This window comes from Saccoglossus kowalevskii, chromosome 1 (assembly GCF_978046115.1).
Source record: "Saccoglossus kowalevskii chromosome 1, keSacKowa6.1, whole genome shotgun sequence".
NCBI classification, from domain to species: domain Eukaryota; kingdom Metazoa; phylum Hemichordata; class Enteropneusta; family Harrimaniidae; genus Saccoglossus; species Saccoglossus kowalevskii.
The window spans coordinates 19292273-19397452 of NC_140641.1; the positions used below are offsets into that span (position 1 = coordinate 19292273).

At 34.8% G+C, this 105180-nt stretch overlaps 6 protein-coding genes across 6 annotated transcripts; all 6 read left to right on the top strand.

The window, feature by feature from the left end:
• Positions 1-6032: 6032 nt before the first annotated feature.
• LOC102801374 (arylsulfatase B-like) lies at positions 6033-17561 on the top strand. Its single transcript, XM_085496659.1, has 14 exons — positions 6033-6072; positions 8775-8931; positions 9160-9211; positions 9447-9550; positions 9741-9868; positions 10937-11025; positions 11424-11487; positions 12881-12978; positions 13168-13304; positions 13700-13758; positions 13857-13974; positions 14519-14589; positions 14734-14832; positions 17428-17561. Exons 1-14 carry the CDS (start codon positions 6033-6035, stop codon positions 17559-17561), a joined length of 1350 nt encoding a protein of 449 aa, XP_085352785.1.
• Positions 17562-19539: 1978 nt separating this feature from the next.
• On the top strand, positions 19540-31011 carry LOC102809263 (arylsulfatase B-like). The gene is made up of 17 exons (XM_085496664.1): positions 19540-19602; positions 21734-21839; positions 22033-22080; positions 22934-23090; positions 23290-23341; positions 23620-23723; positions 23914-24038; positions 24634-24686; positions 24903-25004; positions 25350-25413; positions 28330-28427; positions 28664-28800; positions 29165-29223; positions 29320-29437; positions 29958-30028; positions 30159-30257; positions 30839-31011. The coding sequence occupies exons 1-17, from the start codon at positions 19540-19542 to the stop codon at positions 31009-31011; spliced, it is 1629 nt and encodes a 542-aa protein (XP_085352790.1).
• Positions 31012-34077: 3066 nt separating this feature from the next.
• LOC102801957 (arylsulfatase B-like) lies at positions 34078-45281 on the top strand. Its single transcript, XM_085496669.1, has 17 exons — positions 34078-34140; positions 36053-36131; positions 36334-36381; positions 37231-37387; positions 37587-37638; positions 37917-38020; positions 38206-38330; positions 39148-39200; positions 39421-39522; positions 39875-39938; positions 42574-42671; positions 42902-43038; positions 43402-43460; positions 43557-43674; positions 44207-44277; positions 44408-44506; positions 45109-45281. Exons 1-17 carry the CDS (start codon positions 34078-34080, stop codon positions 45279-45281), a joined length of 1602 nt encoding a protein of 533 aa, XP_085352795.1.
• A 4150-nt stretch (positions 45282-49431) lies between these two features.
• LOC102809375 (arylsulfatase B-like) lies at positions 49432-59449 on the top strand. The gene is made up of 16 exons (XM_085496679.1): positions 49432-49494; positions 51282-51387; positions 52168-52339; positions 52494-52545; positions 52806-52909; positions 53090-53214; positions 53997-54049; positions 54229-54330; positions 54677-54740; positions 56725-56822; positions 57058-57194; positions 57568-57626; positions 57725-57842; positions 58375-58445; positions 58576-58674; positions 59277-59449. The coding sequence occupies exons 1-16, from the start codon at positions 49432-49434 to the stop codon at positions 59447-59449; spliced, it is 1596 nt and encodes a 531-aa protein (XP_085352805.1).
• Positions 59450-63585: 4136 nt separating this feature from the next.
• Positions 63586-73603, top strand: LOC146750416 (arylsulfatase B-like). Its single transcript, XM_085496688.1, has 16 exons — positions 63586-63648; positions 65436-65541; positions 66322-66493; positions 66648-66699; positions 66960-67063; positions 67244-67368; positions 68151-68203; positions 68383-68484; positions 68831-68894; positions 70879-70976; positions 71212-71348; positions 71722-71780; positions 71879-71996; positions 72529-72599; positions 72730-72828; positions 73431-73603. The coding sequence occupies exons 1-16, from the start codon at positions 63586-63588 to the stop codon at positions 73601-73603; spliced, it is 1596 nt and encodes a 531-aa protein (XP_085352814.1).
• A 955-nt stretch (positions 73604-74558) lies between these two features.
• On the top strand, positions 74559-87715 carry LOC146750417 (arylsulfatase B-like). The gene is made up of 15 exons (XM_085496697.1): positions 74559-74588; positions 78885-78990; positions 80084-80240; positions 80440-80491; positions 80770-80873; positions 81057-81201; positions 82051-82152; positions 82498-82561; positions 85020-85117; positions 85347-85483; positions 85848-85906; positions 86003-86120; positions 86640-86710; positions 86841-86939; positions 87543-87715. The coding sequence occupies exons 1-15, from the start codon at positions 74559-74561 to the stop codon at positions 87713-87715; spliced, it is 1515 nt and encodes a 504-aa protein (XP_085352823.1).
• The last annotated feature ends 17465 nt before the right edge of the window (positions 87716-105180 follow it).

Genomic DNA, 105180 nt, shown 5'->3' on the forward strand with positions numbered 1-105180 from the left:
AGTATGAACAAAATCAGCCAAGCCAAAAAAAAATCACAGAAGAGTTAAAAAGCCATTCCTGCTGAACAGTTACTCTAACTTCGGGGTCAACTTTCTCATTAATGAAAAAAGATATCAAAAATTCAAATAGTAACTATTTGCCCACACTCAAGCCGAGTACAATGAGCTATGTCTGAGGTGTTGTATCACAGAGAGTTGGACAAACTTGTGTATTTTAATAAATTATTGAATAATAAAATGTTATATAACTTTTCTTTTACCCCCCTCCCCTTCCTGGTATCTATTTCAAGTATTTTTGTCAGGTTCAAATCGTTCACCAGCATTTTTGGCATGTTAGATGTACATCACATAGAATACTAGGATTGGGAGAACTTAATGTTTGTTGACCACCTGGAATCTGAGTTTTATAAATCTTGAAGGGCTCTCGGAAGATCCACCCGCTGCCTGGACCCGCAGTAAAATCTCCGATTAATATGGAGCCGCAACCATCAACATCGATATACCATGAGGTTTCTGCTGGCGACGTTGCGGCGTTACTCAGTTCCAAATAAAGATTACCAACGCCAAATTAGCAAAATTTAACCGGTAACCAAGACTCAGTCTATCCACGACAAGCAAGCAACATCACAAACGAGGTTGTAGTGTGCAGCTCACGAGTCAGCGACGACCGATTTCAACGAAAGTCATTCCGTCAGTGGAGTACCGCAGTTGCACGGCATGTTTGCCAATACACAGATCTGTGGAGGAACTTTTAACTTCAACATCAACCGTGTATCGTAGTCGCCCAGTTTAAGTTCTGGTTCTGTCGTGGTCCCAACTAATGGGCGACAGTCGTCGTGTCGCGTCCTGTTCGATATGGGACTCATAGCGACGTATACAACGCGTGTAAAATACATTGTTTATTTACATTAAATTCGAACACGCGCTGCGCTACGACCACCGCGCTTAAACAGCCACGAGTTATTTATTCGAACAATGACTTAAATTAGACGTCTGATTATTTTATTTTCACACGTACAGCGACACGCGTTCTACACTGACAAGCGTGGCTAGGTCGCAGCACTGTCTTGGAGCATATTAATGGGCAATTGGGTTCCCCGATCTATATTTCTATCCCGATTTTTTGCACGTTCTTTTTTTAATATGAAATAATAGAATATGGGACATATGTAATAATAACAGAACCCCACACCCTCCCCGTGGCTTCGCTCGTGAAAGTACGGCAGCAGGATACACCGCATCACTCGTGGAAATAACTTCCATACGCAATGAAAGCCACGGGGAGGGTATCTGTTATAATACTTCATTATCACTGAAAACATTTTTCCCCTGAAATAAATTCCAGTGAATATGCCATTTCCCTCATACTCTATTGAGACACAGCGCAGTGAAAATTGGATTCACATGTAATGCTTGAAAACATGTCAGCAAAAATAAATTAAGTGAAATTCTACGTGACTTCATAATAGTTGGAAATAAACACATTACACCCGGCCCTACCACTCCATATACAATGTAAACTACACCCCAAAACATCCTTTCACCCACAGTTACTACCGTGTTTCACCAGTGTATTCTATTTGACGTCAGGAGAAATTGAAATAAACAAATTAATTATAATTTCAGCCTCTAGTTGACCAATGATTAAATAAACTACCTCGTCTTTATGTCAACTTGCAGTTATTCGTTGCCTACATCAGTGACTTCAAAATATATGTTTCAATCCCAGGAATTTCACTCGCTGTTAATTGCATGGGAGTGCCAGTCTTTAATGAATTTCTATTGTAATGTCAATTTCTTGCGATTACTCGGAACATTAAGCTGTAACCACATACCGCCTAGGTGCTGTAATTAAATCCTGGTGTAAGCACCATATGAACTATGAACAATGCATGTGAAGCCAGCTGTGGGGTATATTCAATCCTATAGATTTCTCATTGTTTGGTAACTATTTGCTGCAAATGCAACAAAAATCAATATAAAAATATTACCCACACAGTATTCTACAGGTTACTTGTATTGATATGATACTGATTAAGAATAATGTACCCAAGGCTTTTGGGGTAAATTGTAATAAAGTAAAATCAATTCAATTCAAATGAACAAACATCCACATTCTAGCTGTAATACTTTTAGTACATGTCTTGCAGATGATATTCATGAGCTTTAGTCTCAAATATTACAAAATTCGGACAAACATTTGATTAACCATTATAAACAGGTGGTCTCACTTCACTTCAATGGGCCACAAAATGTAAAAATTTAGTGAGAGCAAAATGCTTGTAATAAGAAAATATTACAAGACAAATTTTTTGTATCACAGCTGTCGAAAAGTTGAAAGTGTAACTCCGGGAATAAATTGCTCTGTTCAACTTTATTTCTCATCCTTCCAGGATTTATTGTAACATGGCCACAATGGTAAACGTATACGTCAGTGTAAAATATTGCGATCCCCCAGGAATCTCTTGAGACTGTCTAAAACTGTGACATCACAAAGCCAATGTATAATGATTAAAGTACAAGCCCCAACCAAATATCTTTGTCACATTAAGTGTTATTAAATGGCATACGTACTTGCTACAGACTTTGTGGCTTGCTTCACTTCCTGAGCTAATGCTGCTTTCAAAGACAGCAACTCTTCTCTCCTGTGTTTTTCGTCCTCTATTTTATCTTTAACTGCCTCGACTTCGGCTTCCATGTCTATCTTGTACCAGTCTGACATGCTATTATTAATAAATACACAAATAATAAAATCAGTTAGTTGGCAATCAGTGTTGATTACATGAGTTCTTTTGTACAGTGCGAACATGCAGTAGAATATTGCAAACAAATAAGACAACAGAAGATATCACATTCATATTGAATTTTAGATATCATGTCATACACAATTATCATACCTACAGCAAAATAAATAAACCTTCAAGAAAGAAATCATGAAATCAAAAGTAATATTGATCAACAATGCAATAATTATTATTGTATAGGTGCACAAACAGCAAGTGCATGTATGTATGCATATACAACATATTATCTTGAAATATACAACAATCAGATATTTTGAGACATTCACACTTAGTAGTGCAAGAAACCCGTGATTTTATTAGCGCACCGCAATAAAAGATGAGATGATGGGTATAGCTTCAGAATTCAGCATCAATTGAGTTGAAAGCCAAATTCACATAATAAGCACATAATCACAAGATCAGAACACATATAAGCATTTTCTAAATTGTAGGCTATATGAGAAAAGTTATAACAGACAAACAGGCGTTTCAACATGCGATGCAACACTACACAATCAAGACAAAAAAGCAACGAGAAAAAATAATCAAAGGTAAGATGTACAATGATAGATGATATATACACGAAATATTTATGTGCAACTGGGTAGCCATATTGAAGTTATGTAAATACTCCACTTATCTAATTATAACAGAAAATCTGTTGAAATGGGTGATGCTATCCCATAATACAAAGGTAGTCTAAATGAAATATCACTTAAATACCAACATTTGAAATTGTTATTGTGCAAATTCGTAATCTAGACAAAAAATAGTAATAACCACCATATCCTATTTCTCAATTATTTCCCCTAACGTGTTTCTGAATAAAAATGCTGCTGTGCACTTAAAACAACGTGTTATATATCTTAAACAGAACAGTACTGGTGAATGTAAAACTATGTATATGTATAATTCAAGACATCTAAATATTCAATTCAATTGGAAAGATGTTAGAACAAAAGGTACAGAGGCTAATTTATGATTTTTTAGCAATAATGTTGTTTTTATGCAAACACCAAGCCCATTTAATGAAACAAATGTGAGTTTGAACTTCTAGTGCATGATGAGTACGCCATAAACGAGAGGTTGATAATATTTATTTTACAATTTACAACTTTATTTATCTTATCTTATTTATCTTATGGGGAGGAATAACAGATTGAATAATAGATAAAAAGCGACCTGTATTATAGTTCAGTCAGGTAATACAGTTCATGTCATTGTCCGATGTCAATGTACGTGCTGTGTCAAGACTATCAACGAGACAATGTTCTACAAATAAACAAGTCATTGAAAATGACACAGTCCCCGTTAAATGTTTGAAAGTTCTCTTTGTGCTCGTCATATTAAAGTGGAGGGTTGTAGCGAGCATGTCCTTGAAACTTGAGTTCCAAGTGGCGTATACAACAGATTGTTTATTTACATCAAATTCAACATGTGTCGCGTGAAGACCACTCCGGTTTGAGACATAGCAAAGAAAAACATAGATCACAAGTGAACGCATGTGCAAGTTATCATATTTTAAACAAATAGGATGGCCGTTAGTCGGCCAAATTTGATAAAATTGTACATGTATCCATTTATGACATGCTAAATATCAATAAAAATGATACATGACAGAGATATAGTAATATGGATACAAATAAAAATGGCCGTTTTTCGGCCATCATTGATCTGATTATGAAACAAAGTGACATGTATGATGTATGTCGAATGAAAATGGCACTTAAATCTTGGAAATGTAGTAGTAAGGCCAAAAAGTCAGATGGCTGTCAATCGGTCATCCTTGATCGGATTTTGAAACAAATTGTCATGGACATGTATCCTAACGTGTATAAACTATGCCAAATTTGAATGAAAACTGACAAAGCATCTCCAAGATACGACATTTAAAAAAAAGAAGATGCCTGCCAGTCGGCCATCTTTGATCCAAATGCGAAAAAATGTTCATGGACATATATCCTAACATGTATAATCTATGTACCACGTTTGAATGAAAACTGACAAAGCATGTCCAAAATAAAACATCGCTAAACCATTGCATGTGCATATGTCCCACATAAAGCAATAGACACATGCAAAGAATGAACAGAATCGGACAAAAGGATTGTGAAATACGACCTCGGACGGACAGACGGACGGACGCACACACGGATGGACGGATGCACGGACAGTCAGAGAACATGTATCCTAACATGTATAATCTATGTACCAAATTTGAATGAAAACTTACAAAGCATGTCCAAAATACAACAATTTTGAATCAAATCGCTAAACCACTGCATGTGCATATGTCCCACATAAAATACTAGGCATTTGCAAAGAATAAACGGAATCGGTCCAAAGGATTGTGAGATATGACTCCGAACGAACGGACGCACGCACGGACGCACGCACGGAAGGACGTACGGACGGAGACCGAATTATTAGACTTCGTCCGAACGGGGACTAATAATATATTATTAGTTTTTACACACTATTGGTTTAGTTTAGTTTATAGTGTTCAATAAATATTAGTGGTATGGTTTTAAATTAACATATACCAGTACACAGGTATGAATGCTGTCACACAGTGTGAACTATATATAAAAGTGCTTGCGCACCTTGTCAATTAAAATATAATGATAAAAACTATTATAGAAAATGCCTACAATAAAACATGTGAAATTAGGTAATGTACCGATTATTACTCGCATTCTCCACCACTACAGTCCGTTTCCAAAAGAGATGATTATTCTTTCTTTTTTAAATTCTATCGACTTTTTAGTGCATAGTTTCCAGTGAAATTACAATGTTTAAACTTATAGTACATGGTGAGTACACCATATAAACTAGAGTTTGACAATATTTACTTTAGAATTTACAACTTTTTTTATCTTATGGGCCAGAATAACGCCAAGGCTACTTGGTTGTATAACGATCGACGGTATATGGCATTCTGTTTAAAGGTTACAAACTAATTATCACCAACTGTCTATGAAAATCACCTCCTACTGGATCGGCAACCAGTCTGAACTCGTGTCACAAAGCTCTTATATTAAGAAAATAGCTCATTTTAGTTAGACGCGCTCTAATAAGCAGTTGACCTATCCGATCAAATGCCAGTTGCCGAATGTGATTTCTATAGGTAGTTGGTAATATTTAGGTCGAGTCGTATACCTTGTGACTATAAACTAGTGACCATAAAAACTATTAAAATCTCTGCATAAATCACATTTCAATCTGAATGGTCATGGATTCAACACCGAAATGTGTACCCGAGGCTACGTCAGCAAGAAGTTGGAACATGGTGAGTCTCTCAAAATATTGCAAAAATCATATGCAACATATAGCGTTTGCGTCATTTACTGTAGCATATAATGTGGTTTTCGTCTCTGGTTTTTAGCAAATTTATGTCAAAATTGAAAATCATAAATTTGAAATACACAAAATTGGGTAACCATCAAAACCAGGAACCATGCGCCTCACACAAGCTACATCAATGTCTAATTAAACAACATTCAATTTAAATGTAATAAAGTTAAATGAAGATGATCTACCACTTTGACTATTTAGAAATACTAGTTCAAGCAAACAAGAGCAAAAAAATCTTGTGTTCATGTAATATTTTAATTAACTTGATTATGAACCGATTATTTGTGATAGCATGGTGACCATTGTTGCATGGGTATAATGTCTTTTAAATTAATCAATGGGTCTAATGTTATGTTGATATGGCTATTCATGCGACTCCACCTGTTCTGTGGCTCCAGCTGTAAAATTTTTGTCATAAATTTATTTACAGTAGTCGTCTGAGCCTTTACAGCGTGCGCACGATATTTAGATACACCCACCTCCCGCATACCTGGCCACATAACAGTTAAAGTGAGGGAGTCGTCCATTGTTTACACACAAGCGTCTACCCATAAGCCTTTGCGTATTATTGTGTATTGTTATCGACGCTTGGAACTCAATTTCCGTGCGTGCGCAGGTGACGACCCTCCTACTTAAATCAAAACACGAAACGCGGTATGCCTTTCATATGTCGCCTTGCGAGACGAGGAGTATTTGCACTATACTGTGGGTACAACAATCATTGCTTTGTAACAATTGGGAGAAATATAACACGAACATTAAAACTGAGAATGAATATTAAAAAGAAATGATAAATGGAAATGGTTGTTTGTTGTTTATACTTTCTAACAGACACTAAACTGAAGATGACAAATTAACCCTATCTTTCAAACATAATGGTGTTATTTTGGAGATTGACCTCGTTATTATGTCAATGATTGTTGCAATACAGATTTGTGCTAACGATTAGTCTTAACATACAATTGGGTTTTGCCGTATTAAGGTAGCGGGACTATTATTTGCATACTTGTTTTCATCTTCTAAGTGTTACTAAATGACTACAAATTAACCCAGGAAAGTATATATTTTTAGAATCGCCATACTTCAAGCTTGTCACATATGTGTTTTTCATGCTCGTATCTGCATTCTCTGATGCGTTACTCAATCAAAGGTGAAAAATTACTTTTTCTGTAAAAAAAATAATTACGCATTTATGCTAGCGATAATAAGTATGTTTTCACTTTTCCTAGTTGTTCAATAGTTTTAAAAAATAGTGTGCAACTCAAACCACAACTCGTCGGTAAATAATCGATAAAATAGTTTGTCTGGACACATTCAAGTTCCTCTCACTGTCACCCTAAAGCTGTGAACATTTGGTGTTAATCCGACGACAATAAGTATACGTTATTTTTTGTTAAAGGCATTGTATTTTGAAAAACATAAACTCCTAGAAAACGTTCATGAAGTAAGAGCAAAGATTTTCAAGCTTGTTCATCGGCACAATCAATTTGTTTTCAGATCAAGGTCTGTTTCAACATGTGTAGGGACATCCAAATGTGTAAGGCTATTGGAAATCAAAAAAATAATCGGATAAATTCGGCATACGAAAACACCAAAATCAATGATTATTTTTCAGTGGCTGTGTGACCTTGTGTCTGACACATTCATATGCAAATGACTAATCTGTGAAATAAACAGGAGCGGAGACAAACCACTCAAATGTTTGGAAACACTCATTGTGTGTCAGATAGTTACTGATAACACATCCTAACATTGCTTTGTCTTGAGTTTATCTTTGTCTTGAGTTTACTTATAGGCACACAAATTAAACCTGTGTTGTTGATTTTACAAAACACTACTGAAGCTGCCTTGCTTCCCTTCAGAATATCTACATTTTAACCAACTTACATGACATTTTATGTTATGTTGACTTTATCATATGAAAGTTTATAGTGCATTTCATCAATTAATAAATAAATGTGAAAATTGTAATTTTCAACACAATTAATAGTCTCGCTACCTTAAACGTTTTATTAAATTAAAAACACATTATTGTAAATATGATCTTATAAGGTATTACAGTCACTTGTCTAATGTAGACGTCAAGTTCTATACAGAAAACTATAGAATGATATATGGTGGTTGCCATATATGACATACTCATTCTTCTCGAAGAACCTAGAAAGCGGTGTATGCAACTTGCCTTGATGGTGTTTTGTAGTATATATCTCAGCTGTTTAGCTCTTGTAAATTGTTTTGCGGATGACTGTCAATTGTCGACGTAAAGGTGTTGAAGGTTACATATTAAAATAACAAATAAGCTGATATTCCAATCAATCAATCAATCAATGATGATGTTTTCTTTTCTGCATGTGGATTATTTTGTATTGTCAGTCATTTGTTTTGTGCTATTGTGAATTTTCGTTATCCGACTTTTGTTTGAGAATCTACGGTTGGGTATGACATTCCTACCATACGCTTTTAAAAACATACTTTAATATTATTATCATGCTCATACTGATAATGTAATGTAATGTTATCACCATGCATTATTTTGAGATAGAAGAATGAAAATACCATGTAAGGTATCAAGATGAAATGAAAACGATCAACACTACGGGTTGTGCTAAATTATAATTATTTGAATCAATATATTAGGATACAAACAACCCCACATAGTTTTGCTACTATCAGATGACCTTGGATGGAATGACGTAGGATGGAACAATCCATATCTCAAGATGCCGATTCTCAATCAACTCACCGCCGATGGGGTTATATTCAATCAGACGTATGCCCAGCCTACATGTACACCGTAAGTAATAACACTGTTACTGTTACGCAATGTAGTTATAATGTCTGGTCAACTGAAATATATCAATATGCATAACGGTATAAGATTTGATTTCAAATTTTTAGGTACATTCCCAGTTTCGGCAATTTGCTTCAATTCAACTACTAATGTATTGCTTCACCCTTACAGCTAATTTAGTTTCTATGCGCAATTTACTGGTCTCATGTACATGCACATTTCATTCTTCAGATCAAGAAGTGCACTAATGACCGGATTATATCCGTTTAAAACCGGAAATCAGGTACTGAATTGTTTTATTGCAACGCAGATAGCATGGTAGTTATATAGTGCTTTACGTTCATCGATTTTCCACGTTTTATGATATATTAAAGTGTACGATGTGTAAAATCTATTCATATACAAATTTGGACACGGTTCTGTCATTTTGGGCCATTTGGGCACAAAATAAATTTGAACAATATCATGATCTGATTGAATAAATATGATTAGTTTTTGTGACTTTATTTTACTTTCAGCATCAAATGCTGATCGCCCTTGAGCGTAGTGGGCTTCCATTAGAGTTTAAGTTATTACCAGAAAGTCTTAAAGATGTTGGATATCTAACTCATGCTCTCGGGAAGTAAGTATATAATGCATAAAACACTAGGTACTATATATGAAAAACATACTTGTGTACCAAATATCATATATTATTCACTTTTTTCCAACTCCAATAGGCTAGAATAAGAGTGGTGGCCACTCACAGAAAGTATGTGAATAATGCCTACTAGTGTTAAATACAATAAAAAATCCTTCATCTTTTTTTGCAGGTGGCATTTAGGATTTTGTAAGAAGGAGTATCTACCAACTAGCCGTGGCTTTGATTCGCATTATGGTCAAATTGGAGGTGGAGTTACACCTTGGACAAAAGAGACAACAAGCATGTTTGCACCAGGATGTAAGTTCAGTGAAGGGCGAGTAATGAAATAATTGGACTGAAAACATTGCTTTACATCGAAGAATATGTGTTTATTATAATATATGCATGGTTATATACGATCATAAAGACAAGGGTTGGGTGATTTAGTTTAAAACCACAGTTATAGTTTGTATCAAAGTCGCGAAAGTGTATCTATATATTTATTCTATCTATTTTGCGGGGAAAGTGTATGCTTAAATGTCAAAATTATTTAAACTTGAACAAGCGCGTTTTAGGTTATGGACGTTTGGCGGTAACCAGCTCGTGCTTTGAATAGTGGATACATTCAGAGTAAATTGGCAACTATAGTGACGCTGTTTTCTATTTGATTTTATAAACTAAACAAACGAAATAGTTGTTTTTAAATTGACATCTATTGAAGTTTAATTGTAGTATGGTGGTATAGACAAGATTCAGTTTTGCATGATTTTATATCTGAAAATATGGGAATTGAAATATAATGCATGCAATTATTACGAAGTGTGTTAAATTTACAATCTAAACAAACACAATTTTGATACTTTACAAACTCGACTCCACTTCTATTCAAAATTACAACAATCCAGTCACACAAGTCTATATTTAGTAGTGCATTTCGCTATTTCTACTTTTCTGTACATGGCTATACAGTACTGGGGTCCAATTTCGTTATTATATATTTTGCTGTATTACATCATAACTTTGTTATTGACTTGGTTGACATTGTTACGTTGACTTAGGAGCCGAGGTCAGTTAACCAAACTGTTAAGTTGTTTTGACTTTCTAGATGATTTCCGTGACAACAGCGGAGTTGTTCAAAAAAGTGACACCTATCTCACAGTGAGTATAGAAAAAAAGAATAGTTCAAAAAGCGGGGCTTTTTTTGTTGGTTGATAGCGTCATGTGTTTTCCATTAGAACGGGTTGCATACGGTTCTTTGAACAGTTTATCTTCTTTTTTTAATTCAACTTTTAATAAGAAATTAGGGAAAGTATACCATTTTTATAAAACCAAAACGAATAGGGAGGTTTTACTTACTTATTTACTTACGGTAACCGTTCTTTATAGTTCATGCAGCAGAAATAATAATGGGACATTCCAAGGAATATCCACTATACCTGCAGTTTAATTTGGACATGCCTTCAAAAAGTCTTGAGGTAATCACTTTCTGTAAACACTACAATTATAAATAATTTAATTAAGTGTTAAAATCCGTAAAAAAAACATATATTAATTTGATCGCAGTCGATACACTGGACACAACACACTTATGCAAATATTTAGAACGCTATGAGAGGCACAAATTAAAATTTTGTTGTTAATAGTTTACGTCGCAAATGCATGCATGTGATGAATAGGATTTACAAACTATGACCATTTAAAATTGTATTTGTCAAACAAACAAATACAAATTATTTTACTAGTTTATTAAATACGATATTACAAAGTCGCCCATTGAATAATCTCTATATATGCACATATAGAACTGTAATACCTCTTTTTTCAGTTTTACGTGTATCTTATATTTTTTTATATGTTATGTGTGTGCACACAGGTTCCACCTGAGTATGAAGCGTTGTATTCTGATATTGCAGATAACCGAACAAGGACATTTTATGGTATGTTTTGTGGTTGCCATGTAAAGATGGCTGTAAATATATAAGAAACGGTCCCAATATACCAGTATAATCCCAGACAGTGCAATATACCGCAGATTATTACATCTGTACACCAGTTCACTTTGTTGTGCCCTTGAAAATATCCCGGTATTCCCCATGTTGATGTGTAAATGGGCAAAACAAACATAATTCATTTTGTTTATTTGGTGTTTATGTAGTATTCCCATGAATACCTGCATATGCACAATAAACAATCTTTATTGTGAATATGACATATTTTTTTAGAGTTGGGATTTCATTAGTTCAGTCATACTCACCTTACAAAATTCCACAGTTTAGCATTGACTAGTGGGCTTACGATCCGAGTGAGCACTGTGTCGGAAAATTTAGCATCCAGAGTGTCAGTAAAATATAACTGTCTTGCATCACTTGATCTCAATACCTAAATGTATTGATTCGTCCCCAAAAGCATTGATGCCTTTGCTTCATGATTTAAAAAACAAGATACCATTTCAAAGTGTGACCATTCGGACTCAATGTTGCAGCATGTTGTTTTCACAAGGTTACTGTGCATGCAAGTCACGTGGTTGTTCCGAAAGTTAATGAAGTGGATCAGCGTCAATGACAGGTTGAGATCAGCTAGAGGTTGTACTACCATCAAACGTTACCCAGGCTTAGTCACCAGTGTATTAAGATCAGTGATCTAGTGGTCCAACTAGAGTTTCGTGGGAATGACTTCAGAGTACATCAATTACTGGTGTTAGTAATCATAGCCCAGCGATGTGGGTCACCATCGGGGATGAGACTGACAAAGACCCCATAACGTCTAGCCATTCCCAAGTGATGACATATCGATGGGATACACCGCATCTTTCATGAAAATAACCATAACCACAGATGTCAGAGCAAAACCATAGGGTTATGCCATAGTATGCACGAAGACGTGAGAATCGAACATAGCGTGAACAATTCCATACTTTGCGGAATCCTTGAGATAATATTCATTATATATATTCCCGGACCAACCACTAGTACTTATATGCTATGAACTTTGTTTCACAGCTTCACAAGCGTCCACAATACTGGATAAACCGTGAAATCGCAATTCCTAGTGGACACCTCGAGCACAACCGCAAAATTACGACATGCTGGATTCATGACAGATGTGTCATATGAAATCGTCTGTTTCAGGATCTGATTAGATAATATTGGCTGCCATTGTTAAATCACTTTCATAACCCACATGTTGTCACTTTGCATCGTTGTGTATGACGAAACAAAGAGTCAGAAACTCACCTAGTAACACTCCACCCAAACTTCGGAGAATTTTCAATTTGCAAATAATAACTTAGGAAAATTTAGGTAAAATAATTTAGGTTTTTCTCACTTTTAGGAAAGTTGTCTGTCATGGATGATGCAGTTGGTACTGTGGTGGAGGCGTTGAAGACAAGAGGAATGTGGGACAATACGTTATTGATATTCATGGGTGACGTAAGTGATCAATATACTCTATATGCAAATTGAATTCAGTAATTCAACAAGTTGTTACATGTTTACGTTCTGGAGGCAAAATGTTCTGGTAAAAATTGTTAACTTCTCACTCAAATCAGAAAATATATTCAGATAATACCTTACAGGCATCGCATATGACGCTGCCACTTTTCATGTTAATTCACACAGAACGGAGCATTAGCAACGCAGTCGGGGTCCAATTGGCCATTACGGGGAATTATTGCTACGTTGTTTGAAGGCGCTACACGCGTACCAGCATTTATTCATGGGAGTATGTTAGCGCAGACTGGATATACAAATAATGAGTAAGTTAATGATGGTCAATTACAAATTCGAAATGTTTCTCAAGACTGAGTTTAAGTTCCCTAGATACATGTTTCAGGCAATATTAGTAGCATTAACAGTCTCGTATCAGTATAATGTTTGTGTTATCAAATGTAAGGCAATCTAACTTTGTCGTTATCAAGCTAGTTAGATGTCTTAGATAGTCAGCGCCAGTCGGGAAATGCAAAATATGAAATGCTCCTACAAAAATGTGATGCTGAGCAATACTTGTACTTGTATATTTTATTTTCAGAGTAGCATTGTTTTCCATTGAATCGTCACTTTGCATAATTGTTCTGTAGAGATGAAAGAAAGTATTTTGAAATACAATTTTGGATCCACCTCCGTTTAATATAAGTTATCTTTCGGGTCACAGGTTATGGCACATGGTCGATTTGCATGAAACGATACTATCAATAGCTGGGGCTAAATCTGGTGAGTTGTTAAAGGATTTGTCAAAAGTAATTGTCAATGATCTGTCACGATATTTTAGATTGAGGTTGCTAAAATATGTTTTGTATTATACACTACAGAACCTGGAATTGACGGCATAGATATGTGGGAGACATTCTCAATGGGTAAACCATCGCCAAGAAAAGAATTTGTCTATAATATTGATGATTTTGAGCCTTCCCCGGGTGCTGCTATCAGGTAAGTAGTGATAATCAATGTGGGGTTTACCAGATAACCCTTTAATCTATGCAAATTGTAGCAAGTTGATATGTAATGAAGAACTGTGTCGTCAGTTTTCTTCTTTCCAGGTTTATACTCTCGTCATACAATAACCCGTATTGTCTCACTTTTCACAAGCGATATATGTGATAGCTTGAGTGTACCGATTGGTCCTAAATAATAATAATTTATCGTAATCAATATAGATGCAATGAATATTAGTCAACTACGACTGTCCCTTATGATTTTGTTGTTGGATATTGTGGAATTTAAATGTAAAATTAAAAGGAAAAACAATGTTTGTTATTTTGTTATTACAAATTAGTGGGTGATTAATAATGAAAGTTTAAATTACTAGTACGCAGTATTATTTCAAAATGGATAAGTGATTAATTTAATCATCAAGTAAATACAAGCTCCAGAACAATATCATTACGTCTACCACATACCACGAACATGTGGTGGAATTTATCATATGTGTTGCATTTAATCTCACCCTGAAGTATGTTTTGTATGTATCTAGAGTTGGAGATTATAAACTGATTACAGGGAATCCGGATATACTGTATCCGATTCGGACAACCAATCAATCAGGTAATTACACATTTTCCATTTAAATCTCACCGGATTCATTATTATATTATAAATACTTAAAGCATTGTAGGATTTGCAGTTTTGCGCAAATGAAAGTGGCGTGATCTAATATATAATATATGTAAATGTATATATTTATTTCAGATGGTTGGTTCAATTATGGTGACCCCCTGATAAACGGGTTCCCTGGCCCACCTACTTCGATACCCGCCGAGAACGTGACATACTTATTCAATATAAGAGGTATAATCATAACAATTTAAATCTTCTATTGCTTAAATTTATTTCTTAATGATATGCAATTAAAAGGGCATACCATTGAACCATATCATTACATACATCGTTACGGTTCTAATTATATAACTTTCATTTTGAACGTGTATACGTAATTTGTGTGTTGACATATCCCTGAATCTTGTTCGAGCTGGTCATGTTAAAGTAATATTTGTTACAGCCAATTATATATTGGCTTTGTTAAAAATAAATATAAATAATCTCTGCAGTGTAAATCAGTGTAAAGTGTTTTTCCTACATAACACATATTCATTTCGCAAACATGTGTAACAAATATATAATGATATTAAAGCCTGTCTAATTCACATTTTAAAGTGTAGCTGCAAGTATGAGGACTATATCTATTTGATTAAGTAAATGTGTGAAAAGATAAAAACATAATTAATGGATTCACGTGACCAGGTAATAGTTTTCGCATTCTCTCATATGTGAGCACAGTAATCTGTCAGTAGCAAATATACATAATTATACTATGTAGTATATTGTTGATGTTATTCAATCGATTTGATTGGTCCAAACACAGACAAACACATTGTAAGGCAATGCACACAAAAAAGGCGACACGGGGGTAAATAATAAGAAAGACTTATCCTACCAGCCACAGCATCGGCTGCCACGCAGGTCTGACCGCTAGTCAGACCAAAAAGTTGGACAGGAAAAACATCTAGATGACAGATCGAACCGGTTTTATCTATTCGCACTGAACGCGGAGAAAAAACAAAGTGGCAAGAGAGGCAATATGGCTAGGCCTCATTCCCTCGGTTACGTGGTTAGTGACGTAAAGGAAAATATTGAGGTCATAGGGCTACAATATTACAAGATTGGTTTTATTGTCGATGACGCTGAAGCTCTAAGACATCATACAGGCAATTTATAAAGATTAGAATTGACTACCAAAAACCATACATACCTGCTAGACTTTGTGGACAAAGACAGCAACACTTCTCTGCTGTCTGCACAAGCAGCTAGTGCATGTATGCATATACAGTCAAACCTGTCTATAGCGGCCACCCAAGGGACTTTGAAATTTTGGCCTTTATAGACAGGTGGCCTTTCTATACAGGTTCACTAATTTATTCATGAATATTAATTAGGCACTGAATCAATGTATTAAAACAGATCTCGCAACCCCATTTGACACACTATTACACTACTGTACACAGTATCCAAACACTTTATTCCAAATAAAAAATGTTGATTTTAAATTGTATTATGTAAACTAAAATCATTTCACAAAAATCGATCATTGCACAATAATGAGTAGTATGAAAATTATTTGAAGATTTGTACAGTAAAGTTCATGTTCAGCAGCAGTTTGAGTCTCATTTCCTACTAAAGAAATCACTCAGCTTGCTTTGCTTAGCTATTCTGAATTTGTATGTCTCTTTTAATATTTATTGTGTGTGGTAACTGTTTTAATAAATCGGAGTGTCTCTGGGTTATAGCAAATTCTTTCAAGGAGAAGGGAGAGGGACAGTTAGCAGTGCTTTATTGATCCCTACAACGTTACGTACACGAAAAGAACACTTATCTATTGTAGTGATGGATCTCCTTCCAGTTACATGTACGTGACAACTTGAAAGTTTCCTACCCAATCACAATTCCCTTAACATTTTGTACATTTTTTTTTCAAAATTCTTCTCGACCTACCTCACTTACGAAATGGTTGATCCCTAATCAAAACATTACTTTGTGCAATCGAAATCTGTGCGACTTCCATGTTATTGTACTGATGCAACAATAGAAACATGTGTAAAATGCCTGGCGACTTTGGCCAGTGAACTGAGGTCAATTTAACATCATTGTTAAAAGCATCTATTGTTAAATGTACCGAGGCAGTAGCAACCGAGAAAACAAAATAGTTGAATGAATTTAGTTGGACAACGAGACGATACTGCACACACATTCCCTCACAGTCACAGTGATCTATACACAGTAAAGGAAGCGACTATACTTTTTGACTCAAGTTATCATAACCCCGGAAGAACAAGAACGCACATGTGCAAGGCTAATTAGCATACTTTATTTGGATGGATAAACAACAGGCATGGCCGTTGCGTTGATTGTTTTCCTTTTTGGCTATCAGTTCCAGTTACATGCGTATTTATCGATATTTATAGGAGTTCAAAGTGAATAAATATCGATACTAAAGTGAGTTGTTATGTTTTTTTATTGGTAATCAATTCGATCGGAAATTTACCATCGGCATTCTGATTCACCCCAGCCACATGCATAGGGACCGTGACTGTGTCCCGGCGACTCACAAAACTTTCGCGGGTCGTCATCGTTGTGGTTACTCGATTCATTCATTGAACAAAATTGTAAGTTATTCCCATGGTATACATATTTCAACAAAACATTAATGACAGCATGTTTTTTTATCAAGACACTTTCAAATTCTTAATTATGTTTTTGGCGTTCCATAACCAACGGTACGGTGTGCTTGCCGTGGTAAACTGAACTATAAACAAGAATAAAACATAATTGCTGAAGCCATCGGTTGAATGAAAGGTGTGAAAACGTGCTAACTTTGTCCTTTGTGAGCTTATGAGCTGTCTGAGGTAGAAGGCAGTAGTCTGCAAGACATCCGGGAACTATGTCCGTTATATGCAGTTCAACTGATCACTGCAGCCGCAGAAGCGTTGCCATTGGCCGCGTTAGGCAGGTGGCTGCTATAAACAGGGTACTTTACATGTAAAATTCGTAGGGACTGTTCGGTTGTGACCGCTATAGGCAGGTGGCCACTGTATCCAGGTGGCCGTTAACACAGGTTTGACTGTACAACATATTATCTAGAAATATACAACAAGCAGATATTTTGACACATACAACAAGACATTCACACTGAGTAGTGCAATAAAACCGTTTTGTTATTAGCGCATCACAATAACAGATGAGATGATGGGTATAGCTTCAGCATTCAGCATCAATGGAGTTGAAAGCCAAGTTCACAAAATAAGCACACAACCACAAGATCACAACACACAGAAGCATTTTCTAAATTTACATTGCGCGATGTTATCGTGGTTGAGATGTTATTGAAATGTTATCTCAATTATTGTTGGCTATAAGAGACAAGTTATAACCGACAAACAGGCAACATGCGATGCAACAATACACAATCAAGACAAAAAAGCAACGAGAAAAAAAAACAGTCAAAGGTATTTTATAAGGAATGATGTACAATGATAGATGAGAGATAACCGAAATATTTATGTGCAACTGGGTAGCCTAATTGAAGGTATGTAAATACTCCACTTATCTAATTATTACAGAAACTCTGTTGAAATGGGTGATGCTATCCCATAATAGAAAAGTAGTCTAAATGAAATATCACTTAAATACAAACATTTAAAATAATTGTTATTGTGCAAATTCGTAATCTAGACAAAAATAGTACTAACCACCATATCCTATTTCTCAATTCTTTCCCCTAACGTGTTTCAGACTGAATAAAAATGCTGTACACTTAAAACAACGTGTTTTATATCTTAAACAGAACATTACTAGTGAATGTAAAAATATATATAAATATAATTCAAGACATCTAAATATTTAATTCTATCTTGTGGAAAGATGTTAGAACAAAAGGTGCAGAGGCTAATTTATTTTTCATGATTTGTTAGCAATAATGTTGTTTTTATGCAAACACCAAGCTCGAACTTCTAGTGCATGGTGAGTACACCATAAACGAGAGGTTTATAATATATTTACTTTATAATTTACAACTTATTTATCTTATGGGGCGGAATAACAGATTGAATAATAGATTGAAAGCGATCAGAGTCTGTATTATAGTTCAGTCTGCCAGTTCATGTCATTGTCCGATGTCAATGTACGTGCTGTATCAAGACTAGCAACGAGACTATGTTCTACAATATTATATATTATTAGTTTGTACACACTATTAGTTTATAGTGTCCAATCAATTTTATTGGTATGGTATTAAATTAACATATACCAGCACGCAGGTATGACTGCTGTATGAACTACACTTGACAATGTTTTGCGTGCCTTGTCAATTAAAATATAATGATGAAATCTGTTATAGAAAATGCCTACAATAGAACATATACAGTTGGGTAATGTACCGATTATTACTAGCACTCCCTACCACTGCAGTCCGTTTCCAAAAGAGATCAAAGGATATACAAAAGATGTTTTATTATTATGTTTTTTATTTAATCACAATGGAATTTAAATCGACTTATTCTTTCTTTTTTAGTGCAGAGATGTCCAGTGAAAAGAAAAATGTTAGTTTAAACTTATAGTAAATGGTGAGTACACCATAAAAAGTGTGGCAATATTTACTTTAGAATTTACAACTTATTTGACTTATGGGCGGAATAACCCCAAGTTATATAAGTGACACTACGTTATACAATATACGACTTATGGCCCTCTCTTTACTAATGACCAACTGTCGATGCAAATCACTCCCACTGAATCGGCAACCAGTGTTTACAAAACTCTTCTACTAGCAAAATAGCTCATTTTAGTAAGACGGGCTCTAAGCAGTTGACTTATTCGATCAAATGCCGAAGCTGATTTCCCTAAGTAGTTGGTAATATTTAGATCGAGTCGTATACCTTGTGACTATAAACTAGTGACCATAAAAGCTACTAAAATCTCTGCCTAAATTACATTTCAATCCGAATGGTCATGGAATCAACATCGAAAAGTGTGCCCGAGGCTACGTCAGCGGAAAGTTGGAACATGGTGAGTCGCTCAAAATATTACAAAGATCATACGCAACATATAACGTTTGTGTCATTTACTGTAGCATATGATATGGTTTTTGTCTCTGGTTTTTAGCAAATTTATGTCGATTGGGCATACACCAATTCAGACTTGCGAGATTGAAAAGAATAAATTTGAAATACACAAAATTGAGTGTTTTATTATTTTCTAAAAGCGAGTTAAAATCGGCAACCCTGTTGAAGTAAAGTGATAATAAGTTCACTTATTGCCTAAAGAAATTCCTAGCGTTTTATGAGAGTTGGTGTGATTTATCAACAATACACACTTTTGAGAGGTGTTAAAGTCAGGAGCTTTAACTCAATATTTTGGTGTATGTGTATTTCATTTTCAGTACTATTTTCTTGTCTAACCCATTCTATGAGTGAAAGAACCCCTGGTCCAGTGTGAGTTATGTGGGTGTCCCTCTCAATTGCAATAAGCAGGCCTTACACTGTGACAGATGTACAGGTGGATTAGCTATGTTAGTCTCTACCTAATATGACTTGTGTGTATTTCAGTGTGGAATTACTCATCGACTTTGAATCACTGAGAATGTGACGGAATAACCTAAGGAAATCATTAATTTGATTAAAAAGTGAAAAACAGAAACATCTCCTGTCCTTGTCTCCCTGTCCTTATTAAACAATTTAAGAATACATCGGTTTATTTTCTATTTTGTTATTCTTGTGTTTTCAATCACATTTGGTTTATTGTTATGTGCCCACACAACTTATGTCGACTGTCTCGATTACAATTCCTAAAGATCCGGAGAGAATATCTGCGATGTGCGTAACCATCAAAGCCAGGAACCATCTGCCTCACACAAGCTACAGCAATGCCTAATTAAACAACATTCAATTTAAATGTAATAAAGTTAAATGAAGATGATCTATCTCTTTGACTATTTAGGAAAACTAGCTCTGGTAAACAAATCTTGTGTTCATGTAATATTTTAATTAACTTGAGTATGAACCGATTATTTGTGATAGCATGGTGACCATTCTTGCAGGAGTATAATGTCTTTTGAGTTAATCAATGGGTCTAATGTTATGTTGATATGCCTATTCATGTAACACCATCTGTTATGTGGCTCCAGCTGTAAAATATTTGTCATAAATTTATGTACAGTAGTCGTCTGAGCCTTTACAGTATGCGCACGAGATTTACATACACCCACTCCCGCACCCGTTAAGCAAATACCGAGAGACTTTGCAACATACCCAAAAACTGTCCTAGATATCCCAGTGACCGTTGTGGAGGCAATAAAGTTTTATACCCGCCTACGTAACAGTAAATAAAAACACCAGACGGGGTATGCCTTTGACGTGTGGCTACGCGGGACGAGGGATAGTTGGGCTATTACATTACTTTGCGGGTACAACAATCATTGTTTTGTACCAATTGGGAGAAATATAATACAAAAATAAAACTGGGAATGAATATTAACAAGAAATGAAAAATGTAAATTCCTTTGATTGGTATTTTGGTTGTTTATAGTTTCTAAAATACACTAAACTGAAGATGACAAGTTATTTTGAAGGTTGACCTCGACCTCGTGTCAATGATTGTTGCAATACAAATTTTTGCTAACGATTAGTCTTAACATTCAATGGGGTTTTGCTGTTAAATACAATATCATTGTTGTTAATATGATCTCATATGAATATGATCTTTGGTATCAAAATCATTTGTCTAATGTATATGTCAAGTTCTGTACAGATATCTGTTAGGATTCAGAATGGTATATGGCGGTTTTCGAAGAACCTAGCAAAGGAACTAAACAACTTTTGTTGAAGAGGTTCTGCATTATACATCTCAGGTCTTGTAGATTGTTTGTGGGTGGCTATTCAGTCAATTGTTCCCGTACAGGTGTTGAAGGTTACATATAAAAATAACCTATAAGCTAATAATCAAACCTTGTTTCTTGGCGAATATTGTGCCGATTTACTCATAGTGCGACGTCCAGAGATATCAGATATCGCCTATCACAAATGAGTCTTTTCACATTCAGCTGCCATTTGAATAGTACATTCAATGTCACGTAGTATTCATTAAACACTCAAAACAATCACAATCATGATTCAATTAAACTAATACGCTTCTTTTTTAGAAGGACGACACAAGAGCTTCACACAAGATTCGAAACTACGGCATATCATTGGTCACTTTGATAGTTCTTAGCATACTGATCGCGATATTAGTAATAGTCGTCATTGGTAAGTAGCGTTTGTGGTAATTAGTTACAGTGACAACTGAACGTTGACATGAAATATTGTGCACATGAGCAATTGTGCAATCTATTACTCATATCAATATTAATACTATTACTCATAGTTTTTTTGTGTCAAAATTAATATTTCAATCTTTTTCGCGAGAAAATCATTTCTTTCTCATTGTTATTTTTGCCAGATCTCGTGGACCCTTGTCAGTGTCAAGGAGGAAACGACAATGTGCCAGGTATGGAGAGAAAACGGCAAAATAAAGTATTGTTATTATAACATAAATACTTTAATTTGAATATGTATTATTAAAAATACCATAAAATACACAGGAGTCCATGGATAAAATGGATGTGCACAGGGAAAAAATGGCTTCTGCTCAACATAATAGAGCACGTACAATATACCATTACAAGATCGGTCTATACAGGATGAATGGCGCCACTGAGCAGCACATCTCGTTCATACAGATAGTCGATATGAAGAATGTAGCCATGTAACATATTGCTCTTAGCTAAACCAAAAATAACGCGTGATATGACAAAAAAAAACTTGTTGACATAGAGATGCGAATTCTTTATTGTTGTCGAATACGAAATAGTGTTGTGGGGATTATCGTCGAACATCATACTATTCGATTTGTTTTCAATTCTGATTAAAAATATATCTCAAACTAATATAATTGTTTATATGACATTTCTCACACGGTTCAAATCGCAATCTAAGTTGTCTATATATGTTCAATACAAATCACTCAATGATTTGAATATGTAGTGTAGATGATGTTTTCTTTTCTGCTTGTGGATTATTTTGTTAAGTATTGTCAGTCATTTGTTTTGTGCTATTGTGAATTTTCGTTATCCGACTTTTGTTTGAGAATCTACGGTTGGGTATGACATACCTACCATACGCTTTTAAAAACATACTTTAATATTATTACCATGCTCATACTGATAATGTAATGTAATGTTATCACCATGCATTATTTTGAGATAGAAGAGTGAAAATACCATGTAAGGTATCAAGATGAAATGAAAACGTTCAACACTACGGGTTGTGCTAAATTATAATTATTTGAATCAATATATTAGGATACAAACAACCCCACATAGTTTTGCTACTATCAGATGACCTTGGATGGAATGACGTAGGATGGAACAATCCAGATCTCAAGATGCCGATTCTCAATCAACTCGCCGCCGATGGGGTTATATTCAATCAGACGTATGCCCAGCCTACATGTACACCGTAAGTAATAACACTGTTACTGTTACGCAATGTAGTTATAATGTCTGGTCAACTGAAATATATCAATATGCATAACGGTATAAGATTTGATTTCAAATTCTTAGGTACATTCTCAATTTTGGCGATTTGCTTCAATTCAACTACTAATGTGCTGCTTTACCCTTACTGGTCTGATGTACATGCATATTTCATTTTTCAGATCAAGAAGTGCACTGATGACGGGATTATATCCGTTTAAAACTGGAAATCAGGTAATGAGCTGTTTTACTGCAACGCAATTTATCCTGCAACGCAGATAGCATGGGAGTTATATAGTGCTTTACGTTCATCGATTTTCCTCGTTTTGTGATATATTAAAGTGTACGATGTGCAAAATCTATTCATATACACATTTGGACGAGGTAAATTCTGTCATTTTGGGCCGTTTTAGCACACACAAAAATTTGAACAATTTCATGATAAATTTTAAGTCATGAGATTCTGATTAAATAAATATCATGATTAGTTTGTGTGACTTTTTTACTTACAGCATCGAATGCTGCTCGGCCTTGAGCGTAGTGGGCTTTCATTAGAGTTTAAGTTATTACCAGAAAGTCTTAAAGATGTTGGATATCTAACTCATGCTCTCGGGAAGTAAGTAGATAATGCATAAAAACACTAGGTACGATATGAAAAACATACTCATATCATATATTATTTACATTGCTTTCCGTCTCCAATAGGCTAGAAAATAAGTAGTGGCCGGGCACAAAAAAATATGTGAATAATGCCTACTGGAGCTAAATACAATAAAAATCTTTCATTTTTTTTTTTTTTTTTGCAGGTGGCATTTAGGATTTTGTAAGAAGGAGTATCTACCAACTAGCCGTGGCTTTGACTCGCATTATGGTCAACTTGGAGGTGGAGTCTCACATTGGACTAAAGAGACAAGTATGTTTGCATCAGGATGTAAGTTCAGTGCGAATAATGAAATATTTGGACTGAAAACATTGCTTTATTTACATCAAACAATGTGTGTTTATTATAATATATTCATGAATATATGCAAGCATATAAATAAATAAATGGTTGCATTGTTTAGTCAGGTTGTCAGTGCAAGTTTCATGCCACAGTTATATTTCTATAAAAGTACAGTGTCAGGAATGTGCGATTGAAATTGTTTCTATATAATTATTTCATCTATTTTGCTAGGGGATTTTATGCTTATATGTCATATTTATTTAAACTAGAATAAGCACGTTATGGGGTTGTTAATGGAAGTTTGGCGGAAATTAGCTCGTGTTTTTTAAAACACTTAAAAGTAAATAGACAACTGTAGTGACACTGTTCTCGCACAAGTCTATATTTACGAGTGCATTACGCTATTACAACTTTTCTCTACATGGCTATACAGTACTGGTGACCAATTTCGTTATTATATATGTTGCTGTATTTATATATAATTTTTCATCATAAATTGGTTGTTGACCTGGTAGACAATTTTTACATTGACATAGGGGCCGAGGTCACTTAACCAAACTGTTAAGTTGTTTTGACTTTCTAGATGATTTCCGTGACAACAGCGGAGTTGTTCAAAAAAATGACACCTATCTCACAGTGAGTACAGAAAAAAAGAATAGTTTAATAAGCGTTTATTTTATTTTTATCGGTTGATGGCATAATGTGTTTTTCATTGGAATGCGTTGTATACGAATCTATAAACAGTTTCACTTATTTTATTAATTTACCTTTTGATAAGAAATTAGGGAAAGCATGCAATGTACATAAAAAACGAATCGTGAGGTTTTATCTACATTTTACCTTTCTTTATAGTTCATGCTTGCTGAAAGAGCAGCAGAGATAATAATGGGACATTCCAAGGAATATCCATTATACCTGCACTTTAATTTGGATACGCCAGCAAAGAGTCTTGAGGTAATAACCTTCTGTAAACAATTTGATTAAGTGTTAAAATCCGTAAAAAACATATATTGGATTAATTTGATCGCAGTCGATACACTGGACGCAAAGCATGTGTGCAAATAAGGTACAAATTATGATTTTGTTGTTAATAGTTTCTGCTGCAAATGCATGCATGTGATGAATAGGATATACAAACTATGACCTTGCAGCATGTTATCAAACAAGCAAATACAAAGTTTATTAAATACGATATTACAAAGTCACCCATTGAATAATCTCTATATATGCACATATAGAACTCTTTTTTTCTATTTTACGTGTATATTATATTTTTTATATATATGTGTGTACACACAGGTTCCACCAGAGTATGAAGCGTTGTATTCTGATATTGCAGATAACCGAACAAGAAAATTTTATGGTATGTATTGTGGTTACCATGTATAGATGGTTGTACGTAGAGAGGCATCCCATTTGCGGAGTGCCCAAGCAGTAGCATTAACACATCCATATTCGTGTTGGAAAAGGGGGAAAAATAAGAAACTGTCAAACAACATTCTATCATAGTTGTTTAATATGAAACAGTCCCATTATACCAGTATACTCCCAGACATGGCAATATACCGCAGATTATTTCATCTGTACATCAGTTTACTTTGCTGTGCCTTTAAAAATATCCTGGTATTTTCCATGTCGATGTGTAAATGGGCAAAACAAACATGATTCATTTTGTTTATTTGGTGTTTATGTAGTATTCCCATGAATACCTTCACATGTGCAGTTAAAATTCGTTATTGTGAATATGGACCATTTTTTTTAAACAAGGATTTCATTTGTTCAGTCATACTTACCTTACCAGATTCTAGTGTTTAGCATTGACTAGTGGGCTTACGATTCGAGTGAGCACTGTGTTGGAAAAATTAGCATCCCCGGGTGTCAGTAAAATATGACTGTCTTGTATCATTTGATCTCAAAAATTGTACCTAAATGTACTGATTCACCCCAAAGGCATTGATAATTTTGCTTCATGATTTGAGGAATAAGATACCATCTCAAAGTGTGACCATTCGGGCTCAATATTGCAGCATGTGTTTTCACAAAATTACTGTGCATGTCAGTCACGTGGCTGTTACAAAAGTTGATAAAGTGGATCTGTATCAATGACAGGTTGGGGTTGTACTACTATCAAACGTCCTGCCGACTATATATATTCTGTCTTTGTCGGGCTTCTATGAAAATGCAATGAATTGTTTTCAATTCTGGTCCAGATTCTTAAGAATGGATTTCAACAGCCACACAGGCTAGTGTTCAGTGTTTTAAGATCAGTGATCTAGTGGTCCAAATAGAGTTTTGTGGGAATGAATTCAGAGTACATCAATTACTGGTGTTAGTAATCATAGCCCAGCGATGTCGATCATCGGGAATGAGACTGACATAGACACCACAATTTCTAGCCATCCCTAAGTGATGACGTATCCAACCTGACGCGGTAATTTCTGATCCATCTATTGATTCCCTACTGGCTACTAGTACTATGGACTACTTAGGAGCCCACATTAAATAAAAACAGTTAGTGGTGTGAATCCTATAAAAGCAAAGCTCCATATAAACATACAGGAGCTGTTAGCCCTAAGAAACTTGCTCCCCAGAAAGATATGTTCTAGTCTAGTTGTGGTAGAGATGTTGTTATTGTGCTGCCATTCGGGATGACATTAAACATCACACAGCTGCATCCCAACATTGATTAGCTATTGGTTAAACACACATTTCCATCAGGCCAGAGGATTAGCTAACTCACTGGCTTGGTTTTGGTTTGGTTTTATTGTTCATTGTTGGGAAAAAGCTATTCCCCGGCCTTAGACATACTCTAAGTGTTGGCGCTAGCAATCTTTTTTTTCTTAAGTCCAAAATAATTAATTTCGACCACACTGCATCCCATATAAGGATTCCGAAGAAAGACTTCAGATTCAGTTCAACAGACATTTAGTCCTTATCATATAGACCTGTTCGAATATAATCGTTAGCTGCCCCTCCTACTTTGGATGATTGATTTTGGGGTGATTGATAGCCTGAACTTACGGCAGATCACCCAGCACCTGGGTATGGTTTGTACTCACTCGTTTATTCAAATATTTAGATTTGAATAAACAAGTAAGGTAATTATGATTTCACTATGTAAGATGTTAAATTATCCTCAGGTGATTTTGTGTACCGACAGGTTATTTCAGTTGCAGCTCGCAACATTGGTGCCATCAATGATTCACTTCAGTTCAGTAAACACATCATCAGTACATGCCAGAGCATATACATGCATATCAGACGCATAGGAATCATTCGCTAACATCTATCTGAGTATACCTGTCTTAAACACATTCACTCTATTATAACCGCTAAACTGGATTACGGCAATGCCTTACTTTATGGCTTCCCAAAATAACTGATTCACCTGCTTCAGAGGGCTCAAAACTGTGCTGCCCGTCTAATTACACGTACCAAAAAATTTGATCATATCACTCCTGTTCTTCTTAAATTGCATTGGCTGTCAGTTCACTATAAGATACACTCCAAAATTTTACTACTAACGTACAAGTCACTGCATGGTTTGACACCACCCTACATATCGGAGCTTATTCACAAAACCAAAACCAGAGAACCCTTCGCTCAAGTAAGAACATACACTTGCCGTACCTCGGATTCATCTCAAGAATTATGGTGACCGGTCATTCGCCCACTCCTCGCCATCTTTATGGAATCAATTACCAAATGACATCTGTTCTGCACCAAATGTTAACATCTTCAAAATCAAACTCAAATCGTACCTGTTTCAGCAAGCCTATCTGTGAAACTAAGCGTCATTGAGCATCACTGCGATGGATACTAGGCGCTATATAAACTTGTATTTATTTATTTATTATTATATCACTGGCCATATGCTGTTAAAACTTCTGATAGCGGACTTGGTGTATTCAGAATTCAATTTTATTCGTTATTTAAATACATTTAAAGAAGTTCGTCATGTTTTCCTCGATAGTTGTTGATTATAGTGTAATTAAATTACTTCCATGGGATATACCGCATCTCTCCATAACCATAACTATAAATGTCAGGGTGAGGCCATGGGATCATGTCATAGTATGCACGAAGACACGAATCGAACATGGCTTAACAAGTCCATACTCAGCGGAATTCTTGAGATAATCTTTTCATTATACATATTCACGGACCAACCACTAGAACGTATATGCTATGAACTTTGTTTCACTGCTTCACGGGCGTCCACAATCCTAGTGTTGTAGGACTTTCATAACCCACCCAGTTTCATAACCCTCAATTTTAGGAAAGTTGTCTGTCATGGATGATGCAGTTGGTACTGTGGTGGATGCGTTGAAGACAAGAGGAATGTGGAACGATACGTTATTGATATTCATGAGTGACGTAAGTGGTCAATATACTCTATATGCAAATTGAATTTAGTAATTCAACAAGTTGTTAAGTGTTCACTTTCTGGAGGCAAAATGTTTTGGTAAAAATTTTTAACTTCTCATTCAAATCGGAAAATTCAGATAATACACATAAGAACACGCATTTCATATGACGCTGCCACTTTTCGTGATTACATTGCTTAACTATTTTCATAGATAATTTTATTTTGCCTGTAATTATTTACACAGAATGGAGCATTAGCAACGCAGTCGGGGTCCAATTGGCCATTACGTGGAATTGCTGCTACGTTGTTTGAAGGCGCTACTCGCGTACCAGCATTTATTCATGGGAGTATGTTAGCGCAGACTGGATATACAAATAATGAGTAAGTTAATGATGGTCAATTACAAATTCGAAATGTTGCTCAAGACTGAGTTTAGCACTAACAGTCTCGTATAAGTATAATGTTTGTGTTATCATATGTAAGGTAACCTAATTCTGTCGTTATCGAGTTAGATAGTTAGTTAGATAGTCAGTAGAAAGATAAAAGATGAAATGCTATTCCAAAAATGTGGTGCTGAGCAATACAGAATACTTGTATATTTGATCTTGATAGTAGCATTTTTTCCATTAAATCGATACTTTGCATAATTGTTATGTAGAGATGAAAGAAGTATTTTGAAATACCCAAATAAAATTCACAATTTTGGACACACCTCTGTTTAACTAAGTTACCTTTCGGGTCACAGGTTATGGCACATGGTCGATTTGCATGAAACGTTACTATCAATAGCTGGGGCTAATTCTGGTGAGTTGTTAAAATATTTGTCAAGAGTAATTGTCATGCTGGACACAATATTTTAGATTGAGGTTGCTAAAATATGGTTTGTATTATACACGGCAGAACGAGGAATCGACGGTATAGATATGTGGAAGACATTCTCGATGGGTAAACCATCGCCAAGAAATGAATTTGTCTATAATATTGATGATTTTGAGCCTTCCCCGGGTGCTGCTATCAGGTAAGTAGTAATATTCAATGTGGGGTTTAGCAGATAACCCTTTAATCTATGCAAATTGTAACAAGTTGATATGTAATGAAGAACTGTGTCGTCCGTTTTTTTCTTTCCAGGATTATACTCTCGTCATACAATAACCCGTATTGTCTCACATTCCGCAAGGGATATATGTGATAGCTTGTGTGTATCGATTGGCCCTAAATAATAATAATCAATATAGTTGTAATGAATATTAGTCAACTGCGAGTATCCCTTTTGATTTGTTGTTGGAAATTTCGAAATTAAATGTAAAATTAAAAGAAAAAAAATGTTTGTTATGTTGTTAAGAATTAGTGGGTGATTAATAATGAAAGTACGTAGTATATTTCAAAGTGGATAAGTGATTAATTTAGTCATCAAGCAAATATGAGCTTCAAAACAATATTTAATTCATTACGTATACCACATACCACGAACATGTGGTGGTATTTATCATATGTGTTGCATTCAATCTCACCCTGAAGTATGTTTTGTATGTATCCAGAGTTGGAGATTATAAACTGATTACAGGGAATCCGGATATACTGTATCCGATTCGAACAACCAATCAATCAGGTAACTTAAATCCCACAAGATCCATTACTATATTATAAATACTTGAGGCATTGTTGGATTTACAGTTTTGCGCAAATGAAAGTGGCGTGATCTAATATCTAATATATGTAAATGTATATATTTATTTCAGATGGTTGGTTCAATTATGGTGACCCCCTGACAAACGGGTTCCCTGGCCCACCTACTTCGATACCCGCCGAGAACGTGACATACTTATTCAATATAAGAGGTATGAAGAACGTATATTAAGTTTGATTAGTCGGGTGGTAAGGTGAAATATTCATTCACATACAGATATATAAATTACTTCAAAATAAAGTTCTAATCGCCAACCTAAATATAAACAAATACTGTTTGACAAGTTGCTATTATAATAGCTGATCTCTAGAATGTCATGTACATTGCCACTGTAGAGCAATTTTCATATTAAGATAACTGATGGGGCATACATAACAGCGCACGTGAGTAGGCTATATCTTTAGTTTGCATGTCCGATCAGACATATTATTTATCTGTTTAGATTATTAACAATTAATAATTTCCACAGCAGACAAACGTTTGGATTGCACACTGTATAATCGTTTACCTAATTTTAATGAATGTCATTCAACAGTCCAGTTTCAGACTGTAACATTTATGTGTGGTCATTAGCAATGAACCTTAACAATCGAGCCAGAATTCTATTCATCAAAAACAAGAAATTCATTAGTAATTACCAAACTACACATAGTGTTTCGATTTTCAAGGTATGAGTATCAAATGAGTATCGGTTGAACTAATTAAAAGCACGCTGTCTTTCTTTCAATACAGATGATCCCGAGGAAAGAAACAACACCGCCGATCTTTATCCAGAGATAGTACAAGCATTACGTACACGATTGGATGAATACCGTGAAGATTTAGTTTCGCCGATAGACGATACACCTGACGAAGCTGGCCTTCCGTCGAACTTTGACGGTGTATGGTCGCCTGGATGGTGCTAAAACTGTTATTATCAAATTTGAAATCAAATTTATGTGATTATTGCACGATTGGCTACGAACAATACAGCAGATTATTTTACTTACTTGGACAAAATACCAAATTTTGAAACATTCCGCCTAAAATAAATTAATATACCAAGTAAATCTCATCAGCAATACTTATTTACTCTAAGGTTAATCATAACAATTTAAATCTTCTACTGCTTAAATGTATTTCTGAATTATATGCATTTAAAAGGGCATACAATTGAATCATATCATTACATATATCGTTACGGTTATAATTATATAACTTTCATTTTGAACGTGTATACGTAATTTGTGTGTTGACATATCCCTAAATCTTGTTTGAGATGGTCACGGTAAAGTAATATTTGTTACAGCCAATCATATATTGGGTTTGTTAAAAAATAAATATAAATAATCTCTGCAGTGTAAATCAGTGTAAAATGTTTTTCTTACATAACACATATTCATTTCGCAAACATGTGTAACAAATATATAATGATATAAAAGCCTGTCTAATTCACATTTTAAAATGTATCTGCGAGTATGAGGACTATATCTATTTGATTAAGTAAATGTGTGAAAAGATAAAAACATAATTAGTGGATTCACGTGACCAGGTAATAGTTTTCGCATTCTCTCATATGTGAGCACAGTAATCTGTCAGTAGCAAATATACATAATTATACTATAGCAGTATATTGTTGATGTTAATCCATCGATTTGATTGGTCAAAACACAAACAAACACATTGTAAGGCAATGCACACAAAAAAGGCGACACGGGGGTAAATAATAAGAAAGACTTATCCTACCAGCCACAGCATCGGCTGCCACGCAGGTGACAGCTAGTCAGACCAAAAAGTTGGACAGGAAAAACATCTAGATGACTGATCGAACCGGTTTTATCTATTCGCACTGAACGCGGAGAAAAAAACAAAGTGGCAAGAGAGGCAATATGTCTAGGCCTCATTACCTCGGTCACGTGGTTAGTGACGTGAAGGAAAATCTTGAGGTCATAGGGCTACAATATTACAAGATTGGTTTTATTGTCGATGACGCTGAAGCTCTAAGACATCATACAGGCAATTTATAAAGATTAGAATTGACTACCAAAAACCATACATACCTGCTAGACTTTGTGGACAAAGACAGCAACTCTTCTCTGCTGTCTGCACAAGCAGCTAGTGCATGTGTGCATATACAACATATTAACTAGAAATATACAACAAGCAGATATTTTGACACATACAACAAGACATTCACACTGAGTAGTGCAATAAAACCGTTTTGTTATTAGCGCATCACAATAACAGATGAGATGATGGGTATAGCTGCAGCATTCAGCATCAATGGAGTTGAAAGCCAAGTTCACAAAATATGCACACAACCACAAGATCACAACACACAGAAGCATTTTCTAAATTTACATTGCGCGATGTTATCGTGGTTGAGATGTTATTGAAATGTTATCTCAATTATTGTTGGCTATAAGAGACAAGTTATAACCGACAAACAGGCAACATGCGATGCAACAATACACAATCAAGACAAAAAAGCAACGAGAAAAAAACAGTCAAAGGTATTTTATAAGGAATGATGTACAATGATAGATGAGAGATAACCGAAATATTTATGTGCAACTGGGTAGCCTAATTGAAGGTATGTAAATACTCCACTTATCTAATTATTACAGAAACTCTGTTGAAATGGGTGATGCTATCCCATAATAGAAAAGTAGTCTAAATGAAATATCACTTAAATACAAACATTTAAAATAATTGTTATTGTGCAAATTCGTAATCTAGACAAAAATAGTACTAACCACCATATCCTATTTCTCAATTTTTCCCCTAACGTGTTTCTGAATAAAAATGCTGTGCACTTAAAACAACGTGTTTTATATCTTAAACAGAACATTACTAGTGAATGTAAAAATATATATAAATATAATTCAAGACATCTAAATATTTAATTCTATCTTGTGGAAAGATGTTAGAACAAAAGGTGCAGAGGCTAATTTATTTTTCATGATTTGTTAGCAATAATGCTGTTTTTCATGCAAACACCAAGCTTGAACTTCTAGTGCATGGTGAGTACGCCATAAACGAGAGGTTTATAATATATTTACTTTATAATTTACAACTTATTTATCTTATGGGGCGGAATAACAGATTGAATAATAGATTGAAAGCGATCAGAGTCTGTATTATAGTTCAGTCTGCCAGTTCATGTCATTGTCCGATGTCAATGTACGTGCTGTATCAAGACTAGCAACGAGACTATGTTCTACAAATAAATAATATATTATTAGTTTGTACACACTATTAGTTTATAGTGTCCAATAAATTGTATTGGTATGGTACTAAATTAACATATACCAGCACGCAGGTATGACTGCTGTATGAACTACACTTGACAATGTTTTACGTGCCTTTTCAATTAAAATATAATGATGAAATCTGTTATAGAAAATGCCTACAATAGAACATATACAGTTGGGTAATGTCCCGATTATTACTAGCACTCCCTACCACTGCAGTCCGTTTCCAAAAGAGATGAAAGGATATACAAAAGATGTTTTATTATGTTTTTTAATTAATCACAATGGGAATTTAAATCGACTTCTTATTCTTTCTTTTATTAAATTATATCGACTGTTTAGTGCAGAGATGTCCAGTGAAATAAAAAGGTTAGTTTAAAGAGTTTGACAATATTTACTTTAGAATTTACAACCTATTTGTCTTATGGGGCGGAATAACCTCAAGTTATATAAGTGACACTACGTTATACGATCGACGACGTAAGGCCCCTTTGTTTACTAATGACCAACTGTCTATGCAAATCACCTCCCACTGAATCGGCAAAACAAAACTCTTCTACTAACAAAATAGTTCATTTTAGTTAGACGGCCTCTAAGCGGTTGACCTATTCGATCAAATGCCGAAGGTGATTTCCCTAGGTAGTTGGTAATATTTAGATCGAGTCGTATACCTTGTGACTATAAACTAGTGACCATAAAAGCTACTAAAATCTCTGCCTAAATCACATTTCAATCCAAATGGTCATGGAATCAACATCGAAAAGAGTGCCCGAGGCTACGTCAGCGGAAAGTTGGAACATGGTGAGTCGCTCAAAATATTACAAAGATCATATGCAACATATAACGTTTGTGTCATTTACTGTAGCATATGATATGTTTTTTGTCTCTGGTTTTTAGCAAATTTATGTCGATCGGGCATACACCAATTCAGATTTCCGAGATTGAAAATCATCAATTTAAAATACACAAAATTTTATTATTTTCTAACACGAAGTTAAAATCGGCAACCCTGTTGAAGAAAAGTGAAAATAAATTCACTTATTGCCTAAAGAAATTCCTAGAGTTCCTAGAGTTGGCGTGATTTATCAACAATACACATTTTTGAGAGGTACTATTTTCTTGTCTAACCCATTCTATGAGTGAAAGAACCCCTGGTCCAGTGTGAGTTATGTGGGTGTCCCTCTCAATTGCAATAATCAGGCCTTACACTGTGACAGATGTACAGGTGGATTAGCTATGTTAGTCTCTACCTAATACGACTTGTGTGTATTTCAGTGTAGAATCCCTCATCGACTTTGACTCACTGAGGATGTGACGGAATAACCTAAGGAAATCATTAATTTGATTAAACAGTGAAAACCAGAAACATCTCATGTCTTTGATGGTATATTTATTAAACACTTTAAGAATACATCGGTTTATTTTCTATTTTGTTATTCTTGTGTTTTCCATCACTTTTGGTTCACTGTTATGTGCCCACACAACTTATGTCGACTGTCTCGATTACAATTCCTAAAGATCCGGAGAGAATATCTGCGATGTACGTAACCATCAAAACCATGAACCATCTGTCTCACACAAGCTACAGCAATGCCTAATTAAACAACATTCAATTTAAATGTAATAAAGTTAAATGAAGATGATCTACCTCTTTGACTATTTAGGAAAACTAGTTCTGGCAAACAAATCTTGTGTTCATGTAATATTTTAACTAACTTGAGTATGAACCAATTATTTGTGATAGCATGGTGACCATTCTTGCATGAGTATAATGTCTTTTGAGTTAATCAATGGGTCTAATGTTATGTTGATATGCCTATTCATGTAACACCACCTGTTCTGTGGCTCCAGCTGTAAAATATTTGTCATAAATTATGTACAGTAGTCGTAGCATACCCAGACGGGGTATGCCTTTGACGTGTCGCAACGCGGGACGAGGGATAGTTGGACTATTCCATTACTTTGTGGGTACAACTATCATTGTTTTGTACCAATTGGGAGAAATATAATACAAAAATAAAACTGGGAATGAATATTAACAAGAAATGAAAAATGTAAATTCCTTTGACTGGTTGTTTATAGTTTCTAACATACATTAAATTGAAGATGATACGTTATTGTGGAGGTTGACCTCGACCTCGTGTCAATGATTATTGCAATACAGATTTGTTCTAACGATTAGTCTTAACATTCAATGGGGTTTTGGCAGATATGATAAACGTTTTGTTAAATACAATATCATTGTTGTTAATATGATATCATATGAATATGATCTTTGGTATCAGAATCACTTGTCTAATGCATATGTCAAGTTTTGTACAGACAACTATTAGGATTCAGAATGGTATATGGCGGTTTTCGAAGAACCTAGCAAAGGAACTAAACAACTTTTGTTGATGACGTTCTGCAGTATACATCTCAGGTCTTGTAGATTGTTTGTGGGTGGCTATTCAGTCAATTGTTCCCGTACAGGTGTTGAAGGTTACATATAAAAATAACCTATAAGCTAATAATCAAACCTTGTTTCTTGGCGAATATTGTGCCGATTTACTCATAGTGCGATGTCTAGAGATATCAGATATCGCCTATCACAAATGAGTCTTTTCACATTCAGCTGCCATTTGAATAGTACATTCAATGTCACGTAGTATTCATTAAACACTCAAAACAATCACAATCATGATTCAATTAAACTAATACGCTTCTTTTTTAGAAGGACGACACAAGAGCTTCACACAAGATTCGAAACTACGGCATATTATTGGTCACTTTGATAGTTGATCGCGATATTAGTAATATACGTCAATGGTAAGTAGCGTTTGTGGTAATTAGTTACAGTGACAACTGAACGTTGACATGAAATATTGTACACATGAGCAATTGTGCAATCTATTACTCATATCAATACTATTACTCATAGTTTTTCGTGTCAAAATTAATATTTTAATCTTTTTCGTGAGAAAATCATTTCTTTCTCATTGTTAATTTTGCCAGATCTCGTGGACCCTTGTCAGCGCCAAGGAGGAAACGACAATGCGCCAGGTATGGAGAGAAAACGGCAAAATAAAGTATTGTTATTATAACATGAATACTTTAATTTGAATATGTATATATTAAAAATACCATAAAATACACAGGAGTCTATGGATACAATGGATGTGCGCAGTGAAAAAATGGTTTCTGCTCAACATAATAGAGCACGTACAATATACCATTGCACGATCGGTCTATACAGGATGAATGGCGCCGCTGAGCAGCACATCTCGTTCATACAGATAGTCGATATGAAGAATGTAGCCATTTAACATATTGTTCTTGGCTAAATCAAAATAACGCGTGGTATGACACAAAAAAACTTGTTGACATAGAGATGCGAATTCTTTATTGTTGTCGAATACGAAATTGTGTTGTGGTGATTATCGTCGAACATCATACTATTCGATTTGTTTTCAATTCTGATTAAAAATATATCTCAAACTAATATAATTTTATATATGACATTTCTCACACGCTTCAAATCGCAATGTATTCTATATATGTTCAATACAAATCTCTCAATTATTTGAATATGTAGTGTTGATGATGTTTTCTTTTCTGCATGTGGATTATTTTGTTAAGTATTGTCAGTCATTTGTTTTGTGTTATTGTGAATTTTCGTTATCCGACTTTTGTTTGAAAATCTACGGTTGGGTATGACATTCCTACCATACGCTTTTACAAACATACTTTAATATCATTACCATGCTCATACTGATAATGTAATGTAATGTTATCACCATGCATTATTTTGAGATAGAAGAGTGAAAATACCATGTAAGGTATCAAGATGAAATGAAAACGTTCAACACTACGGGTTGTGCTAAATTATAATTATTTGAATCAATATATTAGGATACAAACAACCCCACATAGTTTTGCTACTATCAGATGACCTTGGATGGAATGACGTAGGATGGAACAATCCAGATCTCAAGATGCCGATTCTCAATCAACTCGCCGCCGATGGGGTTATATTCAATCAGACGTATGCCCAGCCTACATGTACACCGTAAGTAATAACACTGTTACTGTTACGCAATGTAGTTATAATGTCTGGTCAACTGAAATATATCAATATGCATAACGGTATAAGATTTGATTTCAAATTCTCAGGTACATTCTCAATTTTGGCGATTTGCTTCAATTCAACTACTAATGTGCTGCTTTACCCTTACTGGTCTGATGTACATGCATATTTCATTTTTCAGATCAAGAAGTGCACTGATGACGGGATTATATCCGTTTAAAACTGGAAATCAGGTAATGAGCTGTTTTACTGCAACGCAATTTATCCTGCAACGCAGATAGCATGGGAGTTATATAGTGCTTTACGTTCATCGATTGTCCTCGTTTTGTGATATATTAAAGTGTACGATGTGCAAAATCTATTCATATACACATTTGGACGAGGTAAATTCTGTCATTTTGGGCCGTCTGGGCACACACAAAAATTTGAACAATTTCATGATAAATTTTAAGTCATGAGATTCTGATTAAATAAATATCATGATTAGTTTGTGTGACTTTTTTACTTACAGCATCGAATGCTGCTCGGCCTTGAGCGTAGTGGGCTTTCATTAGAGTTTAAGTTATTACCAGAAAGTCTTAAAGATGTTGGATATCTAACTCATGCTCTCGGGAAGTAAGTAGATAATGCATAAAAACACTAGGTACGATATGAAAAACATACTCATATCATATATTATTTACATTGCTTTCCGTCTCCAATAGGCTAGAAAATAAGTAGTGGCCGGGCACAACAAAATATGTGAATAATGCCTACTGGAGCTAAATACAATAAAAATCTTTCATTTTTTTTTTTTGCAGGTGGCATTTAGGATTTTGTAAGAAGGAGTATCTACCAACTAGCCGTGGCTTTGACTCGCATTATGGTCAACTTGGAGGTGGAGTCTCACATTGGACTAAAGAGACAAGTATGTTTGCATCAGGATGTAAGTTCAGTGAAGTGCGAGTAATGAAATATTTGGACTGAAAACATTGCTTTATTTACATCAAACAATGTGTGTTTATTATAATATATTCATGAACATATGCAAGCATATCAATAATAAATAAATGGTTGCATTGTTTAGTCAGGTTGTCAGTGCAAGTTTCATGCCACAGTTATATTTCTATAAAAGTACAGTGTCAGGAATGTGCGATTGAAATTGTTTCTATATATTTATTTCATCTATTTTGCTAGGAGATTTTATGCTTATATGTCATATTTATTTAAACTAGAATAAGCACGTTATAAGGTTGTTAATGGAAGTTTGGCGGAAATTAGCTCGTGTTTTTTAAAACACTTAAAAGTAAATAGACAACTGTAGTGACACTGTTCTCTATTTGATTTTATAAACTAAACAAACGAAATATTTGTTTTTTAATTGTAGTTTTAGTTTTGCATGCTTTAATATCTGAAAATACGGGAATTAAAGTACAAGACATCCAATTACAAAATTTACAATCTAAACAAAAACAACTAAGAAATTTTACAAACTCGACTCCACTTGTATTGTACGGCTCCACTTGTTTTCAAAAGTACAATAATCCAGTCACACAAGTCTATATTTACGAGTGCATTACGCTATTACAACTTTTCTCTACATGGCTATACAGTACTGGTGACCAATTTCGTTATTATATATGTTGCTGTATTTATATATAATTTTTCATCATAACTTGGTTGTTGACCTGGTAGACAATTTTTACATTGACATAGGGGCCGAGGTCACTTAACCAAACTTTTAATTTGTTTTGACTTTCTAGATGATTTCCGTAACAACAGCGGAGTTGTTCAAAAAAATGACACCTATCTCACAGTGAGTACAGAAAAAAAGAATAGTTTAATAAGCGTTTTATTTTTTTATTTTTATCGGTTGATGGCATCATGTGTTTTTCATTGGAATGGGTTGTATACGAATCTATAAACAGTTTCACTTATTTTATTAATTTACCTTTTGATAAGAAATTAGGGAAAGCATGCAATGTACATAAAAAACGAATCGTGAGGTTTTATCTACATTTTACCTTTCTTTATAGTTCATGCTTGCTGAAAGAACAGCAGAGATAATAATGGGACATTCCAAGGAATATCCATTATACCTGCACTTTAATTTGGATACGCCAGCAAAGAGTCTTGAGGTAATAACCTTCTGTAAACAATTTGATTAAGTGTTAAAATCCGTAAAAACATATACTAGTATTAATTTGATCGCAGTCGATACACTGGACGCAAAGCATGTATGCAAATAAGGTACAAATTAAGATTTTGTTGTTAATAGTTTCTGCTGAAAATGCATGCATGTGATGAATAGGATATACAAACTATGACCTTGCAGCATGTTATCAAACAAGCAAATACAAAGTTTGTTAAATACGATATTACAAAGTCACCCATTGAATAATCTCTATATATGCACATATAGAACTGTAATACCTCTTTTTTTCTATTTTACGTGTATATTATATTTTTTATATATGTGTGTGCACACAGGTTCCACCAGAGTATGAAGCGTTGTATTCTGATATTGCAGACAACCGAACAAGAAAATTGTATGGTATGTATTGTGGTTACCATGTATAGATGGTTGTACGTAGAGAGGCATCCCATTTGCGGAGTGCCCAAGCAGTAGCATTAACACATCCATATTCGTGTTGGAAAAGGGGGAAAAATAAGAAACTGTCAAACAACATTCTATCATAGTTGTTTAATATGAAACAGTCCCATTATACCAGTATACTCCCAGACACGGCAATATACCGCAGATTATTTCATCTGTACATCAGTTTACTTTGCTGTGCCTTTAAAAATATCCCGGTATTTTCCATGTCGATGTGTAAATGGGCAAAACAAACATGATTCATTTTGTTTATTTGGTGTTTATGTAGTATTCCCATGAATACCTTCACATGTGCAGTTAAAATTCGTTATTGTGAATATGGACCATTTTTTTTAAACAAGAATTTCATTAGTTCAGTCATACTTACCTTACCAGATTCTAGTGTTTAGCATTGACTAGTGGGCTTACGATTCGAGTGAGCACTGTGTTGGAAAAATTAGCATCCCCGGGTGTCAGTAAAATATGACTGTCTTGTATCATTTGATCTCAAAAATTGTACCTAAATGTACTGATTCACCCCAAAGGCATTGATAATTTTGCTTCATGATTTGAGGAATAAGATACCATCTCAAAGTGTGACCATTCGGGCTCAATGTTGCAGCATGTGTTTTCACAAAATTTCTGTGCATGTCAGTCACGTGGCTGTTCCAAAAGTTGATAAAGTGGATCTGTATCAATGACATGTTGGGGTTGTACTACTATCAAACGTACTGCAGACTATATTCTGTATTTGTCGGGCTTCTATGGAAATGCAATGAATTGTTTTCAATTCTGGTCCAGATTCTTAAGAATGGATTTCAACAGCCAACAGGCTAGTGTTCAGTGTTTTAAGATCAGTGATCTAGTGGTCAAAATAGAGTTTTGTGGGAATGAATTCAGAGTACATCAATTACTGGTGTTAGTAATCATAGCCCAGCGATGTGGGTCACCATCGGGGATGAGACTGACATAGACCCCACAATTTCTAGCCATCCCCAAGTGATGACGTATCCAACCTGACGCGGTAATTTCTGATCCATCTATTGATTCCACACTGGCTACTAGTACTATGGACTACTTAGGAGCCCACATTAAATAAAAACAGTTAGTTGTGTGAATCCTATAAAAGCAAAGCTTCATATAAACATACAGGAGCTGTTAGCCCTAAGAAACTTGCTCCCCAGAAAGATATGTTCTAGTCTAGTTGTGGTAGAGATGTTGTTATTGTGCTGCCATTCGGGATGACATTAAACATCACACAGCTGCATCCCAACATTGATTAGCTATTGGTTAAACACACATTTAGCTGCCCCTCCTACTTTGGATGATTGATTTTGGGGTGATTGATAGCCTGAAGTTACGGCAGATCACCCGGCACCTGGGTATGGTTTGTACTCACTCGTTTATTCAAATATTTAAATTTGAATAAACAAGTAAGGTAATTATGATTTCACAATGAAGATGTTAAATTATCCTCAGGTGATTTTGTGTACCGACAGGTTATTTCAGTTGCAATGTTCAATGATTCACTTCAGTTCAGTAAACACATCATCAGTGCATGCCAGAGCATATACATGCATATCAGACACATACTCAGCCCCCAACATCTATCTGAGCATACCTTTCTTAAACACATTCACTCTATTATAACGGCTAAACTGGATTACAGCAATGCCTTACTCTATGGCTTACCTAAATAACAGATACACCTGCTTCAGAGGGCTCAAAACTGTGTTGCCCGTCTAATTACACGTACCAAAAAATTTGATCATATCACTCCTGTTCTTCGTAAATTACATTGGCTGCCAGTTCACTATAAGATACACTCGAAAATTTTACTACTAACGTACAAGTCACTGCATGGTTTGACACCACCCTACATATCGGAGCTTATTCACAAAACCAAAACCAGAGAACCCTTCGCTCAAGTAAGAACATACACTTGCCGTACCTCGGACTCATCTCAAGAATTATGGTGACCGGTCATTCGCCCACTCCTCGCCATCTTTATGGAATCAATTACCAAATGACATCTGTTCTGCACCAAATGTTAACATCTTCAAAATCAAACTCAAATCGTACCTGTTTCAGCAAGCCTATCTGTGAAACTAAGCGTCATTGAGCATCACTGCGATGGATACTAGGCGCTATATAAACTTGTATTTATTTATTTATTATTATATCACTGGCCATATGCTGTTAAAACTTCTGATAGCGGACTTGTTGTATTCAGAATTCAATTTTATTCGTTATTTAAATACATTTAAAGAAGTTCGTCATGTTTTCCTCGATAGTTGTTGATTATAGTGTAATTAAATTACTTCCATGGGATATACCGCATCTCTCCATAACTATAAATGTCAGGGTGAGGCCATGGGATCATGGCATAGTATGCACGAAGACGCGAATCGAACATAGATTAACAAGTCCATACTCTGCGGAATTCTTGAGATAATCTTTTCATTATAAATATTCGCGGACAACCACTGGAACGTATATGCTATGAACTTTGTTTCACTGCTTCACGAGCGTCCACAATCCTAGTGTTGTAGGACTTTCATAACCCACCCATTTTCATAACCCTCAATTTTAGGAAAGTTGTCTGTCATGGATGATGCAGTTGGTACTGTGGTGGATGCGTTGAAGACAAGAGGAATGTGGGACGATACGTTATTGATATTCATGAGTGACGTAAGTGGTCAATATACTCTATATGCAAATTGAATTTAGTAATTCAACAAGTTGTTAAGTGTTCACTTTCTGGAGGCAAAATGTTTTGGTAAAAATCATTTCATTCAAATCGGAAAATTCAGATAATACACATAAGGACACGCATTTCATATGACGCTGCCATTTTTCTTGATTGCATTGCGTAACTATTTTCATAGATAATTTTATTTTGCCTGTAATTATTTACACAGAATGGAGCATTAGCAACGCAGTCGGGGTCCAATTGGCCATTACGGGGAATTGCTGCTACGTTGTTTGAAGGCGCTACTCGCGTACCAGCATTTATTCATGGGAGTATGTTAGCGCAGACTGGATATACAAGTAATGAGTAAGTTAATGATGGTCAATTACAAATTCGAAATGTTGCTAAAGACTGAGTTTAGCACTAACAGTCTCGTATAAGTATAATGTTTGTGTTATCATATGTAAGGTAACCTAATTTTGTCGTTATCGAGTTAGATAGTTAGTTAGATAGTCAGTGGAAAGACAAAAGATGAAATGCTATTCCAAAAATGTGGTGCTGAGCAATACAGAATACTTGTTTATTTGATCTTGATAGTAGCATTTTTTCCATTAAATCGATACTTTGCATAATTGTTATGTAGAGATGAAAGAAGTATTTTGAAATACCCAAATAAAACTCACAATTTTGGACACACCTCTGTTTAACTAAGTTACCTTTCGGTCACAGGTTATGGCACATGGTCGATTTGCATGAAACGTTACTATCAATAGCTGGGGCTAATTCTGGTGAGTTGTTAAAATATTTGTCAAGAGTAATTGTCATGCTGGACACAATATTTTAGATTGAGGTTGCTAAAATATGGTTTGTATTATACACGGCAGAACGAGGAATCGACGGTATAGATATGTGGAAGACATTCTCGATGGGTAAACCATCGCCAAGAAATGAATTTGTCTATAATATTGATGATTTTGAGCCTTCCCCGGGTGCTGCTATCAGGTAAGTAGTAATATTCAATGTGGGGTTTAGCAAATAACCCTTTAATCTATGCAAATTGTAACAAGTTGATATGTAATGAAGAACTGTGTCGTCCGTTTTTTTCTTTCCAGGTTTATACTCTCGTCATACAATAACCCGTATTGTCTCACATTCCACAAGGGATATATGTGATAGCTTGCGTGTATCGATTGTTCCTAAATAATAATAATCAATATAGTTGTAATGAATATTAGTCAACTACGAGTATCCCTTATGATTTGTTGTTGGAAATTTCGAAATTAAATGTAAAATTAAAGGAAAAAAATGTTTTTTATGTTGTTAATAATTAGTGGGTGATTAATAATGAAAGTTTAAATTACTAGTACGTAGTATATTTCAAAGTGGATAAGTGATTGATTTAGTCATCAAGCAAATACGAGCTGCAAAACAATATTCATCTCATTACGTATACCACATACCACGAACATATGGTGGTATTTATCATATGTGTTGCATTCAATCTCACCCTGAAGTATGTTTTGTATGTATCCAGAGTTGGAGATTATAAACTGATTACAGGGAATCCGGATATACTGTATCCGATTCGAACAACCAATCAATCAGGTAACTTAAATCCCACAAGATCCATTAGTATATTATAAATACTTGAGGCATTGTTGGATTTACAGTTTTGCGCAAATGAAAGTGGCGTGATCTAATATCTAATATATGTAAATGTATATATTTATTTCAGATGGTTGGTTCAATTATGGTGACCCCCTGACAAACGGGTTCCCTGGCCCACCTACTTCGATACCCGCCGAGAACGTGACATACTTATTCAATATAAGAGGTATGAAGAACGCATATTAAGTTTGATTAGTCGGGTGGTAAGGTGAAATATTCATTCACATACGGATATATCAATTACTTCAAAATAAAGTTCTAATCGCCAACCTAAATATAAACAGATACTGTTTGACAAGTTGCTATTATAATAGCTGATCTCTAAAATGTCATGTACATTGCCACTGTAGCGCATTTTTCATATTAAGATAAATGATGGGGCATACATAACAACGCACCTGGGCAGGCTATATATTTAGTTTGCATGTCCGATCAGACATGTTATTCCTCTGTTTAGATTATTAACAATTAATAATTTCAACAGCTAACAAACGTTTGGATTGCACACTGTTTAATCGTTTAGCTAATTTTAATGAATGTCATTCAACAGTTCAGTTTCAGACTGTAACATTTATGTGTGGTCATTAGCAATGAAACTTAACAATCTAGTCAGAATTATATCCATCAAAAACAAGAAATTCATTAGTAGCCTTGCTTCTAGACTGTGTAATTACCGAACTACACATAGTGTTTCGATTTTCAAGGTGTGAGTACCAAATGAGTATCGGTTGAACTAATTAAAAGCACGCTGTCTTTCTTTCAATACAGATGATCCTGAGGAAAGAAACAACATCGCCGATCTTTATCCAGAGATAGTACAAGCATTACGTACACGGTTGGATGAATACCGTGAGGGTTTAGTCCCGCCGATAGACGATACACCTGACCTAGCTGGTCTTCCGTCGAACTTTGACGGTGTATGGTCGCCTGGATGGTGTTAAAACTGTTATTATCAAATTTGAAATCAAATTTGTGTGATTATTGCACGATTGGCTACAAATATTACAGCAAATTATTTTACTTACTTGGACAAAATACCAAATTTTGAAACATTCCGCCTAAAATAAATTAATATACCAAGTAAATCTCATCATCAATACTCATTTACTCTAAGGTTAATCATAAAAATTTAAGTCTCCAATTCTTTAAATGTATTTCTGAATTGTATGTATTTAAAAGGGCATTGAACCATATTATTACATATATCGTTACGGTTTTTAATTATATAACTTTAATTGTTAACGTGTATATGTAATTTGTGTGTTGACATATCCCAGAATCTTGTTCGAGATGCTCACGTTAAAGTAATATTTGTTACAGCCAATCATATATTGGCTTTGTTAAAAATAAATATAAATAATCTCTGCAGTGTAAATCAGTGTAAAGTGTTTTTCTTACATAACACATATTCATTTCGCAAACATGTGTAACAAATATACAATGATATGAAAGCCTGTCTAATTCACATTTTAAAGTGTAGCTGCAAGCATGAGGACTATATATATTTGATTAAGTAAATGTGTGAAAAGATAAAAACATAATTAATGGATTCACGTGACCAGGTAATAGTTTTCGCATTCTCTCATATGTGAGCACAGTAATCTGTCAGTAGCAAGTATACATAATTATATTATACCAGTATATTGGTGGTGTTAATCCATCGATTTGATTGGTCCAAACACAAACAAACACATTGTAAGGCAATGCACACAAAAAGGCGACACGGGGGTAAATAATAAGAAAGACTTATCCTACCAGCCACAGCATCGGCTGCCACGCAGGTCTGACCGCTAGTCAGACCAAAAAGTTGGACAGGAAAAACATCTAGATGACAGATCGAACCGGTTTTATCTATTCGCACTGAACGCGGAGAAAAAACAGAGTGGCAAGAGAGGCAATATGTCTAGGCCTCATTACCTCGGTCACGTTGTTAGTGACGTGAAGGAAAATCTTGAGGTCATCGGGCTACAATATTACAAGATTTGTTTTATTGTCGATGAAGCTGAAGCTCTAAGACATCATACAGGCAATTTATAAATATTAGAATTGACTACCAAAAACCATACATACCGGCTAGACTTTGTGGCTTGCTTCACTTCCCGAGCTAATGCTGCTTTCAAAGACAGCAACTCTTCTCTGATGTCTGCACAAGCAGCTAGTGCATGTATGCATATACAACATATTATCTAGAAATATACAACAAGCAGATATTTTGACACATACAACAAGACATTCACACTTAGTAGTGCAAGAAAACCGTTATGTTATTAGCGCATCACAATAAAAGATGAGATGATGGGTATAGCTTCAGCATTGAGCATCAATGGAGTTGAAAGCCAAGTTCACAAAATAAGCACACAACCACAAGATCTCAACACACAAAAGCATTTTCTAAATTTACATTGCGCGATGTTATCGTGGTTGAGATGTTATTGAGATGTTATCTCAATTATTGTTGGCTATAAGAGAAAAGTTATAACCGACAAACAGGCAGCATGTGATGCAACAATACACAATCAAGACAAAAAAGCAACGAGAAAAAAAAACAGTCAAAGGTATTTTACAAGGAATGATGTACAATGATAGATGATTGATAAACGAAATATTTATGTGCAACTGGGTAGGCATATTGAAGGTATGTAAATACTCCACTTATTTAATTATAACAGAAACTCTGTTGAAATGGGTGATGCTATCCCATAATAGAAAAGTAGTCTAAATGATATACCACTTAAATACCAACATTTGAAATTGTTATTGTGCAAATTCGTAATCTAGACAAAAATAGTACTAACCACCATATCCTATTTCTCAATTCTTTCCCCTAACATGTTTCTGAATAAAAATGCTGTGCACTTAAAACATCGTGTTTTATATCTTAAACAGAACAGTACTAGTGAATGTAAAAATATGTATATGTATAATTCAAGACATCTAAATATTCAATTCAATTGGAAAGATGTTAGAACAAAAGGTGCAGAGGCTAATTTATGATTTGTTAGCAATAATGTTGTTTTTATGCAAACACCAAGCCCATTTAATGAAACAAATGTGAGTTTGAACTTCTAGTGCATGATGAGTACGCCATAAACGAGAGGTTGATAATATTTATTTTACAATTTACAACTTTATTTATCTTATCTTATTTATCTTATGGGGAGGAACAACAGATTGAATAATAGATAAAAAGTTCATGTCATTGTCCGATGTCAATGTACGTGCTGTGTCAAGACTATCAACGAGACAATGTACTACAAATAAGTAATTAAAAATGAAACAGTCCCCGTTAAATGTTTGAAAGTTCTCTTTGTGCTCGTCATATTACAGTGGAGCGTTGTCGCGAGCATGTCCTTGAAACTTGAGTCCCAAGTGGCGTATACAACAGATTGTTTATTTACATCAAATTCAACATGTGTCGGGTGAAGACCACTCCGGTTTGAGACATAGCAAAGAAAAACATAGATCACAAATGAACGCATGTGCAAGTTATCACATTTTAAACAAATAGGATGGCCGTCAGTCGGTCAAATTTGATCAAATTGTACATGTATCCATTTATGAAATGCTAAATATCAATAAAAGTGATACATGACAGAGATATAGTAATATGGATACAAATAAAAATGGCCGTTTTTCGGCCATCATTGTTCTGATTATGAAACAAAGTGACATGTATGATGTATGTCAAATGAAAATGGCACATAACTCTTGGAAATAAAGTAGTAAGGCCAAAAAGTCAGATGGCTGTCAATCGGTCATCCTTGATCGGATTTTGATGTATCCTAACGTGTATAAATGTGCCAAATTTGAATGAAAACTGACAAAGCATGTCCAAGATACCACATTTATAAAAAAAGAAGATGCCTGCCAGTCGCCATTTTGAATCGTATCGCTAAACCATTGCATGTGCATATGTCCCACATAAAGTAATAGACACATGCAAAGAGTGAACAGAATCGGACAAAAGGATTGTGAATTATGACCTCGGACGGACAGACGGACGGACGCACACACGGATGGACGGATGCACGGACAGTCAGAGGACATGTATCCTAACATGTATAATCTATGTACCAAATTTGAATGAAAACTTACAAAGCATGTCCAAAATACAACAATTTTAAAAAACAAGATGGCTGCCAGTCGGCAATTTTAAATCGAATCGCTAAACCCCTGCATGCGCATATGTACCACATAAACTACTAGGCACGTGCAAAGAATGAACGGAATCGGTCCAAAGGATTGTGAGATATGACTCCGAACGAACGAATTATTAGACTTCGTCCGAACGGGGACTAATAATATATTATTAGTTTTTACACACTATTAGTTTAGTTTATAGTGTCCAATCAATATTAGTGGTATGGTTTTAAATTAACATATACCAGTACACAGGTATGAATGCTGTCACACAGTGTGAACTATATCTAAAAGTGTCTTGCGCACCTTGTCAATTAAAATATAATGATGAAAACTATTATAGAAAATGCCTACAATAAAACATGTGAAATTAGGTAATGTACCGATTATTACTCGCATTCTCTACCACTCACTACAGTCCGTTTCCAAAAGAGATGATTATTCTTTCTTTTTTAAATTCTATCGACTGTTTAGTGCATAGTTTCCAGTGAAATTACAATGTTAGTTTAAACTTACAGTACATGGTGAGTACACCATATAAACTAGAGTTTGACAATATTTACTTTAGAATTTACAACTTTTTATCTTATGGGCCAGAATAACGCCAAGGCTACTTGGTTGTATAAGTGTCATTACATCATACGATCGACGGTTTATGGCATTCTGTTTAAAGGTTACAAACTAATTATGACCAACTGTCTATGCAAATCACCTCCCACTGGATCGGCAACCAGTCAGAACTCGTGTCACAAAGCTCTTCTATTAAGAAAATAGCTCATTTTAGTTAGACGCGCTCTAATAAGCGGTTGACCTATCCGATCAAATGCCAGTTGCCGAATGTGATTTCTATAGGTAGTTGGTAATATTTAGGTCGAGTCGTATACCTTGTGACTACAAACTAGTGACTATAAAAGCTACTAAATTCTCTGCCTAAATCACATTTCAATCCCAATGGTCATGGAATCAACACCGAAAAGTGTACCCGAGGCTACGTCAGCGGGAAGTTGGAACATGGTGAGTCTCTCAAAATATTGCAAAGATCATATGCAACATATAGCGCTTGCGTCATTTACTGTAGCATATAATATGATTTTCGTCTCTGGTTTTTAGCAAATTTATGTCGATTGGGCATACACAAATTCAGACTTCCGGGATTGAAAATCATAAATTTGAAATACACAAAATTGAGTGTTTTATTATATTTTAACACGAAGTTGAAATCGGAAACCCTATAGGAGTAAAGTGAAAATCAGTTCACAGACTACCTAAAGAAATTGCCAGAGTTCTGCTCCCAGATTTTATCAGAGTTGGTGTGATTTATCAACAGTACACACTTGTGAGAGGTATTAAAGCCAGGAGCTTTAACTCAATATTTTGATGTGCGTGTATTCCATTTTCAGTACTATTTTCTTGTCTGCCCCTATGAGTGAATGAACCCCCGGTCCAGTGTGAGTTCTGTGGGTGTTCCTCTCAATTGCAATAAGCAGGCCTTACACTGTAACAGATGTACAGGTGGAATAGCTGTGTTAGTCTCTACCTAATACGACTTGCGTGTATTTCAGTGTAGAATCCCTCATCGACTTTGACTCACTGAGGATGTGACGGAATTATCCTAGGGAAATCATTAATTTTATTAAAGGGTGAAAACCAGAAACATCTCCTGGCCTTGATGGTATTACTATTGACCACTTTAAGAATACATCGGTTTATTTTCTATTTTGTTTTCCATCACTTTTGGTTCATTGCTATGTGCCCATCAACTTATGTCGACAATTCCTAAAGATCCGGAGAAGATATCTGCGATATGGGTAACCATCGAGACCAGGAACCATGTGCCTCACACAAGCTACATCAATGCCTAATTAAACAACATTCAATTTAAATGTAATAATGTTAAATGAAGATGATCTGCCACTTTGACTATTTAGGAATAATAGTTTAGGCAAACAAGAGCAAAAAAATCTTGTGTTCATGTAATCTTTTAATTAACTTGAGTATGAACCGATTATTTGTGATAGCATGGTGACCATTCTTGCATGAGTATCATGTCTTTTGAGTTAATCAATGGGTCTAATGTTATGTTGATATGGCTATTCATGCAACTCTACCTGTTCTGTGGCTCCAGCTGTAAAATATTTGTCATAAATTTATGCACAGTAGTCGTCTGAGCCTTTACAGCGAGCGCACAAGATACACCTTACTCTCTCACCCGTCAGGCAAATACCGAAAGACTTTGCAACATACCCAAACACTGTCCTAGATACCCCAATGACCGTTGTAAACCCAATAAAGTTTTCTACCCGCCTACGTAACAATAAATCAAAACACCAGACGCGGTATGTCTTTGACGTGTCACCACGACGAGGGGTAGTTGGACTATTCCATTAATTTGTGGGTACAACAATCATTGTTTTGTACCATTTGGGAGAAATGTAATACAAAATGGATGAAGTCATTTTTTCGAAGAACCTAGCAAAGGAACTATGCAACTTTTCTTGATGATGTTTTGCATTATACATCTCAGGTCTTGTAGATTGTTTTGTGGGTGGCTGTTTAGTCAATTATTCATGTATAGGTGTTGAAGGTTACATATTAATTTAACCTATAAGCTGATAATCAAACCTTGTTTCTTGGCGGATATTGTGCCGATTTACTCATAGTGCGATGTCCATAGATATCAAGTATTGCCTATAACAAATGAGTCATATTCAGCTGACATTTGAATAGTCATGAAGTATTCATTAAACACTCAAAATAATCACAATCATGATTCCATTAAACTAATACGCTTCTTTTTTCAGAAGGGTGACACAAGAGCTTCACACAAGATTCGAAACTACGGCATATTATTGGTCACTTTGATAGTTCTTAGCATACTGATCGCAATATTAGTAATATACGTCAATGGTAAGTAGCGTTTGGGGTAATTTGTTACCATGACAACTGTACGTTGACGTGAAGTATTGTACACATGAGCAATTGTGCAATCTTCTATCATTCAGAATGTAGAAATACAATTAATCATTGTTTTTGCGTCAACATTAATCTTTTCCGCGAGAAAATCATCTCTTTCTCATTGTTAATTTTGCTAGATCTCGTGGAGCCTTGTCAGTGTCAAGGAGGAAACAACAATGCGTCAGGTATGGAGAGAAAACGGCATAATGAAGGATTGGTATTATACCATAAATATTTTAATTTGAATATGTATCTATTAAAAATACCATAAAATACACAGGAGTCTATGGATACAATGGATGTGCACAGGGAAAAAATGGCTCCTGCTCAACCTAATAGAGCACTTAAAATATACCATCGCAAGATGAATGGATGAATGACGCCACTGACATTTCTCGCACGCTTCAAATTGCATTGTATTCCAAGTTCTCTACATTTTAAATACAAATCTCTGAATGATGTAGTGTAGTGTACATGTCGTTTCTTCTTGTGGATTATTTCATCAATTATTGTCAGTCATTTGTTTTGTGTTATTGTGAATTGACATAATCCGACGTTTGTTTAAGTTTGGGTATGACATTCCCACCATACGCTTTTAAAATCATACCATAATATTATTACCATGCGCATAGTGATATTATAATGCTATAGTGATAAATTATAATGTGAATCAATACACTAATAATAATAATAATAATGAAGTGTATTTATATTGTGCTTAACCTAAATTAGCTCTAAGCGCATTAGGGTACAAACAACCGCACATAGTTTTGCTACTACCAGATGACCTTGGATGGAATGACGTAGGATGGAACAACCCAGATCTCAAGATGCCGATTCTCAATCAACTCGCCGCCGATGGCGTTATATTCAATCAGACATATGTTCAGCCTTCATGTACACCGTAAGTAATAACTTTGTTACTGGCTGATCAACTGAAATATATCAATATGCTTAACGGTATAAGATTTGATTTCAAGTTCTTACAATTCCAATTCCCAATTTCGGCGATTTGCTTCAATTCAACTATTAATGTACATGCATATTTCATTCTTCAGATCAAGAAGTTCACTTATGACGGGATTATATCCGTTTAAAACCGGAAATCAGGTAATGAGCTGTTTTATTGCAACTTATCCTGCAGTTTATCCTGCAACGCAGATAGCATGGTAATTATATAATGCTTTACGTTGATCAAATCTCCACGTTTCATGACATGTTAAAATGTATACAATTTGGACGATGTCAATTCTGTCATTTTGGATCGTTTGGGAACAAAATAAATTTGAACAATGCCATGATAAATGTTATGTCATAATGTTCTGATTGAATAAATATGATTAGTTTTTGTTACTTTATTTTACTTTCAGCATCGAATGCTGTTCGGCCTTGAGCGTAGTGGGCTTCCATTAGAGTTTAAGTTATTACCACAAAGTCTTAAAGATGTTGGATATCTAACGCATGCTCTCGGGAAGTAAGTAGATAATGCATAAAAACACTAAGTACTATATGAAAAACATACTCATATCATATATTATTTACATTGCTTTCCGTCTCCAATAGGCTAGAAAATAAGTAGTGGCCGGGCACAACAAAGTATGTGAATAATGCCTACTAGTGCTAAATAAAATGAAAATCTTTCATTTTTTTGCAGGTGGCATTTAGGATTTTGTAAGAAGGAGTATCTACCAACAAGCCGTGGCTTTGATTCGCATTATGGTCAACTTGGAGGTGGAGCCTCACATTGGACTAAAGAGACAAGCATGTTTGCACAAGGATGTAAGTTCAGTGAAATGCGAATAATGAAATATTTGGACTGAAAACATTGCTTTATTTACATCGAAGAATATGTGTTTATTATAATATATGCATGGTTACATACGAGCATAAAGACAAGGGTTGGGTGATTTAGTTTCAAACCACAGTTATAGTTTGTATCAAAGTCGCGAAAGTGTTTCTACGTATTCATACTATCTTTTTGCTGGGAGATGATATGCTCATATGTCAAAATTATTTAAACGTGAAGAAGCGCGTTTTTAGGTTATGGACATTTGCCGGAAACCAGCTCGTTTTTTGAATGGTGGATATCTTCAGAATAAATAGACAACTATAGTGACGCTGTTTTCTATTTGATCTTATAAACTAAACAAACGCAATAGTTGTTTTTAAATTGACTTCTATTAGAGTTTAATTGTAGTATGAGGTATAGGCGTGATTTTATATCTGAAAATACGGGAATTGAAGTACAATGCATGCAATTATTACGAAGTGTGTTAAATTTATAATCTAAACAAAAACAATATAGACACTTTACAAACTCGACTCCACTTGTATTCAAAAATACAACAATCCAGTCACACAAGTCTATATTTACTAGTGCATTTCGCAATTTCTACTTTTCTGTACATGGCAATACAGTACTGGTGACCAATTTCGTTATGTTGCTGTATTTATATTACTTTTTACATCATAACTTGTTTATTGACGTGGTTGACAGTTTTCAGTTGACTTAGGGGGCCGAGGTCAGTTAACTAAACTTTAGAGTTGTTTTGACTTTCTAGATGATTTCCGTGACAACAGCGGAGTTGTACAAAAAAGTGACACCTATCTCACAGTGAGTATAGAAAAAAAGTATAGTTTAATAAGCGGTTTTTATTTTTGTCGGTTGATGGCATCATGTGTTTTCATAAACAGTTTCACTTTTTTTTAATTTACATTTTGAAAAGAATTTAGAGAAAGCATGTCATGTCCATAAAAAACGAAGTTTTATCTACATTCTACCTTTCTTTGTAGTTCATGCTTGCTGAAAGAGCAGCAGAGATAATAATGGGACATTTCAAGGAATATCCATTATATCTGCAGTTTAATTTGGATACGCCTGCAAAGAGTCTTGAGGTAATCACTTTCTGTAAAAAAAACACTACAATTGTCAATAATTTAATTAAGTGTTAAAATCCGTAAAAAAAACATATATATTTATTTGATCGCAAATAATTAGAACGCTATGAGAGGCACAAATTAAATTTTTGTTGTTAATAGTTTATGCCGCAAATGCATGCATGTGATGAATAGAATATACAAACTATGACCGTGTAACATGTTATTTATCAATCAAGCAAAAAAAAACATTATACTAGTTTAATAAATATTTTCAATATATGCACATATGGAACTGTAAAACCTCATTTTTTTTCTATTTTACCTGTATTTCATAATTTTATTTATTTGTGTGTACACACAGGTTCCACCTGAGTATGAAGCGTTGTATTCTGATATTGCAGATAACCGAACAAGGAAATTTTATGGTATGTATTGTGGTTACCATGTATAGATGGTTGTACGTAGAGGGACATCACATTTGCGTGTCCAAGCTGTAGCATTAATACAGCCATATTGCGATTGGAAAAGATGAACAGTAAGAGACTGTCAAACAACATGTATAGTTGTTCTATAAGAAACAGTCCCATTATACCATTATAATCCCAGACGCTGCAATATAACGCAGATTATTATATCTTTGCATCAGTTTACTTTATTGCGCCCTTCACACGTGCAGTTAAAATACTTTAGTGTGAATACGACAACATTTAAAACAGGGATTTCATTTGTTCAGTCATACTCACCATACTAAACTCCAATGTTTAGCATTGACTAGTGGGCTTACGAGTTAGCATCCCCAGGTGTCAGCAAAATATGACTGTCTTGCATCACTTGATCTCAAAAATTATACCTAAATTACTGATTCATCCCAAACGCATTGATGCTTTTGCTTCATAATTTGAGGTTGTACTATCAAACGTCCTGTAGATTATATGATTCTGTATTTGTTGGGTAAATGCAATGAATTGTTTCCAATTCTGGTCCAGATTCCTAAGAATGGATTTCAACAGCCACACAGGCTAGTGTTCAGTGTTATAAGATCAGTGATCTAGTGGTTCAAATAGAGTTTTGTGGGAATAACTTCAGAGTACATCAATTACTGGTGTTAGTAATTATAGCCCAGCGATGTGGGTCGATATCGGAGATGAGACTGACATAGACCCCACAATGTCTAGCCATCCCCAAGTGATGACGTATCCAACCTGACGTGGGGATTCCAGATCTATCTATTGATTCCCTACTGATCATGAACTACTTAGGAGCCCACATTAAATAACATTGCGGGTGTCAATCGAGCATGTTCATCCATGGTATTTGAGTAGACGCCGAACATCTTTATGGCCATTATTTATTAAACAGAGCACTCTGATCAGTAGTCAGTCTACATGAGAATAGAAGAGGGTCCCCTACAAATGAGCATTTATCATACAGATTTCTTTTTACGAGTCTATTTTCTCAGTTGGTTTGGCATATTGGTTTGGTTTTATTGTTCATTGTTGGGGAAAAGCTATTCCCCAGCATTAGACATACTCTCAGTGTTGGGGTTAGCAGTCTTCCTTTTTTCCTGTTCTGTCCAAAACAATTGATTTCGACCACACTTCATCCAATATATGGATTCCGAAGAAAGACTTCAGATCCGGTTCACCAGACATGTAGTCCTTATTATATAAACTTGTTTGCATCATCATTTGCTGCCCCTCCTATTCTGGATGATTTTTTTTTAGGGTTTAGGGCACCTGGGTATGCTATGAACGAATTCGTTTATTCAAATCTAAATATTTGTTTTTGTAAGGTAATTATGAATTAAATGTAAAATGTTAAATTATCCTGAGTGGATTTTGTGTACCGACAAGTTATATCACTGGTCATATGCTGTTAAAACTTCTGATAGCGGACTTGATGTATTCAGAGTTCAATTTTATTCGTTATTAAAATACATTTAAATAAGGTTGTCATGATTTACTCAATAGTTGTTGATTATAGTGTAATTAAATTACTTCCACGGGATATACCGCATCTCTCCATAACCATAACTATAAATGTCAGGGTGAGGCCATTGCATTATGTCATAGTATGCACAAAGACGCGAGATTCAAACATAGCGTAACAAGTCCATACTTTGCGGAATCCTTGTAATAATCTTTTCATTATACATATTCCTGGACCAACCACTAGAACGTATATGCTATGAACTTTGTTTCACTGCTTCACAAGCGACCACAATCCTAGTATTGTAGGACGTGGACACCTCGGGCACAACCGCAAAATTACGACATGCTGGAAATTATGGCGATACAATGACAGGTGTGTCGTATGAAATCGTCTGTTTCAGGGTGTAATTGGATAACATTAGCGACCATTGTTAAATCACTTTCGTAACCCACCCACTTTCAAAACCCTCACTTTTAGGTAAGTTGTCTGTCATGGATGATGCAGTTGGTACTGTGGTGGAGGCGTTGAAGACAAGAGGAATGTGGGACGATACGTTATTGATATTCATGAGTGACGTAAGTGATCAATATACTCGATATGCAAGTTTAATTTAGTAATTCAACAAGTTGTTAAGTGTTCATTTTCTGGAGGCAAAATGTTTTGGTAAAAATTGTTAACTTCTCATTCAAATCGGAAAATTCAGATAATACATGTCAGGACACGCATTTCATATGACGCTGCCACTTTTCATGATTGCATTGCTTAACTATTTTCATAGATAATTTTATTTACCTGTAATTATTTACACAGAATGGAGCATTAGCAACGCAGTCGGGGTCCAATTGGCCATTACGGGGAATTGCTGCTACGTTGTTTGAAGGCGCTACTCGCGTACCAGCATTTATTCATGGGAGTATGTTATCGCAGACTGGATATATAAATAATGAGTACGTTAATGAACGTCAATTACGAATGGGAAATGTTGCTCAAGACTGAGTTTAGCACTAACAGTCTCGTATAAGAATAATGTTTGTGTTATCATATGTAAGGTAACCTAATTTTGTCGTTATCAAGTTAGATTGTTAATTAGATGTTTTAGATAGTCAGCGCCAGTACAAGTACATAAGATGAAATACTCTTCCAAAAATGTGATGCTGAGCAATACAGAGTACTTCTATATTTGATCTTGATAGTAGCATTTTTTTTCATTAAATCGATACTTTGCATAATTTTTATGTGAAGGTGATGGAAATATGTTGAAATACCCAAAAAAAAATTTTGACACACCTCTGTTTAACTAAGTTACCTTTCGGATCACAGGTTATGGCACATGGTCGATTTGCATGAAACGATACTATCAATAGCTGGGGCTAAATCTGGTGAGTTGTTAAAGGATTTGTCAAAAGCAATTGTCAATGATCCGTCACGATATTTTAGATTGAGGTTGCTAAAATATGTTTTGTATTATACACTACAGAACCTGGAATTGACGGCATAGATATGTGGGAGACATTCTCAATGGGTAAACCATCGCCAAGAAAAGAATTCGTCTATAATATTGATGATTTTGAGCCTTCCCCCGGTGCTGCTATCAGGTAAGTAGTTATATTCAATGTGGGTTGAGCAGATAACCCTTTAATCTATGCAAATTGTAACAAGTTGATATGTAATGAAGAACTGCGCCGTCAGTTTTCTTCTTTCCAGGTTTATACTCTCGTCATACAATAACCCGTATTGTTCCACTTTGCGCAAGCGATATATGTGATAGCTTGCGTGTACCGATTGGTCCTAAATATTAATAATAATTGATCATAATCAATATATTTGCAATGAATATTAGTCAACTACGAGTATCCCTTATGATTTGTTGTTGGAAATTTCGGGAATTAAATGTTTGTTATGTTGTTAAAAATTAGTGGGTGATTAATAATGAAAGTTTAAATTACCGGTACTAGTACGTAGTATATTTCAAAGTGGATAAGTGATTGATTGATTTAGTCATCAAGCAAATACGAGCTGCAAAACAATATTCATCTCATTACGTATACCACATACCACGAACATGGTGGTATTTATCATATGTGTTGCATTCAATCTCACCCTGAAGTATGTTTTGTATGTATCCAGAGTTGGAGATTATAAACTGATTACAGGGAATCCGGATATAATGTATCCGATTCGAACAACCAATCAATCAGGTAATTTAAATCCCAGAAGATCCATTATTATACTATAAATACTTGAGGCATTGCTGGATTTACAGTTTTGCGCAAATGAAAGTGGCGTGATCTAATATCTAATATATGTAAATGTATATATTTATTTCAGATGGTTGGTTCAATTATGGTGACCCCCTGACAAACGGGTTCCCTGGCCCACCTACTTCGATACCCGCCGAGAACGTGACATACTTATTCAATATAAGAGGTATGAAGAACGTATATTAAGTTTGATAAGTCGGGTGGTAAGGTGAAATATTCATTCACATACGGATATATAAATTACTTGAAAATAAAGTTCTAATCGCCAACCTAAATATAAACAGATAGTGTATGACAAGTTGCTATTATAATAGCTGATCTCTAGAATGTCATGTACATTGCCACTGTAGTGCATTTTTCATATTAAGATAACTGATGGGGCATACAGAACAGCGCACGTGAGTAGGCTATATCTTTAGCTTGCATGTCCGATCAGACATATTATTTCTCTGTTTAGATTATTAACAATTAATAATTTCCACAGCTGACAAACGTTTGGATTGCACACTGTTTAATCGTTTAGCTAATTTTAATGAATGTCATTCAACAGTCCAGTTTCAGACTGTAACATCTATGTGTTGTCATTAGCAATGAACATTAACAATCGAGCCAGAATTCTATTCATCAAAAACAAGAAATTCCTTAGTAGCCTTGCTTCTAGACTGTGTAATTACCGAACTACACATAGTGTTTCGATTTTCAAGGTATGAGTACCAAATGAGTATCGGTTGAACTAATTAAAAGCACGCTGTCTTTCTTCCAATACAGATGATCCCGAGGAAAGAAACAACACCGCCGATCTTTATCCAGAGATAGTACAAGCATTACGTACACGGTTGGATGAATACCGTGAGGATTTAGTCCCGCCGATAGACGATACACCTGACCTAGCTGGTCTTCCGTCGAACTTTGACGGTGTATGGTCACCTGGATGGTGCTAAAACTGTTATTATCAAATTTGAAATCAAATTTATGTGATTATTGCACGATTGGCTACGAACAATACAGCAGATTATTTTACTTACTTGGACAAAATACCAAATTTTGAAACATTTCACCTAAAATAAATTAATATATATCAAGTAAATCTCATCAGCAATACTCATTTACTCTAAGGTTAATCATAACAATTTAAATCTTCTATTGCTTAAATGTATTTCTTAATTATATGCATTTAAAAGGGCATACCATTGAACCATATCATTACATATATCGTTACGGTTCTAATTATATAACTTTAATTTTTAACGTGTATACGTAATTTGTGTGTTGACATATCCCTGAATCTTGTTTGAGACGGTCACGTTAAAGTAATATTTGTTACAGCCAATCATATATTGGGTTTGTTAAAAATAAATATAAATAATTTCTGCAGTGAAAATCAGTGTAAAGTGTTTTTCTTACATAACACATATTCATTTCGCAAACATGTGTAACAAATATATAATAATATGAAAGCCTGTCTAATTCACAGTGTAGCTGCAAGTATGAGAACTATATCTATTTGATTAAGTAAATGTGTGAAAAGATAAAAACATAATTAATGGATTCACGTAACCAGGTAATAGTTTTCGCATTTTCTCATATGTGAGCACAGAAATCTGTCAGTAGCAAGTATACATAATTATATTATACCAGTATATTTGTGGTGTTAATCCATCGATTTGATTGGTCCAAGCACAAACAAACACATTGTAAGGCAATGCACACAAAAAGGCGACACGGGGGTAAATAATAGGAAAGACTTATCCTACCAGCTACAGCATCGGCTGCCACGCAGGTGACAGCTAGTCAGACCAAAAAGTTGGACAGGAAAACAATCTAGATGACAGATCGAACCGGTTATATCTATTCGCACTGAACGCGGAGAAAAAACAGAGTGGCAAGAGAGGCAATATGGCTACGCCTCATTACCTCGGACACATGGTTAGTGACGTGAAGGAAAATCTTGAGGTCATCGGGCTACAATATTACAAGATTGGTTTTATTGTCGATGACGCTGAAGCTCTATGACATCATACAGGCAATTTATAAAGATTAGAATTGACTACCAAAAACCATACATACCTGCTAGACTTTGTGGCTTGCTTCACTTCCCGAGCTAATGCTGCTTTCAAAGACAGCAACTCTGTCTGCACAATCAGCTAGTGCATATATGCATATACAACATATTATCTAGAAATATACAACAATCAGATATTTTGACACATACAACAAGACATTCACACTTAGTAGTGCAATAAAACCGTGATGTTATTAACGCATCACAATAAAAAATGAGATGATGGGTATAGTTTCAGCATTCAGCATCAATGGAGTTGAAAGCCAAGTTCACAAAATAAGCACACAACCACAAGATCACAACACACAGAAGCATTTTCTAAATTTACATTGCGCGATGTTATCGTGGTTGAGATGTTATTGAGATGTTATCTCAATCATTGTTGGCTATAAGAGAAAAGTTATAACCGACAAACAGGCAGCATGCGATGCAACAATACACAATCAAGACAAAAAAGCAACGAGAATAAAAAAACAGTCAAAGGTATTTTATAAGAAATGATGTACAATGATAGATGAGAGATAACCGAAATATTTATGCGCACTAATTGAAGGTATATAAATACTCCACTTATATAATTATAACAGAAACTCTGTTGAAATGGGTGATGCTATCCCATAATAGAAAAGTAGTCTAAATGAAATATCACTTAAATACAAACATTTAAAATAATTGTTATTGTGCAAATTCGTAATCTAGACAAAAATAGTACTAACCACCATATCCTATTTCTCAATTTTTCCCCTAACGTGTTTCTGAATAAAAATGCTGTGCACTTAAAACATCGTGTTTTATATCTTAAACAGAACAGTACTAGTGAATGTAAAAATATATATAAGTATAATTCAAGACATCTAAATATTTAATTCTATCTTGTGGAAAGATGTTAGAACAAAAGGTGCAGAGGCTAATTTATGATTTGTTAGCAATAATGTTGTTTTTATGCAAACACCAAGCCCATTTAATGAAACAAATGTGAGTTTGAACTTCTAGTGCATGATGAGTACGCCATAAACGAGAGGTTGATAATATTTATTTTACAATTTACAACTTTATTTATCTTATCTTATTTATCTTATGGGGAGGAACAACAGATTGAATAATAGATAAAAAGTTCATGTCATTGTCCGATGTCAATGTACGTGCTGTGTCAAGACTATCAACGAGACAATGTACTACAAATAAGTAATTAAAAATGAAACAGTCCCCGTTAAATGTTTGAAAGTTCTCTTTGTGCTCGTCATATTACAGTGGAGCGTTGTCGCGAGCATGTCCTTGAAACTTGAGTCCCAAGTGGCGTATACAACAGATTGTTTATTTACATCAAATTCAACATGTGTCGGGTGAAGACCACTCCGGTTTGAGACATAGCAAAGAAAAACATAGATCACAAATGAACGCATGTGCAAGTTATCACATTTTAAACAAATAGGATGGCCGTCAGTCGGTCAAATTTGATCAAATTGTACATGTATCCATTTATGAAATGCTAAATATCAATAAAAGTGATACATGACAGAGATATAGTAATATGGATACAAATAAAAATGGCCGTTTTTCGGCCATCATTGTTCTGATTATGAAACAAAGTGACATGTATGATGTATGTCAAATGAAAATGGCACATAACTCTTGGAAATAAAGTAGTAAGGCCAAAAAGTCAGATGGCTGTCAATCGGTCATCCTTGATCGGATTTTGATGTATCCTAACGTGTATAAATGTGCCAAATTTGAATGAAAACTGACAAAGCATGTCCAAGATACCACATTTATAAAAAAAGAAGATGCCTGCCAGTCGCCATTTTGAATCGTATCGCTAAACCATTGCATGTGCATATGTCCCACATAAAGTAATAGACACATGCAAAGAGTGAACAGAATCGGACAAAAGGATTGTGAATTATGACCTCGGACGGACAGACGGACGGACGCACACACGGATGGACGGATGCACGGACAGTCAGAGGACATGTATCCTAACATGTATAATCTATGTACCAAATTTGAATGAAAACTTACAAAGCATGTCCAAAATACAACAATTTTAAAAAACAAGATGGCTGCCAGTCGGCAATTTTAAATCGAATCGCTAAACCCCTGCATGCGCATATGTACCACATAAACTACTAGGCACGTGCAAAGAATGAACGGAATCGGTCCAAAGGATTGTGAGATATGACTCCGAACGAACGAATTATTAGACTTCGTCCGAACGGGGACTAATAATATATTATTAGTTTTTACACACTATTAGTTTAGTTTATAGTGTCCAATCAATATTAGTGGTATGGTTTTAAATTAACATATACCAGTACACAGGTATGAATGCTGTCACACAGTGTGAACTATATCTAAAAGTGTCTTGCGCACCTTGTCAATTAAAATATAATGATGAAAACTATTATAGAAAATGCCTACAATAAAACATGTGAAATTAGGTAATGTACCGATTATTACTCGCATTCTCTACCACTCACTACAGTCCGTTTCCAAAAGAGATGATTATTCTTTCTTTTTTAAATTCTATCGACTGTTTAGTGCATAGTTTCCAGTGAAATTACAATGTTAGTTTAAACTTACAGTACATGGTGAGTACACCATATAAACTAGAGTTTGACAATATTTACTTTAGAATTTACAACTTTTTATCTTATGGGCCAGAATAACGCCAAGGCTACTTGGTTGTATAAGTGTCATTACATCATACGATCGACGGTTTATGGCATTCTGTTTAAAGGTTACAAACTAATTATGACCAACTGTCTATGCAAATCACCTCCCACTGGATCGGCAACCAGTCAGAACTCGTGTCACAAAGCTCTTCTATTAAGAAAATAGCTCATTTTAGTTAGACGCGCTCTAATAAGCGGTTGACCTATCCGATCAAATGCCAGTTGCCGAATGTGATTTCTATAGGTAGTTGGTAATATTTAGGTCGAGTCGTATACCTTGTGACTACAAACTAGTGACTATAAAAGCTACTAAATTCTCTGCCTAAATCACATTTCAATCCCAATGGTCATGGAATCAACACCGAAAAGTGTACCCGAGGCTACGTCAGCGGGAAGTTGGAACATGGTGAGTCTCTCAAAATATTGCAAAGATCATATGCAACATATAGCGCTTGCGTCATTTACTGTAGCATATAATATGATTTTCGTCTCTGGTTTTTAGCAAATTTATGTCGATTGGGCATACACAAATTCAGACTTCCGGGATTGAAAATCATAAATTTGAAATACACAAAATTGAGTGTTTTATTATATTTTAACACGAAGTTGAAATCGGAAACCCTATAGGAGTAAAGTGAAAATCAGTTCACAGACTACCTAAAGAAATTGCCAGAGTTCTGCTCCCAGATTTTATCAGAGTTGGTGTGATTTATCAACAGTACACACTTGTGAGAGGTATTAAAGCCAGGAGCTTTAACTCAATATTTTGATGTGCGTGTATTCCATTTTCAGTACTATTTTCTTGTCTGCCCCTATGAGTGAATGAACCCCCGGTCCAGTGTGAGTTCTGTGGGTGTTCCTCTCAATTGCAATAAGCAGGCCTTACACTGTAACAGATGTACAGGTGGAATAGCTGTGTTAGTCTCTACCTAATACGACTTGCGTGTATTTCAGTGTAGAATCCCTCATCGACTTTGACTCACTGAGGATGTGACGGAATTATCCTAGGGAAATCATTAATTTTATTAAAGGGTGAAAACCAGAAACATCTCCTGGCCTTGATGGTATTACTATTGACCACTTTAAGAATACATCGGTTTATTTTCTATTTTGTTTTCCATCACTTTTGGTTCATTGCTATGTGCCCATCAACTTATGTCGACAATTCCTAAAGATCCGGAGAAGATATCTGCGATATGGGTAACCATCGAGACCAGGAACCATGTGCCTCACACAAGCTACATCAATGCCTAATTAAACAACATTCAATTTAAATGTAATAATGTTAAATGAAGATGATCTGCCACTTTGACTATTTAGGAATAATAGTTTAGGCAAACAAGAGCAAAAAAATCTTGTGTTCATGTAATCTTTTAATTAACTTGAGTATGAACCGATTATTTGTGATAGCATGGTGACCATTCTTGCATGAGTATCATGTCTTTTGAGTTAATCAATGGGTCTAATGTTATGTTGATATGGCTATTCATGCAACTCTACCTGTTCTGTGGCTCCAGCTGTAAAATATTTGTCATAAATTTATGCACAGTAGTCGTCTGAGCCTTTACAGCGAGCGCACAAGATACACCTTACTCTCTCACCCGTCAGGCAAATACCGAAAGACTTTGCAACATACCCAAACACTGTCCTAGATACCCCAATGACCGTTGTAAACCCAATAAAGTTTTCTACCCGCCTACGTAACAATAAATCAAAACACCAGACGCGGTATGTCTTTGACGTGTCACCACGACGAGGGGTAGTTGGACTATTCCATTAATTTGTGGGTACAACAATCATTGTTTTGTACCATTTGGGAGAAATGTAATACAAAATGGATGAAGTCATTTTTTCGAAGAACCTAGCAAAGGAACTATGCAACTTTTCTTGATGATGTTTTGCATTATACATCTCAGGTCTTGTAGATTGTTTTGTGGGTGGCTGTTTAGTCAATTATTCATGTATAGGTGTTGAAGGTTACATATTAATTTAACCTATAAGCTGATAATCAAACCTTGTTTCTTGGCGGATATTGTGCCGATTTACTCATAGTGCGATGTCCATAGATATCAAGTATTGCCTATAACAAATGAGTCATATTCAGCTGACATTTGAATAGTCATGAAGTATTCATTAAACACTCAAAATAATCACAATCATGATTCCATTAAACTAATACGCTTCTTTTTTCAGAAGGGTGACACAAGAGCTTCACACAAGATTCGAAACTACGGCATATTATTGGTCACTTTGATAGTTCTTAGCATACTGATCGCAATATTAGTAATATACGTCAATGGTAAGTAGCGTTTGGGGTAATTTGTTACCATGACAACTGTACGTTGACGTGAAGTATTGTACACATGAGCAATTGTGCAATCTTCTATCATTCAGAATGTAGAAATACAATTAATCATTGTTTTTGCGTCAACATTAATCTTTTCCGCGAGAAAATCATCTCTTTCTCATTGTTAATTTTGCTAGATCTCGTGGAGCCTTGTCAGTGTCAAGGAGGAAACAACAATGCGTCAGGTATGGAGAGAAAACGGCATAATGAAGGATTGGTATTATACCATAAATATTTTAATTTGAATATGTATCTATTAAAAATACCATAAAATACACAGGAGTCTATGGATACAATGGATGTGCACAGGGAAAAAATGGCTCCTGCTCAACCTAATAGAGCACTTAAAATATACCATCGCAAGATGAATGGATGAATGACGCCACTGACATTTCTCGCACGCTTCAAATTGCATTGTATTCCAAGTTCTCTACATTTTAAATACAAATCTCTGAATGATGTAGTGTAGTGTACATGTCGTTTCTTCTTGTGGATTATTTCATCAATTATTGTCAGTCATTTGTTTTGTGTTATTGTGAATTGACATAATCCGACGTTTGTTTAAGTTTGGGTATGACATTCCCACCATACGCTTTTAAAATCATACCATAATATTATTACCATGCGCATAGTGATATTATAATGCTATAGTGATAAATTATAATGTGAATCAATACACTAATAATAATAATAATAATGAAGTGTATTTATATTGTGCTTAACCTAAATTAGCTCTAAGCGCATTAGGGTACAAACAACCGCACATAGTTTTGCTACTACCAGATGACCTTGGATGGAATGACGTAGGATGGAACAACCCAGATCTCAAGATGCCGATTCTCAATCAACTCGCCGCCGATGGCGTTATATTCAATCAGACATATGTTCAGCCTTCATGTACACCGTAAGTAATAACTTTGTTACTGGCTGATCAACTGAAATATATCAATATGCTTAACGGTATAAGATTTGATTTCAAGTTCTTACAATTCCAATTCCCAATTTCGGCGATTTGCTTCAATTCAACTATTAATGTACATGCATATTTCATTCTTCAGATCAAGAAGTTCACTTATGACGGGATTATATCCGTTTAAAACCGGAAATCAGGTAATGAGCTGTTTTATTGCAACTTATCCTGCAGTTTATCCTGCAACGCAGATAGCATGGTAATTATATAATGCTTTACGTTGATCAAATCTCCACGTTTCATGACATGTTAAAATGTATACAATTTGGACGATGTCAATTCTGTCATTTTGGATCGTTTGGGAACAAAATAAATTTGAACAATGCCATGATAAATGTTATGTCATAATGTTCTGATTGAATAAATATGATTAGTTTTTGTTACTTTATTTTACTTTCAGCATCGAATGCTGTTCGGCCTTGAGCGTAGTGGGCTTCCATTAGAGTTTAAGTTATTACCACAAAGTCTTAAAGATGTTGGATATCTAACGCATGCTCTCGGGAAGTAAGTAGATAATGCATAAAAACACTAAGTACTATATGAAAAACATACTCATATCATATATTATTTACATTGCTTTCCGTCTCCAATAGGCTAGAAAATAAGTAGTGGCCGGGCACAACAAAGTATGTGAATAATGCCTACTAGTGCTAAATAAAATGAAAATCTTTCATTTTTTTGCAGGTGGCATTTAGGATTTTGTAAGAAGGAGTATCTACCAACAAGCCGTGGCTTTGATTCGCATTATGGTCAACTTGGAGGTGGAGCCTCACATTGGACTAAAGAGACAAGCATGTTTGCACAAGGATGTAAGTTCAGTGAAATGCGAATAATGAAATATTTGGACTGAAAACATTGCTTTATTTACATCGAAGAATATGTGTTTATTATAATATATGCATGGTTACATACGAGCATAAAGACAAGGGTTGGGTGATTTAGTTTCAAACCACAGTTATAGTTTGTATCAAAGTCGCGAAAGTGTTTCTACGTATTCATACTATCTTTTTGCTGGGAGATGATATGCTCATATGTCAAAATTATTTAAACGTGAAGAAGCGCGTTTTTAGGTTATGGACATTTGCCGGAAACCAGCTCGTTTTTTGAATGGTGGATATCTTCAGAATAAATAGACAACTATAGTGACGCTGTTTTCTATTTGATCTTATAAACTAAACAAACGCAATAGTTGTTTTTAAATTGACTTCTATTAGAGTTTAATTGTAGTATGAGGTATAGGCGTGATTTTATATCTGAAAATACGGGAATTGAAGTACAATGCATGCAATTATTACGAAGTGTGTTAAATTTATAATCTAAACAAAAACAATATAGACACTTTACAAACTCGACTCCACTTGTATTCAAAAATACAACAATCCAGTCACACAAGTCTATATTTACTAGTGCATTTCGCAATTTCTACTTTTCTGTACATGGCAATACAGTACTGGTGACCAATTTCGTTATGTTGCTGTATTTATATTACTTTTTACATCATAACTTGTTTATTGACGTGGTTGACAGTTTTCAGTTGACTTAGGGGGCCGAGGTCAGTTAACTAAACTTTAGAGTTGTTTTGACTTTCTAGATGATTTCCGTGACAACAGCGGAGTTGTACAAAAAAGTGACACCTATCTCACAGTGAGTATAGAAAAAAAGTATAGTTTAATAAGCGGTTTTTATTTTTGTCGGTTGATGGCATCATGTGTTTTCATAAACAGTTTCACTTTTTTTTAATTTACATTTTGAAAAGAATTTAGAGAAAGCATGTCATGTCCATAAAAAACGAAGTTTTATCTACATTCTACCTTTCTTTGTAGTTCATGCTTGCTGAAAGAGCAGCAGAGATAATAATGGGACATTTCAAGGAATATCCATTATATCTGCAGTTTAATTTGGATACGCCTGCAAAGAGTCTTGAGGTAATCACTTTCTGTAAAAAAAACACTACAATTGTCAATAATTTAATTAAGTGTTAAAATCCGTAAAAAAAACATATATATTTATTTGATCGCAAATAATTAGAACGCTATGAGAGGCACAAATTAAATTTTTGTTGTTAATAGTTTATGCCGCAAATGCATGCATGTGATGAATAGAATATACAAACTATGACCGTGTAACATGTTATTTATCAATCAAGCAAAAAAAAACATTATACTAGTTTAATAAATATTTTCAATATATGCACATATGGAACTGTAAAACCTCATTTTTTTTCTATTTTACCTGTATTTCATAATTTTATTTATTTGTGTGTACACACAGGTTCCACCTGAGTATGAAGCGTTGTATTCTGATATTGCAGATAACCGAACAAGGAAATTTTATGGTATGTATTGTGGTTACCATGTATAGATGGTTGTACGTAGAGGGACATCACATTTGCGTGTCCAAGCTGTAGCATTAATACAGCCATATTGCGATTGGAAAAGATGAACAGTAAGAGACTGTCAAACAACATGTATAGTTGTTCTATAAGAAACAGTCCCATTATACCATTATAATCCCAGACGCTGCAATATAACGCAGATTATTATATCTTTGCATCAGTTTACTTTATTGCGCCCTTCACACGTGCAGTTAAAATACTTTAGTGTGAATACGACAACATTTAAAACAGGGATTTCATTTGTTCAGTCATACTCACCATACTAAACTCCAATGTTTAGCATTGACTAGTGGGCTTACGAGTTAGCATCCCCAGGTGTCAGCAAAATATGACTGTCTTGCATCACTTGATCTCAAAAATTATACCTAAATTACTGATTCATCCCAAACGCATTGATGCTTTTGCTTCATAATTTGAGGTTGTACTATCAAACGTCCTGTAGATTATATGATTCTGTATTTGTTGGGTAAATGCAATGAATTGTTTCCAATTCTGGTCCAGATTCCTAAGAATGGATTTCAACAGCCACACAGGCTAGTGTTCAGTGTTATAAGATCAGTGATCTAGTGGTTCAAATAGAGTTTTGTGGGAATAACTTCAGAGTACATCAATTACTGGTGTTAGTAATTATAGCCCAGCGATGTGGGTCGATATCGGAGATGAGACTGACATAGACCCCACAATGTCTAGCCATCCCCAAGTGATGACGTATCCAACCTGACGTGGGGATTCCAGATCTATCTATTGATTCCCTACTGATCATGAACTACTTAGGAGCCCACATTAAATAACATTGCGGGTGTCAATCGAGCATGTTCATCCATGGTATTTGAGTAGACGCCGAACATCTTTATGGCCATTATGTATTAAACAGAGCACTCTGATCAGTAGTCAGTCTACATGAGAATAGAAGAGGGTCCCCTACAAATGAGCATTTATCATACAGATTTCTTTTTACGAGTCTATTTTCTCAGTTGGTTTGGCATATTGGTTTGGTTTTATTGTTCATTGTTGGGGAAAAGCTATTCCCCAGCATTAGACATACTCTCAGTGTTGGGGTTAGCAGTCTTCCTTTTTTCCTGTTCTGTCCAAAACAATTGATTTCGACCACACTTCATCCAATATATGGATTCCGAAGAAAGACTTCAGATCCGGTTCACCAGACATGTAGTCCTTATTATATAAACTTGTTTGCATCATCATTTGCTGCCCCTCCTATTCTGGATGATTTTTTTTTAGGGTTTAGGGCACCTGGGTATGCTATGAACGAATTCGTTTATTCAAATCTAAATATTTGTTTTTGTAAGGTAATTATGAATTAAATGTAAAATGTTAAATTATCCTGAGTGGATTTTGTGTACCGACAAGTTATATCACTGGTCATATGCTGTTAAAACTTCTGATAGCGGACTTGATGTATTCAGAGTTCAATTTTATTCGTTATTAAAATACATTTAAATAAGGTTGTCATGATTTACTCAATAGTTGTTGATTATAGTGTAATTAAATTACTTCCACGGGATATACCGCATCTCTCCATAACCATAACTATAAATGTCAGGGTGAGGCCATTGCATTATGTCATAGTATGCACAAAGACGCGAGATTCAAACATAGCGTAACAAGTCCATACTTTGCGGAATCCTTGTAATAATCTTTTCATTATACATATTCCTGGACCAACCACTAGAACGTATATGCTATGAACTTTGTTTCACTGCTTCACAAGCGACCACAATCCTAGTATTGTAGGACGTGGACACCTCGGGCACAACCGCAAAATTACGACATGCTGGAAATTATGGCGATACAATGACAGGTGTGTCGTATGAAATCGTCTGTTTCAGGGTGTAATTGGATAACATTAGCGACCATTGTTAAATCACTTTCGTAACCCACCCACTTTCAAAACCCTCACTTTTAGGTAAGTTGTCTGTCATGGATGATGCAGTTGGTACTGTGGTGGAGGCGTTGAAGACAAGAGGAATGTGGGACGATACGTTATTGATATTCATGAGTGACGTAAGTGATCAATATACTCGATATGCAAGTTTAATTTAGTAATTCAACAAGTTGTTAAGTGTTCATTTTCTGGAGGCAAAATGTTTTGGTAAAAATTGTTAACTTCTCATTCAAATCGGAAAATTCAGATAATACATGTCAGGACACGCATTTCATATGACGCTGCCACTTTTCATGATTGCATTGCTTAACTATTTTCATAGATAATTTTATTTACCTGTAATTATTTACACAGAATGGAGCATTAGCAACGCAGTCGGGGTCCAATTGGCCATTACGGGGAATTGCTGCTACGTTGTTTGAAGGCGCTACTCGCGTACCAGCATTTATTCATGGGAGTATGTTATCGCAGACTGGATATATAAATAATGAGTACGTTAATGAACGTCAATTACGAATGGGAAATGTTGCTCAAGACTGAGTTTAGCACTAACAGTCTCGTATAAGAATAATGTTTGTGTTATCATATGTAAGGTAACCTAATTTTGTCGTTATCAAGTTAGATTGTTAATTAGATGTTTTAGATAGTCAGCGCCAGTACAAGTACATAAGATGAAATACTCTTCCAAAAATGTGATGCTGAGCAATACAGAGTACTTCTATATTTGATCTTGATAGTAGCATTTTTTTTCATTAAATCGATACTTTGCATAATTTTTATGTGAAGGTGATGGAAATATGTTGAAATACCCAAAAAAAAATTTTGACACACCTCTGTTTAACTAAGTTACCTTTCGGATCACAGGTTATGGCACATGGTCGATTTGCATGAAACGATACTATCAATAGCTGGGGCTAAATCTGGTGAGTTGTTAAAGGATTTGTCAAAAGCAATTGTCAATGATCCGTCACGATATTTTAGATTGAGGTTGCTAAAATATGTTTTGTATTATACACTACAGAACCTGGAATTGACGGCATAGATATGTGGGAGACATTCTCAATGGGTAAACCATCGCCAAGAAAAGAATTCGTCTATAATATTGATGATTTTGAGCCTTCCCCCGGTGCTGCTATCAGGTAAGTAGTTATATTCAATGTGGGTTGAGCAGATAACCCTTTAATCTATGCAAATTGTAACAAGTTGATATGTAATGAAGAACTGCGCCGTCAGTTTTCTTCTTTCCAGGTTTATACTCTCGTCATACAATAACCCGTATTGTTCCACTTTGCGCAAGCGATATATGTGATAGCTTGCGTGTACCGATTGGTCCTAAATATTAATAATAATTGATCATAATCAATATATTTGCAATGAATATTAGTCAACTACGAGTATCCCTTATGATTTGTTGTTGGAAATTTCGGGAATTAAATGTTTGTTATGTTGTTAAAAATTAGTGGGTGATTAATAATGAAAGTTTAAATTACCGGTACTAGTACGTAGTATATTTCAAAGTGGATAAGTGATTGATTGATTTAGTCATCAAGCAAATACGAGCTGCAAAACAATATTCATCTCATTACGTATACCACATACCACGAACATGGTGGTATTTATCATATGTGTTGCATTCAATCTCACCCTGAAGTATGTTTTGTATGTATCCAGAGTTGGAGATTATAAACTGATTACAGGGAATCCGGATATAATGTATCCGATTCGAACAACCAATCAATCAGGTAATTTAAATCCCAGAAGATCCATTATTATACTATAAATACTTGAGGCATTGCTGGATTTACAGTTTTGCGCAAATGAAAGTGGCGTGATCTAATATCTAATATATGTAAATGTATATATTTATTTCAGATGGTTGGTTCAATTATGGTGACCCCCTGACAAACGGGTTCCCTGGCCCACCTACTTCGATACCCGCCGAGAACGTGACATACTTATTCAATATAAGAGGTATGAAGAACGTATATTAAGTTTGATAAGTCGGGTGGTAAGGTGAAATATTCATTCACATACGGATATATAAATTACTTGAAAATAAAGTTCTAATCGCCAACCTAAATATAAACAGATAGTGTATGACAAGTTGCTATTATAATAGCTGATCTCTAGAATGTCATGTACATTGCCACTGTAGTGCATTTTTCATATTAAGATAACTGATGGGGCATACAGAACAGCGCACGTGAGTAGGCTATATCTTTAGCTTGCATGTCCGATCAGACATATTATTTCTCTGTTTAGATTATTAACAATTAATAATTTCCACAGCTGACAAACGTTTGGATTGCACACTGTTTAATCGTTTAGCTAATTTTAATGAATGTCATTCAACAGTCCAGTTTCAGACTGTAACATCTATGTGTTGTCATTAGCAATGAACATTAACAATCGAGCCAGAATTCTATTCATCAAAAACAAGAAATTCCTTAGTAGCCTTGCTTCTAGACTGTGTAATTACCGAACTACACATAGTGTTTCGATTTTCAAGGTATGAGTACCAAATGAGTATCGGTTGAACTAATTAAAAGCACGCTGTCTTTCTTCCAATACAGATGATCCCGAGGAAAGAAACAACACCGCCGATCTTTATCCAGAGATAGTACAAGCATTACGTACACGGTTGGATGAATACCGTGAGGATTTAGTCCCGCCGATAGACGATACACCTGACCTAGCTGGTCTTCCGTCGAACTTTGACGGTGTATGGTCACCTGGATGGTGCTAAAACTGTTATTATCAAATTTGAAATCAAATTTATGTGATTATTGCACGATTGGCTACGAACAATACAGCAGATTATTTTACTTACTTGGACAAAATACCAAATTTTGAAACATTTCACCTAAAATAAATTAATATATATCAAGTAAATCTCATCAGCAATACTCATTTACTCTAAGGTTAATCATAACAATTTAAATCTTCTATTGCTTAAATGTATTTCTTAATTATATGCATTTAAAAGGGCATACCATTGAACCATATCATTACATATATCGTTACGGTTCTAATTATATAACTTTAATTTTTAACGTGTATACGTAATTTGTGTGTTGACATATCCCTGAATCTTGTTTGAGACGGTCACGTTAAAGTAATATTTGTTACAGCCAATCATATATTGGGTTTGTTAAAAATAAATATAAATAATTTCTGCAGTGAAAATCAGTGTAAAGTGTTTTTCTTACATAACACATATTCATTTCGCAAACATGTGTAACAAATATATAATAATATGAAAGCCTGTCTAATTCACAGTGTAGCTGCAAGTATGAGAACTATATCTATTTGATTAAGTAAATGTGTGAAAAGATAAAAACATAATTAATGGATTCACGTAACCAGGTAATAGTTTTCGCATTTTCTCATATGTGAGCACAGAAATCTGTCAGTAGCAAGTATACATAATTATATTATACCAGTATATTTGTGGTGTTAATCCATCGATTTGATTGGTCCAAGCACAAACAAACACATTGTAAGGCAATGCACACAAAAAGGCGACACGGGGGTAAATAATAGGAAAGACTTATCCTACCAGCTACAGCATCGGCTGCCACGCAGGTGACAGCTAGTCAGACCAAAAAGTTGGACAGGAAAACAATCTAGATGACAGATCGAACCGGTTATATCTATTCGCACTGAACGCGGAGAAAAAACAGAGTGGCAAGAGAGGCAATATGGCTACGCCTCATTACCTCGGACACATGGTTAGTGACGTGAAGGAAAATCTTGAGGTCATCGGGCTACAATATTACAAGATTGGTTTTATTGTCGATGACGCTGAAGCTCTATGACATCATACAGGCAATTTATAAAGATTAGAATTGACTACCAAAAACCATACATACCTGCTAGACTTTGTGGCTTGCTTCACTTCCCGAGCTAATGCTGCTTTCAAAGACAGCAACTCTGTCTGCACAATCAGCTAGTGCATATATGCATATACAACATATTATCTAGAAATATACAACAATCAGATATTTTGACACATACAACAAGACATTCACACTTAGTAGTGCAATAAAACCGTGATGTTATTAACGCATCACAATAAAAAATGAGATGATGGGTATAGTTTCAGCATTCAGCATCAATGGAGTTGAAAGCCAAGTTCACAAAATAAGCACACAACCACAAGATCACAACACACAGAAGCATTTTCTAAATTTACATTGCGCGATGTTATCGTGGTTGAGATGTTATTGAGATGTTATCTCAATCATTGTTGGCTATAAGAGAAAAGTTATAACCGACAAACAGGCAGCATGCGATGCAACAATACACAATCAAGACAAAAAAGCAACGAGAATAAAAAAACAGTCAAAGGTATTTTATAAGAAATGATGTACAATGATAGATGAGAGATAACCGAAATATTTATGCGCACTAATTGAAGGTATATAAATACTCCACTTATATAATTATAACAGAAACTCTGTTGAAATGGGTGATGCTATCCCATAATAGAAAAGTAGTCTAAATGAAATATCACTTAAATACAAACATTTAAAATAATTGTTATTGTGCAAATTCGTAATCTAGACAAAAATAGTACTAACCACCATATCCTATTTCTCAATTTTTCCCCTAACGTGTTTCTGAATAAAAATGCTGTGCACTTAAAACATCGTGTTTTATATCTTAAACAGAACAGTACTAGTGAATGTAAAAATATATATAAGTATAATTCAAGACATCTAAATATTTAATTCTATCTTGTGGAAAGATATTAGAACAAAAGGTGCAGAGGCTAATTTATTTTTCATGATTTGTTAGCAATGATGTTGTTTTTCATGCAAACACCAAGCTTGAACTTCTAGTGCATGGTGAGTACGCCATAAACGAGAGGTTTATAATATATTTACTTTATAATTTACAACTTATTTATCTTATGGGGCGGAATAACAGATTGAATAATAGATTGAAAGCGATCAGAGTCTGTATTATAGTTCAGTCTGCCAGTTCATGTCATTGTCCGATGTCAATGTACGTGCTGTATCAAGACTAGCAACGGGACTATGTTCTACAATATTATATATTATTAGTTTGTACACACTATTTGTTTATAGTGTTTCCATGCAATTTTATTGGTATGGTATTAAATTAACATATACCAGCACACAGGTATGACTGCTGTATGAACTACACTTGAAAGTGTCTTGCGTACCTTGTCAATTAAAATATAATGATGAAATCTATTATAGAAAATGCCTACAATAAAACATGTACAGTTGGGTAATATACCGATTATTACTAGCACTCCCTACCACTGCAGTCCGTTTCCAAAAGAGATCAAAGGATATACAAAAGATGTTTTATTATTATGTTTTTTATTTAATCACAATGGAATTTAAATCGACTTATTCTTTCTTTTTTAGTGCAGAGATGTCCAGTGAAAAGAAAAATGTTAGTTTAAACTTATAGTAAATGGTGAGTACACCATAAAAAGTGTGGCAATATTTACTTTAGAATTTACAACTTATTTGACTTATGGGCGGAATAACCCCAAGTTGTATAAGTGACACTACGTTATACAATCGACGACTTATGGCCCTCTCTTTACTAATGACCAACTGTCTATGCAAATCACTCCCACTGAATCGGCAACCAGTGTTTACAAAACTCTTCTACTAGCAAAATAGCTCATTTTAGTAAGACGGGCTCTAAGCAGTTGACTTATTCGATCAAATGCCGAAGCTGATTTCCCTAAGTAGTTGGTAATATTTAGATCGAGTCGTATACCTTGTGACTATAAACTAGTGACCATAAAAGCTACTAAAATCTCTGCCTAAATCACATTTCAATCCGAATGGTCATGGAATCAACATCGAAAAGTGTGCCCGAGGCTACGTCAGCGGAAAGTTGGAACATGGTGAATCGCTCAAAATATTACAAAGATCATACGCAACATATAACGTTTGTGTCATTTACTGTAGCATATGATATGGTTTTTGTCTCTGGTTTTTAGCAAATTTATGTCGATTGGGCATACACCAATTCAGACTTGCGAGATTGAAAAGAATAAATTTGAAATACACAAAATTGAGTGTTTTATTATTTTCTAACAGCGAGTTAAAATCGGCAACCCTGTTGAAGTAAAGTGATAATAAGTTCACTTATTGCCTAAAGAAATTCCTAGCGTGTTATGAGAGTTGGTGTGATTTATCAACAATACACACTTTTGAGAGGTGTTAAAGTCGGGAGCTTTAACTCAATATTTTGGTGTATGTGTATTTCATTTTCAGTACTATTTTCTTGTCTAACCCATTCTATGAGTGAAAGAACCCCTGGTCCAGTGTGAGTTATGTGGGTGTCCCTCTCAATTGCAATAAGCAGGCCTTACACTGTGACAGATGTACAGGTGGATTGGCTATGTTAGTCTCTACCTAATATGACTTGTGTGTATTTCAGTGTGGAATTACTCATCGACTTTGAATCACTGAGAATGTGACGGAATAACCTAAGGAAATCATTAATTTGATTAAAAAGTGAAAACCAGAAACATCTCCTGTCCTTGTCTCCCTGTCCTTATTAAACACTTTAAGAATACATCGGTTTATTTTCTATTTTGTTATTCTTGTGTTTTCAATCACTTTTGGTTTATTGTTATGTGCCCACACAACTTATGTCGACTGTCTCGATTACAATTCCTAAAGATCCGGAGAGAATATCTGCGCTATGGGTAACCATCAAAGCCATGAACCATCTGCCTCACACAAGCTACAGCAATGCCTAATTAAACAACATTCAATTTAAATGTAATAAAGTTAAATGAAGATGATTTACCTCTTTGACTATTTAGGAAAACTAGCTCTGGTAAACAAATCTTGTGTTCATGTAATATTTTAATTAACTTGAGTATGAACCGATTATTTGTGATAGCATGGTGACCATTCTTGCAGGAGTATAATGTCTTTTGAGTTAATCAATGGGTCTAATGTTATGTTGATATGCCTATTCATGTAACACCATCTGTTCTGTGGCTCCAGCTGTAAAATATTTGTCATAAATTTATGTACAGTAGTCGTCTGAGCCTTTACAGTATGCGCACGAGATTTACATACACCCACTCCCGCACCCGTTAAGCAAATACCGAGAGACTTTGCAACATACCCAAAAACTGTCCTAGATATCCCAGTGTCCGTTGTGGAGGCAATAAAGTTTTATACCCGCCTACGTAACAGTAAATAAAAACACCAGACGGGGTATGCCTTTGACGTGTCGCTACGCGGGACGAGGGATAGTTGGGCTATTACATTACTTTGCGGGTACAACAATCATTGTTTTGTACCAATTGGGAGAAATATAATACAAAAATAAAACTGGGAATGAATATTAACAAGAAATGAAAAATGTAAATTCCTTTGATTGGTATTTTGGTTGTTTATAGTTTCTAAAATACACTACACTGAAGATGACAAGTTATTTTGAAGGTTGACCTCGACCTCGTGTCAATGATTGTTGCAATACAAATTTTTGCTAACGATTAGTCTTAACATTCAATGGGGTTTTGCTGTTAAATACAATATCATTGTTGTTAATATGATCTCATATGAATATGATCATTGGTATCAAAATCACTTGTCTAATGTATATGTCAAGTTCTGTACAGATATCTGTGAGGATTCAGAATGGTATATGGCGGTTTTCGAAGAACCTAGCAAAGGAACTAAACAACTTTTGTTGAAGAGGTTCTGCATTATACATCTCAGGTCTTGTAGATTGTTTGTGGGTGGCTATTCAGTCAATTGTTCCCGTACAGGTGTTGAAGGTTACATATAAAAATAACCTATAAGCTAATAATCAAACCTTGTTTCTTGGCGAATATTGTGCCGATTTACTCATAGTGCGACGTCCAGAGATATCAGATATCGCCTATCACAAATGAGTCTTTTCACATTCAGCTGCCATTTGAATAGTACATTCAATGTCACGTAGTATTCATTAAACACTCAAAACAATCACAATCATGATTCAATTAAACTAATACGCTTCTTTTTTAGAAGGACGACACAAGAGCTTCACACAAGATTCGAAACTACGGCATATCATTGGTCACTTTGATAGTTCTTAGCATACTGATCGCGATATTAGTAATAGTCGTCATTGGTAAGTAGCGTTTGTGGTAATTAGTTACAGTGACAACTGAACGTTGACATGAAATATTGTGCACATGAGCAATTGTGCAATCTATTACTCATATCAATATTAATACTATTACTCATAGTTTTTTGTGTCAAAATTAATATTTCAATCTTTTTCGCGAGAAAATCATTTCTTTCTCATTGTTATTTTTGCCAGATCTCGTGGACCCTTGTCAGTGTCAAGGAGGAAACGACAATGTGCCAGGTATTGAGAGAAAACGGCAAAATAAAGTATTGTTATTATAACATAAATACTTTAATTTGAATATGTATTATTAAAAATACCATAAAATACACAGGAGTCCATGGATAAAATGGATGTGCACAGGGAAAAAATGGCTTCTGCTCAACATAATAGAGCACGTACAATATACCATTGCAAGATCGGTCTATACAGGATGAATGGCGCCACTGAGCAGCACATCTCGTTCATACAGATAGTCGATATGAAGAATGTAGCCATGTAACATATTGCTCTTGGCTAAACCAAAAATAACGCGTGGTATGACAAAAAAAAACTTGTTGACATAGAGATGCGAATTCTTTATTGTTGTCGAATACGAAATAGTGTTGTGGGGATTATCGTCGAACATCATATATTTCGATTTGTTTTCAATTCTGATTAAAAATATATCTCAAACTAATATAATTGTTTATATGACATTTCTCACACGGTTCAAATCGCAATCTAAGTTGTCTATATATGTTCAATACAAATCACTCAATGATTTGAATATGTAGTGTAGATGATGTTTTCTTTTCTGCTTGTGGATTATTTTGTTAAGTATTGTCAGTCATTTGTTTTGTGCTATTGTGAATTTTCGTTATCCGACTTTTGTTTGAGAATCTACGATTGGGTATGACATACCTACCATACGCTTTTAAAAACATACTTTAATATTATTACCATGCTCATACTGATAATGTAATGTAATGTTATCACCATGCATTATTTTGAGATAGAAGAGTGAAAATACCATGTAAGGTATCAAGATGAAATGAAAACGTTCAACACTACGGGTTGTGCTAAATTATAATTATTTGAATCAATATATTAGGATACAAACAACCCCACATAGTTTTGCTACTATCAGATGACCTTGGATGGAATGACGTAGGATGGAACAATCCAGATCTCAAGATGCCGATTCTCAATCAACTCGCCGCCGATGGGGTTATATTCAATCAGACGTATGCCCAGCCTACATGTACACCGTAAGTAATAACACTGTTACTATTACGCAATGTAGTTATAATGGCTGGTCAACTGAAATACATCAATATGCATAACGGTATAAGATTTGATTTCAAATTCTTAGGTACATTCTCAATTTTGGCGATTTGCTTCAATTCAACTACTAATGTGCTGCTTTACCCTTACTGGTCTGATGTACATGCATATTTCATTTTTCAGATCAAGAAGTGCACTGATGACGGGATTATATCCGTTTAAAACTGGAAATCAGGTAATGAGCTGTTTTACTGCAACGCATTTTATCCTGCAACGCAGATAGCATGGGAGTTATATAGTGCTTTACGTTCATCGATTTTCCTCGTTTTGTGATATATTAAAGTGTACGATGTGCAAAATCTATTCATATACACATTTGGACGAGGTAAATTCTGTCATTTTGGGCCGTTTTAGCACACACAAAAATTTGAACAATTTCATGATAAATTTTAAGTCATGAGATTCTGATTAAATAAATATCATGATTAGTTTGTGTGACTTTTTTACTTACAGCATCGAATGATGCTCGGCCTTGAGCGTAGTGGGCTTTCATTAGAGTTTAAGTTATTACCAGAAAGTCTTAAAGATGTTGGATATCTAACTCATGCTCTCGGGAAGTAAGTAGATAATGCATAAAAACACTAGGTACTATATGAAAAACATACTCATATCATATATTATTTACATTGCTTTCCGTCTCCAATAGGCTAGAAAATAAGTAGTGGCCGGGCACAAAAAAATATGTGAATAATGCCTGCTGGAGCTAAATACAATAAAAATCTTTCATTTTTTTTTTGCAGGTGGCATTTAGGATTTTGTAAGAAGGAGTATCTACCAACTAGCCGTGGCTTTGACTCGCATTATGGTCAACTTGGAGGTGGAGTCTCACATTGGACTAAAGAGACAAGTATGTTTGCATCAGGATGTAAGATCAGTGAAGTGCGAGTAATGAAATATTTGGACTGAAAACATTGCTTTATTTACATCAAACAATGTGTGTTTATTATAATATATTCATGAATATATGCAAGCATATAAATAAATAAATGGTTGCATTGTTTAGTCAGGTTGTCAGTGCAAGTTTCATGCCACAGTTATATTTCTATAAAAGTACAGTGTCAGGAATGTGCGATTGAAATTGTTTCTATATAATTATTTCATCTATTTTGCTAGGGGATTTTATGCTTATATGTCATATTTATTTAAACTAGAATAAGCACGTTATGGGGTTGTTAATGGAAGTTTGGCGGAAATTAGCTCGTGTTTTTTAAAACACTTAAAAGTAAATAGACAACTGTAGTGACACTGTTCTCACACAAGTCTATATTTACGAGTGCATTACGCTATCACAACTTTTCTCTACATGGCTATACAGTACTGGTGACCAATTTCGTTATTATATATGTTGCTGTATTTATATATAATTTTTCATCATAACTTGGTTGTTGACCTGGTAGACACTTTTTACATTGACATAGGGGCCGAGGTCACTTAACCAAACTGTTAAGTTGTTTTGACTTTCTAGATGATTTCCGTGACAACAGCGGAGTTGTTCAAAAAAATGACACCTATCTCACAGTGAGTACAGAAAAAAAGAATAGTTCAATAAGCGTTTATTTTATTTTTATCGGTTGATGACATCATGTGTTTTTCATTGGAATGGGTTGTATACGAATCTATAAACAGTTTCACTTATTTTATTAATTTACCTTTTGATAAGAAATTAGGGAAAGCATGCAATGTCCATAAAAAACGAAACGTGAGGTTTTATCTACATTTTACCTTTCTTTATAGTTCATGCTTGCTGAAAGAGCAGCAGAGATAATAATGGGACATTCCAAGGAATATCCATTATACCTGCACTTTAATTTGGATACGCCAGCAAAGAGTCTTGAGGTAATAACCTTCTGTAAACAATTTGATTAAGTGTTAAAATCCGTAAAAAACATATATTGGATTAATTTGATCGCAGTCGATACACTGGGCGCAAAGCATGTGTGCAAATAAGGTACAAATTAAGATTTTGTTGTTAATAGTTTCTGCTGCAAATGCATGCATGTGATGAATAGGATATACAAACTATGACCTTGCAGCATGTTATCAAACAAGCAAATACAAAGTTTATTAAATACGATATTACAAAGTCACCCATTGAATAATCTCTATATATGCACATATAGAACTCTTTTTTTCTATTTTACGTGTATATTATATTTTTTATATATATGTGTGTGCACTCAGGTTCCACCAGAGTATGAAGCGTTGTATTCTGATATTGCAGATAACCGAACAAGAAAATTTTATGGTATGTATTGTGGTTACCATGTATAGATGGATGTACGTAGAGAGGCATCCAATTTGCGGAGTGCCCAAGCAGTAGCATTAACACATCCATATTCGTGTTGGAAAAGGGGAACAATAAGAAACTGTCAAACAACATTCTATCATAGTTGTTTAATATGAAACAGTCCCATTATACCAGTATACTCCCAGACACGGCAATATACCGCAGATTATTTCATCTGTACATCAGTTTACTTTGCTGTGCCTTTAAAAATATCCTGGTATTTTCCATGTCGATGTGTAAATGGGCAAAACAAACATGATTCATTTTGTTTATTTGGTGTTCATATAGTATTCCCATGAATACCTTCACATGTGCAGTTAAAATTCGTTATTGTGAATATGGACCATTTTTTTAAAACAAGGATTTCATTAGTTCAGTCATACTTACCTTACCAGATTCTAGTGTTTAGTATTGACTAGTGGGCTTACGATTCGAGTGAGCACTGTGTTGGAAAAATTAGCATCCCCGGGTGTCAGTAAAATATGACTGTCTTGTATCATTTGATCTCAAAAATTGTACCTAAATGTACTGATTCACCCCAAAGGCATTGATAATTTTGCTTCATGATTTGAGGAATAAGATACCATCTCAAAGTGTGACCATTCGGGCTCAATGTTGCAGCATGTGTTTTCACAAAATTTCTGTGCATGTCAGTCACGTGGCTGTTCCAAAAGTTGATAAAGTGGATCTGTATCAATGACGTTTTGTGGGAATGAATTCAGAGTACATCAATTACTGGTGTTAGTAATCATAGCCCAGCGATGTGGGTCACCATCGGGGATGAGACTGACATAGACCCCACAATTTCTAGCCATCCCCAAGTGATGACGTATCCAACCTGACGCGGTAATTTCTGATCCATCTATTGATTCCACACTGGCTACTAGTACTATGGACTACTTAGGAGCCCACATTAAATAAAAACAGTTAGTTGTGTGAATCCTATAAAAGCAAAGCTTCATATAAACATACAGGAGCTGTTAGCCCTAAGAAACTTGCTCCCCAGAAAGATATGTTCTAGTCTAGTTGTGGTAGAGATGTTGTTATTGTGCTGCCATTCGGGATGACATTAAACATCACACAGCTGCATCCCAACATTGATTAGCTATTGGTTAAACACACATTTAGCTGCCCCCCCTACTTTGGATGATTGATTTTGGGGTGATTGATAGCCTGAAGTTACGGCAGATCACCCGGCACCTGGGTATGGTTTGTACTCACTCGTTTATTCAAATATTTAAATTTGAATAAACAAGTAAGGTAATTATGATTTCACTATGTAAGATGTTAAATTATCCTCAGGTGATTTTGTGTACCGACAGGTTATTTCAGTTGCAATGTTCAATGATTCACTTCAGTTCAGTAAACACATCATCAGTACATGCCAGAGCATATACATGCATATCAGACACATACTCAGCCCCCAACATCTATCTGAGCATACCTTTCTTAAACACATTCACTATATTATAATGGCTAAACTGGATTACAGAAATGCCTTACTCTATGGCTTACCTAAATAACAGATACACCTGCTTCAGAGGGCTCAAAACTGTGCTGCCCGTCTAATTACACGTACCAAAAAATTTGATCATATCACTCCTGTTCTTCGTAAATTACATTGGCTGCCAGTTCACTATAAGATACACTCGAAAATTTTACTACTAACGTACAAGTCACTGCATGGTTTGACACCACCCTACATATCGGAGCTTATTCACAAAACCAAAACCAGAGAACCCTTCGCTCAAGTAAGAACATACACTTGCCGTACCTCGGACTCATCTCAAGAATTATGGTGACCGGTCATTCGCCCACTCCTCGCCATCTTTATGGAATCAATTACCAAATGACATCTGTTCTGCACCAAATGTTAACATCTTCAAAATCAAACTCAAATCGTACCTGTTTCAGCAAGCCTATCTGTGAAACTAAGCGTCATTGAGCATCACTGCGATGGATACTAGGCGCTATATAAACTTGTATTTATTTATTTATTATTATATCACTGGCCATATGCTGTTAAAACTTCTGATAGCGGACTTGTTGTATTCAGAATTCAATTTTATTCGTTATTTAAATACATTTAAAGAAGTTCGTCATGTTTTCCTCGATAGTTGTTGATTATAGTGTAATTAAATTACTTCCATGGGATAGACCGCATCTCTCCATAACTATAAATGTCAGGGTGAGGCCATGGGATCATGGCATAGTATGCACGAAGACGCGAATCGAACATAGATTAACAAGTCCATACTCTGCGGAATTCTTGAGATAATCTTTTCATTATAAATATTCGCGGACAACCACTGGAACGTATATGCTATGAACTTTGTTTCACTGCTTCACGAGCGTCCACAATCCTAGTGTTGTAGGACTTTCATAACCCACCCATTTTCATAACCCTCAATTTTAGGAAAGTTGTCTGTCATGGATGATGCAGTTGGTACTGTGGTGGATGCGTTGAAGACAAGAGGAATGTGGGACGATACGTTATTGATATTCATGAGTGACGTAAGTGGTCAATATACTCTATATGCAAATTGAATTTAGTAATTCAACAAGTTGTTAAGTGTTCACTTTCTGGAGGCAAAATGTTTTGGTAAAAATCATTTCATTCAAATCGGAAAATTCAGATAATACACATAAGGACACGCATTTCATATGACGCTGCCACTTTTCTTGATTGCATTGCGTAACTATTTTCATAGATAATTTTATTTACCTGTAATTATTTACACAGAATGGAGCATTAGCAACGCAGTCGGGGTCCAATTGGCCATTACGGGGAATTGCTGCTACGTTGTTTGAAGGCGCTACTCGCGTACCAGCATTTATTCATGGGAGTATGTTAGCGCAGACTGGATATACAAATAATGAGTAAGTTAATGATGGTCAACTACAAATTCGAAATGTTGCTAAAGACTGAGTTTAGCACTAACAGTCTCGTATAAGTATAATGTTTGTGTTATCATATGTAAGGTAACCTAATTTTGTCGTTATCGAGTTAGATAGTTAGTTAGATAGTCAGTAGAAAGACAAAAGATGAAATGCTATTCCAAAAATATGGTGCTGAGCAATACAGAATACTTGTATATTTGATCTTGATAGTAGCATTTTTTCCATTAAATCGATACTTTGCATAATTGTTATATAGAGATGAAAGAAGTATTTTGAAATACCCAAATAAAACTCACAATTTTGGACACACCTCTGTTTAACTAAGTTACCTTTCGGGTCACAGGTTATGGCACATGGTCGATTTGCATGAAACGTTACTATCAATAGCTGGGGCTAAATCTGGTGAGTTGTTAAAATATTTGTCAAGAGTAATTGTCATGCTGGACACAATATTTTAGATTGAGGTTGCTAAAATATGGTTTGTATTATACACGGCAGAACGAGGAATCGACGGTATAGATATGTGGAAGACATTCTCGATGGGTAAACCATCGCCAAGAAATGATTTTGTCTATAATATTGATGATTTTGAGCCTTCCCCGGGTGCTGCTATCAGGTAAGTAGTAATATTCAATGTGGGGTTTAGCAGATAACCCTTTAATCTATGCAAATTGTAACAAGTTGATATGTAATGAAGAACTGTGTCGTCCGTTTTTTTCTTTCCAGGATTATACTCTCGTCATACAATAACCCGTATTGTCTCACATTCCGCAAGGGATATATGTGATAGCTTGTGTGTATCGATTGGCCCTAAATAATAATAATCAATATAGTTGTAATGAATATTAGTCAACTGCGAGTATCCCTTTTGATTTGTTGTTGGAAATTTCGAAATTAAATGTAAAATTAAAAGAAAAAAATGTTTGTTATGTTGTTAAGAATTAGTGAGTGATTAATAATGAAAGTACGTAGTATATTTCAAAGTGGATAAGTGATTAATTTAGTCATCAAGCAAATATGAGCTTCAAAACAATATTTAATTCATTACGTATACCACATACCACGAACATGTGGTGATATTTATCATATGTGTTGCATTCAATCTCACCCTGAAGTATGTTTTGTATGTATCTAGAGTTGGAGATTATAAACTGATTACAGGGAATCCGGATATAATGTATCCGATTCGAACAACCAATCAATCAGGTAACTTAAATCCCACAAGATCCATTACTATATTATAAATACTTGAGGCATTGTTGGATTTACAGTTTTGCGCAAATGAAAGTGGCGTGATCTAATATCTATTATATGTAAATGTATATATTTATTTCAGATGGTTGGTTCAATTATGGTGACCCCCTGACAAACGGGTTCCCTGGCCCACCTACTTCGATACCCGCCGAGAACGTGACATACTTATTCAATATAAGAGGTATGAAGAACGTATATTAAGTTTGATTAGTCGGGTGGTAAGGTGAAATATTCATTCACATACGGATATATAAATTACTTCAAAATAAAGTTCTAATCGCCAACCTAAATATAAACAGATACTGTTTGACAAGTTGCTATTATAATAGCTGATCTCTAGAATGTCATGTACATTGCCACTGTAGTGCATTTTTCATATTAGGATAACTGATGGGGCATACATAACAGCGCACGTGAGTAGGCTATATCTTTAGCTTGCATGTCCGATCAGACATATTATTTATCTGTTTAGATTATTAACAATTAATAATTTCCACAGCTAACAAACGTTTGGATTGCACACTGTTTAATCGTTTAGCTAATTTTAATGAATGTCATTCAACAGTTCAGTTTCAGACTGTAACATTTTTGTGTAGTCATTAGCAATGAACCTTAACAATCGAGCCAGAATTCTATTCATCAAAAACAAGAATTTCATTAGTAGCCTTGCTTATAGACTGTGTTAATAGCCGAACTACACAAAGTGTTTCGATTTCCAAGGTATGAGTACCAAATGAGTATCGGTTGAACTAATTAAAAGCACACTGTCTTTCTTTCAATACAGATGATCCCGAGGAAAGAAACAACATCGCCGATCTTTATCCAGAGATAGTACAATCATTACGTACACGGTTGGATGAATACCGTGAGGATTTAGTCCCGCCGATAGACGATACACCTGACCTAGCTGGTCTTCCGTCGAACTTTGACGGTGTATGGTCGCCTGGATGGTGCTAAACCTGTTATCAAATTTGAAATCAAATTTGTGTGATTATTGCACGATTGGCTACGAACAGTACAGCAGATTATTTTACTTACTTGGTCAAAATACCAAATTTTGAAACATTTTGCCTAAAATAAATTAATATACCAATATTTTGTTTTCGATAGATGTATGGGACTTAGATCTACACATAAGTATGGGGTCACATAACCAAGTAATGCTTCATTCTAATCTGTCTATATATGTTCATAATAGCCGGTTAGTGGGAAGTTGATTTAATTTAATCTCGAAAATATAATTGTTTTAATATACATGAAAATGTTCATAACTTTGTTTATTTGAGGTACTTGTTATGAATATCTTGCTGGATATTATATTTGAAACAATTTTCGCGGTCCAAAATATATGCAATACACACATTAACTTTTTAAGCTATGCAACTGCATGGTCAGACATCATCTGCTAACGGTCGACCTATCCAATAACCTTTGCACTGATATTAAGACAACGGAATGGAAACACTATTTTGAAATGTCTAATGATTTGACCATGTATACACACAAATAAAGTACATTTTCTAAATTAACAATCAAAATACAACAACATAGAAAAATTCGGATCACATGACTGCGAGCGAGCATCAGGTGTTTATAGTCTGCAGGACCAGGCAGGTGTACATATCCTGAAGAAATCTAAAACGTGATACCCTGTCCAAAAACATCACGATAAGTCCAAACCCTAACCCTGCCCAAAAACATCACGATAAGTCCAAACTTGTAATATATACATTTGCTATTAAACTCACTTTGCTAAGAATATGTCCGCGGTTTCGAGAGACATACCCACAAACAAACTGTAAATGTATAATCGAAATTGTTAAATAATATTTAACTTGTGTAATACGGATGTGATTACTGGCAGCTGACTCAATACAATAGTGTTTTGTTTGCTTGAGGTATTTCATGGATGCCCATAATTAAAAGTAAATAAGGCAAATGGCTTGGGGGTAATATTACCCTTCAAAATTTAAAAACATTTTATAGAATGTCAGTTGAGTAGTATAGTATGTCAGAGAAGTTGCTTGGAATGTAAAATGGAAAGTAGAATGTAGTAAGGACTCTCGGTAAAGTCAAAGGAACAATAAGGAACTTTACTTGTGTGGAAAAGTCTTTGGTGAAGTATTTTGAAAGTGTATACATTCTTAATTATTAACGATGAATGGATACTATGTACACTTGTATGGAAACAACGGAAAAGTGTATTTCAAGTCGAGAAATTTAAATTGCAAGTAATGTTATTTGGTAAAGTTACATGGAAGTTGGCACAGTGGGCTAGAATATGGGTAATTATTTATTGAAATGCATGATTTTACATACATTTTCAGTTTTTGTAAGAGTAAACAATTATTGTCCCTCACCATGTACCTGATTTTACATACATTTTCAGTTTTAGTAAGGGTAAAATATTATTGCCCCTCACCATGTACCTGATTTTACATACATTTTTTTCTATTTTAGCGAGGGTGAGAAATTATTGCTGAACAGTGTGTACATAATTTTACATAATTTTTTTCTATTTTAGCGAGGGTAAAAAATTATCGCCCCACACCATGTACATGATTTTACACACATTTTCTATTTTAGCGAGGGTAAGAAATTATCGCCCCACAGTGTGTACATAATTTTACATACTTTTCTATTTTAGCGAGGGTAAGAAATTATTGCCCTACAGTGTGTACATAATTTTACATACTTTTCTATTTTAGCGAGGGTAAGAAATTATTGCCCCACAGTGTGTACATAATTTTACACACATTTTCTATTTTAGCGAGGGTAAGAAATTATTGCCCTTCACCATGTACATAATTTTACACACATTTTCTATTTTAGCGAGGGTAAGAAATTATCGCCCCACAGTGTTTGTACATGATTTGACATGCATTTTTCTCTTTTGGCGAGGATAAGAAATTATTGCCCACAGTGTGTACATGATTTTACATACATTTTCTGCTTTAGTAATGGTAAGAAACTATTGTCCCTCACCATGTACGTGATTTAACATATATTTTCTGCTTTAGTGAGGGTACGAAATTATTTCCCCTCACTATGTATATGATTTACATGCATTTTCTCTTATGGTAAGAGTCCAAAAATCAGTGGCCCTCATAAAACAAACTATGTGAGACCACAATGAGAGTGAGTGTGCTCTCAAGTGTACATTGTAAACACCATGATAACATTTTCCAGATAGCTACAGTATATTTCACAGTATATACGATCAGTTTATTTAATTAGGGTGGCTTGCTTCAATACAATTGAGCACCATAGTAATTGGTGGAGAGGTAGTCACATGAAATGAAACAAATCACAATATACCTTATAGTTTGTGCAAATCACATCAACATGCCACACGAATTATGCCGCCAGGTCGAGACTAGCAAATTCAACTTCTTGAACAAAACGACACCATGTCTGCTGATGTCTGCAAATTTGAACATTGAAATGCAATATAAACCTAGCAGTACCCACTTGTAACATGGCAACATAAATGATGCACGCAATTTGAAAACATAGAACAATCGCAATGCGAAAGTCGGCAGTGGGGTCGACAGAAGTTATGTTGCCAAATATAAAGGTGTAGAAAAATGTTTAACATATGCGCTGTTTCAAATAATTGTTGCATCAGGGAGGTAAATCTTTATATACCTCTTAGTTAATAATGGTATATGAAGGAACGCTTCAAATATTGGAACATGAAGCAACGACAGACCAGCTTCTTTAACGACGGCATTGGAAGCATATTAAGTATAAATAGGAATATTATTAATTGCATATTTAAGAATTATAAGTTTGGTACTAACACACAAAATAAGGATTCAATGTAACTTTCAATGAGGCTCACGAGTTAGAGATCTCAAAATAATACATAATGCTAGTGTTTATACTTCATTTACATATATACTTGCCAGTAACCAACAGGTCCAGGTAGTTCAGATATTCTCGGCCTCGTGGAACAACCATGTAAGACCTGCTCAAGCCTTGTTTACATATATAATAATATATATTATTCAAATGTATTAATACAAACAACCTAATATTTAACAAGAAATAAATAAGCATAAGGAAATATATTAGAATAACTAGCTACAAATACAATACAAAACAAAGGAAAGGAAATAATTTGGATAAAGAGAATCTAAAAATAGCTTAAACAGCTAATTTGTATATAGTTCTAAACTAATGCACAATACTAAGCATTACACCTGATAATGAAAGGTAAATGAATATATAAGTAAATAAATAACAAACAAATATAATGGTAATGAACGCCAGTAAGTTCTATTATTGAGAGAAAGTTCAAAGAGATTTAATTTGATTGTATTTTTGAATTTGTTCTTGTTCTCTGGTTTTAAGGAATCTGGAAGATTATTCAAAGGCATTGGGCCAGCATACGATATTTGTTTTCATGGAAATGTTCATTTTTGGTAAACCCCCCCCCCCCCAATTGTTCTGAGTATTGATATTGTGATGAATATAGTTTACATTGTACATAAGCATAGAGCGTGGAGTGTTCCCATGTATAAGGTTATAAATGAAGTTTAATAGAAAGGAGGAATTGGTGAAGAATAAAGATATCAAGAATTTTGATTTGTTTATAGGTGCAGATGGTCTGGTAAAATTGGTGAATGTTTTAATTCTGGAAATCATTTCCGTTGCAGTTACAATACTTTTCAAATGTTAACAATATTTATTTCCTCAGATTTCTAAACCATATGTGAGGTATTCTGGATCAATGTATTATAAAGAAGTAAAAGAGAGTGCCTCGCGACATATTGTTGCAACCAAAGCAAAATACTGATTTTTCTCCTCATTAACTTGTTTAATTTTCGTGAGATATCAATTTCTACGCCAACAAATAGAACTGATTCAGCCTCGTTCACAGGAATAGAGGTTATTGAGAGACAGTCTTCTAACTCTACCTCTTTACGACGCCCACTTATTATCATGTCGATAGTTTTGGAACAATGTATTGTTAAGCGACTGGCATAACACCAGCATGCTACCTCGTCCAAACGTTTACTCACTGTTGATCAATAATAACACACCATAGAAATGTACGAAACAAATTCGAATCATCATTTAAAACAACCTAGAATTAAAGAAGTCAATTGAGTTTGGAAGGTCATTAATATATAAGACAAATAGAGTTGGGCCGAGGACAGAATCTTGGAGAACATCAAGTATGTTTACATGGCGTGTCGCTTTCTGTGGGGTCCAACCCCAACTTTTAAGTCTATGAGGTTGGCTCCCCATCCTACCTTTATGGCATCCGTGTTCAGTGTTATAGGTGGCAGTGAAGAATCGAATTGCACCACAATCGTTTGTGTATAAGTCTGTCCAACACTCGAAGGTGGTAGAATAGGTCATGCCAAATTATTCCCCAGTGTGAGCCACAATGATGAACAAAATCTGCTGAATAAAATCGACACTGCGGTGGTATAGATAGCAGCAAGAAATTGCATTGATCTAATTTGCATATTTTGGGAGGGCTTGGTCATTACTGTCAGAAGCACATCTACTCGTGCCAAGGTGTAAACCTACCAAATATGAACGAAATCGGCTCAATGGTTGCCGAGATCAAAGAAAATAACTGAATTTAGCTAATTTACATATTCTGGGGATTGGGTGTGGTCATATTAATAATAACGATGACTAAACGATGACTTTCGATGATAAGGAAGCTATTTTGAAATTGGGTTCTGAGACTTTGGTTTTGAGGTTCTGAAAAGTTGGTTCTGAGTTCTGAGGCTCTGAGGTCCTGAGTTCTGAAAAGTATACACTATTGTGATCACATATACTTCTACGTGCACCATAGTTACCCCGCCATCACAGTCCCCAAGTCAAAATTGTGTGTTTTGATACATTTTGTATTTGGGCTGGCAGTGAATGAAGCTCATATTGAGATACCTTTTGCTTGTCATATTCAGACTTTCCTTGATCATTATACTGGCATTTGTTTGCCTGTCCATATCCTAGGTCCCGACACTCATTTCGTGTAACATCTGCCTCAGTAGTTGCCTTCAGAATATTAAGTTGCTTAAACACGAGGGAATCGAAAAAAGTCAAGTTCAATTGCAAGTTCTCAGATTATCTCTCTCTCTCTCTCTGTGAATGTTTCCTTATTATCATATTATTGATGGAACTCCTAATTACTGGCTCATGCTTACCAAACAAACATGACACACCGCGCTACTGCATTCTGGACTCATGTCGGCTGTTGCTATGTGCAGGCCCTATAATTATGTTACTTGAATCTCACCAAAAGTTTATATAGTACTTTGAACAGCCTTATTCGTGTCCTCGTGCAAATCATATAATACAGCAACCATGTCCAACATGAAGGAGAGTGTCTTAGAGAAACATACACCCTCAGGTTGCGAGTTCACCAATCAGAAAGCTGATTACAGAATGAAATAATCTTAGTTGATATCTATGATGGTAACCACATTCATAACTATTTCAGTGCTCTTAAACTAAAGTGAGGCTTATGTCATGATATGAACTCTCAGAGAAGCGGTATCACCTTATTGCTGCGATTGAAAAAAACTTACATACTGAGGATATTGCCTTAGCAATTTGAATGTCCCAAGAACTGTTAACAACAACAACAGTAGTGGTACTGTCTGCCATGTCAGTAGACCCGAAAAAGCTCTCTTGCAATTCCCACTTACTTGTTTAGCATAGGGTGGTGTGCTCCCCGAATCGTCTAATTCTCGTATTCTATCATGCTATCCACAACATACAGACCATCCTGGTTAACAATATCATAGTCCAGTCCCTAAAATACCATCTGCTTTTGATCCTGTAATATTCTCGACATTTTCAATATTATTATAATTCATTTTGTTCCTGATTTTTCTATCTATGTTGTATTGTACATTACAAGAATATAGATGGCACAGTCATCACCTATATTTTCAAATAAAAAAATAGAAATTCTCTAATACCTGCTGAGGACAGTGTTGAAAGAATCTTGTCATCAGGAGGTGTACACATTTTAGTAATAGAACTTCTACAGGCTTTAAAGACTTGTAATTTATTGACCACTATTGCCTTTCGAAAATCCTAGAAGTGGTCTTAGCATCCAAGGTTGTTGGATTTTCCATAAAATGATAGTAAGGCTTGCATGGTTGCACTTAGTAAAATAGTTGCATATAAACGTTTATGTGTATATGTTTAGGAAAATGCCATTACTAATAAGAGACCTAGCTGAAAGGTTATGCATTTAGGGTTAATAATAATTAATAATTGACTATGAAGAAACATGTATGGGGTGATTTTTTTTCATTTTAGATGAGAGGAACCAATTAGGGACAAACCAGTTTGCATAATTAATTAATTTTCAGCTTTTCCACAGGTATCTCAAGTACTAATCATTGCATTTCAATGAAACTTGGTACATAGATCCTTTAGGACTATGCAGAGACCTGATTAGTTTTAGGGTAAATAATTGTGCATATTAATTACCTAATTTGCATAATTAATTTTCAGCTTTTCTACTGATATCTAAAGTATTAATCATCACATTTCAATGAATCTAGAATTATGCAGAGACCCAATTAGTTTTCGGTAAATATGTGTGCATATTAATCACCTAATTTGCATAATTAACCAATTTCCAACTTTCACACTGATATCTCAGGTACTAATCATCACATATCAATGAATGTTTGTACATGGATGCTGTAGGACAATAGACAGACCTGGGTAATTGTGGGTTAAAATATGTACATATTAATTACCTAATTTGCATAATTAACCAATTTTAAGCTTTCACACTGATATCTAAAGTACTAATTATTCCATTTCAACAAGACATGAAATGTCACAGTCCCCGTTATTTGATTATAAAGTAGTACAAGGAACATCTGCAAACAGGTGAATGAATATGTACTCTATGTGGGTACAACTTATCATAAAGTGATTTCCCATAATCTAGTTTTGTACTGACAACTAAAAACTTCCTCTGACCCATGTTCAGAATCTCAGAGTACACAAGTGCAACAAAACTATTTGTCATACATGTATACTTGCTCAAGAAACTACATTCATAAATCTGAGTGAACCTTGATGTACATGACTTCTTTGTTATTCAGGTATTAGTATATTACCAGGACCTGGGTTTGTTTCAACATCACCACTGGGAATCAGAATCATTCTCATGTTGTCAAATACAATTTGTTATTAATACAGTAAGGTTTATTATTTAAAATGTATTCATTGTACATAGAACAACATCTGTTAATTTAAACAATTGTAAAAGCTATGTTTTCAGAGCAAGTACATGTAATAAGGAAGCCAGTAAAGGTTGGTCTGCTCATAACCTTCAATGGAGAAGTAACAATAATTATCTTTTTAGTGCAGTGATATTATTGCATTTCAATCATTATTAATGGGTATAAAATACTGTAAACCATTTAATTTTCACTTCTAGATATATTCAGGATTCTATGAAATTTCAATAAAGTCCCTGACACTCCATGTTGTAGGAACCCAGAAAAAATTGCCTTGCGAAATTTAAGTAGTTCACAGCACCACTGTAAAAAAAAAAGTTTAAAATGAGTATTGTTAAAGATATACACATGTGGGTTCATAAAACTTATGTACCAATCTGAGTGGTTCTAGAGATTAGTATCACAAGATTTTACTCTCCGTGATTCAATATCAGCCCTATGTATAACGCTGTGTTGATCAGGCGAACTAATTGACAATGGCCCTACAGGTATTGCTATGCAATAACAGTAGTTTTGTATTCTTGCATTTCGACCATGGAAAAATATTTGTTTTTGAGAGTGGTCAAATTATTAGAAGAAAGACAGAAACTATTTTTTAGTATAAATTCTAGTAACTGAAATGCAGGATTGGAAAAGAACAAGCCAATAAGCAAGATTGATAAACCTTCAGCGAGCACTCCTGAAATTTCAGATCATTGGTACCATGTTTTTGGATACATTCAATAAAATTGGGTTATATATTTGATGTAACGAAACATGCATTCACAGCAGACGGAAATTCGTTTGAGATGTTACTGGATTTTTGTATTCAGTTTTCCATTTCAACCACCATCATCACTTAGTAAGCTGAGATCGCGCATGGGGATACTGACTGTGCATAAATGCACAGTGTAGTGCCACCAGAAAATCAATTGCTTGAGAATATTTTGACAGACAACAAAATAAAGATTTTCAATAACATACAAGTTTTCCCACAGTTGATGATTGTATGGCAATTACATGGTTTCACCAGTTTTACTCTGGAAGATAACAGGAAGGGGATACATGGCTACATCGTTTTGTTTTTTTTAATTTTAATCAAGCATTGTTTAGGTGTCACACTCAGAGAAGAGTGAAAGGCCTTAATTTGGTTCTAAAATAGGCATCGCGAAATGTTGGAATTAAATCCCCCCAAAAATTCAGTAAAGTTTACGAAAAGTAAAGTATGTTCTAAAAGAAGTTTCGAATAAATACATACACGAATACATTGCTTAGTGGTTAGTACTGGTAGCAAATGATCACGGTAGCACAATCTGTTCATTCTGTGTTTCGCAAGTAAATAACTTACTTGTTTTCGAAGTATTGCAATTGTTTATTATTATTCAGTAATGATTATAATACGCACAAAAAATTAATTCATTGAATTTTTATGAATTGGAAGTAATATTCAACTTAGTTTCATCGTAAACGAATGATTTCGCTGATTTCGATCGAATGTAAATGCGTGAAGCGATAGATATCCGCCATGTTATCATTTACACGTGGCTCATTTAAATATGTTAATGACGGTTCAGTGACATCGTGGTGAACGCAACGCGGTAGTAGATTTACCGATGTTCTGGCAAGATCTTTATGCTTTGATTTTGACGGGGAAAACGGCATGATTTTTTTTTAATCAAAAAATTAGTTGTTTTCAAAAAATAAACTGAGCATTCAAAGAATAATTTAACATTGTTCACAGAAATAACAGCCCATTGTCGAAATGAAGCTTACCCATTCACGCTATTCACAATAAACATCATACTCTTGAATAGATGTCAATGACTACGGTAAAATATAAATTAGACTCTTTGGCATCAGGAGTGAATGAAATATCCAAAATATTAAAAGAAAAATGCCGAAAAAACGCCGGGCGATTCTCCCCCCCCCCCCCCCCCCCCCCGAGTTGTGAATATTTCGGAAATCGCTACACAAGCAAAAGACCGGAAAACGATTTACCGGTACTTGAAAACTGTCCTCGTGAATTAATCGTTCGTGTACAATAATTTGACAGGGTATACAATTCACAAACTAGTTTCGTAGATTAGAGACAATTGTTTGCTTTTTTTGGTTTTTCACAAGAATATAAAGCTGGCAATCATCATAATATTCACGTACGAACGTACACCAATCGTACCCCAATAAACTGGAAAACTTACCTTTGCAAACACGTCTCTTATGCCGCCTTCTTGAAGTTCTTGAAATCAAATAAGGTTACTAGTTCTTCTAGTAACTAGTGAATTAGACCACTGAGCCGAACAGAATACATGTATAAACAGTACTATAATAAATTATATGCAATGGAGAATTCACGTGCCTGCCATAATAACAGCAGCATTACTCACAGATCTAATCTCCTGTAAAATATTTTATTTCAGCTGGAATTGTCATTCGCTGAAAAAGACTTTTTTCTGGGTGTTTTGTATTGAATTTATTTTCATTGATTTTTGACAAGTTGACTGTAAAATATAGGGAAAAAGGTATATTCGCTGGATTTTATTTTAACTGAAACGTTCCTTCAGCGAAAATAGCAAAAAAATGTTGCAAGCGAAAATAAAGTATTTTACAGTAATTAATTTATTCTGAGCATGTGCAGACGTTCTGTCAATGTTGCCGGGAGAGGTAATTTTTGATGAAAATCGTGAAAAAGACCCACTTGGGATTTTCAGATCTGGAAAAAAAATTAAGTGCATACTCGGAGGAGACTTGTTCATCAATCTGCCAAGTTTCACTGATATCTGCTGTAGAATTTCTGAGAAAATGTTGGAGACGGAAAAAGGAATATGGAAAACGGAAAATGGACATTTGACATAACCTGAATTATAAGTCCCCTTTTCAGGCTGCGCCTGAACGGGGACTAATGAAACTTAGTACAAAGATGCTCTAGGACAATGTACAAACCTGATTAGTTTGGGATTAAAATCTGTTCATATTAATTCCCTAATTAGCATAATAATTCATAATTTCTTGGTTCTAATCACATTTCAATTAAACTTGGTACATAGATTTTCTGTTACATTGCGCAGACCTCATTAGTTTTACACTCAAATCCGTTCATATTAATTTTCTGATTTGCATAATTAGTTTTCAGCTAAGTAATTTCGAATTATATTTAATGTGTCTCCAATACTATCAGCACATGGGAGTTCTTTCTAAGCTTTCTTTGATTTAAGTTATCATGAACATTTGAATTTCAAATTCATTTCAAGGTACAAATGTAAGGTACACATGCATTCACAATGTGAAACCATTACAATACACTCGATTAAAAAAACGAATACACAGAAATACTGTATATGTACACTAACTGCTAATAGACACACTTGCTACAACAAGTTTTATTACTTTCACTGAAATTTTACGAATTTTACTACTTTCCAGGCATCTATTCCACCATTCTAGGCATATTTTTCTGCTGTCTAAATACATGAAACTTGACTACTTTCACAGCAATATGCAAAATTTTCAAGAACTTTTTTTAAAGATAGGGAAATGTTACGTCTTCCCAAGCAACTTTGTACAACTTGCAGGGCAGTTTTGAGTAATCTATGGGCAACTTTTATAATTTTCTTGGCAATTTGTATGACTTTCCGGGGACCATTTACTACCTTTTTGATGCAATGAATGATAACCAAAAAAATGCTTGATTTAGAAAACAGACATAAGAAAGTATAACAGCGTCCGGATTACTTTCGGAAATTCCGTCGCGTTTCGGAAAGTTTTAATTTTCAAAACTTTTGAATATTTATTTGTGCTTTTAGCTTAGTGAGGAGGTTATAATAATTTTTCATTTCACTTTAACTCTGTTTTTTACACCCCTCAGACCCCTTTAAACAGTCACTTCTGACCATTATAATGGCCACTATTTTTTAATGGCCAGAATATTTACTAGAATTTTTTAAGTGGCCAAAATATTTACCAGTGTTTTTAAAATGGTGGTTTTAATGACCCATGTTTTTTATACTGGTCAGAATAATTACAATTGCTTTTTAAATGATGGAGTTGACGAATTTTTTTTTTTTGATGGCTAGTATAATGGTCATTTTATTTTTCATTACATACATAACATGACCAGTATTTTTTTTCGTGTCACTAATATAATGGCCCAGAAAAAACCTTCTACCTCGTGTGAATCAATATACATGTGGGAATTTATTTTTCTAAGTTTCACTGGCGCTTGCAAGTACACTTAAATGAAATTGCGCGAATAATGCCTCGATCCCCAGTGCAATTTTATAGTAACGCTGTTGCCAGTGACTGCTGGTGGACTACATAACCTGCAGAGTATTTAGATAATGTTGAATCATAGGACGATTGCAGTACTGCAACTGGCACATCAAGGTATAAATTTGTAATTATTTTACCATTTTACAATGACTTCAATACAATATTAGATACTTTTGTTGTTGTTTATGTAGCAGGATAGTCTTTTGGGGTTTTTGTTTTTGTTTTTCAAAAATGATATAAATTGAAAAACACTGTGGCCTTTGCTTTATGTACTATCATACCTATTTTTTGGTAAAAAATAAATGCGCAAGTTTTTGTTCAGTCGTGGCTCACTGTGTAAGTACTGTTTCATTATCATTCATAATTGTCAAACAACAAGCTCAAGTAGGTGTTAATGAGGATTAGCTCCTATGTTTGTTAATACAATAAAAGTATAAACAAAGGTTATTTCCAACTCCTGAAATCTGCAAAGAACATCAACATAAATTTGTTTCCATTCATGGCAATGTTTTCAAATTATTAATATTATTTAACTGACTGCAAAATGTTTTTTTTTTAAATTTTCAAAGATTATGAATATTGTTTTTTTTCTTCAGACAATACCAGCAATAGTGTACTGTACATTGGGAAATCTAATTTAGTAACCATGTATAAACTATATATATTATGCCAATAACGTCAAATACCATACAGAATCCCTTTTTCCTGTAAACTAGTATAGATGATATATGTCCACAGTGTGCAACAATTCATTTTATTTGCGCACAAACTCCCATACTCAAAATAACTTTTAATTTAGCATGGATTTAAACTAAATTTCAATTAAATCTAATATTCTTTGCCCGTCTTTGAACCCAATTTGATTTGAATGGGTTGTAGAGATCAAAATAAAAGGGAAGTGAACCTAAATGTATGCGCCTAAGGAAGAAATAAACAGAAGACACTTATTAGTAGCATTCACACAGAGTTCTTTAGCAAAGGCTAAGAGGTCCAATACCTGTGCTAAAAAAAATTTGCATAAACATAAGCTAAGAAATACTAAGTAAATCTGGTCAGTCCAGAGCCTTAGCACAGGCAAAACAAAACATGCATGAGCGCTTAGTTTGGCTAAAAAAAACCATTGTATTCAATGTTCATTTAGAAGATTTACTACTATATTCATAACTTTTTATTTTGGTGTGGCATTTCCTGCATGACAATCAACGTTAACACATATAGAGAGATTTACTCAAGAAAAAAATGAACTGATGATGAGACTCTGTGCTACTTCCTGTTATTCTGCAATTTGCACTTTCTGAATTTGCTTTGGTATTGTTTTATAACTGTGGAACTAACCTTCCTAGTTCCTCTAACTGAGCAATCATAGTTAAAATTCCTGAAGATTTTGCCTATTCTTAATAAGTTTGGGTGTTCCTTACCCCGTGCTAACCATCGTTTCCTTCTGTGCATGAACTCAAACATATAAGATTAGCTTAAATCTTAGCCTGAACTTTGTGTAGCATGAACACTACTATTAAAGATCCAAGGGGCAAATGGGCAAGAATTAAACAAATTATAATGAAGGTGTAATATGCAGTCAGTAAAAGTCCTGGGCGTTTCTGGGTCAGTCAAATTGATCATGGGTACTCTGGCTCAACTTGGACAAAAAAATATTTAGTCTATATAACGGGAACAGGGGCATGCTACTGTGGGTATCCCTTTCAAGTAACTTTAGTTATAATCCTCTACCAAATTAACACCTTAGAGAAACTGATAATAAATCTATGTCAACACCACTGTTACATCTTCTCCTGTTTCATAAGCCAAACATGGCTGCCAGGGTGTAGCTACACAAAATGAGACAATTTTGTGGTTGGAATAAAATCAGAAAAATTAAATTTGATCGAAACTGAATAGCCATGTCCATTCTATTGATGCGAGTGGAACTAAAAATTAAGTTTTTATTCCACTATGAAATCAGGAAAGGGAAACAAAAATGGCAAGTTTTCTCTGCAAGGAAACAAAACTGCCTAAAATCAGGGAGCTGTAATGTTACAGCTCCCTGCTAAAATTAAACAACGACCTGTGAAAAGTCATTTTAACAAGTGAATTTTTCATCATATTTAGAACAGATATAGCATAGTGCACTCGTTATACACTGACCAATGGGAATACTAGTAAAAACTGTTTTTAGATGTACAAATCTTCTAGGGAGGTTATAACCCACATTGCACATAGGAAACTGGATTTTCTTTTGCCTCAGACAAAAGTTGCATGTCCCTGTTTTCTAAGGTCTATGCTTAAATCATAACCATCTGAATACTATCATATCATTTTTCAAACTAAACTGTTTTTATATTTTCAATATCATTTTCTTGATTTTGAAAAAAAAATATAGAATTAATATTACAATATTACACTTACCATAATAACTCTATTAGCAGCACATGCACTTAGGTAAATTACAGGGATCTTCAATGGTCGAAATAAGTAATATGTTCATGGTTTAGTATCCACAAATGTAATTTTAGAGCAAATATGGTATTGTATTGGATCATAATTATAATACAATTATTTATTTTGTGAAAGTACCAGGGGATCGTAAATTGTACATTCATAGTAGCATTCCCATTGCGGAGGGACTCTATAATTTTGTATGTACACAGCTTTCTACTTTGAGAGACAAAATCATGCAGCTGCATTGTTACATGACATTCTTTTGTCTCTTGTCTTGTAGGAAGTTAAATTCCCCTATTGTTCTCATAAATTAGGTTCCTAAGTACAGCAATGTACTGTTCTAGTCTCTCAAGAGACAAACTCTGTGTATATATGGCACAACCCCTTAATATATTCGGTTATTTCTGTTGTCTAGATGCATTTTACGATATTTATACTTTTTCAATCAGAATGTACCGGGTATCATTTTTTTTGGAAGTATATCTGAGTTGCATAGGGGAGAAATTAACATATCACAAGATGTCATTTTATCGACATTGCTATTTGTGAGGACAGAAATATGCCAGCATACACAGACACAACAAATTTTTGTTTCCAAAATTGGTTACAAAGTGCATTAATTAAAAACTGATCATTGTAAACTAATAGCAAACTGAATTATTTTTTGCAGATAATGACAATTTAAAAAAAGGAAAAAACTATATATATTGGGCGTAAGAAGTTGAAGAACCAGAATTTATGGACGTTAAGGGAAGAAAAAAGTTTAACCAGTATTGATGGATGCAATGGTTTAGCATTTACATGTTTATCAGTTTTACGCTTGCACACAGATATTGAAAGTTCCAAGTGGGTAGAGTCACTGTACATTGCTTTTCCATGTTTTCCCTCAAATAAAAGTGACATCATCTTTCAACTGGTATATTTTCATGATTTTCAGCTATATTATATAGTTCTTCTTGCTGACCCTTTTGTACACACCCACACTCACTCCACAATCTTTCATCTTCTTAATAATAATTAAAAGGAAAATATTATTGAAAAAATCCTGCAGAGATCAATAATAGGAAAAAATTTGACACGCCTACATCTTGGAGAAAAAATATTTTACACTAGAAAAAGAATAGCACAAAAATAAAGAGGAGAAAAACCATTTTGCACAGCCCCCTCCTTAAGCTAACTGCCTCACAAGAAAACTTGATAAATATCTGAAGGAGTATGACATTGCAAACCTAAAATACTATTATCCACTAAAACAGTCTCTATGGCGGTGCACTACATCAAAAACAAAACATGGCATACTTTTAATATTGCTTATATATACTTGTTTTGTCTAATGTTTTCATTAATTATTCAATTTCTGTACTTCATGTGTTTGTACACTGAGCTGAATAATTAAGATGATGTTTAGAAGCAATGTTTTAACCCCTCCCTCCCCCATAGGACTTTTTTACTTTGCAAAGCTGTACCTTCCAAATCTTTAGTTGTTTATGCATAGACGGTCTTTGGTTATAAATTATTTACTTTCCAGTCATTTTTTGAAGCGTAAGCCTTTGTCATACTTTCGGCTGTGGTGACTTCCTGTCACTATACTTTTGTTTCCCTTTGGTTAGCTAAACCATGGCTAAGTTCCATGGCTAAACCTATGAACGCTTGTTAAAAATCACACACAGAAGTAAGAGTTTCTAATGGAATAGCAAGTAATCTAATCTATTCCTGAAATTGTAAAATTATATATAGTGTTATCTGGAAATGTAAAAATAAACTTCTAGAAATGTGTTATTCAGTTCAAAAAATAAACTGGCTGCATGCAGAATCTCAGAGAAACAATTGCATATACATGCAGGAATGGACGGATGTTGCAGCAGCAGAAGTTTGGGCCTGGACATTCCAGTCGCATTTTTAAAATGATTTTAAATAATGTATGTATTCTTAACAAACTATTACATGAGAGGGGCCAGAGCAAGAAATAATATTTTAGTTTTGAAAACTATACAAAGATGTGTGTTCCAGTTCAGTAATTCAATACCTTTGATGAGCCATTATTAATAGCACACTAAGGGTTAGATTTGAATAGATTCCTAGTGAGATTGGTGCATTCTTAATTCAAAAAAACTTAAAAAGTTTTACTGCTACTAAATTATACATATGTTTGGTATAATTTATTGTAAAACATTAATGTTGTTGTGAAAATAGTTTTATACAAAACAGAGAAAATGTGTTGCCAGTGATATGCTAGTTTCCATTGTTATTTAAATGTCCTCATCAGGGAGGTAATCCATTACAAAACATCGCTGATCCACAGTAGTCTGGTTTCAGGCTACACCAAGTCACAGTCCTTAGAGGGACTTTGACCAAGCGCAGGCTAAGATTTAAGCTAATCCCAAATGTTTGCATATCAGCTATACTCGATTGTGTTTACTCACAGGAGGACCCAACAGTTATAGCACAGGCCACAGTGTTGAGGGTCTGTGCACTGGCTAAGAACACCCAAACTTGTTTCCCAGGGGAGGCAGCAATTATGAACAAACAATTAAACAGCAATGGTACAGTGCCATAACTACGCTGTTAACCGAAATAAACCAACCACAAATTATCGAAGCAACCACCATATATTTTTCTCCTTTAATATTTTTTTTTCATTCCTTTTCCATGTTTTATTGATTTATAATGCTTATTTTTTTATTAATATCACCAGTTTTTTCAACTGTTTTTTTTTAAACCATTGTGGTACGGTGCTTCCGATACAAGTTTGCTGATAGTTGATAGAATGGCATGCTCGCGCATGCGAAACACCATATCTTTGACTTCTGGAGTACTCGTCTACTAGTATCCCACCAGTCATTACTCCGTATACGCTTCCACACTGATTGGGTCGCTGTAGTAGAGCATACAACAATTTTGGTTCGTTGTCTACGACATGCACTAATAAAACTCTGCATTCTGTAACGCCGTTATATACTGTTCCTGTGCATCAAAATAAATCAGTCCGCCTTCGCTCGTGTTCCAGTGCACGTTGCTTCATAAATTTGAACGAAACATGTCATCAGCAGAAATTTTGCGTTCGTAAACAGACTGGCCCTCCCAATGCGTGGACTCAATTGGGTCGAGTCAAAATGCAAACATCAGCTTAAATCTTAGCGAGTACTTCATGTAGCATGAACACTTCTATTCTCCAGCATTATAATATCGTGAGCAAACAAACATGCCATTCACTGCTAAGTCAGCTAGCTACACACATGGAGCTCTATGCTAGACCCCCCCCCCCCCCATATAACTTACTGAACCACCCAACACCGTTTTGTACACATTTAGTAGTTGTGGAATATTTTCACAGATATTTTTCATATCGCATTAAACCATTCACAATAGAGAAAATAGCAGAATATAAAAATGAAGCAGAGCATCATGGATATTTTTAGTTGTTTGTGTTTAAGCCACTTTAAAATCACCTTCCATCGACCATTCAACATAAACTTCTACAGTTTCTAACACGCATTATGAAAA

Coding starts and splice junctions, on each gene's coding strand:
- LOC146750417 (XM_085496697.1), top strand. CDS start 74,559: ATGGCTACGCCTCATTACCTCGGACACATG. Junction 85,118..85,346: donor TATTGATATTCATGAGTGAC/GTAAGTGGTCAA, acceptor TTATTTACACAG/AATGGAGCATTAGCAACGCA. Junction 85,484..85,847: donor ACTGGATATACAAATAATGA/GTAAGTTAATGA, acceptor TTCGGGTCACAG/GTTATGGCACATGGTCGATT.
- LOC102801374 (XM_085496659.1), top strand. CDS start 6,033: ATGTGTACCCGAGGCTACGTCAGCAAGAAGTTGGAACATG. Junction 12,979..13,167: donor TATTGATATTCATGGGTGAC/GTAAGTGATCAA, acceptor TAATTCACACAG/AACGGAGCATTAGCAACGCA. Junction 13,975..14,518: donor TCCCCGGGTGCTGCTATCAG/GTAAGTAGTGAT, acceptor GTATGTATCTAG/AGTTGGAGATTATAAACTGA.
- LOC102801957 (XM_085496669.1), top strand. CDS start 34,078: ATGGTCATGGAATCAACATCGAAAAGAGTGCCCGAGGCTACGTCAGCG. Junction 34,141..36,052: donor CAGCGGAAAGTTGGAACATG/GTGAGTCGCTCA, acceptor CTTCTTTTTTAG/AAGGACGACACAAGAGCTTC. Junction 38,331..39,147: donor AAGTATGTTTGCATCAGGAT/GTAAGTTCAGTG, acceptor TTGACTTTCTAG/ATGATTTCCGTAACAACAGC.
- LOC102809375 (XM_085496679.1), top strand. CDS start 49,432: ATGGTCATGGAATCAACACCGAAAAGTGTACCCGAGGCTACGTCAGCG. Junction 49,495..51,281: donor CAGCGGGAAGTTGGAACATG/GTGAGTCTCTCA, acceptor TTCTTTTTTCAG/AAGGGTGACACAAGAGCTTC. Junction 51,388..52,167: donor ATTAGTAATATACGTCAATG/GTAAGTAGCGTT, acceptor AACCTAAATTAG/CTCTAAGCGCATTAGGGTAC.
- LOC146750416 (XM_085496688.1), top strand. CDS start 63,586: ATGGTCATGGAATCAACACCGAAAAGTGTACCCGAGGCTACGTCAGCG. Junction 65,542..66,321: donor ATTAGTAATATACGTCAATG/GTAAGTAGCGTT, acceptor AACCTAAATTAG/CTCTAAGCGCATTAGGGTAC. Junction 68,895..70,878: donor CCGAACAAGGAAATTTTATG/GTATGTATTGTG, acceptor CCTCACTTTTAG/GTAAGTTGTCTGTCATGGAT.
- LOC102809263 (XM_085496664.1), top strand. CDS start 19,540: ATGGTCATGGAATCAACATCGAAAAGTGTGCCCGAGGCTACGTCAGCG. Junction 21,840..22,032: donor ATTAGTAATAGTCGTCATTG/GTAAGTAGCGTT, acceptor TATTTTTGCCAG/ATCTCGTGGACCCTTGTCAG. Junction 22,081..22,933: donor AGGAAACGACAATGTGCCAG/GTATGGAGAGAA, acceptor TCAATATATTAG/GATACAAACAACCCCACATA.